This window comes from Nomascus leucogenys, chromosome 16 (assembly GCF_006542625.1).
Source record: "Nomascus leucogenys isolate Asia chromosome 16, Asia_NLE_v1, whole genome shotgun sequence".
NCBI classification, from domain to species: Eukaryota; Metazoa; Chordata; class Mammalia; order Primates; family Hylobatidae; genus Nomascus; species Nomascus leucogenys.
This window is the reverse complement of record NC_044396.1, coordinates 94,640,045-94,777,061: the sequence shown is the minus strand read 5'-3', so window position 1 is coordinate 94,777,061 and position 137,017 is coordinate 94,640,045. Positions and strand designations below refer to the sequence as shown.

The following is a 137,017-nucleotide window of genomic DNA, read 5'->3' as shown; positions in this document are numbered from 1 at the left end:
TGTACCCTAGCCCACTGTTAAATCAGCAGCCAAACCTGAGAGCTCACTCAGTGCCTGTCTATGCAAAAAACCTCAATCCTCCAAGGAACTTGACTAGCTATCAGACTTGTCTGTGAGATGTGATTGGCTCTGCAGCCTGGACACAGGGTCAGAACCAAGGCTGGGGGTGTCAGACTGGTGAGTCCGAGCTCCCATGGAAGAAGGCCTGAAACAGGTCTGTCCCAGTGGGGCAGGTACTGCCCTGAGAAGGAGTAAGATTCCCATTCCTAGGGGTGTCCAAACCTGTGCTAAGTTCTGTCAGAGAGGCTGCAAGAGCATTTGTACCCTAGGGAGAAGTCAACCTGAATGCCCACAAATACCCATCCTGGGTCACCTTGGAAGAAACAACATTAAGCCTGTCTTTAACCACTCATCCATCCATCCATCCACCCATCCATCCATCCATCCATCCCTCCTCCACCCACCCACTCATCCATCCATCTCCCCTTTTAGCCATACATTATTCACCTATCCTTCCTTCTACCCATATGCCCACCCACCCATCCATCACTCTCTCCATCCATCCACCCATCCCCTATCCATTTATCTATCCATCCATCCATTCACTCATCCATCCACCATCCATTCATCCACTCATCCATCCACCCATCCATCCATCTTCTGTCCAGTCTCCATTCATTCACTCATCCATTAATCCCCCATCCATCAACCCATCCACCCACTCCTGCATCTATCCCTCTTCTGTCCCCCATCCATCCACCTACCCATCCATCCACTCACCCATCCATCCATGCATCCACCCACCCATTCATCCATCCATCCCCCATCCATCCACCCATGCACCTACCCATTCATCCATCTATCCCCCTTCCATCTACCCATCCATCCATCCATCCATCCATCCTCCATCCATCCCCCATCTATCCTTCCACCCATCCAACCATCCATCCCCCATCTATCCATCCATCCATCCATCCATCCATCCATCCATCCATCCTCCAGCAAATGCTACTCAACAGTCAGCATGGTCAGACCCAGGCTGTGGGAGAAGGATTCTTAGAGGAATGGAAACATGTTCTACTTGAGGAGATGACAGTCCAGTGGTCCCTCAGGCCAACCCAGACAGGGCAAGCATCAAACACCAACGGTGGTGGTGGGGCTTTTTGACTGCATGCTGAAGACAGTGGAGAGCCAGGGAGCGTTTCTGGGAAGAGCAGTGCCATAGGCCAGTTTGCATTTTAGCTGGTCTCTCTGAGTGGAGGGTGGAGAGTGTAGCCAAGGAGAAAGGGCCAGGCCCCTGGGAAAGAGACCGGGCTGACATGGCAGATAGCTGGGGCTTGGTGTGAACTGGCTCAGTGCTGCAGGCCTATCATGGATGAGAACTCCGGGTTTGGGGGATTGAGCTGCCCTCAAAAAACCTGGTCTCCTGCTTCCACATGTCGGGAAAAGGTGTGGATTCATGGAGAGGCAGGAGGAGGGGAGGGCAGTCACCTAACTAGGGCATAAATTCTCCCTGCTTGAGTTGTGTCTGACACAGTGCTGCTTTTCCACCTGCCAATAGGGTGCTGGGCTCAAGGATGGGCCAAGTTAGTGCCCACTCTTCCCACACAGCGGAAAGGCTGCCTGTGCCCCTCTGCTGGCTGCTACTCCCACCCAGAGCACCCTCTGAGGACTTTCCTCCCTTTCAAAGCCAATGCAAGCAGCAGCTGAGAGCAGTACCCCTGTCCTCAGCATCCGCCCACCTCTGCCCCAAGTACACCTGCACTGTGATCAGCACAGAGCTGAGCTGAAAGTGTGATGGAGGCCCATCCTTTGCCAGATACTTGCTAGTTTTCACAACCACCCTCTGGCAGATGTTCCCCTGACCAGTTTATAGATGAAAGAAAGTGGGGTGAGAGTCCTTGTGAGTAGACATGGACTACACAGGAGGCCGGGTGGAGCTCAGGCTCCAGAAGCGGACAGTCTCTGACTCCTCTCGAAACATCTGGGTGTGTCTGTGGACCAAGCCCTGGGGAGAGGCTGCTCTTGGTTGCCATCTGTGCACCAACCCATGTCAGCCCCTTTGTTTGATTTGCAGTAACTACGCCCTCCCTTGGCTTTCTTGCAACCATCCCACAGCCTCACACAACTCACCTCAGCCCACAAGGCCAGGTCACTTCAGCTTTCAAAACTACAAACAGAAAACCAAAGACTGGAGGGAAAAAGGGGCCACACCAAGGCCACAAATGGAGAGAGCAGTAGGCCAAGACCAGAACCCAGGACTCCTGGTGCCAGCCCGGAGCTCCTTCCAGCATCGAATTCTGCCTTGGAAGGGCCCACTCCCTACACATTTGCTGCCACTTTTATAGCCACCCATCCCTCCATCCCTGAAATCTCCCATCCATTCATTCATTTTTTTCACCCATCAACTCTCTCAAATGTCATTCATTCAATAATCCATCCACCCATCTTCCCCCATTCATCCATCCATCCTCCACCCACGTATCCACCCATCCTCCATCCATCCATCCTTCTGAAATCGACCCATCCACACATCTATCCAACATTCATCCATGCATCCACCCACCCATCCTCTGCCCATCCACCCATCCATCCCCCATCCATCCACTCATCCTCCCCTCATCCCCCACGCATCCACCCATCCATCCCCCACCCATCCATCCCCCACTTATCCATCTACCCATCCATCCACCCATCCATCCATCCACCCATCCATCCATCTATCCATCCTCCACCCATCCTCCATTCATCCCCCACCCACCCGCCCATATATCCTCCACCCATTCCCCATCCACCCCCATCCATCCCATATTCATCCCCCACTCATCCATCTACTCATCCATCCACCCATCCATCCCCCACCCATCCATCTATCCATCCCCCACCCATCCTCCACTCATCTCCCACCCATCCACCCATATATCCTCCACCCATTCCCCATCCACCCCCATCCATCCCATATTCATCCCCCACTCATCCATCTACCCATCCATCCACCCATCCATCCCCCACCCATCCATCTATCCACCCCCCACCCATCCTCCACTCATCCCCCACCCATCCACCCATACATCCTCCACCCATTCCCCATCCATCCCCCATCCATCCCATATTCATCCTCCACTCATCCATCTATCCATCCATCCATCCATCCACCCACCCATCTATCCATCTACCCATCCAGCCATCTATCCATCCCCTACTTATCCTCCACCCATCCACCCATACATCCTCCACCCATTTCCCATCCATCCCCCATCTATCCACCCATCCATCCATCTATCCATCCCATATTCATCCCCCACTCATCCATCCATCCACCCATCCTCCACTCATCCCCCACCCATCCACCCTTATATCCTCCACCCATTTCCCATTCATCCCCCATCCATTCCATATTCATCCCCCACTCATCCATCCACCCATCCATCCATCCATCCCCCCACCCATCCTTCATTCATCCCTGACCCATCCACCCATACATCCTCCACCCATTTCCCATCCATCTCCCACCATCCACCCATCCATCCCATATTCATCCCCCACTCATCCAGCTACCCATTCATCCACCCATCCATCCCCAACCCATCCTCCATTCATCCCCCACCCATCCACTCATCCGTCCTCCACCCATTTCCCATCCATCCCCCATGCATCCACCCATCCATCCCCCATCCATCCCATATTCATCCCCCACTCATCCATCTACCCATCCATCCACCCATCCATCCATCCACCCATCCATCCATCTATCCATCCATCCCCCACCCATCCTCCATTTATCCCCGACTTATCCACCCATACATCCTTCACCCATTTCCTATCCATCTCCCACCATCCATCCATCCATTCCATATTCATCCCCCACTCATCCATCTACCCATCCATCCATCCATCTACCCATCCATCCACCCATCCACTCATGCATCCACCCATCCATCCCCCATTCATTCACCCATCCATCCCCCACCCATCTATCCATCCCTCCCCTATCCATCACCTATTCATCCCCCATTTATCCATCCCCCATCCATCCATCCATCAACTCATCCATCTATACAACCACCCATTAGGACATCACAGGACAGAGAAACTATAGAGAGGCTGGTATATCTTATACTGGAAGGACTGTGGAGAGGGGCACCTTAGTGGGCCTCAAAGCATGGGGAAGATGTGGGACATCAGATGGGAGACCAGGCAATGTGGTCATTGAGCGGTATGGCATAGGCAGGCATGCGTGTGGAACAGGGTGTCATGGGGGGCACGCAGTAAAGAGCAGACAACACAGTCAGGCCAGGAGGCTGGAGGGTGAGCAGAACCCTATTGTCAGGTGCCTAAAACCAAGAAACTCAGGTTTGGTCTAAAGGCCATTAGTGGGAAGGGGCTGACAGTGATGAGGGGCCACTCCTGGGCCCAACCTTGTCAGCCTGAGAGTGGTCTAGCTGGCCCACGCTACCCTCACCTGACACCTGCTTCCTACCTCTGGCTTCTACTTTGCAGGTGTGTATCAGGTGTACACAGACCAGGTAGAGGTCTATGGAGAGGGCTGCAGGGAGGGGGTGCCAGGCAGGGCTAGAGCAACAAGGGCAGAGGCTACACTGAACCCAGGTCCTAATGGTCCCCCAGGCTGGGGCTGGGTGGCCTATGTGAACCCCAGGGGCACAGCCAGGACATGGGGGCTCATCAGAGGGGCAGTCTGAGCTCAGCGGGAAAGGCCTTCTCTGTCAGAGTTGTCCCAGGACCACTGGACATGGCTGGGGAAGAGTGAGTTCCCCAGTGTCGGAGGTGTGCAAGCAGAGGGCAGGGCCATCGTCCTCAAAGCTCCCAGATCCAGCTCCCTGCCCGCCTGCCATGTTCCTGCCAGCTGCCTCCCCACTGAGCCCTTTACCACCTTCCTGACTCACACGGCCGGTTCTGCCACCGCCCAGGAGCCAGTGCCCAAGGGGCTGGGTATAAATCCTTGATGTGAGGCTGGCTACCTCTCATCGCTTCCGAGCACGGAGCAATGGCCTCTCGCTGGGCTGTGCAGCTGCTGCTCCTGGCAGCCTGGAGCATGGGCTGTGGTGAGTGGGCCACAGGCTGGTGGGGACCCTGCCTCTGAGCTTATCTGCCCACTTCCTAGGGGGATGGGGCTGTTGGGGGTGCTTTGTGGCTGAGAGCCTCCTTAGGCCCCCATGAGGCTCACCCTCCTCATTCTCAGTGAGCCTCCTGGGTCCCAGAGCCCAGCTTCACCCTGGGACAGGGGTCATGGCTCCATTCTGCAGGAAGGGAGACTGAGGCTTGGTGGAGGGATGCAGCATTCAAGTCTGTGGCTCAGCTCAGTTAGAGAAAGCTGCCAGAGAGGCCCCTTGAAGGGCTCCCCAGGGCCTTGAAAGATGTCAGCGAGACTCCTTCAGCCCCTGCCTCCTGGTTCCAGGATGAGGCCCCTGAGGTGGGGTCATGAGGTTCTGCCCCCATCCCTCACCCAGGTGAGGCCCTCAAGTGCTACACCTGCCAGCAGCCCATGACCAGTGCTTCCTGCAGGACCATTACCCGCTGCAAGCCGGAGGACACAGCCTGCATGACCACGCTGGTGACGGTGGAGGCAGGTGAGGCCAGGTCCCACAGCAGCCCTGGGTGCACTGGAGTCAGGGCCCCCTCCCCCAAGTGTCTTCCTCCTTTGCTGGTGCTCCTCTCAGCCCAAAAGGCAGCAGGTGGGATGGGCAGAACAGGCTGCCACACCTTGGCAGGGGTGCCTTCCATGAGGGCGGCACAGCCCCCTCAGAGACCCAGTCCTGGGGCACCAGGCGCTGGAGGTGGGTGGGGCTTAATGGCCAGGGTCCCCTGGGGGGCTCAAACCCCAGCTCTGACACAGACCCACTGAGTGGTGTTGCCATAGCCTCTGGGCTCAGGCTCCCATCTCAGCGCAGGCATTTCAGAGGTCCGACGAGGCCTAATAATTCATGAACAGGTCACAGTCGGAGGAGGGCTGAGCCCCGGGTGGCTTCACAGATGTGGGCTATTGGGAACAGGGATCGCAGGGAGGGCGAGGTCAGGGGATGGCGGCTGGGAGCAGTGCAGCAGCAGGCAGACGCTGCAGGGGAGTGCGGGTTCTGACACTGGCCCACCCTGCAGAGTACCCCTTCAACCAGAGTCCCGTGGTGACCCGCTCCTGCTCCCGCTCCTGTATGGCCACCGACCCTGACAGCATCGGGGCCGCCCACCTGATCTTCTGCTGCTTCCGAGACCTCTGCAACTCGGAACTCTGAACCCAGGGCAGCAGGGCAGAAGGTGCTCCTCAGGCACCTCCTCTCTGACGGGGCCTGGCTCCACCTGTGATCACCTCCCACTGCTTCCTGCTGCTGTGGCACAGCTCACTCATGGGGTCTGAGGGGAGAGGACCACACCAGGGGTGCCCTCTGCCTTCCATACCCCACACTTATAAAACATAACTAAGCCAAGAGTGGAGATGACTTTTGTCCTTCCTGGGCACTGACACCCTGCAGAACTGGCCTTCAGGAGAGCCAGGCTGGAGGACAGCACATTCTAGGCACCTGCTTCTCCCTCTCACCCAGAGCCTCTATGACCCATTTCACAGATAGGAAAACAGAGACTTAGGGAGAGAAATGCCTTCCTGGGCCCCTTTCCTGATGCAAACTAGCCTGGCATCTCAGACCAGGACCTGTTCCCTAGCCCAGGGAACATCTCCCGCCAAGAATCTCCCCTGCAAACCCTGGAGGCATCACTCCCACCCTAGAGTGGAAAGGAAGCTCAGAGTTGGAATCCACTTTCCTCCGGGGGTGGATACATCTGGCTCTGCCTGCCCAGCCCAAGGGGTCTTCCTGGGTGTGTGCACCTGTGCCTGCTGGTACCACACAGCTCCCTGGTTTCAGTCATCTCCTCTGACAACTGCCCACTGTCCCCTTTGGACAGCTGAGATTAGAGGAGGAGCCCAGGGTTCTCAGGACCCACGAGACCTGACTTCCAGGCTCGCTTCCCCCTCTGCCGGGCCCTGGCTGTCCCATCACAGTCACAGTGCTCTGCGCCACTGTCACCACTGTCGGGAGGTGGGCAGAGCCAACGGGAAGCACGGGCTGCTGTGGGCCTGAGGCACCCCTGGACACTGCCCCTCTCTGGGCCCAAGTCCCCTGGTGTCTCCTGGGCTGCACACCTTCTAAGCGCTGCCCAGGTAGGTCTTGGGTTCTAAGGCCCCACACGTCAGCTGGGCCACGCCCGCGGGATCTTGCGGGCACCTGTGGCTGCTGGGGTGGGAGCGTTATGCAGCAGGCTGTGGTCTGACCAGCTGGGCATACCCGAGGAGCATGCAGGAGTAACCAGGGCAGTGGCAGGGGTCGCCTAGGACCCCTGTGAGAGCTCACCTCTGTCTATGACGGGCCGAGATGTCAGAACCCACCCCCTATCTCTATGCCCTCCCAGAAATACCAGGAATTAAATGCTCTCCCTGGGGAGCAGCCCCGACCAGAGAAAGCTGCCAGAGAGGCCCCCTTGAAGGGCTACCCGGGGCCTCCCCGCTGGCCAGCACCGGGCTGGCGGCGTGGCTTCCCGTTAGGGCCCGTCCCCTGGGTCATGGCCTGACCTCCAAGGGCCTCACCAGGGCCTGGATTGGAGCGAAGGGGCCAGGGCCTTGGCCTCACCAGGGGGACGGAGCAAGAAGTCGCCGTATCTCTGGCAGCGTCCCCAGCGGCGCAATGGGGATGAGGCCTCCAGGCTCTTTCGGAGCGCAGTGGGGAAGGCTCATCAGGTGCCCCCATCTCTGGGAGGGCACCTGCGAGGGGCCCCGGGTGCTGAGCCCGCGCGGCCAGCAGAGGGCGCGCGCCCGAGTCCCGGAACCCGCGCCGCGAAGACTCCTCCTAGAGCGCGGACCGCGAGCACGCAGCGACCCTGTGCGCTCTGCTCCGAACCTGCACTGCCCACGCAGCTGGGCTTCCTGGACCCCAGGGGCCCGCAGCACAGAGTTCAGAGAGCCCTGGCCCTCTCGGCCGGCCTAGAGGACGCCCACCTGCTCTGCCTGTCGCCGCGACCCTCCTAGGAAATGCGTGGGGAGGCCACGGCCAGGGAGGGACCTCGGGAAGGCGCGCCCACGGGGTGGGGCTCGCGGAGGCCAGGCGCTCACCACCGGGGCGCGCGGGGTCTAGGGAGGGGAGTGGGCATCGCATCCGTGACCGTCGCAGGACGTAGGTAAAGCTGGCGGGGAAGCAGCCAGCCTCAAGAGGTGGCGGTGGAGGGGAGGGAGAGGGGCGCCCACCCGTGCCGCGTGGAAGGGAAGCGGAGGCCCTTCTGAACCCCACTACCGCGGAGAGGTCAGAGGAGCCAGCGCCTAGTCTTCCGCAGCTTTAAGATATCTCTTAAGATAAAGGAGAGGGGTGTGCAGACCGCAGGACGTCCCTCCCCGCCCTCAGTAGCAAGACCCTCCACCTCCCCAAGGGTGCCCCCAACCCACAGGTGTCCAGAGGGGAAGTCATGCGGGGAGCGGCATCCTGGGCCTGGGACGAGTCAGCCCCTTTGGCCTGCCTCGTTGAGCCCCTGGAGGCCACACTGGGAATTCCCTGCCCTAGTGTGTTTCCCTATCCATGAGGTGGGCGATGGTCCTGCTGTCCCAGAATTCCGGACACCAGGCACAGTAGATCTCCACTCAGCAAGGCCTCAGATGTGGGAATGTGTGTCCCTGGGCCCTGAGGGGACACAACAGTGGCCAGTCAGCTGACTGAGCCCAGAGGCGGTGGCTGGATGCTGAGACTGAGCAGGTAAGTGACCCAGGGTGAGCCCCAGGGACACCCACCAAGGCAGTCGTGACTCTGTCCACCTGGCCATCAGAGGGCACAGTGCCTCCTCCCCCAGCACGACGGACCCATGCACAGCCACCACCCCAGGACCTCCGGACACACTCCCATGCCCTGTACCTGTCCCTTCTTCAGCAGCATCCACCAAGGGCTTCCTGGGCCTGACACCTAGACGCTGTACACACACCTCTGGGGGTGGGGGCGGCTGGGGCAGAAATTCTGCAGCTGTTGGCCTTGGGGGAAGGACGCGGGCCAAAGCAGTCGCTGCCCTCTAACTTCTCCGAGGTGGTAGGCTCACAGGAGCAGAGTGGGCTCCAGTGGCCCTGCCAGGACAAGGCGCTGGTTCACTTCCAGTCCCAGCTGCCCATTCCCTGACCCGGGCCAATCCTGCTGGCAGCAATCAGCACCACCACAGCCAGCAAGGGCCCTCCTCCACCCTGTGGTCAGCCCGTCCTCCAAAAACAAGACCAAGAGAGGGCCCTGCTGGCTCAACCTTCCTCTGAGCCAGCCTATGACAGCCCAGGGTGTTCAGCCTCTGCATGGAGAAGCCCCAGAGGCCTGCAGGTGCTGCCCATTCAACCACCTTGAAGCTCTCGCGCGTGCGCGCGCGCACATACACACACACAAATGCACACACGCACGCACATGCACACTGGATACACTCATCCCTAGTCCAGTCACTGAGCCCTACTCCCTATCCAGGCCAATGTGCCTTCTATGACCTGGAGACAGCTGCTGAGCCAGGGACCACAGTGGCATCATCATATGGTGCCCTCCCAAGGCCCAGGCACCCTATCCTGCGGCCCCCACCCTGCTCCAGGGCTCAGGCAGATGCTCAGGACCATCGGCTGGACGGCATCCCCACAGCTTTGTCTGCAGCCCCACTGGGAGGCTTGTCTGGCAACACTCAGCTCAGACACCCATGGTGACCCCACGGGCCACCTCCCCCAAGGACCCCCCAGAAAGCACAGAGGCTTCTGGCCAACCACTCTGGCTGCAGACCCCAGATGTGCCTAGCAAGGCTGCTTTCCCTCCCCAGCCCTACTGCCCCATCACTAAATGCCGGTTTCATAGCTGTTTCCAACTGCCCACTCCTTCGCTGGCCCTCAGAGCCTTCTGGACCCTCCCGGGAAGGTGGTCAGAGGATGGACATGGTCACACCCCACCTTACTCACCTTTATGTCCGGGAGGGTCCCACTTCTCCCCACCCCTTTTGAAGGGCCTGCAGAACAGCCCCCATGCTCTCTCTGCCTCCTGTCCACCCACCAAAGTCCATGACCTCTGCCCCCAATGGCTACCCGCACCCTGCCCAAGGCTCTGGGAGCCTGGAGGACCAGACCCAGAGTCTGGGGCATGACCGCCAGGGTAATCCCGACACCTAGACACTGTACAGACACCTCTGGGGGTGGGGGCGGCTGGGGCAGAAATTCTGCAGCTGTTGGCCTTGGGGGAAGGACGCGGGCCAAAGCAGTCGCTGCCCTCTAACTTCTCCGAGGTGGTAGGCTCACAGGAGCAGAGTGGGCTCCAGTGGCCCTGCCAGGACAAGGCACTGGTTCACTTCCAATCCCAGCTGCCCATTCCCTGACCCGGGCCAATCCTGCTGGCAGCAATCAGTACCACCACAGCCAGCAAGGGCCCTCCTCCACCCTGTGGTCAGCCCGTCCTCCAAAAACAAGACCGAGAGAGGGCCCTGCTGGCTCAACCTTCCTCTGAGCCAGCCTATGACAGCCCTGAAGGAGGGAGACCGGGAACCTGGAGCTGGCATCTGTAGATGGGGCTGCAAGCCTCAAGAGCTGGGAACCAGGAGGGCCGGAGAAGGAAGGGCTCCCCAGGGGGCTTTGGACAGCACCTTCTTGGCCTCAGTCCTATGCCCCATGGGATGAAGACAAGTCCTGCCCTGCCAGCCTGATCCCTAAGTTCATGGGAGCCCAACAAGCCTGGATAGCCCCCCATGCCAGAAAACCCATCTTGGGAATGGGCCCCAGCTTCCCTGGTCCCACCTCCGCCCCTGCATGGATGGTGGTGGTGGTGGTTGTGGGAGCTCAGAAACAAGGCCCTCCCCAGCATGCTTATGATGAAAACCCTTTAATGTTGGGCTTTCTTTAAATAAAACAGAAAGGTTGCAGCTTTCCCATGGTGGCTATAAGGCAAGAACGGTAGTGGGGGCAGGCGTGTTCTATCAGGGGCAGCGCTGCAGCTCTGGACTCTGGCTCAAGGTGGGCTTCCTGGAGGCAGCGGCAAGGAGGCAGTTCTGGATGTGCAGGCACAGATGCAGGGGCACAGGCAGGCGGGCACAGGGCCGAGCTGACAAGCAGTGACCCCTGCACCCAGCTAGGTGGGGCAACCCCTCTGGGAGCTGAGGGCATTAGCTGGAGGCTCAGGCTGGGACCAGCCCCAACTTTGCCTCAGTGACTCTGGGTCATTCTAGGCCTCAGTTTCCCCAGCTGTAAGGTGAGGGAGGCATTAGGCAGGAGGGGGTGGCCCCGGCCAGTGTCCTAGTAGCCTGGTGTCTCCATTAGGGAGACCTGAGAAGCTGCCAGGAGAGGCTCTGCTAGTGCAAGGCAGGGCCAGCCCAGCAGCTGACAAGGAACATGCTAAATATAGAGGACAGTGGAGTTAAGAGGACGCCTGCCGGCCAGGCCAGCAAGGGGTGCAAGTGGGCGAGGACACCCCTGCAGAGTCCCACGCCTGCTCCATTCCCTCCAACAAGGGAACCCCCAGGAGGAAGCCTGCTGTCTCTCCAGGAGCCCCTGTGCCACCTGGTCTGGCCCCTCTCAGCCACAAGGCTACCCTCCCATCCAGCCTGACTGGAGGTGGAGGAGGAGGAAGAGGCAAGGCCGACTGCAGCGGGGAGCCCGGGTGCCCCCATCCTCTGTCAGCAAATGCCTCCCTTCCATCTGCCTCTAGCCCCGGCCTCTGACCACCCAGGCTCTGCCCCAGGCCTGCATCCACCTCAGCGGAAGCCAGAGGGGGCTGCCTGGCAGATGTTGCTCTGACCCTTCAGGGGTGCCCACTGCACCTGAATCAGGCCCAGGCCCTGAAGAGCCCAGGACTGCATCCAGGATGCTCTGGTCTGGCCCTGCCTCGGCCCTTGCAGTGGTCCGAGCCAGGATCTAGGCTCAGGAGGCACTTGTGGGCCCCTCTGCTCCAGGCACCATCCTCCCCTACCTAGGCCCACACGAGTGGCCTCATTGTAGGGCCAGGCAGGACTCCCCTTTGCCCATCCATCCCCACCTTGAGGGCAGAGCTGGGTCAGGATGCCAATGCCACTCCTCCCTCTGCCTAGCGTGGAGCCCAGCACGGAGGGGTATCAATAACTGGGGGGGCCCAGTGGGTGGACTGGGGTGGGCCAGGCTGGTCAGGAGGCCACTCCAGCTGGAACAGAGTGTGGCCCAGACTGTCCATCTTTGGGCAGCCCCCAGGCCCAGGATGGTGGACGGGGCAGACAGGGTGTGAAGGTGGCGGTCACTGGTCCTTGGTGACATCACTGAGCCCACTCTCCATGCGGAGCAGCTGGCTGCTGGCCTCGTTGTAGGAGATCCAGTGCTGCAGGTCAACGGGCAGCTCAGGGGGCTCCACCTGCAGAGGACAGAAAGGGGACACCCAGCCAAGCTGCGGCCTTCCCACCTCTGGGCTGCTGCCCACACTGCTCCCCAGCCCATGACCTTCCAAAAGCCCCTGCCCCGCTGCCTGCCATGCCTTGCCCATGCTTTGCCCATGCTTTGCCCATGCCTCCCCAGGCTCTGCATACTTGTGCTACCCCTGCATACCCACCTTGACACGGCCCCACTTGTGACAGGCCCATCTCCCCTAGGGGCCATCCCCAGAACCCAGCGAGAAGCCCATGAAGTTGGCAGGTTGGGAAGGGCAGACAGGAAATCCAGAGGCCTCAGGGTGACAGGGGACAGAGCGGTGGAGGGCCAGCATGGGAGCCCTCCTCCGGGAAGGTACCAGACAGGGCTCACTGAGTCCTCTTCTTTCTCCAGGGCACCCAGAGGATGGTACTTCATCCCCCAGGGCAGCCTGGGCCTGACCACTCCACTATCAACCCTCTCCGCACACACAGCCACCATGTGGCAATGGGAGCCAGGCTCCAGGCCACTCCTGAGGGGTCCACAGCCTTGCAGATGGGCACTGGGTGCTCCCAGGATGAGAGGACAGGCCAGGCACAGGCCCACCCCCGCTTCAGGGTGAGCAGCACACACAGGTGCTCAGAGATAGAGCCTAGAGCTCCCCTGCAGATGAGTCGGGACTCCCGTGGCAAGTCCCAGCAGAGCTGGGCCTGGACTCTCCCCTGGACCACTCCCCTCCCCACATAGCTTCAACCACGTGACCAACACTCACCCCAGCCCAGCTCTTCCTCTTTGGCCACATCGCCGCAGGCCAGCCTCTCAACACGCAAGACCCGACCCTGGCCCAGCCTGCCCACACTGCACCCGCGGTCTTTCCACGTCATCGACAGAGACTCTGCTGTTCTGGGTCCCAGCCTTCACCTCCCACAGGGGCCTCACCAACCAGCCATGCGTGATTTTATCATGCCCTCTTTCCCAGAAAAGCAACCCTGGCTCCCCACCTCCTCGGCCTCCATGCCCGGCTCTCAGCCTTGGTGGCCTTCCCCTCTGGACTCTAGATGCATGAAAGACATACAGAGTCCAGCACCTGGGGGCAGAGAGAGATCTAGGCCTTTTAGGGGGTTCCTGACTGTAAAAAAAATAACATTGGAAGGTACCCCCAACCATCTGAATGAACTTCCTCCAATAGGCCAGGGCCCTCCACATTTAACCAGAAAGACTAGTCCAGGCCATGATGGAAGAGGGTGTGGGACAGGCCTGTTATGCCCTCCAGCATTAACAACACAGACCTTAAGTCTGACAAGAAACATTTCCGATCTATTCCCTCTGAAGCCTGCAGCCCGGAGGCTTCATCTGCATAGTAAAACCTAGGTCTCCACAACCCGTATCTTAACCCAGACATGCCTTTCTACTGATAAGAGCTCTTTCAACCAACTGCCAATCAGAAAACTTACACATCTACCATGACCTGGAAGCCCCCCTTCCAGATGGCATCAGTGTGAATCTTACCTGTACTGACAGATGTATTGTGTCTCCGAGATGTATAAAGGCAAGCTGTGCCCCGACCACCTTGGGCACGTGTTGTCAGGACTGGTGAGTCCTTATCTTTGGCAAAATAAACTTTCTAAATTGACTGAGATAGATCTCGGATACTTTTTGGTTCACGTGACTCAACAGAAACAGAAGACCAGGGAGCCGTGCAGCTTTGTGCAGTGCCATTGCTCCGCTGGGCCTCAGCTTCCCCACCCCTGACATGACCTCTCAGTGTCAGAGGCTTTGGAACCAGAGCGACTCCATTTTGAGCGAGGGCTGGGAAATGAGGCTGGGGCCTGCTGGGCTGCATCCCCAGAAAGTGAGGCATTCCGAGCCTCTAGATGTTTACAGTTGTAAAAAGTAAAGCAGAGGTTCCTCTTCAAAGACTTTCCTACCGATCTAATTAGGAATAAATAGTAACTTCTCCTAGAAGCAAAATTTATTCAAAGACCTGTGCTAACATTCTTAAATATCTGCTAGCAGCAATAAAGAAAGCAATGTACTGCTTTATGTTCTTAGCTCCCACAATTTAGCCTAAAGATTTGCCCTGGCATGCTTATACTGGTCCAAGCGGGCATTAGGTCATAGCCTGTTCCTCTTCCTTATTTGAAGGTGTTTTTACCTTTCTCAGCATTCCACAAATTACTTCCTTTGTTCTCCTCTGCCTTTGCCTCTTTTAAAAAGTTCTAAGTTGCTAGCCAATCGGGACAAATACAGAATGTGAGGTCCCATCCCAGTCAATGGAAACCGGACACGGCAGTAGGGTGGACGCGTCAGGTTATAAATGACCCCATTTCCTTTGTTGGATGAACTCTCATGGCAAAGCTGCTGGCAAGTGTGTCCTTTCTGTAGGAAGTAAAAATGGCCTTGCTGAGGAAATTAAATTTATGTTCAACTGCTATTTCTTTACGGCACCGGGGAACAAGCATTTCAAACAATTTGGTGGCAATCCGTACGGGGCTACATTCTCCTCTGGGGGCAGTCTCCAGTCCTCTCTCATGAGGGAGCACGCTCCTCTGCCTCATTGCAGTGGCCTCAGGGATGAGAAATCAAGACCTACCTGGTGTGACGAATAAACCCGGACTCTCAGCAATGCAGCAAAAAAAAAAAAAAAAAAAAAAAAAAAAGAAACTGGCCAGCAACCTAAGGTAAAGGATTCTCACATACCAGAGCTACAACTCTGTGCACAGACCAAGGAAGCGGAAGCCACAGAAGCTGGTAAAGTACTTCCTTGGTGGTGAAATTCTGGAGGGCTGAATGTGTGTGTGCGTGAATGATCACAGACGACCCTGCTTGCAGTGTTGTTTGTGTGGATGGTGACAAGTCCTACTGCTGGACAGTGAGTGGGTCCTCTCCACGGTTCTGGTTCCATAGTGACTTCATATGGCTTAGGGCAGATGCTGCCATGGGATTTATACCAGCAAGCATACACTAAGAGGGGCCTAATTCTCCCTTGGGGAGTGGCCAGAGAGGACAACACGAGTGGGAAGTGTGCAAGGGACCTTTGGGGGGAAAGGAGGAAACAAGTCAACCTCCCAGGGCAGGCAAGGCAAGACACCCCTGGTTTGAGGGGTTAAGTCTTCCATTAATTTCAGGGGGTTGAACCTCACACAAACCTCCAGTAGTAAAATATATATATATATATAAAAAATATATATATATAAAATATATATATATAAAATATATATACATAAAATATATATACATAAAATATATATACATAAAATATATATATAAAATATATACATAAAATATATATATATAAAATATATACATAAAATATATATATAAAATATATACATAAAATATATATATAAAATATATACATAAAATATATATATAAAATATATACATAAAATATATATATAAAATATATACATAAAATATATATATATAAAATATATACATAAAATATATATATATAAAATATACATATAAAATAGATACATAAAATATATATATATATATATTCAAAACTCCCTTTTCCCCTCTTCACGGGGAAAGAAAAATGCTAAGCTTCACTCCCGCCAGTTGGTCCCTTAGGGGAAGGGGAAGGAGAGGGGGGAGAACAGCAGCATAGGTGGCTGGCAGAGACAAAGGAAAGACCAGCAGACAGGAAAAAGAAACTAGGAGAGGAAGTCAGAAAGAAAGAAAGCAAAAACAGCAAGCACAGCGGCGCCAGGAAGACAGCAGAGGAGGTGAAAGGGCATAATTCTTGCAATTTGTGGCAAGCATCTGCCAAGCCTCTGGGCTGCCCGGGCCGGACTGCAGCCGTGCAAATCCCACCCAGCCCGAGAAACTAAGTGTAGGAAGAAAGGAGAAAAAAAGTAAAAAGGGGAATGATGGGGGCGGAGAGAGAAACTGACGGCAGTGCATGCCCAGGGCCCGTGCCATTGCCAGGCCCTGCTGCTGCAGGAGTGGGAGAACTCAGGAGGGAAAAAGGAAGCAGGGGATGAAGAGAGAGAAAAGAGAGAAAGAGATTAAAACATGGAGGGAAAGAATAAGTAAGAGAGAAACTGGAAGAGACAGAAATCAAAGGAAGACATAGAGGGTGAAAGTGGCAAAAAGAAATAGCGTAAAAGGCAGGCAGAAAGTTAAGACGTGTTGAAGATTGTGAAAGTCATAAGAAAAGCTATAAAAGGGAATTTATGCAAGAAATAGTGTATAATTTAAAAGTAATTAGGCCTCCTGAATGTAAAATTATTTTTAAAAAAGTTTATATACAAGGTATGTAAGAAAAATAAAATAGTACTTTTAATAACAGGATTATAAGGAGACATAATATGGATTTTTACCTACATTAAAAGGTTAAAAAATATATTTTGTTTTAAAGGTTTAAGCAAGTTTTAAAGTGTTAATTGTAAAGGAAATCCTGTGTGTAAACATATTGGCTAAAGTTAAAGGGGTATCATGCAGTTTTTCTGTGAACTGGATGTTAAAAGCACAATAGATTTTTCTTAAAGCACTAACCTGCTCTTTAACAAAAATTATAAAAGCTTAAAAAGAGTCTATAAAAATCTTATCCTATAGTCAGACATTATAATTGAATAAATAATGTCTACAAAATTTTATTAAGTTTGGCCGGGCGCAGTGGCTCACAACTGTAATCCCAGCACTTTGGAAGGCCAAGGCGGGCGGATCACGAGGTCAGGATATCGAGACTATCCTGGCTAACACGGTGAAACCCCGTCTCCACTAAAAAATATAAAAAGTTAGCTGTGCGTGGTGGCGGGAGCCTGTAATCCCAGCTACTCGGGAGGCTGAGGCAGGAGAATGGCGTGAACCCGGGAGGCGGAGCTGGCAGTGAGCTGAGATTGCACCACTGCACCTCCAGCGGGGGAGACAGACCGAGACTCTGTCTCAAAAAAAAAAAAAATTTTTATTAAGCTTAACATTAATAGCACATTAATATAAAGGTAAAATTTAACTTATCTGGTATAAAATCATACAAAAAGCACTGTCAAATATAAAATGGTGTTTAGCTTTCTTAAGGCCTGAAGGTGGCCGGGTAAGTCACAAGGCCCCTCATGTCCAAGGCCACAGTGCACAGGGGCAGTGAAGGCCCCAAGAAGGCCAAGAGCTTAAGAGGAGGCAGGGCCGCAGTGTTCCCCGGGCAGCGCTGAGCAGGAATGGAGCGGGAGGCATCACCATGGGGCCTGACGCCCCAGGATACGCAGCAAAAATTATATACTTAATTTATCTTCCACTTTCCCTTCCCTCAGAACTAAGAGTCTTTTAGCACAGGTACCACCCCTAGAATTTCCAGTACACTAGCACCAGCCTGAAAACCACGTCCTCATCAACACAGAAAGAAAAAACGCGAGCCAGCCGGGGAAGAACCCTATTTTATGCTTTTAACCACTGAGACTGCCGTCTGCAGAGCCAAGAAAAAAATGGACCCACCACACTCAAATCAAGAAAACATCTTTCTCTCAGAATCATGGGTGACTGTACTAGGACCGAGCCCTACTAAGTTAAAGAAAGCTTAATTTTCATGTACCTTCTATATTGCTTCCTTTCCTTATTCTGTTACTAGAGCCTTTGTTATTAGTGTAACTAACTCACCTGAGCCCACTGCCTTTACCGCTTGCTCTGTCGCACCTTGCGGAAATGTAAACGATCAACAACAGCTAGCCTTTTCACACAAATACTTCTGTCCCAGCCCTCTAACTGACACGGTTACCTCTAGCTCTCATTATTGTAATGACCTGCAGCCCAGACGCCAATTTTCTCCTCCTGTAGTCTGGCAACCTTGTAGTAAATGGGACTACATCCATTAAACTGCCCAGGAGCAAAGCGAAACTTCCACGAAAAAGGTTTTGCAGATCTAAAACTCCTCATCTACTTCACTGAAAGGACTACCCCTTCGAACTGTCAGCCTTATCAATGTAACCCTGTCCTTCTCTATCACCACCTCCACCTTAACTAACTCTAGACCTGCCCTCAGTCGCTTCTGTGGTATGGGGATTGACATAAATGGAAAAGACCCCCTAGGTATTTTTTAAATACGCATTATTCCCTCATCTCCCCCTTTTAAAAAATATGCATTATTCCCCCATCTCCCCCTTCTTCAGTAGCCTCAGTTCTAGATCTCACACCGGTTGCTTCCACATCTAATAATAAAACTAGGGTGTCTATTGTAAAAATAAGAGATCTAAAACAGACCGTAGCCATCAAGACAGAGTATCAAGATGCAAATCCCTGGCTGAAATGGATTAAATATTCCGTTCGCACTTTAAATAAAAGCGGTTGTTACGCATCAGGTTATAAATGACCCTGCCTCCTTTGTTCGGTGAACTCTCATGGCAAAGCTGCTGGCGAGTGTACCCTTTCTGCAGGAAGTAAAAATGGCCTTGCTGAGGAAATTAAATTTATGTTCAGGTGCTATTTCTTTACGGCACCGGGGAACAAGCATTTCAAACACAGTTAACGGAACAAATTAATAATATTTACTAAACAGACCCAGACTTGGGAGTGTCCAGATATCCTGATGTCTGGAGAACAAAGGCATTCCTAATTTTGAAACCCCGTCTCTACTAAAAATACAAAAAATTAGCCTGGCATGGTGGCGGGCGCCTGTAGTCCCAACTAGTGGGGAGGCTGAGGCAGGAGAATGGCGTGAACCCAGGAGGCGGAGGTTGCAGTGAGCCGAGATCGCGCCACTGCACTCCAGCCTGGGCGACAGAGTGACACTCCGTCTAAAAAAAAAAAAAAAAAAAAAGATAGTAATATTGATTCTTGCAAAATATAGTAACTAAGAAAATTACTCCTTTATCACAAACCCTTGTAGCAGAACACATCTCCCCATATACACAAGCACTGCACCTAGGGTGGACGCGTTCCTCCTCTTCCAGGAACGTCCTACTCGGTCTACGGAGCGGCTATTCTTTCACCGCTTTACTTTCTTAATAAACTTGCTTGAAAACTTTGCACTGCAGACTCGCCCTGAATTCTTTCTTACACAAGATCCAAGAACCCTCTCTTGAGGTCTGGATCTGAATCCCTTTCTTGTAACATCAGGACTGAGATGAGACGTTGACCCTCCTCTGCTCGGGAGGCACCTGTCCGAGACTGGAGAGGGCAGTGCCCTGCCTAAGGGCATACCAGGGGTGGGCAGGCCCTGGCTTCCTGTATGGACGCTCCAGGCAACTTTTCAGGCAACTGCTCTGGCCACATCTGCCTGGTGGCCGTCCCCAGGGCGCCAGGTGCCACGCTGCAGGGGCGGTTCTGCCCTGCTGGAAGGAGCGAGCCCTGGGGAGGTGCATGGCCCTCCTCTCTCCAACTGCAGAAAGGCCAAAATGCTTGCAGCTCCTCGGCTCAGTACTTCAACCCCAAACCCAGGTGACCAGGACCCAGCCCTTCAGCTCTAAGCTGTGTGAAAGGGGGACTCAGGTCCTCGGGAACTGCTAGGAACCTCTTCTAACTGATCACCCCTCCAGCCTACATTCAGGACCAAGTACCAGAGAGAGAGGTCAGCACTCCAGCCACAGAACAGAGTCCCAGGAGAGAGGAGAGGGGTGAACATGAAACCGTGAGGGGCCAGGTTAAGAAATGGCAGGAGGGAAGCACGCTAAGCCCGACTATGAAGAGTTGATTCGGGGACCCTGAGAACCCCCACGAACAAAGGCATCAGTGAGGAATGCCCCCGGTAGAGAGGGAGGGGCGGGAGCGGTAAGAGGCACGACTCCAGCAGTACCCGAAAGAGGTGCAGGCAGCGGGCCTTCCCTAGGGGAGGGGGCCAGGGACTAGGAGGAGCCCCTGGAGGTCCCACAAAGGCCGTGCTCCGGGGCCAGGGGCGGGGGCCGCTCACCCTGCGCTGGCACAGGTGCTGCACGACGCGCTCGGGTGAGGTGCCCAGCAGGTGCTGCCGGAAGCGCAGCAGCGCGCACACGAAGCCGTCCCGCAGGCTGACAAAGCGCGCCTCCAGGTAGAACGCGCGGTCGTCCCAGCCCAGCAGGCGGGTGCGCACCTCGAAGGGCTCCAGCAGGCGCAGCGAGCGGCGGTGGCGCGCACACGAGGCCGCTAGCACTGTGTGCGCCCGCAAGTCCCTCAGCGCCCCGAGCACCCCGCAGCGGGTCAGGTGCGCGACGCGCGCAAAGTCGGCCTCGCGCAGGTAGCGCGCGTTGTTCATGTGCAGCAGCAGGTCCAAGTCCGAGGGCAGCACGCGGCCCGGGAAGCGCTGCTCCGCTAGCAGGTCACGGACGCGCGGCTGCAGCAGGCGTGCGCGCAGCACGGCGCACGGGAGGCGCACCAGGTACCAGCCGTCCAGCAGCGCAAAGACGGCGAGCCCCAGGGCCAGCAACGCCACCAGCAGCCCCAGCATCGCGGCGGCGGCGGCGGGCGCGGGATCCTGCGGGGTCCGCGGCGCTGGTTATGGTGCCCGCCAGGCCTCCTGGGAACTCGCGAGCGCAGCACGGCCGGAGCGAACCACAGCGCGAGGCCGGCCGAGGGGGAGGCGCCCGGAGCCCCGCCCACGGTGGCGCGACCCCCCCTCAGCGCCCTACGTGGTCCGTCCGGCCGCCCAGGCCCGCGTCACTTTCGCTTTTCCCGGAGCGGGGCGGGCGGCGCGCTGAGCGCCACAGCGGCACCTGGCGGCCGTGTGCGGAGCTGCAGACGCGAGGGTGCACGCGCGCCCCGGCGTCTCCGCCTCCTCAGCAGCGCGAGCCCCTCGCCAGGCTCTGAAGACGCGGCCTGTTCCTGGCCATTCGGCCCTTCGTCTGAGCACAAAGGCTCCAGCACCTCCGCGACCGAAGCCGTGGGACTTTTCGTGGAAAATGGGACCTAGCCCAGTCGCCAGCGGCGCCGCAGCGGACTCTGCGGGAACCTAGCTTCTGCTCCAGGACCTCCAGGGCCACCCCAGCACGCAGGGCGTTCGCAGCGGCTCAGGGCGAATCACGCTCATGGTCCCCTTGCGCATTTTCAGCCCCAGCCGGTACCTCCTTATTCGCCCTCACGACACTCATTCTACCCCCTACAGGTCCTGCCAACCCCAGGCTCCTCCCGAGCATTCCCGCCTTTCCTCCCTTTTGAAAGCGGAGCACATCAGGGCCGGGCGGAAGCGGGGGAGCCCGGGTGAGAGTCAGTGACTCAGCTGCGGACTCCCAAGTGTCGCCGGAGGCCCTGGGGCGCAGGCCCAGCGGGCTGTTGCGCCGCTCGGCCGCCCTGTGCCCCTTCCCGACGAGGCTGGGGAGGAAAGGCGGCCCAGAGAAGGCCGGACCAGCTCTCCCTGCCAGCCCCAGGCTCTCAAATGACAGCGGATGCCAGCGACCCGGGATGGGGTCCCGGAATTGCTGGGTTAAACAAGCTCCGGATTCAGGCCTGGGCCTGGGCTCAGGTTTCAGGGTTGTGGACCTCCCTCAAAGGAGGAGCTCCCTGGGGTGGCACCTGGCTCTGCTTGATAGCCCCAGGGACAGGGAGCTCACTACCTATCAGGGCAGCTCCCCCAGTGCGGAGACCAGCTCGGTCTGGGAGACCCTAACCCAGTGGTGGTAGAGGAATTGAAGACACACACACAGAAATATAGAGGTGTGGAGTGGGAAATCAGGGGTCTCACAGCCTTCAGAGCTGAGGGCCTCCAACAGAGATTTACCCACGTATTTATTCACAGCAAGCCAGTGATAAGCACTGTTTCTATAGATTATAGATTAAAAGTATCCCTTAGGGAAACAAAGGGATGGGCCAAAATAAAGGGGTGGGGTTAGCTAGTTATCTGCAGCAGGGGCATGTCCTTAAGTCACAGATCGCTCATGCTATTGTTTGTGGTTTAAGAACGCCTTTAAGCGGTTTTCTGCCCTGGGTGGGCCAGGTGTTCCTTGCCCTCATTCTGGTAAACCCACAACCTCCCAACGTGGGCATCATAGCCATCATGAACATGTCACAGTGCTGCAGAGATTTTGTTTATGGTTAGTTTTGACGCCAGTTTATGGCCAGATTTTGGGGGCATATTCCCAGCACCCTAGCGTTGCTCACACTTGTCCCTGAAGTGTCACCTTGTCGTGGCTCGGCTCTGAGCCGTCTGCCCCAGGGAGGGGTGGCCTCTTGGGCTGAAAGGACTGAGGACATAGCTGTTGAGCCTGTTGGCCATTGCTCAAAGACTGCAGCCTCCTGGTCACCCACGTTGTCCCCCTGCCAACAAAAAGAGTGAAACACTGTGCAATGTTTGAAGAGATTTCTTCTGAGCCAAATCTAAGTGACTGTGGCCCGTCACATGGCCTCAGAAGATCCTGAGAACTTGTACCCAAAGTGGTCAGGCTGCAACTGGGTTTTACAAATTTTAGGGAGACATAAGACATCAATCAATACTTGCAGGATGGTCATTGGTTTGGTCCAGAAAGGTGGGGACAACTGGAAGTGACAGAGGGACTTCTAGATCATAGGCAGATTCAAAGATTTTCTGATTGGCAATTGGTCGAAAGAGTTGTCTGGGCATGGTGGCCCATTTCTGTAATCCTTGCCATGGGGAGGCCGAGGACCATTTGAGCCCAGGAGTTAGAGACCAGCTTGGGCAACATAGAGAGACCTCACCTCTACCAAAAAAAAAAAAATTATTTTTTAAAGACGTAGCATTAATAGAAAGGAATGTCTGGTTAAGATAAGGGGTTGTGGAGACCAGTGTTTCATCTTCAGATGAAGCCTCCAGGTAGCAGGCTTCAGAGAGAATAGATTGCAAATGTTTCTCATCAGACTTAAGGAGTCTGTCCTCTCAGTCTTAAGGGCTGTGTTGATGTTACTGCTGGTCAGCTGGGCCTGAAATCCAAAGGGAGGAGGATACGGTGAGGCATATCCAACACCCATTTCCCATGGTGGTCTGAACTAGTGTTTCAGGTTAACCGTGGAATGCCCTTGGTCAAGAGCAGGGGTCCATTCAGATGGTGGGGGGGCGTAGAATTTCATTTTTGGTTTACACCACTATGTCCTCTCCTGCCAGGGGAGGGACCCACAGCTGGAGGCTTAGCCTGGAGATACCAGTGAAGATTGATGAATGAGAAACCAGTTGGAGCTTCCAAGGTCTCTACCCACCCTCCAGGCCTCCTCTGCTCCTGCCCCTGCCCATTCATTCTCAGCTTCTGCTCTCCCAGCTCCCCTCCCACCCACATGCTGTTCCCTCCTCTTCCATCTTCCCCTTCCTGGGCCCGGAGACTGGGCGAGATCCCCAGGACCCTCCTTGCACAGGGAACCTCTCCCAGGGTGCACTGGCCTTGCTGCAATCTTACACAGGGAATACATAAGCAAGGAATACTTCTGTCCCTCTTGGACCTTGAAGCCAGAAGGCCAGGGCCTGGTTGGCCTCCTAACTGCTGTGTCCCAGGGCCAGAGCGGTGCCAGACACCCAGCAGTCTTAGCACCCACAAAAGCTGGAGGGACCCACACCTTCCCCATCACTCAGTTGCATCAGTCTAACGCAATGAATTTGGGCAGCTTGTGGTGGTTCACTGGCAGTTTATTGGGGGACTTAAAGGAGTCAAGGTCAGGTGGGGGACTTCTGGGTGCTGGACCTGGCCCTTCGTTGGCCTGGACTTGGGGTGTCCAAGCCCACAGAGCCATGCAGGGGGAAGGAGCTAGGCAAGCAGGGTGGTTGAGGAGGTCATTAGGGTGGCCTCAAGGGAAAACAATTCCAAGAGGAGCCCAAATTCGAATGTCCCCTGGTGTCACTGAGAATGGAGAGATTCAGGTTATGAATTGTGCAGTTGGGGGTATCAAGCCAGGATCCTGATGATGGTCTGCATACCCCCTGGTGTCATTGAGAATGGTGAGGTTCAGGTTATGAAACACCTGTACCCCAGACTGAGTGGTGGTTGCTATTTCCCTGATATATGGGCTGGCAAACCAAAACCTGAGACCACAGCCAGCTGCAGTCCTGTGTTTGTACAACCTGTGAGCTAAGAATGTTATTAAGTAGAATATTAATAAATAATAAACTATACTATAGTATCTAAGTGTGAATTTTTTTTTTACTTAAAGCATCTTCCATAGATATATATGAAATTCAAATACATTTTATTGGGACACAACTGTTTTAATTCATTTTCATATTTATTGCCTCTTAGCACAATGCTTGAGACTTGGAATACTTTAACTCCTTTCATTCCTCTGTCACCTTCTGTGTTACTGTGGTCACATACAATTATTCATGCTACTTATATTCATCATACTAAATCTGCTGTATAATTTTTTACTTCTATATATTATATCCCTAAAGTCCTTGTTATTATTGTCTTATGCAATATATTTTCATTTACATTAACTAATATTCTTTCCATTGCTTATGTTTGATATAATTTTTCATTCACCTTTTGAATTTCCTTTAGTGTGGTCTGATGATGATAAATTCTATGAGAGTGTGTTTCTTTCACTTTGTCTTTACTTTTGCATTTTGAAGGGTATTTTGTTTTGTAGAGCGCTCTAGAATTAGCAGTGATTTTCCTCCAGCAGTTTCACAGTGTTCTTCCGTTGTCTTCTCTCACTGCTTGCTTTCTCTTTTTGGAACTGGGCTATTATTCTTATTGTTGCTCCTTTAAGTATTGTGGCTGTTTGCTCTGACTGCTTTTAAGACTTTCTCTTTATTCTTGGGTTTCAGAAGTTTTGCAATGATGTATCCAGGTATGATTTTTCCTTGTTATCAATTCTGCTTCAGTTTCTTAGAGTTTCTCAGATCTGTGGTTATTTTCTATCAGTTTTCAAAAATGATCTCCTATATCTTCAAATATTGTGTCTGTCTCTTTCTCTTAGTGGATCCATGGTCTATCAGTTAGCTACTGCTGCATAACCAGCTGCCCCAAAGCCCACTGATGTGAAATGTCCATTTTTGTATTATCACTCGTGGATCTGTGGGTAGGCCCAGCTCAGCTGGGTAACTCCGCTTCTCACTACAGATCTTGAGTCTACTGGGATGGTTCTGCAACCCACGTCTCTCATCCTCCTGGTACAAGTGGTCTAGCTGAAGTATTTTCTTCTCAGGATGATGGTGGGGGCATGAGAGAAATCCCAATCACACAAGCTCATCTCATGTCTTTGCTTGTGTCACTTCTGCTAATATCATTGCCTGAAGCAAGTCATGTGACAATGTCCAACATGAATATCAGGGAACTAAACCGAGTCTTTGGCTGGAGGAACTGCAAAGTTACATGGCAGAGGGTATTGTATAGCAGGGGTCCCCAACTCCACAGTCTGTGGCTTATGAGGAGCCAGGCCACATAGCAGGAAGTGAGTGGCAGGCGAGCAAGGATTCCAGCCTGAGGTCTGCCTCCTGTCAGATGAGCAGTGGCATCAGATTCTCATAGGAGCACAAACCCTATTGTAAACTGTGCATGTGAGGGATTTGGGTTGCATGCTCCTTACGAGAATCTGATGATCTGAGGCAGAACAGTTTCATCCCGAAACCATCCTTCTGCCTCATCCATGGAAAAATTGTCTTCCATGAAACTGGCCCCTGGTACCAAAAAGGTTGGGGACTGCTGATGTATAGCAAAGGGTGAAGAAACAGAGTCAATAATTACATCGACTTAAGTACAACTATGCCAAACCTTGTCTCCATGTCCCAGATACCAAGGCTTTTTCTGTATTTTCCATTCTCTTTTTAAATTTTGTGATCTTCAGTCTGATGGTTCCTACCTACCATTCTTCTAGTTTACTCTTCCTTTCTCTGATTGTCTAATATGCTATTAAATTCACTTCTTGGGCCTTTCTATCATACCCTTGATTTCTGTTTCATTAACTTCTACCACTTTGTTATTTTCTTCATACCTACTTTCTGACTTTTAAAACGGAATTTTTTTGTTGTTTGCTTTTGAAGTAGGGTCTCGCTTTGTCGCCCGGCTGGAGTGCAGTGGCACGATCACAGCTTGCTGCAGCCTTGACCTCCTGGGCTCACAGCATCCTCCCATTTCAGCCTCCTGAATAGCTGGGACTACAGGTGTGCGCCATCATGCCCATCTATGTTTTGCATTTTTTGTAGAGATGGGGTCTCATTTCGTTGCCCAGACTGGTCTCAAACTGCTGGGCTCAAGCGATTCGCCAGACTTGGCCTTCCAAGGTGCTAGGATTACAGGCGTGAGCTCACATGCTTGGCAAAATTGAATGTTTAATGTATTAATTTTCCAATTTTCTTCTCTCCTATTATAAACATTTAAATTTCTAACTGCTTATAAATTTCTCCTTGAGTACTGCTTTAGCTTTACCCTGAAGGTTTTTTTTTTTTTTTCATTTCGGTATAGATTTTTAACTGTTCAATTTAAAGTATTTTAAAATTTTCAGTTTGGTTCCCCTCCCCCCCCAATTGTTTTAGAGACAGAGTCTTGCTCTGTTGCCCAGGCTGGAGTGCAGTGGCCCAATCATACCTCACTGTAACTCGAACTCCTGGGCTCAATCAACCCTCCTGCCTCAGCCTCCCAAATAGCTAGTACCATAGGCATACAACACCACACTCAGCTATCTTAAATTTTTTGTAGGGATGGGGTATTGTCATCTTGTCCTTGCTGGTCTCAAACTCCTTGGCTCAAGCAATACTCCTACCTCAGCCCCTCAAAGCTCTGGGTAGTTTTCCATCTTTGAGATGAAGGCCTGATCTGTAATTGTTGGGTGCAAGGTCCCACATATGTATATTCAATCAGTCTTGTCAGTTATCTTGTTCAATGTTTTCACTATACTTCGCATTCTAGATCTATCAATTATTGGGCAATGTGTGTTAAAATATTTCATTATATTGTCAGTTTTGTCAATTTTTCCCCATATTTACATCTTTTACTTCCTTATATTGAAGCACTTCTGGAAGACGTATAATTTTAAATTGTTGACCTATTTTTATAGTGACTTGAATATTTTGACATTTATGTCTATTAATACTTTTTGCCTTGAGGTCTGTCTATCTCATATTAATAGTATAAGTCCACTATATCTTCTGCCATTTTTTGTATGATTAACTTTTCTGAGGTCTTATGTTTTGGGTGTATCTTTTTATGGATTAAAACAAAAAATCAGTATAATAATTAGCTTTGAACTGGTGATGTTTTGTTTTCTTTTTTGAGACGACGTCTGACTGTTGCCCAGGCTTGAATGTAGTAGTGTGATTGTGGCTCCCGGCAGCCTAAAACTCCCAGGCTCAACCCGTCCTCCCACCTCAGCCTCCCAAGTAGCTGGGACTACAGGTACACACCACCATGCCTGGTTAACTTTTGTATTTTTTTGTAGGGACGAGGCTTTGCCATGTTGCCCAGGCTAGAACTGGTGATTTTATTTGTTGTCACTGCTAAGGAATAAGGATATATTTCTATCATCTTGTTTAGTTCTTTTTAATTCTTTTATGCTTTTCACCATTCAATATTGATCTCTTATTTTTCTACACATACATACATAGAAGTTTAAAACTGGATTTCTATCATTTTGCATTTTGGAATTTACTCTTTATGTCTAATTTTTTCTTTCTTTCTTTTTTTTATTTTTATTTTTTTTTGAGATGGATACTCGCTCTGTTGCCCAGGCTGGAGTGCAGTGGCACGATCTTGGCTCACTGCAACCTCTGCTTCCCGGGTTCAAGTGATTCTCTTGCCTCAGCTTCCTGAGTAGCTGGCACTACAGGCGTGTGTCACCACGCCCGGCTAGTTTTTTTGTATTTTTCGTATTTTTGTATTTTTGTAGAGACGGGGTTTCATCGTGTTAGCCAGAATGGTCTTGATCTCCTGACCTTGTGATCTGCCTGCCTCGGCCTCCCAACGTGCTGGGATTACAGGCATGAGCCACCGTGCCCGGCCAAATTTTTTCAGTATATCTGAACCTCCTTGTGAACTCTGAAAAAACTACAGAACAACTCTATCACCTCCCTCTTTCCTTTGATGCCACATGTGTCTAGTATTATCACTCTTATTTTCTTTAAGCCCTCATAAATTGGAAATTCTTACTGTGCTATCTATTCAATGATAGTTTTGATTTTTCCGTATGTCTTAGTCTTCTCTAGCTGCCATAATAAATTACCGCAAACTGGGAGGCTTAAACAACAGACATTTATTTCTCACAGTTCTGGGGGCTGGGAAGTCCAAGTTCATGGTGCAGGCAGATTCAGTATCTGGTGAGGGCTCACTCTCTGGTTCATAGGTGGCAACTTGTCGTGATGTCCTCACACGGTGGAGAGAGAAGGAGCTCTCTGGTGGCTCTTCATATTAGGAGACTAATTTTACCAGATCGGAGGCTAACACCTATGACCTCATTTAACCTTAATTGCTTACTCCAAATGTGGCCATTTTGGAGGTTAGGGCTTCAATATGTGAATTTGTGGGGTGGGTAGGAAAAACAACACAACTCAATCCATAGCAACACACATTAATATATCTTTTTCTATGATTCCTTCTTTCATTCCATCTGCCTGTCTGATATTATTTTCACTCGTTTTAAAGAATATTTTGGGAGGTCATTTAATAATGGCTGAGCAGTGGTAAACAATTTCAGTTTTGTATTTATCAGAAAATGCAATGCCTTTATTCAAATATTCAATTTTACCTTAATGCCTTGTCATTTTCTTTCAACAGTTTGGAGATACTAGTACACCATCTTCTAACTTCCATGTTCAAATTGAGAAGTCAGTGCAAGTGTAATTGTTGTTATTTTTTAGATGTATGTCTTTTCCCTCTGGCAGGTTTTAAATTTTCCTCTTGGCTTTGGAATCCTGAAGTGATACTCTGAATGTGCCTCAATATGATTACTTTATCTGAGTATTCATGTCTTTAATCAATTTTGGAAAAACCACTCATTGTTATTTCTTCGAATATTGTCTGTACTCTCTTCTTCTGAAATTCTGCTTATTTCTATATCAGACTGTCTAATTCTATTCTCCCTGTCTTCTAGTTTATTCTTTGTATTTTCCAACTCTTATTATCTCTGGGTCACATTTGAGTAGTTTCTTCAGCTCATGTTCCAGTTTCTTATTCTCTCTTCATCTATGTCTAATCTGTTATTTAATTTATCCCTTGAGTTTTAACATATGATGGTTATATATTTTTTTACTTCTGGATGTTCTCTTTAGATTTTTTTTTGGGGGGGCTGTCAAGTCTGCCCAATATTTTTCTGATGATATTGTATTCTTTCCTGATGCTTTCTATGATTTTTTTCTTTCTTTAAAGTTATTTTATTTTTATAAAACAGAGATGGGGTCTTCCTATGTTGCCCAGGCTGGTCTCTAACTCCTGGGCTCAAGCAATCTTCCCTACTCGGCCTCCTAAAGTGCTGGGATTACAGGTATGAGCCACCATGTCCAGCTGATCTTTTATTTCTTTAAGGAAACTTATTTTGTATTTCGTATCTATTTTTTCCAATGTTTAAAACCTTTTATGCTCTAATTCTACTCACTCATTGCTTCTTGCTTTTATTTTTCTTTTGTAAATTTTGATTTATAGCAGATTTATGGAGATAGTATCTGTATTTCTGGACTCAGAGTCTATCCCTTCAGAGAGAATTTTCCTTTGATTTCCAGGCATCTATAGAGTGAAACCAATCCATCGTTACCTTACATTTGTTTCTTGGTTTAGAGTTTAGTGTATTTAACTAGTAATATAAATGCAAACCCTGTGCTCTGGAGGTTTCTGGATTCTGAGGTGAAACTCCTCCTCCTATGTGTCTTTTTTGTTTGTTTGTTTTTGTTTTGTTTTGTTTTTTGAGACAGAGTCTCGCTGTCGCCCAGGCTGGAGTGCAATGGCGCGATCTCGGCTCACTGCAGGCTCCATCCATGGTGACTTTTCTAGAAAAAGCATCTATCACACTGGAGACAGCAAACTCCTTGATCCATTCTAATTCCTAACCCTGCAATAATTTTCAATCTCCCTTACTCAAGTAATTGGGAGTGCTCCTAGTGTTACCAGAGACCCAACAGTTCCCAATTTCAAACTTTTCCGTATTCACATTTCTTGACTTGCTATGATTTTACATCACAGATTACATCCTTCATTTGAAGAGACTTTAATGGAAGGTTGCCATGGAAACTCTCTCATGTGGCTGACCTCCTACCTCACTTGCTCTTTTTGAATGAAGTTCCCACTTTTGCCTGCCTTAACAAAAGTAATGCTCCCCAAACTCAAGCCCAGGGCTGCGAATTGGAAGCAGCTGGGGCTATCGTTTCTGGGTGCTGCTGTGAATGGCAGGATGTGAACACAAGCCTGTGATGGGCAAAAAGATGGACACACAGGCAGAGCCCGACAGGTGCTGGCGGTCCTATCTGGTCCTGAGTTGCTGGGACCCTCCCTGCCCACTGCCCCTAGAATGGACTTTGGCCTCAAGTTTGAAGTGTTCAGGTGTGACTGAGATGAGCCTTTTCCCCATGCCTCAGGAATAGCGAAGAAACTCTATCTGGAAGGTTCCCCAGGGCGTCCCACCCAGCAGCCTCTGGTATTAGACCAGGCCGTGGCTGGCCAGGATGGTGGGGACAGAAGGGAGACAAAAGTGAGCAGTGGGTGGGGTCACATCCTCCCTGACATTGAATAGACAACATGGGGCGGAAGGATGAGTGATCTTTAGAACGTTCATGGAAAATGCATATTGGGAAAAAGAATGCATGGATTTCAATTTTTTTTGCAACAAAATAAACTTGTACTAACTTGTGAAAATATGTCTGAACAGGATCTAGTTTGAGGCCCTAAGAAGTATAAGACAATAGTTTGAACAGAGCTCCTATCACACACATGAATTCTGCTAAAATTGAAACCAGAACAAACATGCAATTGATGGTGAAGCTTGGCTGGAAAAATGGTGAAATCATTGATGACTTATTGAAAGTTTATAGGGACAATGCCTCAAAGAAATCAGCAATTTAAGTAAGTGGATAACTCATTGGAAGAAGAGAAGAGATGATGCTGGAGAGGAAGTCCACAGCAGCAGACCAGCCACATCAGTCTGTGAGGAAACAATTCATCTTGTTTGTGCCCTAATTTAAGAGGACTGATTAATAGCAGCAGAAAGAATAGCCAACGCCGTAGGTATGCCAAGGTGTTCAGCTGACACAATTCTGACTGAAATTAAAGTTGAGTAAACTGTCTACTCGGTGGGTGCCAAAGCTGTTTCTCCCAGCTCAGCTGCAGATAAAAGCGTTCTATGGCCATTTTAAACAAGTGGAATCAAGATCCTGAAGCATTTCTTCAAATAATTATTGCCGGAGATGAAATGTGGCTTAACCAGTACACTCCTGAAGGCAAAGCACAAGCAAAGCAATGACTACCGAGAGGTGGGCGTGGTCCCATCAGAGTAAAAGCAGACACGTCAAGGGCAAAGGTTGTGGCAACCGTTTTGTGGATGCTCAAGGCATCTGCTTATTGACTTTCTGGAGGGCCAAAGAACAATAACATCTTATTATGCGAGTGTATAGAGAAAGTCAGGCAATGATTTAGCAGGAAAACACCCAGGAATTCGTCACCCCGGAAAGCTTCACCAGAGAGCCCTTCTCTACCACAACAATGCTCCTGCTCATTCCTCTCATTAAACAAGGCCAGTTTTGTGAGAGTTTCAATGGGAAATCACTAGGCATACACCTTCCAGGCCTGATTTGGCTACTTCTGTTTTATAATTTTGAAAAATCTTTAAAGGGCACCCACTTTTCTTCAGTTAATAACGTCACAAAGACTGAAGTGGCATGGTTAAATTCCCAGGGTGCCCAATTCTTTAGGGATGAACTAAATGGCTGGTACCATCACTTACAAAAGTGTCTCTACCTTGATGGAGGTCATGCTGAGAAATAAAACATATTTTTTAATTTTTATCTTTTAATTCAATTTTTTCGTGAACTTTTGAAGTCCCCTTGTATTTGTTTTGGATGGAACTTTGAGTCTGATTTCTCAGCTCTCCGTGGATGGCTGCATCTTAATAGAGAAATGAACGCCATTTACCCTGATGCTCTCTACTTGGCCCAAGTTTCAGATGTTGAACACACACATGTGTGGGAATTTATGAATCTGTGCACCTGTGCCAGCTGGTGGGTGAAGTCTAAGTTTCTTCAACACAATTAGTTATCTTCTGCCTCCTGGAATCTGGTAGGAAAGGTTGAGGAAAAGCAGCCATCCATAGTGCCTCCACCACTGGAATGGGCCCTAACGTGTGCCCCACTGCCCCCCCTGCTGAGGAGTTCTTCACTCCAGGGATGTCTTCACCCCAATCATTCAGACTCCCCCAGTGTTCCTGCATCACCTGAAAGGTCGGAAGCATCTCAGCACATACTTTCCATGAGTGGTACTTAGGCCTCCCTCCCCATCAATACTGAAGCCCTCAGAGGCAGAGGGGAGTCAAGGAAAAGAGTGGCCGTCAGCAATAAATGAGTTATAAGGTTTGATTTCAAAGAGAAAAACTTGTCACCAAAATCACTACTCAGGAGATCTGGACTCCCTCTGAATGTGAGTTAAAGAACCCTTGAGGGTTAAGAGCCAACTGCACCTGATCCCCACTCTCCCATCCCAAGACCCTGGGAAGTCAAACCAAGAGGTAATCAACAGAAAACAAGTTTAATGCAACAGGTGACAACGGTCTGGAGTGAGTCCATGCTCCAGAAGGCTCAGCCCATGGCAGTCCCATGGCTCAAGGCAGGCTGAGGCAGGCTGCAGTGGAGGCCAGCAGCAGGAGGATGGCCAGCCCCAGCCCACCACAGCTCTCACCCACGCTCCCAGCATATTCTCGGAACACTGATGAGTTGATAGGTGGCCCCTCTAAATTGCAGTATCGAACTTTACAACACTTGAGGTAAAAGAAGGGCATGGGCTCTTCCAGGAGAAACCGCTTCTCCTCTGGCTTGGGTCTCTCAATCGCTGCACAACTAGCGGAGCACTGCTTCGAAATCATGAAAAAACGTGGAAATATTTCTAATAGGAAATAAAGACCGAGAGAAGGCAATCATGCCATTCCAATGCCTGACACGGAGGCCTTTCTGTCTGGGTCAAGGCCTCACCCCTGGCGGCCCTGCTCAAAGGTGCACACTCAATTGGGGCACCAAGCGGGAGTCGGGAGGACGAGGGCCAGTCCTGTGTGTTGAATGCTGCTTCAGGGAAGGGCTGGCTTCCGCGTGGTATGGCCTGTCCATGTGCACTGGGAATGCGGGTCTAGGGGTTGCGTTTGGGAACACACAGGTCTCAACTTCTCAAACACAGGGTTGGCTCAGGCCTTTGTGGCCACGGACAGACACATGACTCCCAGCCGTTCTGGCCATCACCCAGGGCGTGGAGCGGGCCTCTTGGTGGGCCTGGCTCGACTCTGAGCTGGGGTCTTATCTCATGACCACGCTTCATCTTATACGTCACTGTACAAATCATTTTGCCATATTAAGTTATAAAGACGATGTGGGCTACACTGAGTCTGAAGCATCACCTCAGCGCCCCACCAACTTCGTGGATGCCGAAGGGCTGGAGAGCGGCTGCTGGGCGGAATCAGAATTCACGAGCCCTGAAGATCTCCCTGTGGGCAGAATGTGCTGGGTGTCCAGATTCCCCTTGGGGAGGGCTTCATGTACCCAGAGGTTTTCAGGGGAATCACAGATGACAGAGCAGTGGTCTCCACAATTTTTAAGGCATGCACCCTCCTTTGAGAACACACTTGAAGGCTGTACACCTTGGTTTTGTGCATCTCTTGTAAGAGTGACACAGACACTGTTCTCAGTGGTGCATTTAACATTATTAAAGCTTAAGTTTTCATTTAAAAATGGATGATATGAAATCCAGATTTTCTTCCTACCTCCCAGTATTTCATCTGGACCTGCTGTAGCAGGCACTGCCTTACACTGGCACAGTTCTTACGGCCTGAGTCCCACCCCACTCCCCCTTCACCTTTCTCTGGCTTCTCAGGACTTTGCTCTTCACATTTTAAAGAGAAAAAAAGGCAGGGCGCGGTGGCTCACGCTTGTAATCCCAGCACTTTGGGGGGCCGAGGGTGGGTGGATCACATGAGGTCAGGAGTTCGAGACCACCCTGACCAAGGTGAAACCCCGCCTCTACTAAAAATAAAAAATTAGCCGGTGTGGTGGCGCACATCCATAATACCAGCTACTCTGGAGGCTGAGGCAGGAGAGTCGCTTGAACCCGGGAGGCGAGGTTGCAGTGAGCTGAGATCACGCCACTGCATGCCAGCCTGACTCCGTCTCAAAAAACAACAAAAAAAAGAACAAAAAAAGGCTACTTTCTATTAGTTATTCCCTACTAAGGAAAACTAGACAGCCCTGATTCCTGAAAGTCCTCTATTCACCTGCCTTTGGGTCCCCAACAAGAGCGAAGCTACTCACTCACGGCCGCTATAACGCAGTATGGCTCTGTCTCTTTGCACTTCCTTGGGTTCTGGCACTCGAAAGTGTTTTCTCTCTCACAGACATGACACCACAGTCTATTGTCACCCTCGTCTGAAAGGATGAATAAAAAAGAAAGTAGAATTCCAGTTCTCCGTGCCTATCTGATGAACACAGCCGGCATCCGACCAGCACAAACTCGGCGGGTCCCCATCTTTCTCCCCGAGCAGTGGCTGGGGCCACATGACTCGAGTGAGCCGCATGGGGAGAAAGCAGGAGGGGTCTCAGGCCACGTAAGAGCTGCCCGCTTCCCCTTCAACTTCCCCCATGATTTTAAGTGTCCTCAGGCCTCCCCAGAAGCCAGCACCATGCTTGCTGGACAGCCTGTGGAACTGTGAGCCAATTACACCTCTCCTTTATAAATTGCCCAGCCCTCGGGCTTCTTTACATTCTGAGTGATTTGTCTTCTCTCCTGGGGGCTCCCCCATCCTCCCACATCCAAGCACACAACATGAGCACACAGCGCACCCCCACTCGGCCGTGGCACCCTGACCCCAGGTCGGCCACGCTGCACCCACGGGCCCTGGCATCTCCCGGCCGACGGCTGCGGAAGTGCCCCCGGGGCTTGGGTCTGCTCCCACGTGTCCTCCCGCCCACCTTCCAGGTACACCCACCTCCCAGGCCCTGCACGCTGACTCCCTCAAAGGAGGCCTCCCTTGGGTCTGGGTTGGGCCTGGCCTAGCTCTGCAGGAGGAGCCGGCTCTCCTCCCGCGGCTTGAACGGTTCTCAGCCAGCGAAGCCCCCGGAGGCCAGGCCGGCTGGGGCCTCCAGCCTGAGGGCTCCCGGGCAAGCGCGGCCGGAGCAGGGCAAGGGCTGGGGAAGGGCTGGGCTCAGGCTGCCCCGCCGCCCTGGGGGAAGCCGCACGAGGCGAGGCTCCCCGGAGGCTTCCAGGCTCCGCGGGCCCCCTGAACTCCCTGTTGTCGCGGTCTAGTTGGGGCGGCGGCCACGCGGTGCTGGGCAGACGCCGCCCGGCCCCGTCCTCTCGGCCCGTGGCTGTGGGGGGCGAGCCAGGCTCACCCGTCTGCTTGGCGTCCTCTGGATCCCGTTGTCTCGCAGTCAGGTTGGCGTCTGTCCACACCCGCGGGAGGGCCACGACCAGCAGCAAGGCGAGCAGCGCCATCGTCGCCAGCGGTGCCCTTTGAGGGTCAGCGCGCGACGCCCCCTCCCGGCCCTTCTGGAACCTTCGCAGCCTCCGCGCGCCGTTCCCCGGGTCTGGCCGGTAGGGGGAGCCCCGCCTGTCCCCCGGGCGCGCGCCTCCCACCCGCCGGGGCCTGTCCCGGTCTTTGGAGCCCCTCTCAGAGCCCCGCAGCCACTGGCGGCCCTGAATTCCTGTTCTGAGTCCCGCCTTGTGCTGGTGTTGGAGCGGCTGGCGGCCAGGCAGGAGCGGGCACGGGAGCCCTGGGAAAGGCGCGTTTGGAAACGCAGCCCCGAGTCCAAGGGCCGTCTCCTTGGGGACCCCAGAGCCCACAGAAAGTGGCCAGAGGCCAGGTAGGGGATTTTCTCCGCTGAAGAGCACGGGCGCACCTCTGATAACTCGCCCCTGAATAGCTTTTAGCTCATTATAATACCAAAAAAAAAAAAAAAAAAAAAAAACCATCCCTGGGGAGAGATTTTAGATGCTGATGAAACACTCCAGTGTTGGCCGGGCGCGGTGGCTCACGCTTGTAATCCCAGCACTTTGGGAGGCCGAGGCGGGCGGATCACGAGGTCAGGAGATCGAGACCACGGTGAAACCCCGTCTCTACTAAAAATACAAAAAATTAGCCGGGCGTGGTGGCGGGCGCCTGTAGTCCCAGCTACTCGGGAGGCTGAGGCAGGAGAATGGCGTGAACCCGGGAGGCGGAGCTTGCAGTGAGCCGAGATCGCGCCACTGCACTCCATCCTGGGTGACAGAGCAGACCCCGTCTCAAAAAAAAAAAAACAAAACAAAACACTCCAGTGCACTAGTGTGTGAGGTCACGGTGCATGCGTGTCCCGAGGACTTCCCAAAACTTGCTTACTCGTAAGGCCCCTGCCTGGGTGGTTCATGAGTAATCCTGTAAAACTCTCATCAAGAGGGTCTCCCCAGCGTGAGTAGGGACTGACTTATTCTTTTGAGCAGCCCACCCTGTTCCTCTTTTAGGCTGTACTGTTTTCCTTGACTAAAAGCTCAAATGAGAATTCCTCCTAGCGCCTGTAATCCCAGCTACTCAGGAGGCTGAGGCAGGAGAATGGCGTGAACCCGGAAGGTGGAGCTTGCAGTGAGCCGAGATCGTGCCACTGCACTCCAGACTGGGCGACAGAGAGAGACTCCTGTCTCAAAAAAATAGAAAAAAAAGAAAGAAAGAAAGAAAAAATTCCTCCTAAGTCACTAGCTTTTGGCTCTATCTCCTGAGTGGCAGGTTCTGTCTTGTCTTTCTGAGATCCTGACTCTTTAAATAAAGGTTACTTAACCCTTTACCTCTTGCTATGCGTCTCTTGTCTGAATTCGTTCCTCCAAGAAGACTAAGAACTGGAGGATTTCCATGTCTCTCACAGTAACAGTGCTACCCAGACATCCAGGTTGTCTTCTAGGTCCCCTGCCCTGCACAGAAAGCCAATCGCCAAGAGCAATGCCAGGGAAGAAGGCCTCATTCAAGTGCTACAGCCCAGAGATGGGCGCTCAGTCACAAATCCCTCTCCTCAGCCCACTAAAATTAGGAGTTTCTAGAGCAGGGAAGAAATGTCACCCTGTGTGGGAAAACAGGAATTAGGGAGAGTGAGGAGGCAGCTAGGCAGTCATGACTGGTGAGGGGTCTGGCCTCAAGGACCTACCGAGTTTCAGCACCTTGATACTGTCTGGGAGGCCCAATGGTTGGTTTCCTGGGAAAGGAACTCAGATAAGACAAATGTAACTTTCCCAAGTTTTAAGATAGGGTGGGTCAATTTCTATGTTTTTTCAAAAGAAAGCCTAAATACTAGTTTTATGAGAAATTGGGCCTGTGTGAGTAGGCCCCAAAGGGCAATTCACAGGTGTTGTTCTCCACCCTGCTTTCTCCCCTCAACCCTCTGTATAAAGGCCCTCTGTTAACACAGGCAGGAGCAGGACTTTCACACTCTTTTCCTTTCTTCTTCTTTTTTTTTTTTTTTTTTTTAACAGTTGTGATATGGTTTGGATCTGTGTCCCCACCGAAATCTCATGTTGAATTGTAATCCCCAGTGTTGATGGTTGGGCCTGGTGGGAGGTGATTGAATCATGGGGGTGGTCCTTCATGAATGGTTTAGCACCATCCCTTTGGTGCTGCTCTTGTGATAGAGTTCTCATTAGATCTGTTTTCTTAAAAGTGTGTAGGCAACTCCCTTTCTTCCTCCCGCTCAGGCCATGTAAGAGGTGCCCGCTTCCCCTTTGCCTTCCATCATGATTGTAAGTTTCCTGAGGCCTCCGCAGAAGCCAGCACCATGCTTCCTGCACAGCCTGTGGAACTGTGAGACAATTAAACCTCTTTTCTTTATAAATTGCCCAGCCTCAGGTATTTCTTTATAGCAATGGGAGAAAGGACTAATACAAGTTGCATCATATTCCATGGCCTGGAAGTACCATAGTTAATTTAAATAGCCTCCTTGAATGAACATTTGTGTTGTTCACAGTGTTTTTATATCTCACATGTCAAAGTCAAATACATTATAGGATGAATCTCTAAACGTTTTATTCAGGAATCACAGAATTGTAATTCTGGGCATACACAGACCAGAAATGTGTTTGATGTGTCTGACAAACAAAGAGAAGGTTGAAAGTTTTATTTAAGAAATGTTACCTATTGTTTAGAAAGAAAACTTGTGGGCACTGGTAGAGGTTTGGGGAGCTGGCAGGCTCTGATGGGTGAGTGACACAGTAGGTAGACCTTGTCTTTGAGTCACAGCAGGTCGTTCCAGCAGCTGTTAGGTACACCTGATTGCAAAGTTGCAGCAGGCGTTTCAACACTTGGGCTTGCAGATGGTTCTTGGAGCAGGTGCTGTCTGCCTGAGTGGTTTTCCTCTGGCCCTCTGCCTTGACTTAGTTGGGTATGACCAGAAAAACTCAATTTATGAAGTCAACTTTCATATACATGATGCCGCAATTGTCCCTAATGTCATTCCTTACATATACCATTGTACCATAACTTCGCAGAAATGAGATCAAAGGACAAAAGTTAAATATATTTGCAGTTTATATGAGTATTGCCCAGTTGCTGTATCTGGTCTTTGGACAATTTTGTCATTGAGGAGTGAGTGCTTGTTTTCATGTCAGAAAGAATGTCCTTTTATTTACTGTTTGGATTTTCACCAATCTGACAGATGAAAATGAAAATAGTATCCAGGTGTATTTTTAATTTGCATTTTAAAATTATGAGTGAGGTTGAGCACTTGATATGGTTTGATATGTTTGATATGGCTAGTGGATATTTGCACTTTCCTGTGATCTATTTATGTCTCTCGTCCATTTTCCTGTTGAACAGACATTGCTTAAGAGAAGGCAATATTTGAGTTGCTGACCAATCCCGAAATAGTTGTGAAGTATGACATCAGCAGGACTTGTTTTCTGAGCCTTGATCATGACCCTGTGATCAAAACAGGACATAACAAAGAAACTGGCCCAAACCAGCTAGGACCAAGATGGTGACAAAAGTGACTTCTAGTTGCCCTCATTGCTCATTATATGCTAATTATAATACATTCTAATAAGACACTCATACCAGCACCATGACAATTTACAAATGCCATGGCGATGACCCAGAAGTTACATGGTTCATATATGATGCCAACAAAGCTCATTACAATGGATCTTGGGAGTAATTTTTCAAGGAATATCAACAAAGTCTTCCCTGTGTGGTTAATTCACGAATGCTACGTTGGAATATTCTGGATAGTCCAGACTTTCCTCTGTAACCAACACTGAGCCCTGCAGAACTTCAGGAGGGCCGCCAGACCTTGCTACTCTCAAGGAAAAGGCTGAAGTGGAGGAATTGATTCCCACTGATTTTTTTTTTAATTTTTTTGAGACAAAGTCTTGTTCTTTCACCAAAGCTGGAGTGCAGTGGCAGGATCTCGGCTCACTGCAACCTCTGTCTCCCAGGTCCAAGTGGTTCTCCTGCCTCAGCTTCCCGAGTAGCTGGGATTACAGGCATGAGCCACCATGCCTGGCTAATTTTAGTATTTTTAGTAGAGACAGGGTTTACCATGTTGGCCAGCCTGGTCTTGAACTCCTGACCTCAAATGATCCGTCTGCCTCAGTCTCCCAAAGTATAGGGATTACAGACATAAGCCACTCCACCTGACCTTGATTTTATTTTTAACCGTTGTGTCTGAGAGATTATTTGTGGAGGATGACAGCAGATGTGCAGGGTTCAACAGTGCAGTCTGCTGCATTTCTTCAGCTATACCTCATATTGTAAAGACTGTCCAGGTAACTCAACAAGCTGGAGGTAAGAGTTGCAGGTGGGATGCCGTAATACACCCCATTGGTCTAAAGGCACATTTCCTTCTTTTCCACCCACTGTTGCCGTCCAGCCGGGCATAACTTTAGGAGACTGTGGTTTGGTAAACATGTACCATTTGACACAGGAATATTTGAATTTACCAGCATGAGGGGTGGTGGGACTTGGACTAGCTAACCATGAGAGTGAGTTAGTAGAGATATGGATGCTGTCATGCTGATGGCCTGCTCAAAGAAGCACTGGGCTGTATTCACCCAAACACCCAACAGAGCCAGGCCAAATGCAAGGCCCAGTCTGGTCTGGGAACTTCTCTGGAATGCCTGTGCCAGTATAACCAGGAATGTCCTTCAAACAGAGAGAAGCAAATTATTATCTCTTACTGAGCCCTTTGCTAAACAAGAAGCAGAGCCATGTGGACCTATGAGAGATTTGGAGACACAACATTCCCCATTGAGGAATACACCGCCCTTGCTATTCTGAATTCAAATGGGTCCCTGAGCCAATAAAAGCATTAATGTATTTGCAAGAGGTGGCGCATGCAGCTTCACGCAGGCCTCCTGAGCCAGTCGTCCAGATGTGGTTAGGAATGTCTGCTGTCAGGACACTTGCCGCCTGGGAACCCTTGGCAGAAGCCAGCATTGCCACCCAGCAGGGACCTCTGGTGTGTTGCAGCTGCTCCTCAAATGCTGCTGGAAGACAATAGCAACTTACGACTTCCTTACCAGGAAAGAGCATCAGATAGCCTTCAAACCAGAAATGCCTCTCATGTCTTGATGTCAGAGAACCATTTTACCAAGAGGAGGAGCAGCCCAGCAAAGTCCATCAAAGGGTGAGAGTATATTCCAGAGCAGGGGGCAGGAGGACATTAGGGGAGCCTGTGGCTTCTGCAGCAGAGGCAATGGGAGGAGCCTTCAAGGGCTGCTGTGTGTTCGGAGCCCAGCCAAAGCCAAGCAGGCCTCTGAGCTCCCTGCTAGGAGTTCATGTCTGCAGGGCATGTGGCTGCTTGGAAATTAGCCACATAGACCTCACAGTCTGTCTTTGCTGGAGAAAGGCAGGGCAAAGCATATCATACACCTTTATAACATTGCTTCAAATCCAGAAGTGTGATTCTTCCACCTGTTGTTTCTCTTTTTCAAAATTGCCTTGGCTATTTTCTATTTTTTGTGGTTCTGTGCCCATTTTGGATTTTTTTCTTTTCTTTCTTTTTTTGGGGGGGAGGGATGGAGTCTCACTTTGTTGTCCAGGCTCCAGTGCAGTGGCACAATCGTGGCTTACTGCAACCTCCGTTTCCGGGGTTCAAGGGATTCTACCACCTCAGCCTCCGGAGTAGCTTGAGACTACAGGCGTGTGCCACCACGCCCGGCTAACTTTTGTATATTTAGTAGAGTTGGGATTTTGCCATGTTGGCCAGGATGGTCTTGAACTCTTCACCTCAGGTGATCCACCGCCCTCGGCGTCCCAAATTGTTGGGATTACAGGTGTGAGCAAACGCGCCCAGCCAGATCTTTTTTCTATTTCTGTGAGAAATACCACTGAAATTTTGATAGGGATCCCATTGAATTTGTACGTTGCTTTTGCTGGGATTATTAGGGAAACAGGAGTGTAGGAGAGCCAGAGTGACGCCATTTTAAGGCCAATTCCATTTTAAAACTAGCAAGGCAATTCCTTGCCAGTCACAGCCCGTGGTCACAGCTAAGGAGGAAATTTAGTAATGCCTGCAAGGACAAACTCCTACAGCAACAAAATGTCCAGATGCGCCAATATCTAATAGCAATATGTGCTTTTAAAATAATTAGAATCATGCTTTGATGTACTTACTCACTAAAATCCCAAGGATAGTTTACTTTAAATCAACAAAGTAGTAAGTTTCGTCATGCTGTCAACCCACTGCACATAGACATAGCTTAGCTGTTACATAGATAAGACCCCTACATGAGAGGAGTTTAAAACAAAGACAGTGCGTTCCTCCTCTTGCTTTCTGAGGTTGCCCTACTCTGCATCTGAGTAGCTTTCAATAAACGATCTCTTCTCACTGCACTCTGCGACTCACCTGAATTCCTTCCTGCGTGAGCGCGAAAGACCCTCTTCCAGCAACATCTTTCTGGCGATGCACTAAAGGACCATAAGATGAGACCATATGCTGGGGAAATTTTGTCTGCAGCACCAGTTGGCCACCTCTGGTAGATGGGGTCCCTCTTGGCATCCTATGTCACGCTTAGGCAAGGATGCTCGCCTAGAAACTCAGGTTAGAGGCTCGGCCCACGAGGTTACATGCCCTGGGGTATATCTGGAACAATGGAAGTCTCTTTGCAAGATGTCTGTCAATGTGTGATCTGAACTAATCCACCTTGTGCCCTCTGCTGGGGATGGGCAAGCTCTACTTCTCATCATTTCCCAGCTCATTGCTTTGCTGTACTGCAGCCTTGGGGCAGCCCCGAATGGCTGGTCCAGAGGTTTCCACCTTCCAGTGGCAGATTCTAATGCTCTTTATGTGTTTCTCTCTGTTCTTTTCTGCCTGCTTTGGACCGGCTGTTACTAATCTGCTGCCAAGCGGCGACTCTGCTTATCTCATGGTGGGAGGTGAGACTCACTGTTTTTGGTATTACTAATGCAAGGCTACTTGGAGATTGTCTTTTCTTGTACAGTTCAGCCAGTTCTGGCTAAAATGTATACATTAAAAACTCATTTAAAACTGAAGAAAAAAATGATGAAAAGGTTTTTTTAAAAAACCAAACTTCCTTAAAGACTACTTTACCAAAACTTTGGTCCACAGCTTTCCTGGATTGCTTGTTGGATGTCTTGGTCATTTCCAATTAAGAAAAGTTTATGCTATGGGAAACATGTTTCTAGAATTGTGGAAGGGTCTTATCTATAAAGTGCTAACATCTGGCAAACAGTGCAGGATCTCTTGCTTCCTCAGTTTTCCCACTCACAGATGAATGAGTGCCCTTAGCTGTCCCTTCCCTTCCCTTCCTGCTCTGGTTTCCTGTATGCAATGTGCTCAGCCTTCCGAGCCCCAGGAGAAGCAGGGATGCTCATGCTTCTTTATGTTCCCTCAGGGACTAGGGGTTAGTGGACCTCACCCAGAGGTGTGGGGTCCTTTGGGTTCTGTCTGCTGGGGAGCCTGGAGCTGGGGATCCTCCAGGTCAGCCACCATCCTGTTGCATGGGGCTCTTCAGCCTTTTGGGTCCCAGGGCTGCAGTGCCACCCCAATGGAGAGCCCATTTGAGGCTCAGAGGGATATTTGCCAGCATGTACTGCTGGGTGTCCCTCGTCCCCTTCATTGGCTGCATATTTGCCGTCTGTGCCTCACTAGTGATGCCTGTCGTCCTGAGCTTGCATGCTCTGAAGTTTACACCTGCCATTTTTCTTCTGATCCTGGTGATTTTCTTTCTTTGGGTTATTTAATTCAGCATGCCTCTGGGCAGCATTGGAGGCCAAAAGCCTCCCAGGAACTAGTCTTGTTGAGAATAAAAATAATTTTGTCTAATTCAGAAGTTATCTAAAGGTCAATTCAAATGATGAACTTGAAAATAGTTACTTATGAAACAAGGTAGAAAGGAGCCAGTAAGTAGGGGTGTGAGATATGTGAATAAAAGTTATGGATATGAAGATGTATTTTTGGTAAGGAAGATTATAAAGAATAGCAAATAACGTGTGAAAAAGGATCTCGTGTGGTAAATTTTTGTCCTAAAGTAAAATGACTAATGATTACTAGTCATTAGTCATTAATATGACTATTATTAGTTATTAGTCATTAATAATGACTCAATGATTATTTAGGAAAGAGAGAAGGTTAGGGCAAGGCAGAAAGTCCAAGCACATCTAAGATGGTCTGTGTACATTGGGATAAAGTTCATGAAGAGCAATTTATGAAAGGCATTTTGTATATGATTAAGTTGGTTATAATTGAAAGGAAGCCATTTATAACAGTCTTTTTTTATTTTTTTATTTTTTTATTAATTTTTTTTGCACACAAAACAATAAACATTTTCTAAAAATACATACAAGCAAAAAGATGCATATCAAACATATTAGGAAGGTTGCACATGGGAAGACGGGGAATAGAAATGGGGAGTGGGAATTAAAGAAAATAAATGAGAGAGGGACTTTGTATGGATCAATGATAATAACTCAATCCTCTATTTGACAAAGAAGAAGAAGAAAGAGGAAGAAAAAGAAAGTGGGATAAAGGATCAGAAAGGGAGGAAAATAGAAAAAATTAGAGTATGACTCCAGGGTAGACCTGTTTTGTTGTTGCTGAGTTGGTTGGTTGGTTTGTCTGTGGTATTTTTCATATGTTTCGTCATGTTGGCCAGGCTGGTCTTGAACTCCTAGCCTCAAGTGATCGACCCGCCTCAGCCTCCCAGAGTGCTGGGACTACAGGCATGAGCCACCATGTCCAGCCCCCACATTGCTTCTGGCCTCCGTGGTAGACCTCCCAGACCAGGCGGTCGGCAGAGGCCCTCCCCACATCCCAGATGGGGCGGCCGGGCAGAGGCGCTCCTCACTTCCCAGACCGGGCGGCGGGGCCCTCCCAGAGGGGGGGGCAGAGGCGCTCCTCACTTCTTCCCAGACGGGGCGGCCGGGCAGAGGCGCTCCTCACTTCCCAGACGGGGCGGCCGGGCAGAGGCGCTCCCCACCTCCCAGACGGGGCGGCCAGGCAGAGGCTGCAATCCCAGCACCCTGGGAGGCCAAGGCAGGCGGCTGGGAGGCGGAGGCTGCAGCGAGCCAAGACCAGGCCACTGCACTCCAGTCCGGGCAACACCCAGCACCGAGTGAGCTAGACTCCATCTGCAGTCCCAGCACCTCGGGAGGCCGAGGCGGGCAGAGCACTCCGGGTCAGGAGCTGGAGACCAGCCTGGCCAACATGGTGAAACCACGCCTCCAGCCAAAGGAGAAAAAGCAGGCAGCGGTGGTGGCGCGCGCCAGCAATCCCAGGCAGCCTGAAGGCCGGGGCAGGAGAATCACGGGAACCGGAGGCAGGGAGTCTGCAGCGAGCCGACTAGATTCCAGCCTGGGCCACAGAGGGAAGAAAAGAAAAGAAAAGAGAAGGGAGGGAGGGGAGGGGAGGGGAGGGCAGGGGAGGGGAAGGCAGGGGAGGGGAGGGGAGGAGAGGGGAGGAGAGGGGAGGGAAGAGAAGGGGAGGGGAGGGGAGGGAGGGGACGGGAGGACAGTCTTTCTAAAAATTGGTCCCCTGTGTTAAAACAAAGTTTTCTTGAGGTACTGATTTGCTCTTAACGAAGTTACAAGAAATTTTACTTTCAATTTTATACCCCATTTCTCTTTTAAACTTCTCAGATCCATATTTCATATTTCAGACATTCCATTTTTTCTGTCTTACTGCTTTCAGCTTTTTCCCCCTTGAGCAGGCCTGAGAAGATGACTCTCCAGCATTTTTTGTCAGCTTCTGTACCCCTTTTTTCCTCCAGTTTTAACTGTTGGGATGGCCTGATACTAAGGTTTTATCTTAAAGATCTGTAAAAGCAATGTTTTCTTCTAGTATAACTTGATTTTATATTCTTGGCTTTTCTTGCTGTGTCTGAATTTTCAGTGTAATCAGAAAACTTCTCATGCTGTTCCTAAGAGTCACATATGCCCATAACCTTAAACACCCTGTTCCTGTGTCTGATTGCATTCAAGCACTTCTTTCCTCAAGTTTGTCTTCCAGGTTATCTAAATGGGCTTCCCATAAGGAGAAGCAGTCTCACTGCAGAAGGTTTTCTCTGCCTTTTTATCAGCTGGCTTGAAAAAAAACAAGATTTTATGTTTTTTCAAGATAATTCCTATACTGTCTTTATTAGCTTTACGATTGCAAAAAAACCTGAAAGTTAAAAGGGTTAAGGTTTTTACCTCCATACGACTTTCTGTATTGCTTGTTGAGGTCTTTTTGATTATTACTCTTGGTTAAGTGAATAACTATTACAATGACCTGTGATTTTATGTTAATAAAATGTTTTGAGCCTTTTAACATCTTAGAGAAATATTCTCAAAATCAAAATCTTAAATTTAGTCTCTGATTTAGTCTTATTCCTGGGGCTTATTAAACCTATAGAAATTAATCTCTGCAAGATCATAGAATCTTTCTAGAACTTTCTGGCAGACCATGAAGTCCAGTATCACCACCTCCAGCCTGATAATTATATATTGGAAGAAAATCAGTTAAAGGATTCCCTTCAGCCCCCTTGAAGCTGTCCTTATCAGGAGTTATTAACCAATCCTTGTGCTTAGTTACTAACCTGTTACAGGGCTTTGACTCCTGGACACACATATCTAAAGATGGCACTGACTCCTACCAGTATCTGACAAAAACTCAAGTTAACTGAAGGCTCGTCTTTAGACTTGGGCAAAGGGGACAAAGTAAACTGCTTTCATGAGACACAAGGACAGGCCTGTATTCCAAAACATTATGATTCACTTCATAATTTTGCCTTTATCTGAAATAATATAATTTGTTCTATGTCTTTTTGGAAGGAAAATATCTTGGGCCCCCAAAATCACTAAGGTAGAGGGAAAATGCAAGCTGGGAACTGCTCAGGGCAAACCTGCCTCCCATTGTATTCATAGTCATCCCTCTGCTCACTGAGATAAATGCATATCTGATGACCTCCTTTGGAAAGGCTAATCAGAAACTCAAAAGAATGCACTGTTTGTCTCTCACCTACCTGTGACCCGGAAACCCCCTCCCTGCTTTGAGTTGTTCCACCTTTCCAGAGGGAACCAGCATGACTCCCTAAAATGTAGAAAACCAAACTGTGCTCTGACTACCTTGGGCACACATGTCATCAGGACCTCCTAAGTCTGTGTCATGGGCGTGTGTCCTCAACCTTGGCAAATTAAACTTTCTAAATTAACTGGGACCTGTCTCAAATTTTCTGGGTTCACATTTGGTAACCATGGGGGGATTCTGAGTGGAGGTGCACCTGAGCTTTGACAAATCTTCTGTCGATGCTTGGTACCATCATGAACTAATTTATTGCCCAAATCAATAGGACAATTTGCTGAGGTCTGTGAGCTGCCCCTCCAGAGAATCCCTGCTCTCCCAAAATTTGGTCAAGATCTTAAGTTTATTTTGGTGTACAACTCCTTTATTTTGGAGTTTTACTTTCTTCCAACAAGGAAGGGAAGTTTTCTTGCTTCCGTGACGATGGAAGGCAGGTAACTCCTTTATGGAGTTTGAGCTCACTTCCAACAGGAAAGATGAGTTTTTTCCTGCTTCTAGGATGGTGGAGAGCAGTTTTCAGCCTGACACCCATCCCTGGGTAAGTAACTGAATTAGGTTTGTCTTGGCTAAAGTTAAAGTTAACAACTAGCTGGTCTGAATTTCTTTTTACCATTAGAGTGTTCAGTGATCATGTAAGTTGTGCCATTGTTTGTTTTGCTTAAGTGGCTTTTTTCTTTTTGGTGTTTGTTTCTGTTTTTCTTATTGTTTCTCTTATTGTTTCAGTCTTTTGCCCACTGGGTGTGATCAACTCTATCCAACTTGATCAAATCTGAAGGGAAGTTCCAAATTATGGGGAATAAGGCCTCTGAAGTGACTAAATTCCACCCCCCGCCCCCCTCCACACACACACACACAAAAGGTGGTATGGTTGGGGGAGAAAAACAGCCAGCAAAAGGAGAAAAAAAGGAAAGATTTTTGATTTTGACTACTAAAGGGGTTTTATTTACAGAACAAGGCCACCTTTTTGCTAGCCAGGCCAAACTGAAAGCAATGGCTGTTGCCCCACGCTGCAGTTCCATAGCTAAGGCTCTCCTTTCTTTTCACCATGAGAGCCTGGGTTTGGTGGATTTGGTTCCTAAATCAAGCCCTTTCTGGTTTGATACTTGGTACCTCTGAAATAGCAGCAGTTTTTTCTGACTGAAATACGGTAATGAGATTTAAGTGGATTATGTTAAAAGGAGCTCAATGGTTAAAAGTCAGTTTAATTAAAAGGCTAACATCCAAGACGTGTGTGTGTGTGTGTGTGTGTGTGTGTGTGCATATGTGTATGTTTGTATTTGAAAGGTCTTCATGTGTTTGTTTTTTGGTTGTTTTTCTCCTCTAGGACCTTGCCTTTTTTTTTTAGCAAAAGTTTTTTTCTTCTCAGTTGACTGAATTCTGTTATTACCTGATTGTTCGACTAAAATAGATACTGCAACAGAGGCTACTCTGGGGTTTTTAAGGAAGAGTGTAGTTTAGACACTTAGAAATGTCTTTGTTTAAAATTATTTTTTAAGTGCACTGTAAAAGCATCACGTTGTCTAGCCTCATAATAATTCACCCTTTTTGGAGACTCAGGATTCAGTGTGGGCTCTACCCAGAGCTCAGAGATCTGGTTAAAAAAAGAAAAACAGGTAGTCTCTCTCTAAATAAAGTTGGTCTTCCTATATAATCCAATGATAAATTTCTGTGATTTTATTATTGAGTTGGCATCCATCTTTAATCTTTCTCTAGCACCACCGGACATTTTCTCTCTGTACTTGATAATGTAAATTTTGCTATTTGACTTTCACCTGAGTTACGTCCTTTAATATGCAAATTTAAGGCTATTTAGCTGACAACTGCCTAGGGTTGTGAAACAGGTTATCAAGAATCTGAAAGTCTAAGATATGAAAAAAAGTTTTTATGAATCTATAAGATGTACTTTTATCAGCATGCCTAATATGTCTATGTATTTGTGTTGTGTACACAATGTTTCACCACGAAAAATATATAAAAGAGCTTTAATTAATTGGCTCAAAGTGAAATAATTCAAAATGCAGCTATATTCATTAAATCAATATCAGTGATTTATACTTAATACTTAAATACTTTATCAGGAAAAAAGGAAAGACTAGTCAAATGCTTTTCCAAGTTTGCATAACTTAAGTAAAATTGGTAATAAATGAGCTCGCTTTAAAATTATTGGTAAGGTAATATTAGAAATGTCAGCATACATTCTTGTTTGCAATTATTAATCAAGCAATTTCATACTTACCCCTGCCAAATACTGTAAGTTGTCAAAATTTGGCAGAGGGTTTACAAAACTATGAACCCAGCCCAAAACATAATGATCTTTGCTTGTGTAATCTTTAATAAATAAGTCATTGATATTGATTTAATGAATATAGCTGCATTTTGAATTTAGTAAGATTATCCTAATTTCTAATCCTGTGGCTTTAGGCAGTCTAGTGCACAGGCAGTAAGGAAGTTTGTTTTGGGAAAGGACTGTCATAGTGTTTGTTTCAAAGCTAAACTATAAACTAAGTTCCTCCCAAAGTCCAGGAATGAACAAGGACAGCCTGGAGGTTAGAAGCAAGATGGAGTCAGTTAGTCAAATCTTTTTTCCCCATCTCAGTTATAATTTAGCAATGATGGTTTCATAACTTTAAATCATGACTATCACAGTTTTCATAAACAATCTAGGTAAGGTAATTAGGTAAATGTAATGGGATACATACTTGTAGACAAATTTGTCATAATTTAGAATAGAAAGTTATATTAAATAATAGATATTTCACTATTTAGGTATTTTCCAATAAAAGTATATTGTAGGAAAACATTCTTCCTAAAAAAAAAAAAAAAGTGTGTCCTTTTTAAAAAAAGGTGAACAAGTTTTATCTAATTTAAAGCTTATTTAAAGGTTATATATAAAACAAGGTAAAGGAACCAGAAAATAAGAGAGATGTAAAGAAAGTTATAAAAATAAAGAGGTTTTTTGTGTGAGAAAGCTTAAAGAGAAATAATTTTATATGAGAAAGAATCTTGTATGGTAAGTTTAGTCCTAAAATAAAATGACTGATTAAGAAAGAGCATGTTCAGGACAAAAGACAAAGTCCAGGCATGTGATGAATGGTCTGTATAAGTCATAGTAAGAGGACTTATTTTTTAAAAAATCAAAAATTTGTATATGATCAAGTTGTTTATAAGTAATGGGAAATTATATCACTCTTCCTAGAGATTGGGCTTGATGTAAAAAAACAGCTTATGCACTAAATTATTGGTTAGAACAATGAAATTTTCTTAAGGGGTTGATATACCCTTAATAAATTATAACAGATTTTAATTTTTTTTTACCGAAAATTCAACTTTTATTGCATCTCACCATTTTTTGGCTTTTTCTCCCATTTTAAAAGTCACATTTTCTTAAAGGTCTAAGGAAATATTTTCTTCCAACATAATATTCTGTGCACTGCAGAAGGTCTTTTCTTTTGCCTTTCAGTAAATAACCTAACAGATTTAACATTTTATTGAAATAATTCCTATGCCATTATTGTTAAATTTGGTTTGCTTAGGAAAAGGATAATTTTATTTTATTTTTTGAGACAGAGTCTCACTCTGTTGCCCAGGCTAGAGTGCAGTGGCATGATCTGGGCTCACTTCAACCTCCACCTCCTGGGTTCAAGCGATTCTTCTGCCTCAGCCTCCCGAGTAGCTGGGACTACAGGTACATGCCACCATGCCCAGCTAATTTTTGTATTATTAGTAGAGATGGGGTTTCACCATATTGGCCAGGCTGGCCTTGAACTCCTGACCTCGTGATCCGCCCCCCCATTGGCCTCCCAAAATACTGGGATTACAGGCATGGGCCACCACACCCAGCCGATATTTAATTTTTTTAATTAAAGTTATTACATTTGTGTATCTTCCTGTATGTGCTTTTAAAGTTCTTGTGACATTGAGTTACAGGGCTTTGACTGCTGGGTCTGAAAAGGACACCAAGTCCTGCTCAATTTTTAAACATTGACAGCAATTAAAGCCCCATCTTTGGGCCCAGTAGAAGATGCCAATCAAAATAAACTGCATTCCTGAAACACAGGGACAGAAATTAAAGCTATTCAACTCCTCAAGGCTCATGGACTACCTCAGTAGAGGTGGGTGCATGAGATTGTCAGGGCTGATTTTAAAGATAAAAAAAGTTTCTCTATAAATTAACCATTAATGTTGAAGGCACACTGAAGCAAGACCAGCATATGGGCCCCTGAGTCAAATTAACAAGGTTTTCTTGAAGTATTAACTGTCTCCTATATAAAGATTATAAAGGTTATGAAAGGCTTATGGAAGTTGTATCTTATGATCAAGATTAAAATTTTATAATTTTTAAATAAAATTTTGAAAAACAAATTTACTTGGCTTCTTGTTCACGTGTCCAAGATTAAGCCGGTTACTTATCAGTCCCCACAGGCACCTGAGAAAGACACCATGGTCAACACTTATGAACCCTTATAATACCTAAAGCTGTTGTTTTAGAAATAAACTAACTAACATCCTTAGTGCCTCCTACTCAGCCTCCTTAATAACTCCCATCCCATACAGGTTTGCACCCCCAGTGGATACCTATGGCCATGTGGTCACCTATTCAATCAGGTATAAATAACTTATCTCTCATTTAGGATCATGAACCCAATGGTTACCACCGTATTGATAACATTTGGTTCAGGGGTCAATGTACAATAAGACAGGCAAAGCCCTACAATATACAATTATATAACATCACTTACCTGAGAGCTAAGCGGGCAATTCGCCTTATATTGGCTGGGGTTGAGGCTGCCATTGGCTTACTGACCCCATGGGGAAAATTTGCCTATCATGAGGCCACTCTTCAAAACTTTATTTCTTCATTCTACGCACTGTCTCATAAAACAGAAGACACTTTAGATACATTAAAACTCTCCCTTGATTCCTTTGTAGATATAATAATGGATGATAGATTAGCATGAGATTAATTATTGCTTGAACAAAGGAAAATGTGCGCTATAATCAATAAAACCTGTTGCATTTATGTAAACACCTCAGGTCAAATAGAAGAAAATGTGCGTAAAATATACGAGCGACCTGCCCAGTTGCATAAATATAACCAAGGCTGTGATCTCAACTATATCTGGTCAACCATTAGAAGCGCCCTCCTGAGTCTCACTTGCTTCTGCCCTTCCTAGGACCTTTGTTGGCTATCTTGTTATTACTAATTGTTGGTCCTTGCTTGTTTATCTTCTTGGTAAACTTTGTGTCTTCTAGATTACAATAGGAAACGTCCCAACGGCTATAAAATGCTGGCAGATACTACACTAGGGTTTAGGGATTCGAGTTCTGCACTTGTTTCTTTTTTGCTTTTCTATCATTTCTAAAGATGAGGCGAAGTGGGAAGACAGGGAGGTGCAGGCTCTAGTCCAGATGGAGCCGTGGGGCCCTGAGTGAATAGGCAACCTCTGGAGCCTGAATGCACCAGGGCTGCGACCTGCACTGTTGGTGCGGGTGGCCCTCCCTGGCTGGTCCTTGCCCTTGTAGGTCAGCCGTCTGTCCTTCAAGGAAGCAGCAGGATGGGGAGGACCTCTGTCCACCATGTGCCATGCAGCCAGAGCAGGCTCCTGCCCCATCCTCATGGTGTGAGGGAGGGGCAGGGCGGTGCATCCTCACAGGCCCTTAGCTCAGAGGCCCCATGACCTGAGGGACAGCTCAGGAGGTCAAAGGGGGCCACAGGTTTCAGGCTGGCCCTGGCATCGAGAGTCCAGAGAGGCCTCCCGCATCCTTGCCCTTCTTCTCCTCACCTACTCCAAGGCATTCCAATTCGAGGAAGTCTGGGGAACAGGGTGTGAGGGTCCTGTCTTGCTCTGTCCTGGACACGCCCAGCCCGATGTGGATGGGCCCTAGCCCTGGAGCATGCTGCCTTGTGTCTCTGAACCTAAGCCCCAGGGAGAAGGACCCCCTTCCACCAGGGGGTAGGGGCTGCTGTGTGGGCACTGGAGTGGGCTGAGTCCTGCTCAGTGAGGACAGCCGCTCTTATCACTGAGGCACCTGCCTCTGCACTGCAGGCCTCCAGAGCCCCTCCCTGGCCATCTCAGCATTCTGGATCCTTTTTCCTTGCTTTACTTTTTTTCTCCCAGTTTTTATCACCAGGGTGACCAGGAACAACTGAAACAGCAGTGGAACATACCATACCAAGGGTTTGATAACTGTGTGCTAAGTGGATGGAGCCATGCAGGGCACCAGCCTCCCTCACCCAGCGTCCTTGATGCTCCCCAGAGCAGGTCAGCAAGCCCGGGCCAGCAGCTTCAGGAGACACAGTGTGGCCAGAAGCACCTGCCTGAGTCTGGGGCCCCAGTTCCTGCACCTGAGCCCTGAGGGGTGCAGAGTTCTGTGCGGGCTCCCAGGTCTGCAGGGCCCTCCAGAAAACAATGACCTAGCCCTGACTCTGAACTCAGGCCCTGGGCCAAGGCAGGTCTGAGTGTGCCTTGGGCCTGGGAGGGTGGGTAGGTGTCGGGCAGGCTGAAGCCCAGAGCTCACCATGGAAGCCGGGCAGGCTGGGCTGGGTGTAGGCGAGGTGGGGAGGGTGTGACCAGTGCCCAGGGTCACTCAGGTGCTGGCCTGGGGAGCTGCACCCTGCTGACAATGTCACCCTGGGCTCCCAGTGTTCAGGAGGGAGGTCTCCCCGTGAAGTCACATGTCAGATGGGAGGCCTGGCTCTTTCCAGCACAGCTCTGCCCACTGGCTGCTGCATGACCCACCCCCAGAGCTCCAGGCCAGGGTTCCAGTCCTGGCTCTGTATGGGATGTGGGCAACGGACTCATTCCCTTTCCTGAGCCTCTGTCTCCTCTTCTCTGAAACCGCCCCCCGAGCCCCACCCCTAACACCCTGGGAGGCCTCACCCTGAGCAGGTCCCCACCCAGGTCACAGGCTGCACCGCCAGCCCTAGGGCGGGAAGCAGGCTGTGTGCAAAAGGCTTCCCGTGAGCACAGGAGGCAAGTGTGGATGGTGTGCTCCCACTCAGGGCCTGGGGATGCTGGCGGGGCACAGCTTCTCCCAGAAAGAAGCCCCCGGAGGTGTGATGGGCACCCCAGAGAGGGAAGGCGCTGGGGTTCAGGGTTGGGGGAGGCCACCTGTCCCCGGGGACCCTGCTGTAGTCTTTGAGTGCTGTATGGTGGGTGAGCAGCTGCAAAACAAATTTTGAAAAATGGGGGTGCTCAAATCAGGCCAAAGGGATGGGTGGGAGCTTGAATGGTAGCAGCCCCTCCCCCTGGAACCCTCTCCTTCCTGTGAACTTTCTGGGTCCATCCTCCCAGCAAGGAGGGGTCATAGATGAGCCGCAAGGCTCAGAGAGGTCTGGCCACATGCTCCAGGCAACACAGCAAGTGCAAGTCCTGGGAACTACCCTCCCACCCTCTGCAGGGACGTCCTCCCTTCAGGGGCCAAGCTTTGCTCCTGTCAGGGCGGAGGCTGCAGCCCACCTGACCAGGGCCTTGGTCCAGACACAGCCCCGGATCCCGTCCCCTCCTGGGGTGTGCAAGGACAGAGGGTCTCTCTGGCTTATCCAACAGGTGTTTATTAAGGGCCTATGCTGTGCTGAGGCTGCCGTTCAGGGAGCCCCAGGAATGTGAGGCCCAGCCCCTCCCTCTAGGCCTCCAGGCCCCACCTCTGGAGACTCCCAGGAACTCACGCCAACCCCTCTCCTCCAGTTCTACTCAGTCCACTTCATCTCAGCCTTTGCTGGGCCCTCCTGAGTGCCTGTCCCCTGCTGGGTGCGGGGGACACCATGGGCCAGACCTGGCTCAAGTCATAGATGGGGTGGGCAGGGAAGGCTTCCTGAGGGAAGAGGTGCCTGAGCACAGGGTTAAGGGTGGAGAATGCTGGGCCATGGAAACAGCAGCAGAGTGGGTTGGAGGGGCCGTCTGCAGGCGGATCTGTGTCACTAGAGCCGATCTGCCGGGTGGGAGTCCTGGAGAGGGCCATGGGAGGGTGAGGGTGAGGGTGAGGGCTAGGGGCGCAGAGCTACATGGTCAGACCTGTGTTAGGATGTGCCTCAGGAACCAGGACAGGCTCCCACTGGGCCGGGTGTGTGAGGAGTGGCACAGGGGCCTGGGGCACCACACCCAGTGTGGGCTGCAGCGGGGCCCCCCAGAGCCTACAGCTGGCCGGGTCCCCAGAGCAGCAGGCCCAGTGCAGGGAGCAGCGCCAGGATGGCGGCAGCCGGCTGCAGGGCACGGGCCCCGCTGGCGTTGCACAAGTCGGTGTCACAGCACGTGATGTTCTTCCTGCCCACGTAGTAGTCCTGTGAGTCATCCACGCAGTTCAAGCTGCAGCCTTTGCTGATGACGGTCAGGAGGCCAACTGCGCCTGGGGAGCAGCGGGATCCGGGGATGGGGCTGCCCTGTGTGGTCACTCGCCTGACCTGCCCCGGGCCTCCTCCTGTCCCCACCCTGCCTAAAGCTCTAGAGTCCCCCTGGGCTGGCCTCAGGATTGCAAGCGTGCGAGGGCCTGGTCTCGGCCCTGGTCTCAGCCCTATCCAGATGTCCAAGGCAGGTGGACCACCCGCTGAGCGTCAGAAATGGGGTGAGTGAGTGAGCGAGCTCAGGGATGGGGAGGGACAGACGGGTGGAGGAGTGGCAGATGGAGGATGGGGAGGGACAGACGGGTGGAGGAGTGGCAGATGGAAAAGGATGGCTGGAGGGACAGACGGGTGGAGGAGTGGCAGATGGAGGATGGGGAGGGACAGACGGGTGGAGGAGTGGAAGATGGAGGATGGGGAGGGACAGACGGGTGGAGGAGTGGCAGATGGAAAAGGATGGCTGGAGGGACAGATGCTGGGTGATTGTTGGGGGGCAGATGCAGGACGGGTGGGGGACAGGTGGAAGGAAAACAGCACATAGGTGCGGGCAGATGGCCAGAAAGATGAATAGTTCAGTGGCAGAGACCTAGGCCTGGCGGCTTTCGTCCCCCAACTCACGGATGCGCTCGGTCCAGCACTGCTCCTCCGGCTGGGTGCAGTTCTCCACCTGCAGGCAGTCCTCGTTGCTCACCTGGGCCTTGCAGGAGTAGCACAGCAGGGCAGTGCCTGTGGGGTGGAGTGGGAGGGGCCTCAGAGGCTGCCCCATAGCACTCCCCAGGAATGGGGACTCCCGGGCAGGTGGGCCTCCATGGCGGTGGCCTGAGGAAGTCCTCCGTGCCCTCTTGTCACCCTCAATGTCTCCTCCCCTTCTTCATGGCCCCCTCCTCAGTGCCTCCGAAATGTTGCCCTGTTTAGTTCCTCGGTGGCTGCTTTTGTGACTGTGTGTTTCAGAAGAGGAAGCTGCAGCTGTGGGGGTGACTGACCCTGGGACCCTGGGTTGGGAGGGTCCCACCTCAAGCAGAGCAGCTCCTTGGGACCCTCGGAAGCTGCAGTGCTGGGACTGGGCTGGATGTAGACCCCGGGGTCCTCACAGGACACCCCCAGCACCTCCCCCTTGTGCCCCCAAAAGCACTTCTTAGCCTGAGGCTTCCTGTCCCTTGCCTCCCGGCTCCTCATCAGCATCTCTGTCCATCCGTCCATCAGTCTGTCTATTTGCCCCCTAGGAGCCAGGCCCTGCCCCACGGTGGTGAAGGAGAGACTCCGTGCTGCCCCTGCAAGCCCGGGTCACAGGGGACGGCAGGGAACAGGTTGCTGCCTGGTGGTGCCAAGAGCTGCCCTGGAGGAGCGGAGGCTAGGGCGAGAGCCTCACCCCCTTCCTCTCCCTTCCTCCTTCCTTCCCCTCCTTGCCATGTGCCCTGCAGGTATCCCTCTGGCCTCCCTGGCTCACCCCTGCTCCCTTCCCTGCTGGGGGCCAGCCAAGGCCTTACCTGGCTGCAGGGCCAAGCCTGCCATCAACAGGGCAAGCAGCACAGCCTTCATGGTCACTGGTGGGCAGTGGCGGAGAGGGCCTCGGGGGACTTTATATGGCCTCAACTGGGGAGAGGCTGGACTGCCCACAGTCAACACCAGCGGGTTTCCTGGAGCCAGTGAGGGCCCCGGGGCTGGGCAGGTCCGAGTCTCCTCCCTGAGCCACCTGCACCTCCCTCTCCCTTTGTCCTTCTTTCCACCTCTGGAGGACAGAGCCTGCCCAGGGCCCTATCTCAGCCACCCCGGGCTGAGGGCTGAAACGTCCTCAAGCCCCAGATTATGCCTCTCCCACCTCCCCCACCTCACAGTGCAAGGCCCAACAAGGGAGACCCTTTCTCCAGACTCCTCCAGGCCTCGGCCTTCCAGCCAAGGATGAGGGCACCTCCCCGGGCCCTGTGCTCCTATAGAAGCTGTGCCGCCCTCCTGGGGCCCATGGCCCACGGGGTGATGAGCCTTGGTCACGGCATCATTGACAGATCAGTAGCAGGTGCTGCAAAGGAGAGGGGCAGGGGCTGTTCCGGGTATAAACCAAAAGTAACATTCTAAGGCCCCCCAGCCATCTGAGTGGAACCCTCCTCTCAGCAAGGGCTTTCCGAAGTTAACCTGAAAAACTGGTTCGGGCCACGACAGCAAAGGGTTGGATAGCCTCATTATCCCCCCTCCCTTCAGAACTCTGGAACAGCCAGTGTTAACATCAACACAGGCCTTCAGTCTGATGAGAAACATTTACCATCTATTCTCTCTGAAGCCTGCTACCTGGAGGCTTCATCTGATGATCAAGCCCTGGTCTCCACAACCCCGTATAACCCAGACATTCCTTTCTATTGATAACTCTTGCAACCGATTGCCAACCAGATGTTTAAATTCACCTATAACCTGGAAGCCCCCAGTTCCAGTTGCCCACCTTTCTGGACTAAACCAATGCATATCTTCAATATCTTTGATTGATGTCTCATGTCTCCCTAAAATGGATAACGTCAAGCTGTGCACTGACCACCTTGGGCACGTGTTCTCAGCGTCTCCTAGGGGCTGTGTCACAGGCCATGGTCCCTCATATTTGGCTCAGAATAAATGTCTTCAAATATTTTACAGAGTTTGGCTCTTTGTTGACACAGGAGACAGCCTCCCTGAGGAGGAGACCTGTTGGACAGGCCTTCATTTATGGGGCATTCAGTGTGGGCTGAGCCCTGGTCTAGGTGCTTTACCCTCAGGACCTTGAGTGACCCCTCAGCTTGGAACTTTAGCTGCAAGTGAGTTGGGGAAGTGCAGCTTTTAGCAGCCTCTGCAGTAGCAGGAGGCAGGGGCTAGGTCCAGGGCTGTATGGCCTCTGTCTTCCCCAGATCCCCTCTCCCTCCTGCTCCATGTCCTGGGAGGCTGGCCGAGCTCCCACAGGCAGGAGATGAGAGAGTTGAAGAGACAAGGTCAGGCCAGCTCTCCTGCCAGTCAGCTGGGAGGTGGTGGCAGTGGCTGTGGCCCTCTAGAGAAGGCCTAGGCTCTCCTGCCAGCAGCTGGGCGGTGGTGGCAGTGGCTGTGGCCCTCTAGCGAAGGCCCAGGTCCCGTCAGCCAGGCTTCTCCCGTCCCCCAGGCTCTGGCCAGCCTCTGGTCACTGTGCTCTCCCCCTCATCCCTGCAAGCCTGAGGGGCCGGTGGCTTCCTGCTGCTGCTGGCTTTGAGGGGAACTCATGGCCCCTGCTGTCTCCTTCAACCTGACCCCTGCCTTTGTACCTGGGCCCTGAGTTAGATAACTCTGCCTGGCAACCTTCTTGGGTATGCCGTTGTTCCTGCCGGATGCTGGTAGGTCCACTGTGGGCCGTGGCCCTGCCTGCTGCCGAGTGTGTGTCTGGAGGGAGACCGGCCCCTTCTCCCCTGACATTCTCTCGTCCCCGTTGATGGTTGTCTGGAAGGGCTCTGGCACATTTTAGGGGGTGGTGAGGATGTTGCAGGAAGGAAAAGTCTTGGGGAATCGGCCCCTCTCCCAGCAGGCCTGCACCATCCAGGAAGGCTGGTAGATGTTTCTGGGGTGTTCGGGGGACATCAGCTTCCCACTGTCTCACCTTAAGTCTGGGATCAAGGTGACACTACTGATGGGGGCAGGGACGATGCGAGACCCCACCTCCCTGGGACTCAGTGGCACCAGGAATCTGCCTTTGGGCTTCCCCCGGGGCTCCAGGTCAGCCCCTGTCCTTCTGGGGTCTCTCCTGCCTGGCTCCCTGGAACCCATTGGGTTGGGCTCTTTTCCATGGAAATTGTCTCTTCTCTGGCAAGTGAGGAGCCTGAGGCCAAGAGGGACAGGAACTTACTGGAGGCCATGCAGGGTGACTGCAGCCTCCCCCAGACTCCTTCCTTGCCCACTCTGTCCCCCCAGAACTTTCCCTCTGGACACGCCCTCCAGCCCATGTCCTGTAAGCTCAGGACAAGGGGCCTCATACAGTCATGAACTGCTTCTGTGTGTGGCTGACAGCCCCTGTCCCATCCTCCCACCCCCCGCAGCCCCAGCTCCCCGGGGCTCTGGCCACTCCTGCACAAGAAGTTTTCTTATCTGTCTCTGTATGCAAGGTGCCAGTCTGGAACTTTCCGTCCTCAAATATTTATAGGTGTGTAAGTGTTTGTTGATCTGATTTGATACACAGTGATTGCTGTAAGGCAGTGGTTCTCACGTGGGTGACTCTGCACCCCTGAGGAATGTTTGGTGATGTCTGGAGGCATCTCTGCTTGTTCCAGCTCAGGGGTGCTGCTGGCCTCTAGTGGGTGCAGGCCAAGGAGGGGGCAACACACAGGATCCCCACCACAGACTCCGCAGGCCTCAACATCCGCCACACTGAGGGTGTGGCTGGTCTGAGGATGGCCCCATGGTCACAGCTCCTATACGGAAGACCGTGGCTGTGACATTCCTAGAGCCCCACCCCTGACCACAGGTTGGGTTCTGACCTCACCCCAAAACTGAACCCTCACTGTGGTCAGTCTGAACTCTAATCCTGGTTACCTAACGAGCCCTGGTTACGGCCCCACCCTGAGTCCTAAGATTAGTCACAGCCTGAGCCCTGGCCCTGGCCACTGGCTGAGCCCTGATCCTGGCCACAGAATGAACCCTGACTGTGGTCACCCTCTGATTTTTGATCCTGGTCACAGGCTAATCCCTGTCCCCTGAATTCACACTTTGGCCATACACTGAATGCAGCCCCTGAGCCTAAACTGAGCCTGGATCTTCTGGCAGTTCTCCTTTCTGGGAAGTTCTGTCACAAGGAGCATGGCTCCCTGCACGCCCTCATGTGGTGGACAGGGGCTGACAGGCTGACTTGAGTGATGATAAAACTCCAGTCTCCCGCTCAGCTGGCTCTGTGTGAATTAAACTCTTTCTCTATTGCAATTCCCCTGTCTTGATAAATCGGCTCTATCTTGCCAGGGGTCAAAATGAACCCCCTGGGTGATCACACACTGGTGTATTTTCTTCCTCCTCTTCCTCTCTTTCGGATCCCTCCCCAGTGCCAGAATGGACTTGGTCTTTGAGAAGAGGCCCAAGGTTCCCTGAGGAATGGTAGGAGCACCTGGGGGAGCCCCATGCATCTTGGGGATCAGGCCCCAGTTCCATGCCAATCCCCACTCCCCACCAGCACCGCCCAAGTCCTGGGAGACCACGTGATCCCATGTCCCTGAGGTGGTAAACAGTCACACCAGGGAAGGAGCCGGCCTTCCTGGGAGGACTTTGCTGTCCCAGGAGACCCTGCCTTGGGAACCCCCATCCAGTGGCCCTGGGTTCTAGTCCCGCCATGTGCCTCGTATGCCCTGTGACTAAGCGTCCTCCACTGAAACACATCTGACTCTAGCATGCTCCAATTCCTGCCCCACAGAATCATGTGCAATAAAAACAGTTAGTGTGGCTTCAGTGTGACTCACCCTTGGCCTCCTTCCTCTGCTCTGCCAGTTGCCTCCAGGGACTCCAGATTTTCCTGTTTGCTCTTGGCCTTCCGCCCACCCACCCCACTGCCATGGGCCCAAAGCAGCTGGGTTCCCTGGAGATCCTGTCTTCCAGCTAGTGCAGGGGATGAGGCCGGGGCCAGGACAGCCAGACCAGGCCCTGGGGCTTCTGGGAGCCGACTCACCTTGCAGGGAGTCCCACCAACACCTTCTGGGGCCCCACACAGTCCCATGCTGGAATACACATCCCTGTGTGTAAATTTTTTTATTTCATGCAGCATTAATAAAAAAATAAAGATAGCATGTCACTTGCAAAGCCACGCTGGTGTCAGTTTGCAGCATGTTTTCTTTGGAAAAATGCCCTTGCAGATCAGGAGGAAAACCCACTGGTGCACATGGGGTGGCTGGGGGCACTCAGTGCCAAGCCCTCATTTGGGTTCTGGAAATGAAGGCCATGACTTGCAAGCTGTGTGTGTGTGATATGTGACTGTGAGGGTTTGTATGTGCAAACTTGTGAGAGAGGACGCTTGTCTGTGCATGTGGATCAAATGTGCAAGTGTGTGGCATGTGTAAATGCGAGTGAGTGTGGGTGTGTGCACGGGTTGTGTGAGCAAAAGCATGTGTGTAAATGTGGGTGTGTGTTGGGGCCGCCAAGTCCTGAGGGCTGCGCAGCTTGGAGCCCCTCAGAGGCATTTTCCCCCAAGCTCGCCCAGGTGGGGCCCACAGGCCCTCCCCATCTCTAACTCCCCCAGGGCCCTGTGTTCCCAGAGGAGGTGCCTTTTCCTGGATCTCACAAAGGTGCCATCAGGGCCCTGCTCCAAACCAGCTCCCCTCCTGCCTGGGCACTAAGGTGGAGATGGGCACTGCCCTGGCCCCTGCCCCACCAGCCAGGCCCCTCGGCCTCCAGTGACGCTCAGAACCGCCCCTGCTGCTCTGCACCCTCTGCTCGTGCCACTCCCCCTTCCTGGAGTGAACTCAGATTTGGGAGGAGACCCAAGGCACACCCTTCCCTTCCAGCTGGGCACAGCCTCACCAGCACCCCCAGCCACCGCTGCTGTGAGAGGCCTGTCATCCAGAGACCTCCAGAGGGAGGGCTGGCTGGGACTGCCCCCACCTGAGGCCTCCAGAACCTGAGCAAAGGACACTGCCGGGTACAGGCCCACCTCCAGGCAGCGGGAATAGCAGGCACGGGGGACAGCCCACGGGCTTGGGAGAGGACAGTGAGGGGTTAGCTCCGGCGTGGCCTTGTGGCCCAGCGAGGACCTGGGCTGTATTCAGAGTGCACAGGCTTATTTGGGCAGGGGGAGTGATTGGCCCTGTCAAAGGCCACTCTGACTGTGGGTGGAGATGGGGAAGCCAGTGCGGAAGGAGGCTGGTGCAATGGCCCAAGCGTGGTCTGGCGGCTCTGCTCTGTGAACTTGGGGCATGGCCGGGGGAAGGGAGTCCTCAGTGCCAGCCCCCAGGAGATAATGGAAACTGCCTTTGTAAAAGTTATAACAGTGAGAAAATGGTGACAGTGAAGGAGATCTGATCTAACTGACAGCCAGTTAATCCCAAACTGCCCCTAGTCATTTCTGGGCATAATAGCCGTTTCCCCAAACTCAGCCGTCTTTGTAAAGCTAATGAAAGGCCACCACTGCCTTAGGAAGATGAGGGGAGTCTGAGTTCTGCTGAGGTGTAGACTTAAACGATCCCTAGCCATTATTCCAGGGAACACAAGATTTGCAACTCCCCCAATTACTCCTGCAAGTGACATCACTATTGTGATCCTAAGATTGGCCTTTTGAGATGTCGTTTCAGGTTTTTGCATGTCTAATGACTGATGGATGGCTCTAGCGAGGCCCACCAACCCCGCAGCTGGTCCTGTGGCCCCACCTGGATGCAAACTCAGTGCACAGGGCCATTTTCCATATCCCCAGCCAACCAGCAGTACCCATTCCCTGGCCCACAAACTCTCCTTGAAAAACCCTAGCATCCGAATTTTCTGAGAGGCTGATTTGAGTGATAATAAAACTCTGGTCTCCCGTTCAGCTGGCTCTGCATGAATTAAACACTTTCTCTATTGCAATTGCCCTGTCTTGATAAATCGGCTCTATCTTGCCAGGGGTCAAAATGAACCCACTGGGTGATTACACACTAGTGTATTTTCTTCCTTCTCTTCCTCTTTTTCTGACCCCTCCCAGTGCCAGAATGGAATTGGTCCTCGAGAAGAGGCCCAAGTTTCCCTGAGTAATGGTAGGAGCACCTGGAGGAGCCCCATGCATCTTGGGATCAGGCCCCAGTTTCATGCCAATCCCCACTGCCCACCAGCACCGTCCAAGTCCTGGGAGACCACGTGATCCAATGTCCCTGAGGTGGCAGTGATATAGGAGTTAAAAATATTTAGGCAGATAGTGAGGGTAAGGAAGTCCTCAGGAAGGTTTTCCTTTTAATGAAAAGCAGCCCCCAAATCATTTTCTTTTCTAACAAAGAGCAGCCTGTAAAAGCGAGCCGCAAACACAAGACAAGCAAGCTGGAAGCTTGCACGGGTGAATGCCAGCAGTTGTGCCAATAGGAAAAAGCTACCTGGGACTAGGCATGATCAAAATGGCAGCTCCATCTTCCCTTCTCTTTGCCAGCCATGTGTACAGTAGGGAGCAGACAAGATGGTGCTGGCCAAGTAGAAGCCCATTTGCATAATAAAATTAGGGTGGGGCAACCAGCCTTCCCCACGCCATATGTAAACATCACCCTTGGTCATACCAATCTGTGGGCCCTTTTAAATCAGACACTGCCTCCTCAAGCCTGCCTATAAAATCTACTGGGGTCTGCTGCAGGCCGGCTTTTCTCTTTTGGACACCTCTTTTGAAAGAGAGGGCTGCTCCCTTCTCTCCTTTCTTCTGTCTATTAAACTTTCTGCTCCTTAACCCATCCACATGAGTCCATGTCCTTAATCTTCTTGGTGTGAGACAATGAACCCCAGGAATTTACCCCAGACAATGATGCTGCTTCAGCAGCAGAGTCGCACCAGGGATGGAGCCAGCCTTCCCGGGGAGGGAGGACTTCGCTGTCCCAGGAGACCCTGCCACGGGAGCCCCAGTCCAGTGACCTGGGTTCTAGTCCCACCATGTGCCTGGTATGCTCCGTGACTCAGCCTCCTCCTCTGTGAAACACATCTGACTCTAGCATGGCCAAATTCCTGCCCCATAGAATCATGTGCAATGAAAACAGTTGGTTTCCAGCTACTAAGTTTTGGGTGGTTTTTGATGCAGCAGTTGATAGCTGTATGGGGGTAAGGGCAGAAACGGAGACTGGGGAGGAGGCAAGACCACAAAGGTGTGGATAGGGGAGGGCAGTTGTAGGGGGTGAGAAGAGGCCAAACACTGCCTGGATTTTGAGGATAGAGGATCTGGATATGAGGGATGGAGATTGTCGAGGCTGAGCCTGAGTGAACAGCAAGGTGAGTTGCCATTCATGAAAGTGGGGGCAATGCAGATGGAGCAAGGCTGGGCTGGAGGATCAAAGCTAAGCAGAGACATTGGCTAGCACATAGGAGTCTGGATTTCTGGGGAGGGGCCCTGGCAGGAGACATGAATTTAGTCATTGCCAGTGTTGGATGGTATTTAACGGCATGACACTGGAGGAGATCACCCAGGGAATGGGGATTGGTTGAACAAAAAGGGCCAAAGAACGGCCTGGTCAGTAAGGAACCAGCAAGGGACGGTGAGGAAGAGAAGAACCAGAGGGTGGGACGGTCCTGGGAGCCCAGGGAACAATGGAACTAAGGACGAGTGAGCTGGCGTGTGGGCTCGTGCCTGGAATCCCAGCGTTTTGGGATCGCTTGAGTCCATGAGCTCGAGACCAGGCTAGGCAACACAGCTAGACCTCGTTTCTACAAAAAATTAAAAAGATAGGTGAGACAGTGCATGCTTGTAGTCCCAGCTACTCTGGGGGCTGAGGCAGGAGGATCCCTTGAGCCCAGGAGGTTCCCTTGAGCCCAGGAGGTTGAAGCTGTGGTGAGGAGAATGCACCACTGCACTCCAGCCTGGGCAACAGAGTGAGACCCTGCCTCAAAAAAGGAAAAAGGAGGAGTGAGCTACCCAAATCTGTATTTGTAACTTATTGCTGTCCTAACAAATTGCCATAAACGTGGTGATCTGAAATAATACAAATTTATATCTTACAGCTCTGGGGGTCAGAAGTCTAATGGGACAATGAGCGTCATGGGCTAAGATCAAGGGGTCAGCAGGCTGCATTCCTTCTGTTGGCTCCAGGAGAGGCCCTGTTTCCTTGTCTCTCCCAGCCTCTAGAAGCCGCTCATAGTCCTTGGCTTGTGGCCCCTTCCTCCGTATTCAAAGCACATCACTCCAACCCCTGTGTCTGTTGTCACATTTCCTTTTCTCTCTGCTTTCATCCCACTGTCCTCTCACTTGGCTTCGTAACTCCCACAAGAACCCCTGTGATGGCACCTGCCCTCCTATCTGAACCCATGGGCTCTGCATCCAGATGGAACCAACCGAAGATACAAACAATTCAGAACAAAACCTGTATCTGTACTGAACATGTACAAACTTTTCCCTTGTCACTATTCCCTAAACAATACTGTATAACAACTATCTACATAGCGCTTACATTGTATTAGGTGTTATAAGTAATCTAGAGGTGACTTAAAGTATACGGGAAGATGTGTGTAGGTTATATGCAAATACGAAGCCATTTTATGTAAGGGATTTGAGCATTAAGGATTTTAGCATCCTTGAGAGGTGCTGGAACCAATCCTCTATGGATACCCAGGGATGACCGTACATTGGGCTCACCCGATAAACGTAAGAATCTCCCCATCTAAAGAATCTTAACTTCAATTGCATTTGCAGTCCCTTTTGCCATGTAAGTAATGTATTCACAAGACCTGGAGGTTAGGATGTGGACATCCTTGGAGGGCCATTATTCTGCCCACCACAGTCCACCCTCCAGTTTCCAAAGATTTGCATGGGCAAAATCCACGCACCCATCTCAAGGTCCTCCGCAGCCTCAACTCATTACAGCACCAACTCAGGTCCATACTCACTTAAGTCGCACTCAGTTCAAAAGTTTCAAATCCCATCGTCTGAATCATCTAAATTGGGTAGGGATGGGACCCCAACTAATGTAAGGGGGTCAAGCAGGCGGGTTGAGCACTGGTCCTGGCAACTGGAAGGCAGCACTGCCCTCCCGGCATCAGAAGCGGCACCGGGAAGGCTGTCCTGGGCTGGGCGGCACGAAACCCTGGGCGCCTGTGGCTGCCCCAGAACTGCAAGAGCCCCAACGCCTTCAGCGCAGGGTTCACTGTCATGAAAGGAATGTGACGCCCCACGCCCATTCTACAGATGGAGAGAGCAGCGCGGAGCCCAGGGCCCAGGCCGCACGCCCCACCTTCGCCCCGTTTCCTCTCTCCCCTCCCTGCCCGCGCCTTCTCCCCTCCCACGCCTCCCCCCACCCTGGGACCCCCCCCACTCCTCTCCTCCCCCCTCTCCTCCAGGCCTCCTCCCCTCCCACGCCCTCCGTTGCCACCCAGCTCTGTGAATGCCCGAGTCTGGCTCCCAGACACCACCGAGTGCCGAGTCCTCCAGCCTGTCTAGAGCGTCCCGGAAGTAGCCGGGGGAAGACGAGGAGGCGCGGACTGGAAGAGAACAGAGTGGCCGGCACTTCCGGCCGGCGGCCGCCGTTCTGGGTGAGCAGGGTGAGTAGCGTCCTGGCTTGAGGTGCTGGGCGGCCAGGTCGGGCCGGGTGGGCGCGGGCGGCGCGGGCGGGAGCCGCAGTCTGGGCAGGCGGGCGCGCGGGGCGGGGGGCTGGGCGGGGCTGGTCGCCAGGCTGCGGGTCCCGACCCAGCCGCGGGCGGCAGCGCCCCCTCCCGGGAGCCGCGCTCGGAACCCGAAGCCCTGTGCTTCCCGCGCGACCCCCGCGGCTTGAGCGCGCGGCCCCCGAGCCGAACCCACCCCTCGCCGGCGGGCCTGGCCTTGACGCCCCAGCCCGGACCCTTCCTGCGCTTCCACTTTCAGAGAGGCGTGGTCACGAGGTCCGCTTGCCCTTAAAAAACCAGACCGAGACTTTTTTTTTCTTTTTTTTTCTCCATTTTTGTTTTTGCTCTTGTCCCAGACTGAATTTCTCCCCGCAAACGGGGACCCTGGGGTACGGACGCCTTTTAAGCGAGCCTCGCCAGTAGCCCAGCGCTCTCCCTGCGCCAGGATCCCCCAGCGTGGAGGGCTCCTAGCGGAACTCGGCGCCGGCTCCCGGGCGCTCTCTGCGGGGCGCACGGCCCCAGGCTTTCTGTCCCATCCTCCTCTGTCCCATCCTCTCCTTCTGACCCCCAGCTCACCTCTTCCCCCAGGCCCAGAATGCGACTTGTTTTTTGAGTATTTCTCCTTAATATTCTCCATACCCCCCAACACACACACACACACACACAGACACACACACACTCTATGCCCTTGCGAAGGTTGTTTCCCGCTTTCCCCCCGCGTTTCTCAGGACCTCTTCCCGTCACGCAGGACAGAGTCGGCCCCAGCGCCGGCCTCTTAGGCCTCCCGTTTCTTGTCTGTGCCTTGGGCACGGGAGAATTCCATGTTTCATCCCGTGTTCACGTGGCCTCGGGGATCAGTGCTTCCCCTCCAGTCGCAAGGCAAGAAACCACCCTAATTTCGGGGAGACATGGAAACCCACAGTAGCTTGTGAGGGACTGACTCGGGACTGGGATGCAGAGAAAAGCGTCCTGGAGGAGACAGCACCAGACACGGGCTCCACGTGGACACGTCTCCATGCCTGACGTGCAGGTGTGGCAGCATGACACAAAGTGGCTGAACACACTGTTGTCCCACTTGCAAGACCAAAAACTTCCTTTCAAAATAAAATTCAGATATTCCTTATGAAACAAGTTTAGCCACTTTGTGTCATGCTGCCACACCTGCACGTCAGGCATGGAGACGTGTCCACGTGGAGCCCGTGTCTGGTGCTGTCTCCTCCAGGACGCTTTTCTCTGCATCCCAGTCCCCAGTTAGTCCTTCACAAGCTACTGTGGGATTCCGTGTCTCCCCCAGTTTTTCTACAGCGGGATCATATTAAAAATCTCGAGGGTGGATTGTGGCCTTGCCTTCCCTCCTGTTCCCCATGGTGAGATGCACATAGCTCACTGTGCTGTGCCAGACCACACACACGTCACACCGTCACCCTCAGCGAACAATGCAGGATCCTTAAGGGACCAGCCCACATTTTGCAGACCAGGAAACTGACTCCGGAAGAGGACAGTACTCACCCAGAGGTGGCAGCCGACAAGCCTAGAATTTTTGTTTGGAGCTTTTGCTGCATTTGATTGCACTCCTCATTTCTCTTGAGCTCTGGCCTCAAAGGGCTGCGTTTCTGCACTCCACGTGTAAGTAGGCCTTTGGCCACATGCTCTGCATGGAGTTGGCAGAACCAGCTATGGTAAGGGTGCGGGAGGGAGGTGGGAACTCCAGGAGTCCATCCTCAAGTACTGCTGGCCTGCGGAGGAGTGAGAGGGGAGGGAGACCCCAGGCCTGCCCATAGCACGTCTGCTGAGGTGGCCAGCTGAGCTGCTCGGTGTTGGGGCAAACAGCTTTTCAGCCCTCACCACCCCCACCAGCGTCTTACTGGGTGAAGTGCATTGCAGGCCCTGACTCCATAGTCTGCCCTGGTCTCACAGGGATGCGCCCTCTGTGCCCTGCCAGTCGGCTCAGGTGTAGGGAGGGGTGTGGGGTGTTCCGCACAGTTGTTACGAGAGGGTGGAATTGTCCACCTAGAAGGGATGAGAGTGACCCACGTTCTCTTTATATAGGAGAAGAGTGAGAAGTTAGTTGAAAACTCCAACAGAAAGATGTGTTTGATTAGAGCTGCGATGTTTCTATGTCATTTTCCTTCATATTGGTCAAAGGTGTGTATGAAACTTAAAAGCAAGCATTTCATAGGGTGCACAGCTGGCCCAGGAAGAACCCTTGCTCCCAGGGGGCCATCAGGTGTCCTGGCATTTGCTTCTGGCGTGAATTAGTCATTTGTTCATAGAGCCTCCCAAATTAGCAAGTGCTAAAGAAGTTCCTGCCCTGGGCTAGCTTGGTCCTGTGTCCTCTGAGTGTGTATGTGTCAGTGAGGTTGGGTGGCTGTGTGTGTGTGTGTGTATGTGTGTGTGTGTGTCTGTCCATGTCTGGCAGGCTGTGGTCGTGGAGCCAGGTGGACAGGCAGCACTAGAGCCTGGGGTTTCAGAGACCAGCGGCTCAGTGTGGCTGCCTGGGGCAGGGTACCCTGAGCTGAGCTTGAGGAGTCCCCTCTGGAAGAGGCCTGGAATGGTCACAGCTGTCTGTCTGCTGCGGCTCCTAGTAGACGCATTTGAGTGTGTGTGGTCAGGGAGGTCAGAGGATGATTGAGAAACTGGCAGCACCTCCTAGCCCTTGGAGGAGCTTGAGGCCTGCTATTCTAGAGAAACTTCTAACGCCTCGTTTTCTAGAGGTAGTTTGGGGCTCTGTGTTGGAGAGGAGTTTAGAGACCTGCTCCAGATGGGGTTTGTAAGGTCTTCGGCGGGGAGGGTAGTGAGGAAGTCCTCCTTCCTGCATCCCTCCACCCCCGCCTCTGCTCCTCTAGGAGGAATAAGGGATTTGAGAAGGTGGCCAGCTCAGGCACCTTCAGCAAGAAGCTTAGTCTGGGCGAGTAGGAGGTTTGTTCTTGGGTCTGCCCAGCATCGGACTTCCTGGCTTCCTCTGATGGCTTCTGCCTGAGCGCTTCCCCAGGAAAGGCCGGGCTGCTCCTGTGAGATCCACGTCTCGTTTCCAGCCCTAGCGAATGGCTTCAGTTTGCTTGGTGGGAGTTGGGCAGAGTCCACCTGAGCAGCACATCCAGGGGCTGGGCAGGCTGGGCTGCTCCCGGGGCCACCCTCTCCCCACAGTGCGTGCTAGCGCTTGCGTGGGTCCTCTCAATAGCACTTGAGTTTCTGCTGGAGCATCCCACTGAGGATAGAGTCGTGAGGATGCCAGGTGTGTCCTGGGCGTGCCCCATCACTTTCTCTTCCCTCTGCTTTCCAGCCCCTGAAGTGCTGTGCCTGCAGATACCATTGTGGACCCTGGAGAGGCACCCTGCTACTTACGCGGTAAAACCTCTACCACCCCAAACCTGGTCAGTTTGAGGGGAGCCGCTGCCACAGTATCCACAGAGAAGGCCGGAGTTCCAGCCGTGTGGGGCAGCAGAGGGGAGTCTGACAGGGTCACCTCCTCCACAGAGAGAACTGGCAGCTGACTGCACTGCCAGGAGCCAAGGCCTGGGTGTGTGGAGCCTGGAAGACCAGGGATACCTGAGGCAGGAGGTGCAGCGTGTGGAGTGAGGAACCCGAGAGGGGCTGGGGCCCGTGCTCAGCATCAGCAGAGCAGGCAGGCAGAGTGGAGAGGGAGAGACGGAGCCCCAGAAGGGGAGCAGGAGGAGGCGGAAGTAGTGGCAGCAGCCCAGGCCAGGCGTGTGTCCTGCAAGTGCTAGGACCAGCCACCCCTCCCCATGGCCTCCAAGCCGGCTGCCGGGAAGAGCAGAGGGGAGAAGCGGAAGAGGGTGGTGCTGACCCTGAAGGAGAAGATTGACATCTGCACGCGCCTGGAGAAGGGCGAGAGCCGGAAGGCACTGATGCAGGAGTACAACGTGGGCATGTCCACCCTCTATGACATCAGGGCGCACAAGGCGCAGCTGCTCCGGTTCTTCGCCAGCTCGGACTCCAACAAGGCACTGGAGCAGCGGCGCACGCTGCACACACCCAAGCTGGAGCACCTGGACCGTGTCCTGTATGAGTGGTTCCTGGGGAAGCGCTCCGAGGGCGTCCCCGTGTCAGGCCCCATGCTCATCGAGAAGGCCAAGGACTTCTACGAGCAGATGCAGCTCACTGAGCCCTGCGTGTTCTCCGGAGGGTGGCTCTGGCGCTTTAAGGCCAGACATGGCATTAAAAAGCTAGATGCGTCCAGTGAAAAGCAGGCAGCCGACCACCAGGCCGCGGAGCAGTTCTGTGCATTTTTCAGGAGCTTGGCTGCCGAGCACGGGCTGTCTGCCGAGCAGGTTTACAACGCCGACGAGACTGGCCTTTTCTGGCGGTGCCTGCCAAATCCCACTCCGGAAGGCGGGGCTGTGCCTGGCCTCAAGCAGGGCAAGGACCGGCTGACCGTGCTGATGTGTGCCAACGCTACGGGCTCCCACAGGCTCAAGCCCTTGGCCATCGGGAAGTGCAGCGGTCCCAGGGCTTTCAAAGGCATCCAGCACCTGCCCGTCGCCTATAAGGCCCAGGGGAATGCCTGGGTGGACAAGGAGATTTTTTCTGATTGGTTCCATCATATCTTTGTGCCCTCGGTGAGAGAGCACCTCAGAACCATAGGTTTGCCTGAAGATAGCAAAGCCGTTCTCTTGCTGGACAGCTCCCGGGCTCACCCGCAGGAGGCCGAGCTGGTGTCCAGTAACATTTTCACCATCTTCCTGCCTGCCAGCGTGGCCTCATTGGTGCAGCCCATGGAGCAGGGCATTCGGAGAGATTTCATGAGGAACTTCATTAACCCTCCGGCCCCCCTGCAGGGCCCCCACGCCCGCTACAACATGAATGATGCCATATTCAGTGTGGCCTGTGCCTGGAATGCAGTGCCTAGCCACGTCTTCAGGCGGGCCTGGAGGAAGCTGTGGCCATCGGCTGTGTTTGCTGAAGGCTCCTCCTCTGAGGAGGAGGTGGAGGCAGAGCGCTTCCAAGCGAAGCCCCACAACAAGTCCTTTGCGCACATCCTGGAGCTTGTGAAGGAAGGCTCCTCCTGCCCGGGCCAGCTTCGCCAGCGCCAGGCCGCCAGCTGGGGTGTAGCGGGAAGGGAGGCAGAAGGGGGACGGCCCCCTGCTGCCACGTTGCCAGCAGAGGTTGTGTGGAGTTCAGAAAAGACTCCAAAAGCTGACCAGGACGGCGGAGGAGATCCTGGTGAGGGCGAGGAGGCGGCCTGGGAGCAGGCGGCCATGGCCTTCGACGCAGTCCTGCGCTTTGCGGAGCAGCAGCCATGCTTCAGTGCGCAGGAAGTGGGGCAGCTGCGGGCGCTGCGTGCCGTGTTCCGGAGCCAGCAGCAGGTGAGGAGGCGGCGTGGTGCCCTCGGGGCTGTGGTCAAGGTTGAAGCCCTCCAGGAGGGCCCTGGTGGCTGCGGGGCCACAGCTCAGTCTCCCTTGCCCTGCTCATCCACAGCAGGTGACAACTGATGGCTTCTCTGCCCTGCCCTGGCCACTGGCCCTGTTTCTCCCCACACCCTGGAGTGGCATGGTCCTGTGCCCTGACCCCACCTGAGGCAGGAGGGCGTGTGCAGACACTCAAGAGCCCTTCCAGGAGCGGGTCACCCACGGGTGTGGCTCAGGTGCCCAGGATGGTCCGTGCCCGAGGTACCTGTCAATACAGGTTTTATATCACTTGGCGTGTCATCTGAAAGTGAGGAAATGTTTTGGAAGGGTCCACCCTAGCCTAGAACAAGCCAGAGCCTCACCCTGGCTGGAATGGGGGCCAGGCTGGGCCGATCTGGCTTCCTGTTCACTGGCTGATCATTGCAGTATCAGAGGGTGGAGATGTCTGTCTGTCCACGTGGAGAGAAGTTGCCCTCCAGGCCGACAGGAGGCCATGCCCATCGCCCCTGGACAGGCTTCGTCTCAGAAGGCTCTATCTGCTGGGCTGGCGGCCGTCCCTGTGTTGGGTGGACCCCGAGCACAGTTGCCTGAGGTCCGATGGCCGAGAGCTGGGACTCAGTTCTTGGCCTGCTAGCGGCTGAACAGGCCGCACGTCTCACTTCAGTCGTGGCCTCATTCAGCAGAATGACTCTGGAACCATCCTCTGTTACCCGCAGATCCCATCCCATGGGCTCTGGCCCCAAGATGTGGGGGGGCCCCAAGATGTTGACTTGGTAGAGTTCCTTTCCGGGAAGAAAGTAGGAGTGGCTGACCAGGCCCTGCTCATCACCCGGATAGAGGACACGGACCCTGCGTGGTATTTTGGCATTTTGGCTCAGAGTCCAATGTACCACGTTGCCCAGAATTTCATACTTATGGCCTTTACATGAATACGTCTTGATCAGACATTCAGAGATTAGTCTTAGGTTTGCACGTAAGTCACTGAAAACAGTAAAACAGGCTGCTTAGATTTCCAGCAGTATGTGTGCTCTTATCCCTAGCTGTTAGCACGTTAGTAATACTTTTGGGGAGGAGTTGTCTGTCCTAGTCAGTTTTCACAGAGGCGGTTGTAAGAGGATGCGGTTATTTTCTCCATGTCTGTAGCTGCTTTGCAGCATCTCCATTTCACGGGCAACACTCACTGCCTGCAGCTGAGATTCCAGAACGCCCTGTGTCCACAGTGTTAGCCTCGTCTTTGAGCGAGCGTGAAATAGGTGCATTGTCCTTTTCTTGAGGCAGGGTCTCACTCCGTTGACCAGGCTGGAGTGAAGTGGTGTGATCACAGCTCACTGCAGCCTTGACCTCCCTGGCTTGAGTGATCCTCCCGCTCCAGCCTCCTGAGTAGCTGGGACTAGAGGCGCGCACCACCACCCCTACCTTTTTATTTTTTTGTAGAGACAGGGTCTACTATGTTGCCCAGGCTGGTCTTGAACTCTTGGCCTCAAGCGATCCTCCTTCCTCATCCTCCTAAAGTGCTGGGATTACAGGCGTGAGCCACAGCACTCGGCCTAAATAGGTTTTTCTTGCTATGTTATTTTTAGTGCTTTGCCCTTGAATTCTTTTCCTCTCTTAAATTCATATCATTTGGCCGAGTCAGCACGTAGTTTGCATTCCAGCGTCTGCTGTTGATTCCATTGAAACCTCTGTTCTCATGAGGGGGAGGATTTGGCTCGCTGTGGTTTCTTGTATTTTCACATCTCTGTAGATACGGAGGCAAAAGTCATTGCTGACAGAGCCCTGCCTATGTCCTGGAAGTGTGTGTTTCTTGCTTTGAATGCATGTGTGAAGATTATAAAAGCCAAATAGTTTTTAAAGATCTCGGTGCTGAACGACAGTCCCAGTTCCCATTTGGGTCCCATTGCCTTCGTGGTGTCACCCGCACTGTTTGCTTCATTGTCTGGGGAACTTCTGCACATCCGTGTACTTTGTGCCGTTTCTGGGCTCACGTGTCACTCCTAGCAGAGCCCCTTAACCAAGATTGCTGGATCGCAGCTGCTTGAGGCAACACAGGAGGTTAGAACATGTCCCGAAGGCTCTGAAGCAGCAGGACATCCTGGGTGGGTGCAGCTGGGGAGGGCACGGGCAGGCCGGCTGGCCGAGCTCCTGGCTGGCTCTCCTGAGTCCTCTGGAGATGGCTTGTCCCTGTCAGACTGTAGCTCTTCAGGACCTGAGTTCTTCTCGCTCTTGACCTGCTCCTGTGCTGACTGTGCTGGGCTGATGGGTAGGCACTTGTCCCCAGTGAGTGGCTGTGTCCTCAGGGTGCCCCTCTTCCAGACCAACTGCAGCAAGGCCTGGAGCCTGACTCTGGGCGCAGCCCCCGTGGCTGGAATCCCTTGTGCCACCCAGCGGATTCAGGCCCTGCTCCTCCTGCAGCCCCTTCTCACCTGGGCTCGCTGCTGGAGGTCTCCCTGGAGTGAGGTTTTCAGGGAGCCCAGAGCGTACTCATCTCTGAGCTGCTGGGCCCAGCTGCCTGGCGCATACCTCCTGCCTCTGTCCCCCAGATCGCTTTATGGAGACGCCGTGTCCCCCGAACACTTTGTTTTCACTTCCTGACCAGTCTCAGAAGCTCAAGTGGTTGAATGTTTTAGCCTCAGAATCATTTTCCCTAAGCCCTCTCAGGTGGAGCCCCGCTGTACCAGACGCCACAGCACAGCTCTGTGAGGCTTTGTCTCTTCACTGTTTCTGGGGCTGCTGAGGCCCCTGGGAAGCCCTGGAGCTTGTCAGGGCAGAGTGCGAAAGTCTCCAGTCCCGTTTAAATGCCCCCCCCACAAGCCTATATCTGTGAGCACCGGGCCGGAGCCACTCCCTGTCTTCTCACAGTGCCCCTACAAGTTGCAGCCTCAGTTCTCCAGTGGCTAGCGGGGCAGCAGGTGCTGTGACATATGGTTTGGGACCTCTGTGGCTGCTTCCAGCCTGCTGATAGAACCTCTTTCCACCACTGCCTTCACCTTTGGGGTGGCACCTGAGTGCTCAGGCCTGAGGGCGCTCCTTTGTCCTCACTTGGGACAGGCAGCCTCCAATCTGGGCGCTCCCATCCCTCGGGATGCCCAGGAGAGGCCATACTTTCAGGGTGGCATGGTGAATTCAGGGGTTAGGATGGGTAGGTGGTCTTTCAGCCCCTTCTGCCTTGGGGTTGGTTTACAGAACACCTGTCCTGCCTGTGCCAACCTGGCCCTCTGTGGGCACCCCAGGCACACTGTCCTGGAAGTTGTTTGTCTCCTGCATAGGAGAGTCTAGAGCAGACCTTGCCCTGGGCCTGTCTGTGCATGGCTGAGCATGCGATGGAGATGACTTGGGCCGCCCCTGACGCTGCAGGCCACCGTTCTTATCCAATGGGCCAAGTGATTGATTGCTAGTGGTGGGTTGATTGGCAGAAAGGAAGTTGCAGCCCCTGCCCACGGCTTCCCCAGCTCGTTGGGGTTGGAGGACTGTCATCAGTTGTCCCCAGTTAAAGTCCATTTGGAGGAGGTTCAGGGTCCCAGTGGCTGGATGTGCTTCTGGAGGAACAGGGTTTGAGGCAGGGGTTTGCAGAAGGTGTAGACTGCATCCATTCTTGGGAGGCTGTGGCACAAGGCAGCGAAACTTGGGACAAATCAAGACCCATCCACACTGCACCTCAGGGACTTCACCTCATGCCCCATATAAATGTGCTTATTGGGGGGCCGGGTGTGGTGGCTCCTGCCTGAAATCCCAGCACTCTGGAAGGCCAAGGCAGGCGGATCACTTTAGTTCAGGAGTTTGAAACCAGCCTGGGCAACATAGGGAGACCCCATCTCTGCAGAAAATAAAAGAAAATGAGCCAGGTGTGGTGGTGTGTGCCTGTAACCCCAGCTACTCAGGAAGCCGAGGCGGGAGGATCCCCAAGCCCAGGAGTTCGAGGCTGCAGTGAGTTATGGCCTCTGCACTCCAGCCTGGGTGACAGAGTGAGAGACCTTATCTCTAAAAAAAAAAAATAAATAAAATGTGCTTTGGGGTCAGGCGTGGAGATGAGGGTCGGGGAGGTCATGAGGTAGGTAGGGGTCAGGATGTGGACAGTCGTGGGCTGGTGGGTGTGGCAGCCGTGAGGGGTGGGTGCTGGCCTGGGAGGCAGGGCGTGGGCACGGCTTCTGCACTTCTGCTGCTTACCCAGCCCCCTCTGGGTTCGAGAACTCTCCTTGACAATGGCTGAGCTCTCGGGCACTGCGTTGGACTCAGCTGCCTGCTGGGAGGCTGGGGAGAATGGACCTGTGAGACCTTGTTTGTCCTCTTCCCCGCCCAGCTCCTGTGGACCTCAGGCCTGGTTGTCTGCAGGGCCAGGAGCTGCAGCTATGGCAGCCACCAGCCTCCCACATGAGCCCCAGCTTCCGGCCCCACACGCCCACTCCTTTGCCCGTGTGGTCTCAGCTCCAGCCTCCGTTTCCACACATGGACCCTCAGACCTTACACATCTGTTGTTTCCCTTGCAGGGCAGTGATGATGACATGAAATGAGGTGGGGTCACTCCTGTTTAGAGATGAGACCGGGGCCCGGCGGGGGCAGGTGTGAAGCTGCTGAGGCAGAGGGAGACCCAGGGCTACCTGCTCCTGATGACCAGCCTCATGTTCTCCACTGCTCACTCCCTGCCATTCACCAGCTGCATGACCTTGAGCAGTGCCCTCAACTGTAAACAGAGGTGAAAACACTCCTTTACCAGCTTTTTTAGGGGCCACTCTTGTTTGAGGCCTTGAACCTCCTTTCAGTTCTGTGATGGTCCTGAGCCTCTGAATCTGGGCATGGCCCCTGCTCGGTCCTGGTCTCAAAGGCAGCACGATGGCCTCCCTGCTCAGGCCCTGCACCCAGGGGCAGATCCTGGGAGGCCCACTGGCCATGGCTGGGCCCTATCGCAGAGAGCCTGTCAGCATGGCCATTTCCACACCCAGGCTGGCTGGCAAGCAAGCTACGCAGTGCTCAAGGGCCCTCTATGTCTGCAGGTAGCCCCATCCCACACAGGCCAGGATCGTTGGGCCTTCTTAGTAACCAAAGGAACTGAGGTCCAGAGCAGGGAATGTGTTACCCAGTGTCAGAGCATGGTCTGCTGTGGGGTCAGGTGTCTTGCCCTGGTCCTAAGCCACCCCAAGCCAAGGCAAGTCCCTGGGCCCATTTCCTCTTGAGGTCTTGGGTTCCCTATTTCTGATGTGTGTGAAAGGAAGGCCTGTCCTCTGGGGTGGCCATGAGGCTCAGTGGGAGGAGCTGCCAGGCTTGAGCCAGGACTTGGCACCTGGCCAGCCTTTTTTCTATTTCATTGTACCTCGATGGGCTGTCAATTCTGAAGAGAAAAAATACACTAGGAATCCATTCTTCCTCCGCCATTCTCCCTGGCAGAGGGAAGTGACTACACCCCTATGGTGTAGACATACTGATGCTCCTCCACGAAGCAGCAAAGTTCTGTTGTTTCAGGAGACTGTGGGCCTTGAGGATGTGGTAGTGACCTCACCAGAGGAGTTGGCAATTCCTAAGTGCTGCCTGGAGGCCTCTACAGAGACATAATGTTGGAGAACTTCTGCCACATGGCAGTGCTGGGTAAGACCCCTCTGTCCCCACCAGTGCCCTTGAGGTTATGGGTGTTGGTGGGTCTGTGGCCTCCATCTCCATGACGATGGTGTTAAGGACTGCATGTTTGTGTCCCCCCCAAAGTTTATATGTTGAAACCATGACCCCCAGGAGGGTGGTATTAGGAGGTGGGGCCTTTGGGAGGTGACTAGGCTTAGGTGAGGTTGTGAGGGTGGGGCTACCTGATGAGATGGAGTCCTTATAAGAAAAGGAAGGAACTAGAGCAAGGTCACTTTCTGCTGTGTGAGCATGCAAGAAAACTGCCATCTTCAAGCTGGGCGCAGTGGCTCACGCCTGTAATCCCAGCACTGGAAGGCCAAGGCATTAGGATTGCTTGAGTCTAGGAGTTCAAGACCAGCCTAGGCATGATAAGACCTTACTGCTAAAAAAAAAAAAAGAAATAAAATAGAAAACTGCCATCTGCAAATGAGAAAGCCTTCGGCCGACACCAGACTGCCAGTGCTTTTGATATTGGACTTTCAGTCCCCAGATCTGTGAGAAATTAATTTCTGTTGTTTAAGCCACCTAGCCTGTGGTATTTTGTTATAGCAATCCAAACTGACTGAGACAGGCAGTAAGGAGAGAACAGAGGTCTGCTTCAGGTCCAGACAGTTCTGCCATTGCCCCTGACTCCTCAGTGCCAGTCATGGGCCAGGCCCCTGGGGGACTTGGAGTGAGTGAAACATGCACCTATTATTAAGGTTCACCTGGTCTAGAAGGGGAGGCAGACCCACACTGCCCATCATGACCCAGACAGAGGCGATAAATATGCAGCACCTCATGGCCAGGGCCTGGGGGATTCCCACCATACCCTACCCAGCGCCAATAACAGAGGGACCCCGGAGTTGTGTACACAAGATAGCAGTTTAGTGCTTGCACACATACTAGTTGAGAAAGGAAATCAGGGCTGATGAAACAGCTCAAATGTCTGGCAGAGCCAGGCTCCTCCTGCCATGATACAGTTTGGATGTTTATCCCTTTCTAATCTTATATGGAAATTTGATCCCTAGTGTTGAAGGTGGGGCCTGGTGGGAGATGTTCCTGTTATCGGGATGGATCCTTCATGAATAGCCTGGTGCCATCTTTGTGGTAACAAGTGAGTTCTCACTTGATTAGTTTCTATGAGAACTGTTTGTTAAAGAGTCTGGTGGCACCTCCCTCCCTTCTTCTTCCTTCTCTTGCTATGTGATGCTGCTGCCCTTTGCCTTCCATCATGAGTGGAAGCTCCCTGAAGTCCCCACCAGAAGGAAATGCTGGCACTGTGCTGCTTGTACAGCCTGCAGAACTGTGAGCCAAATAAACCTCTTTATAAATTACTCAGCCTCATATGTTACTTTATAACCATGCAAACAGACCAAGACATGCCATGTGTATTTCATGAAGGGAGCCAGAGGGTTGAAGATGTTACAGGACACCTGCTGTAATCCCCACCACTGTGTCTGCCTCCAGAAAGCACACCACTTCTGCTCCTGTCCCTCGAGCCAGGTCCCAGTCATATAAGTACAACTAGTTACAAGGGGTCTGGGTAGCATGGTTGTAGAGGATGGGTGAGTGAGTATAGGACTCATCTAGCAGTGCAAGTCAGCCCAGGTCTTGTGCCTTCATGCCCTCTCCAGCAATTATGTCCGAGCTCCCCCAATCTCTGCAAGGAGAGAGCAGAGGTTCCAGCCTGCTTCAGGTCCAGGCAGTTCTGTGGGCTTCGCGGATGTGGCAGTGACTTCACTAAAGGAGTTGGGAATTCCTAAGCCCTCCCCAGAGGCTTCCACAGAGACATAATGTTGGAGAACTTCTGCCTCATGGCAGTGCTGGGCACAGGACAGATTTATGAGGTGAGCTCAGGGTGTGAGGGATGAAGGCAGGCAACAACTCTTAGTGGGCCTCACCTGTAGAGTGGGGGGGTCTACACTGAGAAGCAAGCCCAGAAAACCTGGGATTGCTGATTCCCCTCCCACCAAACACTCAGCTCCCAAAGTTGGGGAGATACAACATTGTCCCCACCCCAAACAGCAGAGCAACTGGAGAAACAGGCCATAGAACAGAGAGCTCCACATTGCTCCCCACAGGAACTGACTTCATTTGTAAGGGTGTGAAGTTCAAGCCTAAGGGTGCTCTCAAAAACAGTGGAAGTGATAGAGAAAGGCAGCTGTGGTAAATCAGTAGATTTATTGGAGATATATGCCAAAAATATAGTCTGGCTAGTAAAAGTATCACAAACACTAACTTCAGGAACTATGCCTTCAAAGGAGCCCAAATTTGATTGGATTAACCTGTGAAGCAGTTTATGTCCAGGGCAGCATTTAAAACAGTAGAACAATCAGCTGATTATTAGTGGAGCTTATTAGCTGGATGTGGTCAGGGAAAACAAAGAGCTTTGCAACACTTTCAAACCACTGTCATCCAGGGTGACTGAGGGCATAACCTAGGCTGTGCTCCTGAGGAGAAAAACTGAGATGCAGTCAGAGGCTCTGGGATGTGGGGTGGGAAATAGATGCCACTAAAATAGTCTAGCTGGTCACTAAGCAAAGAAAGTAGGAAAATAGTCCTAGATTGCGTTGGCTAGTATCCAGAATTGCTGCAATAGGTTACCTACGATGTCTACTCTTCAACAGATAATTATGAGGCATGCAAAGAAACAGGAAAGTATGGCCCATACACTGGGGAAAAGGGCAGGTAATAGAAACTGCTTATGTAGAGCAAGATGCTGGATTTAAAAGAAAAAGGTTTCAAAGTGGCCATCATAAATATGGTCTAAGAACTAAAGGACGTTATGATTAAAGAACTAAAGGTGATAAAACTAAAGGAAGGTGTGAGCCAATATTGCCTCAAATGGAGATTAAGAAGGTAGAAATTATATGTTTTGTATCAAAAAACAAAAAAGACAGGCTTGGTGCAGTGACTCACATCTGTAATCCCAGCAGTTTGGGAGGCTGAGGCAGGAGGATCATCTGAGTCCAGGAATTCGAGACCAACCTGGGGCAACATAGTGAGAACTTGTCTTTACAATTTTTTTTTTTTTTTTAAATTAACCAGTGTGGTGGCACACATCTATAGTCCTAGCTACTCAGGAGGCTGAGGTGGGAGGATTGCTTGAGCCTGGGAGGTCAAGGCTGCAGTGAGCTGTGATAGTGTCACTGCATTTCAGCCTGAGTGACAGAACAAGGCCCTGTCTCAAAATAAATGAAAAGAACCAGATGAAAATTCTGGAGTTGAAAAGTACAATGACTGAAATGAAAAATTCACTAGGCAAGCTGAGCTCAACAGTAGATTTCAACTGGCAGAAGAAAGAATTAGTGAACTTGAGGATAGAGTAATAGAAACTATGCAATCCAAAGAACAGAGTAAAAAGAGTGAAGAAAAGAGCCTTGGAGAAATGTGTGATACCACACGAATTGCACCAACATACACTTGGAGAACCAGAAGAGAGGAGGGACAGAAGGGAGCAGAAAAAATGTTTAAAGAAATAATGGCTGAAAAATCCCCAAATTTTTTGAAAAATGTTAGCCTACAAGTCCAAGAGGCTCAATGAAATCTAAGTAGGATAACCAAAAAGATCCACAAATAGACGCATTATAGTAAAATTGCTGGAAGCCAAAGAGAAAATCTTGAAAACAGAGAAAAATGATTTATCACTTACAAAGGAACCCCAGTAAGATCAACAGCTGACTTCTCATCAGAAACAATGGAGGCCAGAAGGTAGAGGGATAATATATTCAGAGTGCTCAAAACAAACAAAAAACAAACAAAAAAAACTATTAACTAAGAATCCTATGTCCACCAAACTAGCTTTCAGAAATTTAAGCAGCTGAACATGGTGACTCACGCCTGTAATCCCAGCACTTTGGGAGGCTGAGGCAGATGGATCACCTGAGGTCAGGAGTTCAAGACCAGCATGGCCAACATGGTGAAACCCTGTCTACTAGCCTGGCATGGTGGCATGTGCCTGTAATCCCAGCTACTTGGGAGGCTGAGGCAGGAGAATTGCTTGAACCCAGGTGGTAGAGGTTGCAGTGAGCCGAGATTGGGGCCAATGCGCTCCAGCCTGGGCAACAGAGTGAGACTGTCTCAGTCAATCAATCAATCAATCAATAAGCAAGCAATTTAAAGATGATCCCAGATACTACATACAAAAGCCAGGAGAATTTGTTGCTAGCAGGCCCACCTTATGAGAAAGACGAAAGGAAGTCTTTCAGGCTGAAAGCAAATGACCCCAGAAGGTAATTTAAATCCACATTAAAAACAACACTTGCAGGGGTACTTCTATCATTGTATAAAACAGTATAAGTGCACATTTCTTCTTTCTTAATTGATTTAAAAAGCAATTGTATAAAACAATATGGGTATAACATTGTTGGGCCTATCACATATAGAAATATAATGTGTTTGTCAATAATAACCCAAAGGAGATAGGTGGAAGCAAAATAATCTGGCTAGGAAGTAAGTCCAGTTAGTAACTCAAATTCACAGAACAGATAGAGAACCAGAAACGATAAAAAGGAAAGTTAAGGTAACAAAAGCTATAAATATGTATTTGGTCTTCTTTTGTCTCCCAGCTTCTTCAGAAAGCTTGACATTACATAAGAATAATAACAACATACTGCTGGGTTTGTAACATTTAGAGATGTGATATGTATAACGATAATACCACAGAAGGGAAAAGGGGACGGAGCTGCACAGGAGCTGCATTTCTGTCTCTCACTGGAATTAGCGCAGATCCACAGTAGGTTCTGATAAAATGTGAATGGTGATCCCTAGAACAACCACTAAAGAAATAATTCAAAAAATAGAGTGAAGAAATCATTAAATTAAAACGCTACATTGGAAAATACCCAGTGTAAAAGCAGCAAAGGAGGAAGAGAGGACCCAAGACGACAGGAGGCAGAACACACTTAGTGGGGCCTGTGCTGTCCACATTCTGGTGGCACTTAACTCATCTAATCTTCCTGACACCTGGCTGATCACTAGTGCCATCCGCGTTGTACAGATGAGCACTTGAGGCTCAGGAGCAGCAGGGATGGTCAGGGACACAGAGTTTGGAGTCCAGAGCCATTTTACTCCACAGCCCAGGATCTCACTGCATCCCTTCCCCTGCCTGTTGCCTGTGATTCCCCACTTTTCTTGGCCTCTGGAGGCATCTGCCTTGGCTGTGTCTGCCAGCCTCCTGCTGTGCTGAGCTGGATGCGCCTGGGGTGCTGCTGTGTCCTGCTTTCCCTGGGCTGTCCTGGAGGCACCTGTTGTCCTGGAACAATTACTAATAACACCCCTTTCACTCTCAAGAATGTCTGAATCGTGTGGGGCCACTCTTCAGGGCCCAACCTTCACACAGTGCCTAACACATGGTGTCTGTGGGGTGTCAGCTCTTCAGGGGCCCCAGGCCAGCGGTCACAGCAAGGTCACCACCAGAGGACATTGAATGGTGCCACCTCTGAAGTCAGTGCTGGCCCCCAGGGTCTCTGTGTTTGCAGTAACCTGGAGCAGCCCTTGGTGGGGAAGTAGAACTGGCACTACTAGGACCCATTTCAAGGGGGCATGCAAAGGCAGAGAGGGATCCAGCCTGGAGGTGGTCACCTGAGGGCAGCCCCCATGGCTCCAGCTGTGGCTTGAGAAGCCCACGAAGCCACCATAGGAGGCTGAGCAGGGGAGGCCTCCTCAAAGCCACCTTGAGGCAGGCAGAGCCTCAGAAGGGACCCCGAGGCTGGCAGGGCAAGGAGCTTCTGCAGTTGACCTTCTCCAGAGGTGCAGCTCTCTACTGAGAGAGGCACCTCAGTTGGGAGGCCTGGGTCTTCTGCTTACTCTCGGCCTCATCTTCACTGGGGAGGGCCTGGGGCAGCTCAAGGCTCTCGGCTGCAGCAAATCAGCACCCAGGAGGCTGCGCCCCTTGACCCTTGAGCGGGGGGGTGGCTGGGGGCTTGGGCAGGGCGCCTGGGCAGGACAGCATTAAGCAGGTGGCACCTGCACTGGCTGTGCCTGACTCTGGGGTGGGGAGGACTCCAGATGCCCAGTGAGAGAGCTGAGCCAGCCAGGGAGGGCCCAGGAAGGTCAGGTGGGCTCTGCCAGCTGAGGAGGGCTGGTGGGAGTCTGTGCTCCTGAGCGCTGGGTACAGCCCTCTTCTTTGAATTGCCTGCTCTGGGGTAACCCTGGGGGTGGGGTGACAGGATCCCATCAAGACACAGGGACCACATTGGCCTCCAGCCTGGGCGCCTCACAAACATTCCTTGCTCAGCAGAATCAGGCTGGACCCTTAGCAAGGAGTGGCTGGAGTCTGGCTGGAGAGGGAAGACATCAGCGGGGAGGGAGCCAGGGCCTGTCACATCTTTCCTCTGGCCACTGTCCTGATCTTTGTAAGCCCAGAATCTCCCCTTCCCTGAAGGGAGGCCAGCACCCCAGGAGGGCAGCAGGTGTGCTGTGAGGGTTGGAGTAGTGTGAGAGTTCAGGGTACACTAGAATGGCCATGGACACCATGTGGGGGGTGCTCTGTGCTGGGCCGCAGAGCAGTGTCCTTCCTGTTGCTCCTCCCCTGCAGTTTCACCCGACCTTGTGGTTTATTCGGTTTGATACCAATCAGCAGACCCTGCAGGGTGGAGGCTCCCAGGCTTCTCAGTCCCACCACTCTCATGTGCCAGTCAGCCCCACTGTAACTGCCCAATGAGTTCTTCTTGCCCACTGCCAAGATAGAGCCAATTTACCAAGACGGGAATTGCAATAGAGAAAGAGTTGAATATACATAAAGCCAGCTAAATGGGAGACTGGAGTTTTCTTATTACTTAAATCAGCCTCCCCTAAAATTCAGAGGTGAGAATTTTTCAAGGACAGTTTTGTGGGCAGGGGCCTAGGGAATGGGTGCTTCTGATTGGTTGCGGGTGCAATCATAGGGGTGTAGAAAAGGTCCTTGTGCACTGATTCCACTTTTGGGTGAGAGCTACCAAGGAGCTGCTGGTCTGCTGGTCCTGGTAGAGCCATCTGGTGTCAGCAATGCAAAAGTGTGTCCAGGCACAGTGGCTCACACTTGTAATCCTAGCACTTTGGGAGGCTGAGGCAGGAGGAATGCTTGAGCCCAGGAGCTTGAGACCAGTCTGGGCAACATAGACTTCTTCTCTACAAAACATTAAAAAAATAAAAAGCCAGGAGTGGTGGCACATCCCTGTGGTCTCAGGTACTTGGGAGGCTGAGGCAGGAAGACTGCTTGAGCCCAGGAGGTCAAGGCTGCACTGCGCCGTGATTCTGCCACTGCACTCCAGCCTGGGTAACAGAATGAGACCCTGTCTGAAAATACATCTTAAAAGGCCAATCCTAGGTTCTACAATAGTGATGTTATCTGCAGGAGTAATTGGAGAAGTTGAAGATCTTGTAACCTCTGGGACAAGAGTTATCGTACATCTTAGCAGAATCCAGGCCCCTCTCATCCTCTTAACTTGGTGGCCTTTCATTAGTATTACAAGGGTGGTTTAGTTGTGGGAAGGGCTATTATCATTTAAATTACAAACTAAATTTCTCCCAAAGTTAGCTTGGCCCGTTCCCAGAAGTGATCAAGGGCAGTTTGGAGGTTAAAGGCAAGATGGAGTTCGTTAGGTCAGATCTCTTGCACTTAAAATTTTTGCAAAGGTCATCTCTTCACCATGGTCTGCCTGCTGATGGATGTGGCCCAAGCCAGGCCTGTGGGGAGCTGCTGCATACCCCTCTGCAGTGTGGGGTACCTGGCCAGTCTGGGCCGGTACTGGGGCCTGCACAGAGGGGTGTAAAAAATGAATGAACATCATCAATTTTTGGAACCCTGGAAATGACATTGAGCCTAGAAGGAAATGTGGCTGTGTGACATAACCGTGCAGCATGCAGCTGCAGCTTCCACTTCTCCAGCTATAGGTCACCTCTCTTTTTCTTTTTTTCTTGTTCTGTAAATTGATTATGTGAAAGGAAAATATACTGGGGCTCCAAATCACTAAGCTAAAGGGAAAAGTCAAGCTGAGAACTGCTTAGAGCAGTTATTACTTAAATCAGCCTCCTCTAAAATTCAGAGGTGAGGATTTTTCAAGTTTGGTGGGGAGGGGCCTATGGAATGGGCCCCTCCCTGCCTCCCATTCTATTCAAAGTCACCCCTCTGCTCATGGAGATAAATGCGTATCTTATTCCCTTCTTTGGAAAAGCTAATCAGAAACTCAAAAGAATGCAACCATTTGTCTCTTATCTACCTATGACCTGGAAGCCCCTGCCCCACTTTGAGTTGTCCTGCCTTTCCAGACTGAGCCAATGTTTGTCTTACATATGTTGATTGAAGTCTCATATCTGCCTAAAATGTAGAAAACCAAACTGTGCTCTGACCACCTCGGGCACATGTCATCAGGACCTCCTGAGGGTGTGTCATGGGCGTGTGTCCTCAACCTTGGCAAAATAAACTTTCTAAATTAACTGAAACTTGTCTCAGATTTTCTGGGATCACATTTTGGTAATCACAAAGGGATTCTGAGTGGAGGTGCCCCTGACCTTTGAAAAAATCTCCTATGAGTGCTTAGTACCAGCTCAAGTTATCTTTATGGCTCAAACCAATAGGGCAATTTACTGAGGCCTGGAAGCACCCCCTCCAGAGAATCCCTGATCTCCCAAAATTTGGTTGAGATTTAACGTTTATTTTGTTGTACAACTCCCGCCACCCCCCCCCCCCTTTTTTTGGAGTTTTACTTGTTTCCAACACAAGACAGGCAAGTTTTTTTCTGCTTCTATGACGATGGAAGGCAGGTAACTCCTTTATGGAGTTTGAGCTCATTTCCAACAGGGAAGATGAGGGTTTTTTTCCTGCTTCTAGGATGGTGGAGAGCAGTCTTCAGCCTGAGATCCATCCCTAGGTAAGTAACTGAATTGGGGTTTGTCTTGGCTAAAGTTAAAATTAACAGCCAGCTGGTCTTAATTTCTCCTTACTGTTAGAGCACTCAGTAATGATATAAGTTGTGCAATCATTTGTTTTGCTTTGCTCTTTGTTGTTGTTTGTTTCTGTTTTTGTTGTTTCAGTCTTTTTCCCCTTGGGTTTGACCAACTCTATCTGACTTTATCAAATCTGAAGGAAAGTTTCAAATTATGGGGAACAAGGCCTCTGAAGTGGCTAAATTCCCACCAAAAAAAAAAAAAAAAAGATTGATTTTTGATTTTCACTGCTTAAGGGGCTTTATTTACATAACAAGACCACCTTTTTGCTAGCCAGGCCAAACTGAAAGCAATGGCTGTTACCCCACACTGCAGTTCAATGCCTAAGGTTCTGCCTTCCTTTTTTTTTTTTTTCCAGCATGACAGCTGGGTTTGGTTCCTAAATCAAGTCCTTTCTGGTTTGATACTTGGTACTTCTGAAATAGCAGCAATTTGTCCTAGCTGAAATATGGTAATGAGATTTTAAAACTTTTTCTTTTAAAGGAGCTCAATGGTTAAAAGTCAGATAAATTAAAGCTAACATCCAAAATGTGTGTATGTGTGTGTTTTTAAAGGACCTTCATGTTTTTGTTTTTGTTTTTTTCCTCTCCTAGAACCTTGTCTTTTATTTGAACAAAGGTTTTTTTCTTCGCAGTTGATTCAATTCTAGTTTCTTCATTTACTTCTGCTGTCTCTCCTTTCTCTTGCACCCTCTGCTGCACAGGGGACCTAAAATAGTTTATAATAGCGTGGAGTTCCTTAAAGAAAATGGAGAAGGTGCTAGACTCCTTCTGGGGGAGAAATCTCTGTTTTTCCTTATGGAACCCCAAGAATTGAAACAGACAAGTTTGTTTCAGTCCTTAAACCATTTAATTTTGTATTGTGTACCTGATTTTTTAAACTAAAATATTATTGCAACAGAGACTACCCTTGTTTTTTAAGGAGACTGTAGTTTAGACACTTAGAAATGTGTTTGTATTAGTCAATTTTCACGCTGCTGATAAAGACATGCCCGAGACTGGGCAATTTACAAAAGAAAGAGGTTTCATGGACTTACAGTTTTGCATCCCTGGGGAGCCCTCATGATGATGGTGGAAGGCAAGGAGGAGCAAGTCACATCTTACATGGATGGCAGCAGGCAAAGAGAGTTTGTGCAGAGAAACTCCCATCTTTAAAACCATCAGATCTCTGGAGACTTATTCACTATCATGAGAACAAGACAGGAAAGACTGACCCTGTGATTCAGTTACCTCCCACCAGGTTCCTCCAATGACATGTGGGAATTGTGGGAGTTACAATTCAAGGTGAGATTTCGGTGGGACACAGAGCCAAACCATATCATTCCACCCCTGGCCCCTCCCAAATCTCATGTCCTCACATTTCAAAACCAATCATGCCTTTCCAACAGTCTCCCAGAGTCTTAACTCACTTCAGCATTAACTCAAAACTCCACAGTCCAAAGTCTCATCTGAGACAAAGCAAGTCCCTTCTGCCTATGAGCCTGTAAAATCAAAAGCAAGTGAGTTACTTCCTAGATACAATGGGGGTACATGCATTGGGTAAATACAGCCATTTCAAATGGGAGAAATTGGCTGAAACAAAGGGGCCACAGGCCCTGTGCAAGTTTGAAATCCAGTGGGACAGTCAAATGTTAAAGCTCCAAAATGATCTCCTTTGACTCCATTTCTCACATCCAGGTCATGCTGATGCAAGAGGTGGGTTCCCATGGTCTTGGGCAGCTCCACCCTTGTGGCTTTGCAGGGTACAGCCTCCCTCCCGGCTGCCTTCATGTCTGTGGCTTTTCCAGGTGCACAGTGCAAGCTGTCAGTGGATCTACCATTCTGGGGTCTGGAGGATGGTGGCCCTCTTCTCACAGCTCCACTAGGTGATGCCCCAATAGGAACTCTGCATGGGGGCTCTGATCCCATATTTCCCTTCCACACTGCCCTAGCAGAGGGTTTCCATGAGGGCCCTGCCCCTGCAGCAAACTTCCGCCTGGGCATCCAGGCATTTCCATACATCTGAAATGTAGGCAGAGGTTCCCAAACTTCAATTCTTGAATTCTGTGGACTCACAGGCTCAACACCATGTGAAAACTGCCAAGGCTTGGGACTTGCACACTCTGAAGCCACGGCCTGAGTTCTATGTTGGCCCCTCTCAGCCAGCCATGGCCAGAGTGGCTGGGATGCAGGGCACCAAGTCCTTAGGCTGCACACAGTATGGCAACCCTGGGCCTGGCCCATGAAACCACTTTTTCCCCTAGGCCTCTGGGCATGTGATGGGAGGGGCTGCTGTGAAGACCTCTGACATGCCCTGGAGACATTTTCCCCATTGTCTTGGGGATTAACATTCAGCTCCTTGTTACTTATGCAAATTTCTGCAAGTGGCTTGAATTTCTCCTCAGAAAATGGGATTTTCTTTTCTATCACATTGTCAGGTTGCAAATTTTCCAAACTTTTATGCTCTCTTTCCCTTATAAAACTGAATGCTTTTAACAGCACCCAAGTCATCTCTTGAATGCTTTGCTGCTTAGAAATTTCTTCTGCCGGATATCCTAAATCATCTCTCTCAAGTTCAGAGTTCCTTACATCTCCAGGGCAGGAGCAGAATGCCACCAGTCTCTTTGCTAAAATATAACAAGAGTCACTTTGCTCCAGTTCCCAACTAGCTCCTCATTTTCATCTGAGGCCACCTCAGCCTGGACATCATTGTCCATATTACTATCAGCATTTTGGGCAAAGCCATTCAGCAAGAGTCCAGGAAGTTCCAAACTTTCCCACGTTTCCCTGGCTTCTTCTGAGCCCTCCAAACTGTTCCAACTCCTGCCTTTTACCCAGTCCAAAGTTGCTTCCACATTTTCGGGTATCTTTTCAGCAGTGCCCCACTCTACTGGTACCAATTTACTGTATTAGTCCATTTTCATGCTGCTGATAAAGACATACTCCAGACCGGGAAATTTACAAATGAAAGAGGTTTAATGGACTTACAGCTCCACATGGCTGGGGAGGCCTCACAATCATGGTGGGAGACAAGGAGGAGCAAGTCGTGTGTGACGTGGATGGCATCAGGCAAAGAGAGAGAGCTTGTGCAGGGAAACTCCCATTTTTAAAACCATCAAATCTCATGAGAGTTACTATCACGAGAACAGCATGGGAAAGATCTGCCTCATGATTCAATTACCTCCCACCAGGTTCATCCCATAACATGTGGGAATTGTGGGAGTTGCAATTCAAGATGAGATTTGGGTGAGGACATAGCCAAACCTATGAAAATTTGGTTGAGATTTAACATTTATTTTGCTGTACAACTCCCACCGCCCCCCCTTCATTTTTTCTTAATGAATAATTTTTTTCATTAAGAAAAAATTTTTTAAGTGCACTGTAAAAGCATCATGTGGTCTAGTCTCATAGTCATTCTCCCTTTGTGGAGACCCAGGATTCAGTGTGGGCTCTGTCTAGAGCTCAGAGATCCAGTCAAGAACATAGGTAATCTTTAAACAAAAGTTGTCTCCTTACACAATCATATGATAGATTTCTATAAATTTTATGTTTGATTTGGCATGCATCTTTAATCTCCCTTAGCACCACCAGGCTTTTTCTGTCTATACCTTGAGATGTAAATTCTGCCATTTGATTTTTCATCTATGAGTCATTTCCTTCGATATGCAAACTTAAGGCTATTTAATTGACAACTGCCAGGGTAATAAAACCGGTTATCAAGAGCTTGCAAGTCTAAGATAAAGGAAAAAAAGGAGGTCTTAGGAATCTACAAGATGTACTTCTATTGGTATGACTAATATGACCATGTGTTATATACACAATGTTTCACTATTGAAAATATATAAAAGAGCTCTGATTAATTGGCTTAAGAAAATAAAAGCACTTGAATCAAATACTTTATCAGGAAAAAAGAAAATACTAATCAAACCTTTTTTGAAGTTTATGTAACTTAAGTAAAATCTTTAATAAATAAGCTGGCTTTAAAATTATTGGTAAAGTAATATTAGAAATGTCTTGAGAATTGCCAGCATACATTTTTGTTTGCATTTTTAAAGCAATTTTATACTTCTCCCTGCCAAATACTATAAGGTGTCAAAATTTGGCATAGGGGTTACAAAACTATAAACCAAGCCCAAAACAATGATTTTTTGCTTGTGTAATCTTTAATAAGACATTGATATTGATTTAATAAAAACAGCTACATCTTGAATTTAGCAAGATTACCATTAACTTCTAATCTTGTGGTTTTAGGTGGTCTAGTCCACAGCTAGTAGGGTTTGTTATCATCTTTGTTTTAAAGCTAAACTATAAGTTCCTCCCAATGTTAGTTTGACCTACACCCAGGAATGAAAAAGGACAGCTTGGAGGTTCAAGGCAAGATGGAGTCAGTTAGGTCAAATCTTTTTCACTGTGTTAGTAATAATTTTGCAGTGGCAGTTCTGTAACTTTAAATGATGACTATTGTAGTTTTCATAAATAATTTAGGTGAACAATTAAAATAATTAGGTAAATGTAGTGGGATAAATACTTGTAGGCAAACTCATCTAAAGTTAAATAATAGATATTTCATTATTTGGGTATTTTCCAATAAAAAATATAGGAAAACAGTCTTTCTAAGAAAAAGTGTGTCCTTTTAAAAGAAGGTGAGCAATTTTTCTCTCATTCAAAGCTTATTTAAAGGTCATGCATAAAACAAGGTAAAAGAAACCAGGAAATAGATGTAAAGAAAGTTATAAAAATAAAAGAGTTTTACTTTGGTAAGAAAGCTTAAAGAGAAATAATTTTATATGAGACAGAATCCTGTATGGTCAATTTAGTCCTACAGTAAAATGAGTGGTTGTTTATAACAGAGGGATATTCAGGTCAACCCAAAAAGTCCAAGCATGTCATGAATGGTCTGTGTAAGTCAGAATAAGAGGATGTATCTTTTTTCTTTTTTTGAGACGGAGTCTTGCTCTGTCACCCAGGCTGGACTGCAGTGGTACGATCTTGGCTCACTGCAAGCTCTGCCTCCTGGGTTCACGCCATTTTCCCGCCTCAGCCTCCTGAGTAGCTGGGACTACAGGCACCTGCCACCATGCCTGGCTAATTTTTTTGTATTTTTATTAGAGACGGGGTTTCACCATGTTAACCAGGATGGTCTCGATCTCCTGACCTCGTGATCTGCCCATCTCGGCCTCCCAAAGTGCTGAGATTACAGGCGTGAGCCAACACGCCCAGCCTAAGAGGATGTATTTTTTTAAAAACCAAAAACTTTTATGTGGTCAAGTTTTCATACTATTATTAAGTTTTGGTTTGCTTAGAAAAAAACTGAGATTAATGTTTTTTAAAATTAAAGTTATTACATCCATGTATCTCTCTGTATGTGCATTTAAAGTACTTGTGACATTGAGTTTCAGGGTTTTGACTCCTGGATCTAAAAAGAACACCAAGTCCTGCTAAATTTTAAACACTGACAGGAATTAAAGCTCCATCTTCAGACCCAGTAGAAGATGCCATTCAAAATAAACTGCATTCCTGAGACATAGGGCCAGAAATTAAAGCTGTTCAACTCCTCAAGGCCCAGGGACTATCATGAAGAGGTGGGTGTGTGAGATTGTAAGGGCTGATTTTGAGAGATAAAATAAGCTGTTTCTCTATAAATAAATCATTAATGTCAAAAGCACACTGATGCAAGACCAGCATATGGACCCCTGTGTCAGATTAACAAGGTTTTCTGGAAGCATTAACTGACTCCTTAATTAATTAAGGCTATAAAGTTTATAAAAGGCTTATGAAAATTATATCTTATTATGGTCAAGATTAAAATTTTATAAATTGTTTATAAAATTTTGAAAAACAAATGTAATTGGCTACATGTTGTTTTTATTAGGGTTTATTCTTTGGAAAATTCAGTTTTCTCTGAAAGAAGGAAGATTTTCACCTTTTTTGAAATCCTCGAGTTAGCACTTTGGTTAAATGAACGACTTATTTTACAATAACCTGTGATATCAAGTGTTTTAAACCTTTGATATTTGACAAACTTTCAAAATCAAATTATAAATTATGTCTTTTTCTGACCTAATTAATCCTTTAAGATATTAAGTTCCATAAAGTCCAAAAATGACATAATTTGTCTTATTTGGTATAAAAATTATATAGGAAGTGTTGTCAAATATGAAATGGTGTTTGGGTTTCTTTGGGCTGTGTTTGTATAAATATGTTATTGGTATGTGTTCCCAAATCATAGGAAACTCCTATAATTCTGATATGACTTAGTGTACCTTATCAGTAATAATTATAATTATTATGTTAAATTATGTGCCACAGAGGTAACAAATTTTCTTGTCAATGGTGCTTTTGACTGTGGCTGCCCTAAAACCTTTTGTCATTCATGGACAATTGTTGTCTTATTTTGGTCCTTCTTAGAAGGTGATTTTATAAAAAGCTATAAAACTACAACAGCTGCTCTTGCATACAAGTTTTTAATAGCTTTGGAGATGGTGACATCAGAATAAAAGAAAAACTTTCAGGACCTTTGGAGGACTGAAATGTTCAGGAATGTCAAGCAGAGCAGGAATTAACTACAGCAACTGAACTATTACAAGACTGAAGTAATCATTTTGACTTTTCACTTAAAATGTTGCTAATCCTTTGTTTTCCTTTTTCAGAACCAGGGAAACTTTTCTTTTGAGTGATTAACAGCATTTAACAATTTAGTATCTTCCTGTGAACAAAATTTATAACATATTTCTTTTTCCTCTACCTGATTTCTCCAGAATTTGGAAGCTATTTGTGGCAATACAATTATTTACATAAGTACAATAAGAATCTCTCTTTATGTATGAGAGGACACACTTGGAGAAACTGGTTATTTTACCAAGGCTTTGACTGGAATGGTGTGCTTTCCTTTAAGGAATCAAACTTGACTTACAGAGCCAATAAAAGCCCCTTGGGAAAACTGGCCTCATGTTTGTCTACACAGCCCCTGTACAGAGTTCCTGACCTGTGGTAGGTAAAGAATGTCACTTTCTGACAGGCCCACCAGACCCAAGTTTTATCTTGGAACCTCAGGAGAAGAGGATCTCCCAACTCATAGATATTTGATGATACGAATCCATGGCTGCACTCAGCTTTAAAAAAGTCTTATTTGAGACAAAGTTCCATCAAAGCCAATTTAAAAGCCTTTGTAGGCTGGGCATGGTGGCTCATGCCTGTAATCCCAGCACTTTGAGAGGCCGAAGTGGGTGGATCACTTGAGGTCAGGAGTTGGAGATGAGCCTGGCCAACATGGCAAAACCCCATCTCTACTAAAAATACAAAAATTAGCCAGGTTTGGTGGCATGCACCTGTAATCCCAGGTACTCAGGAGGCGGAGGCAGGAGAATCACTTGAACCTGGGTGGCAGAAGTTGCAGTGAACTGAGATCATGTCACTGCACTCCAGCCTGGGTGACAGAGGAAAACTCCGTCAAAAAAAAAAAAAGCCTATGTAAAAATTAATTATCCTTGCTGCACTGAATACAAATAATTAGGCCAAGTATAATAGAGAAAACTAGTCCTACCATGATTTGTGTTTATTAAAAATGGGAAACTGGAGAAAGAAAAATTATGTTGCAAAACCTATAGTACACCTGTTGTTAGATTCTAGTCTTGCCTAATGTTTTAAAGTTTTTATTATTTTCTACACTTTTGACTTAATTCTAATTTTTCTTGGCTACAACTCTTCAAAATAATGTTTTTGATTTTTTCTTCTGTATTTTTCCCCCATTTTTCCTGATCTGGAGTCACTGAAAACTAAGCTGTGCTTTCATAACGCCCTGTGAACTGAAGCTAGGCAACTTAAACTTCAGAAGAAAACAACAGCAACCTATTTACATACGTAAGCCACTTTCATACCTGCCTACTAATGTATGGGCTTCAGAGTAATGTGGCCTATATTGATTTTTCCCAGATTGTTCTTTTGTTTGTTGTTGTTTTTCTCCATTCCTCCCCCTATTTTCTTTTCATAGGACAAGAGACTTCACAACAAAGCTCATTCTAAAAATAAGCTTTTCTAATAATTCTGGACCTAACTGTAGAGGAATAAACCATCCTAGCCATGAGAGAGCAGACAAAACCTGAGACCAGAGACCCATTTTCTTCTAAAATGCTTTCTCCAAAAGATTTTAAAAAAGAAAAGGGGGAAAATGTGAAAGGAACCTATCTTGGGGCCCCAAAATCACTAAGCTAAAAGGAAAAGTCAAGCTGGGAATTGCTTCGGGCAAACCTGCCTCCCATTTTATTCAAAGTCATCCCTCTGCTCACTGAGATAGATGCATCTCTGATTGCCTCCTTTGGAAAGGCGAATCAGAAACTCAAAAGAATGTAACCGTTTGTCTGTTACCTACCTAAGACCTGGAAGTCCCCTCCCCACTTCCAGTTGTCCCACCTTTCCAGACCGAACCAATGTTCATCTTGCACATGTTGATTGATGTCTCATGTCTCCCTAAAATGTATAAAACCAAACTGTGCTCTGACCACCTTGGGCACATGTCGTCAGGACCTCTGAAGCCTGTATCATGGGTGTGTGTCCTCAACCTTGGCAAAATAAACTTTCTAAATTAACTGAGACCTGTCTCAGGTTTTTGAGGTTCACAATTAATAGTCAATGACGTGAGAGAGAAGCCCTCCTCCTCTCCCAGTTATGGACCTTTCTCTCTGTATTACCTTGCACCCAACTCAGACCAGAAGGCACAGAAGACCCCATGACTCTTCTGCCCTCTGTGTTCAATATGCCTCTCCCGAAAAGAACACAGCCCCACCTAATTGGATGTGCTGGCCTGTGTGGACAGTGTTGAAGCCCCACTAAGCTTCCCAAATGTTATCTATATAAATGGCCCCTAAACCACTCCACTTGGGAGCACTAACTTCCATTCTTTGGAATCTGTGTACCCTGTTGGCCTTTCTCAAGCATTGTGTGCAGATAAACTACATTTAACCATATTCCATATTTCCTGATTTGTTTTAGGTTGACAGGAGCCTCCGGCACCCTCACGTAGCCTCATCGTCACCCTAGACAAGCTGACTGCAGGCTTGGCTCAGAGGTCAGCTCTGCTGGACACAGGGAGGGGCAGGCAGAGGCTGGGTCTGATGTGCAGCTGCAGGGCCAGTGGAAAGGGGCTGCCTCACGAGGAACTGTTTTCTTCCCACTTCCCTTCTGAGGTCTTGGGATGAGCCTTGAGCAGATGCCCCCATTCCACCAGCCTCCCATTCTGGCCTCCCCTTCTTCTCACACCCAGTTGTCTTCCTCCTGCCCAGGTCCTAGAGGCCAAAGGCTTTTCTGCCTGCACAGGGCAGGGGAGGTGTCCAGGGCTTTGAGGGTCGTAAGGATGGCCCAGATGCCTGCCCTTCCCTGGGTGGGAGAGCCACCTGCCCACCTTTCCCCAAGGCTACTGCCCAGGCTCTCCCTTGGCTGGCAGCCTCCTCCCAGACACGAGTGGGCCAGGTGGTCCTCTCTCTTAAGGGGGTGGCCGAAGCCTGGATCTTGCCCATGTGGTGCTGCAGTTCCCCTGGGGTCCCTGAGGGAAGCCAGGGACTCTGTGGCTCCATGGCAGGGAGCCCTGGGCTTGGATGCTGTGCCATCCTTACAGCCATCTGAAGGGCTGGCCAGGCTGGGGATGGGGAGAAACCTGGACTTGGGGGTGGTGGTGGCAGCTGGTGTCACCTCTTCATTGCAGATGGGGGCTGAGCTCAGCAGGCAGGGGCCGCTGAAGACTCACAACTAGGCAGAGGGGACGCTAGAACTGAGCACACATCTGTGGGACCAGGAGCTGGGTTCATCCTTCCGTGACCCTGACTCTTGGTGAAGAGACACCCTGAACTGGGCAGGGTGGCAACCATGACAGGCATGGGGAGGTGGCAGGTCCCCAGGCTCATATGCTCCTTTGCACAGGGGGGGCCTCTGGCCTGTGGGCAGGGGCGCCCTCCCAAGGCTCAGCCCTGCCACCTGCAACCCACTTTACCCAGAATAAGTAAGTCACATTGCCCATTTTTCAGGGCAATACATTTTAATAAAGAGTTGTATTTTCTGCAAGACCCAGAGTGAAAGCTGTCTCTTCAGCGACAGGGTTCACCGCAGCTCAGGCTCACTTCCGTCATGAGCTGTGTCTCATGAGGACTCTCATAAACCTCTCTCTCTCTCTCTCTGTCTCCCTGCTTCCAAAAATGAAGCCGCCAGCTCTCACCATACTTTGCTGTTGAACTGAATGACAGATATTATTCAAACCCCCCACCCTAGGGTTCAAGATTAGGGGAGCAGGACAGAGTTCAGGGCAGCTTCTAAGAGGGAGGAGCCCCGACTGGGAGGCCTTGGAGGATTCTTCTGTGACGGGGGGCATACCGGGGGTCTCTGAGGCCGCTCATGGGTGCTGAATGCTCTGGCCTCCCCAGGGCTCAGCCCAGCCTCCGCTCTGCGGGACCCTGGGGCCAGGGTCTCCCTCTGACAAGTGGTCTCAGGCCTTCTGCCCACCACCCTCGCCAGTGGCCTCATCACGGTTTGTTCCTGAAACCAGAGTCTGCGCCTCACTGGCCCTAAAGCCTCAACCTCCAGCGCCCCTCCCGTGCCCCATGACCCCTTCAGCCTACACACAAGCTTTCTGTTTGTGATGGGGTCACTGCCCCTCACAGAGGGTCACCAATGAGGGTTGCTTATGTAAGAGCAGGGCTGCATCCACAGCTTGCAAAGGACAGAAGTTGAAAAAAACTGCTTTATTGCAGCTCAACAATTAAGTAAATAAACAGCCTTTCTGTTTATGGAACTCAGTCATGGCATTTAATTAACTGAATCGTCCTCTGTAACATCTGCAGGGGTCATCAGCGTGCTACGGGCTCCTCTTTCATTCGTATTCATGTTCTGCTTCTGGGGTGATACCCTGAGTCAGAACTAAGAGATGGGGGCAGCTCAGAGGAGGCTGAGTCAGGGTCTCTGCGCTGCTATTTCAGGACAAATGTGTCCCCTTACTCTCAAGGCTTCCTTGGAAGCTGACCGCACGCAGTGAGGCTGTGCCTTTCCTCAACTGTGCTTGGGGACCCTCCATGGAGTACCAGGGCCAGCCTTGCAGGTGCCTTGGAGCTGGCGGGTGCCCAGAAGGGGGAAGGAGGCAGCAGTGGGACAGGAGAGGCCTGACAGAGGGGATGCTCCTGGCCTGAGCCTCGCACTGCCATTGGTGCAGAGCGAGAAACCAGGAAAGGCCTGGGTGGCCCCCTGTGCTCACGGGGTGGTGGGCAGAGACTCCCTTACTTGTGACTTGAGAGGGAGCCCCTGGCTTTCTGAGCATGTGGGTGTGTGCCCATTTCCACGAGGGGCTGCTTCTGCAGTCCCTGTGTGTGTGCTGCCCATGTGTGGGAGCGTACATGCATACATGCACTGTGGCAATGCATACATGCACATGTGTGTGCCAGAAGCTGGAGGGACAGAGCCTCCCCTGGCCAGCCAGCCCTGCTGGCCAGGAGCCTGCAACCACCTGCCTCAGTCTTCTCCAGGAACGACCCAGGGCCATTTTCCTCCAGACCCTTGAGGCGACTCAGACTCCCGCTCTGTGGAAAGGAAGCTTGAACCCTGGCAGCTCCTTTCTTTGTGCTGGTTGAGTCATAAGAGCAAATCTCAAAAGCCCAGAGACTCCCCCTAGATGAGGCCCAGCCTGGGAGACCCTCGCCCTTGATCTCTACTTGGCCCAGGCCCTTCCACGGTGGGTGCTCCACAGATTCTCCCGGATGCAATCCCAACAGACTCACCCCAGCTGCTCGCTACCTGCCTTGGCTGGGCCCTGGGTTGGGCCCCCCACTGTTATGTGGCTGCCACGATGCCCAGCCCCGGTTCACAGCCCTTAAGTACCTCCTCCCACGAGGGGCAGTGCCGAGCCCCTTCCACCTTGTGCCATGATAAAAGGCTTACGGGGGTTTCTTACTGACTGAATTTTATTTTTTGACATTAAATGGTGCAGTGGGATGGTGAGCCTGGCTTCCCGGTTCATAAATGGGATGAAAATGTCACTGTGATTCCGTTAAAACCTTTAGAAAGGATGGTTGTGTCACCCAGATCTAGTTTGCGAACCTGCTCCAGCTGCTGTGTCTCTTGGGGCCAAGTGGCCTGCCCTGTCCTCCCTTTTCTCCACTGGTGCTGGCCCTCCAACCCCCGTGTCCTGCTCCACCGTGAGCGCCGGGCTGAGCCAGTGTTGAAGCTGTAGATGTAAATCTATAGGCCAAGCAGTGCTGAGTGGAAGAAGCCTGTCTGTCCATCCACCCATTCCCCTGTCCGTCCGCCCACTCATCCCCCCCATCCGTCTGTCCACCCATCCATCTGTCCATCCGTCCACCCATCTGCCTGTCTTTCCGTCACCCATCCCCCTGTCCGTCCATCCACCTATCCCCCTGTCCGTCCATCCACCCATCTGCCTGTCCGTCCATCCACCCATCTGCCTGTCCGTCCATCCACCCATCTGCCTGTCCGTTCAGCACCCATACGCCTGTCCATCTGGCACTCTGGCCCTTACTGGCTGGCCTGCTGTGACTGCTCCCTCCTGGACCTACTGGGCCAGGTCTCCCCACTCCACAGGAAGTGGGTCCAGGCTTCTCCCTGGTGATCTCAGTACCAGAGTTCACAATGTGCTCCTTGTCAGTCTCCCCCTGACTTCATACCCGCCTTGCCCAGCATCCCCACTTTGGAGGTGGAGGATAGGGTCCCTGAGAGGGGGAGCAGATTGGTGGGGCTGCAGGTGTGAATGACCCTTGGAGCAGGCCAGCTGAGATCCTGGTTCCTCACCTAGTGTGTGGAGCCCTCCTCTCCTGCTGTCTGGATTCGGACTTTGCTCCCTGGGGCCCAGGCTGTGCGGCACTCCTGCACCCTTCTTCAGGGCAGCATGTGACGGAGGGTCTTCTCAACTCATTCCAGAGGGGCGTTGAGGCCTGGAGGAGCGGGTCCCGTGTTGGCTTTCCTGGGAACCCATTGCAGAGGTGGGCGGTTCGGCCTCCTAACTCACTCACGGTCCACCCACTGCCTGCCAAATGCCATGAGGGCCGCAGCAAGACTGAGCCCCAGAAAGTCTCTGAGGTGGAGAAAAAGCTGTGGGGCCTCGGGGTGGGTTCAAATGGGCTCTCTGGGCTCAACCCATCTCCGCTCCAGGAATTAGGCATCCTTGGCTCCCAGGCCCCGGTGGGAAATGAGAGCCATCCACGTGTGATTCTGGGATGGCCATGGCAGCATGGGCAGACACAGCCGGTTTCGGGGGTGTGGGGGCGGACCCTGGTGATGGAGGCCTCCTGGGGAGAGCGGGCTTCCCCTGGTTGGGGCTCTGCCGGCTGGGCCCGCACAGTCCCCAGGCTGTGCCCTCAAAGTGGGAGAATGAGGGAGGACAGCAGGAATCAACCTAAGGCCATGCGGAAACAAAACCCCTGGAAAAGGGCACGGCTTAGTCCGTTGGGAAAAACCGAGAATCCTAACAGGGGCTTTGCGCCAGTTTGATTGGGGCTGGACCACGCCCTCCAAAGGCTTTACTTTGTAGAGATTCATAACAGCCTTCGCCAGGGAACGATGTGAGGGGTGGGTTCGCTCTCGAAGCTGCAGGGAGACAGGCCCCTGGAGCAGAAAACAGGGAGCGTTGATCACACTCGGGGGCGGAGGGAGCCTCGCCCAGGCCCTGCTTCCGCCTGTGCTCACTTTCTCACAGTAAAATACCTTCCAGTAAGGCTTTGGAGGGGCTGCTCCACCCGCCAAGAGCCTCCAGGGCTCAGGCTGGGCACAAACGCTCACGCCTGTAGTCCCAGCACTTTGGGAGTCTGGGGTGGGCCGATCACTTGAGCCCAGCAGTTCAAGACCAGCCTGGGCAATATAATGAGACTCCATCTCTACAAAAAAAATTAAAAATTAGCCAGGTGTGGTCACTCACGCCTGTGGTCCCAGCTGGGCCATGGGGAGGCTGAGGTGGGAAGATCACCTGAGCCCAGCAGGTGAAGGCTGCAAGATCGCACCACTGCACTGAAGCCTGGGCGTCAGAGTGAGACTCTGTCTCAAAAAGAAACAAACAAAACAAAACAAAAAAACCAGCCTCTAGGCTCCTCACTGTCTCCCTCCAGCTCACAGAGACCACCCACGAGGACGCATGGGGGAAGGGTGGCAGGGGGAGGCTCTCCCCCCGACTGTTGCCCCCCACACCTGGAAAGGGCTCCCCAAAGGTGCCCAGCCCAGGACGTCTTCCCACTGTTGTTGGCACGTCAGGGGCTCTGTGCTGCTCTGTGCTGACGTACAGCCCCAAGCACAAAGCCCTCCTTCCACTGAGGAGGGCCTGGGTACCTGGGAGGTGAGTCAGCCTGGGGTGGTGAGTAAGTGGCCTGCATCATGCCTCGCTAGCTGCCGGCACCTGCAGAAGAGTTGCCGTGGGAGGGGAGGGAGGGAACAAGCCCAGCCTCTCCAAGCTGAGCCGGGGCTTCTCTGCTGCGCAGCCAGCTGGAGGAGTTGTGCTCAGCTGGGGCCCTGGTGAGCAGGGGATTTGGGGTGTGTGTGTGTGTGTGTGTGTGCGCGCGTGCGCGCGCCCCACAGGCCTCAGACAGAGGGAGCTGGGGCCCAGAGCCAGGAAGATGATGAGAAGGGTTTGAGGCTCTGCTGTGGGCTGGGTGCTGGGCCATGGGTCCCCAGTTCTCCCACAGCCTCCTTCCCCTCCACGCTGTCCCTGCCTAATTGGTCCCCCCATCCTCTGGAGCACTGGCAGCCCCAGCACCTCCTGCCAGTCAGTGCTCTCCACCACCCTGCAGGGGGGACATGTAGTTATAACCCAGGAACAGAGAGGAGCAGGGCCTTGCCCAAGGTCACACAGCACCCACCTCTAGGATGCTGGGTCTCTGCTGGGGACAGAGTCAGACTCCCGGTGGGGCACGGTGGCTCACACCTGTAATCCCAGCACTTTGGGAGACCAAGGCAGGCAGATCACTTGAGGTCAGGAGTTCGAGACCAGCCTGGCCGACATGGTGAAACCCTGTCTCTACTAAAAATACAAAAATTAGCTGGACATGGTGGCAGATGCCTGTAATCCCAGCTACTCAGGAGGCTGAGGCTGAATTGCTTGAATCTGGGAGGCAGAGGTTGCAGTGAGCCGAGATCACACCACTGCACCCCAGCCTGGGCAACAGAGTGAGACTCCATCTCAAAAAAAAAAAAAAAAAAAAAAAAAAGAGTCAGACTCTCCTGCCTGAGGTGGAGGAGCAGAGTCCTGTCCTGTCCCTCACTGCCTAGGTGGGGAGACCAAGGCTGACGCTTGTGGTCGGTCCTGGCCTCCCGACACATGATTCCTGCACCCACCGGAGCCTAGGGCACAGCTGCCTCCCTGTCCACTCTCCTCTGGCCTGCGGGGTGCCAGGGATGTTGGGAGGGTGTCTTGGTCTGTTTGTGCCCTAATGACAAATTCCTGGGGCTGGGTAATTTCTAAAGAGCAGAGATTTATTTCTCAAAGCTCTGGAGGCAGGAAGTCCAAGGTCTAGGCACCGGGTCTGGTCCGGGGAGGGACTTCCTGCTGTGCCCTCCCATGGCAGAAGCAGAGGGCAGGGCGGGGGCACTGCGTGGAGCCTCGTAAGGGCCCTGGTCCCGCAGGAGAGCAGCCTCACGGACTCATCACCTCTCAATCCTGTCATGGTGGTAACACCTGGCTTTTGGAGGGGGCACATTTGCACCACAGCAGATGTGGAGAGGGCAAGGCCAGGTGGTGGGCTGTGGGGTGTCCCCACCACAGCCCCTTTCGCAGGGGACTCGGGACACTCCAGGGACCCCTGGCTTCACTCTGGGTGATGCTGTGCCAGTGTGTCCCGTTCTCTGGCCCTTTGGTGGACGGGTTGCTGGGCAGTGCCCTGGCCCTTGAATCTGGCTGGTGCCTACCCTGACTGAGAAATTTCATGCCCCCGAAGTCCACACCTGGCACAGTAGGTTGGAGCTCAGGGACTGCCACAGGCCTCCAACTCCGGACGCCCTTGTGGAGTGGCCTCAGCCTGGACTGCTTTTCCCGGCCGAAGAGCAGACTGGAGCTCCACAGCCTGGGAGGAGCCAGCCTGGGGCTGCCACAAGCCTCTGATAGCATCAGTGGGTGCAAATGCCCATCACGTCAGTGTCTCCTGGGACTGCCAGGGGATGCCAGGAACTGGGTCCAGGGATGCCAGCCTCTGCACACACTCCCTCTCTGGCAGCCTGGCTGTCCCCTTCTGGCCCCACTGCCCTGGGCACACTGCTCAGCACCTCGAGCCCCTGTGTCAGATGCAGAGCCAGGGATTCACCCTGGGGGAGCAGCTGTGGCCTAGACTGCCCAGGGCTGGGCGGGAGCCGGGTAGGGGATGTGCCCGTGGGCAGGGGTTGACCTTCTAGCTGTGGACCAGCCCCGGGCAGCCAGTGGGCCGGTGGGAGGCAGAGGCCAGACGGCCAGGTGGGGCTGTCGCCTCCTTGGTCACAGCCCCTCCCAGGACAGCCTCTCAGCTGGAGGCAGGGGCTGTGCTGCCGGTGTGGACCCTGCCGATGGGTGGGTGGCACAGACCCGCTTCCACACAGACCCGGGCTTGCTGTGTTTTCTCTCGGGGAACAAACAGTGCCCTCTGCTGGACTCTTCAGGGATTGCAGGTGCCCCGACCCAGAAAGCAGGTTCCTCCGGGATCAGCCCAGAAGCAGGGCAGCCAGAGGCCGGGCAGGCGTGGATCTGGGCAGTGAAGGTGTGTGTGAGCCACAGGCACTGTGTGACCTGTGGGATGCAGCGGGGCCAGGGCCAGAGGATCCCAGAGGGCCTCTGGAAGGCTGGGTGCAGTGGCCCTGCAGGAAGGTGAGATGCAAATTTCGGAGGAAAGGAGGGGAGTGGAGGAAGCGAGGAAGCCCCTGGCAGGGGCTGGGGTGCGGCCTGGGTCCCCCGTGACAGGGACTGGGCTGGGGCCTGGGGCCTCTGTGGCAGGGGCTGGGGTGGGGCCTGGGGCAGCAGGGGGCCAGCAGGGCTGGGGGAGCCGCATGTCCTTGGGGCCCCCAAAGGCCCCAGTCTCACTGGGGCAGGGGCCTGGGTCCAACTCCTGGGGAGGTGGGTTCTTGGGGAGAGCCCAGGATACGCAGGGAAGGGCAGGCATTGGAGGTTGCACCACAGGACGGGCTGGGTGGACGGGCCCGGCGCTGGGCAGGGGCTCACTGAGGCCTCACGGGGGACAGGGAGGAGGGCCTGTGCAGCCCGCTTTCTTCCTCCTCGCGTTTCTCTCCTTGTTCCCAGGGACAGCTCAGAAAAGCTTGCCTCTCCTTCCATACCTCCGATGGCCCCCCTCCCATACCTTCTGCTGTCCCCTCATGGCCACCCCAGGTCCCTGTCATCTCCCAGAACACTCCACCTTCAAATCTTCCCATCTCCCTCTGGCTCCCCGCCGCCCCCAGGGAGACCTCAGTGCCCAAGCACGGACCCCTCGGTGTCGACAGGAAAGTTGTTCCTTCCTGGGCTCGCGCCAGGCTAATTCCTCTGGGGGGCCAGAGTGCCAGGCACAGGGCAGGCAGTGTGTTTCCTACATGATGGGCAGGATGAATGGAGGCCATGGCTGCAGGGACGGATGCTGGGAGGGCACACCTGAGGGCCTGCAGCAAGTGTGGAATGTGGACACGTATGGGCCAACAGAGGCTCAAAGACCAGAGCTCAAGCCTAGTAACGGATCCTTCTTTCTGGCAGCTTGGACAGGAGGACCAGACCCTGTCCCGGCCCCAACTCTACTCCAACCCCAGGCATGCACTGAGCCCTGGCCCCGTCCCCTGTGGACCGTATGGAGGGTGAGAGACCACGGGATGGGTGTCCACAGGTGTGTGCTTTGCTCCTAACCCAGAGAAGCCAAGAGCTGTCTTCCTGCCTCCTCCCCCACGGTGACTCAGTGCTGTCCCTGGCCACACTGCTCTCCTCTCGCCCCCACCACAGCTCCACACTGACTGAGGGTGCAGGTCCTCTGGGTGACAGGCAGCAGTCCTGGGGGTGGACGGGGGAGCTGACTCATTGTAGTGGGAGGAGAGGTGTCACAGCTGAAGTCCCTGGAGTTTGGATCCCCAGCCTGTCCAGGTGGCTCCTGGGAGAACACCCAGGGCTACACCTTCCCGGCAGTGGGGAGGTCCCCTGGGCACCAGAACAAAGACCCCTTCACTCCAGGCTCCACCCTCAGAGGCCATGGGTTCCTGGACTTTGGTCTCTCTCAGTCACCAGCTAGCACCAGTGGCCTCTCTACTGCAGGGGTCAGGAGGCTGTCCTGAGACATGGCAAGAGGGACTGGCAGGGTGTTGGGAGGTCCCAGGGTGGGATGGCCCCAGAATGCCCTGCTGGCAGTGGCCCTCAGGGGAAGCAAACTTCTGCCTTGCCCTGTACCCATTCAGACAGCCCCTGCATCAAGGGGCTCTGTGGGGACACTGGCTGAGTCCAGGGACTGGGACCTTGCAGAGAAGAGGCACAGATCTTCCCTCTCCCAGGGGTTACCGGAGCTGGGCCGTGGTCCTGGTTGGGGCAGGGTCCTGGTGTTGGAGGGGGCGGGGCCGTGGTGCTGGATGGGGTGGCCCCTCTCCCTGCAACCACAGCAGCAGCCTCCTCCTTCCAGTGCCTCTACGATGCTGTCCCCCGACTCCGGCACCATGGTGCTACCTCCTCTGGCATCACAATTCTGCCTCACCAGGACCACAGGGCCATGGCCCCAGAAAGTGGCCACTGCCTCACTGGCTGTGAGTGTGGGTGGGGCCTCCTTCATCACACTCGGAGAAGAGGACCCCTGGGCTTCACCAGATGAACCTGGCAAGGGGTGGGGGGGGGCAGACCACCAGAGAGTGGTGGCCCCCACTGTACGGCATCCCTGCGGTGCCCCCCGACAAGCCTCTGAGGGGAGGCCCCATCTTCCCCATTTTCCGTGAGGAGCCTGAGTGAGCAAGGGGTGGATGCGACCCTTACCCCAGAGCGAGGTGGCTGTGTCTCCCTGCCCTCCCTGCACTCCCCTTTCACTCGTGGTTCTCAGGGGCATTTGTCCTGGGGCCACCAGGGGAGAGGGGTCTGGCCCTCAGACTGTCCAGAAACGCCTGGCGGGGTGGGCCTCTGCCACCTGCCCCTTGCCCACACAGGGCAGGGCTGTCGCCTGCGCCCCTGACAGCTCCAGCGCCCCCGCGGCCCTGAGCGAGCCCTGTCCAAGGTGCTGAAGGAGAGGCGCTGACCCCTCGGCTGTTTTGCTGCTCACTGATGCCCCCGCAAGGGCCAGGGAGGGTCAGGAACGACTTGGGTCTGAGAGTGCCCCTGGGCCACCCTGGGGAGCTGGTGTGTGTGTGTGTGTGTGTGTGTGTGTGTGTGTTTGTCCCAGTCGACAACCAGTGAGGAACTGAGGCCTCTGCCAGACGCTGTGTGAATAAGCTTAGAAGCAGACGCCTCCTCAGTGGAACCCTCAGATGACCCAGCCCAGCTGGCACCTCCACTGTAGCTCAGAGCCACCCTGAGCTGAGCCCCTTCTGAGTTCCTGATCACAGAGGCCAAGTGAGGGTACAAACAGTTCCTGCTGTCTGGCACTCCTTGGTTCTGGGAAATTTGTTGCACCGACTGGCATGGGATTGGGTAGGCCGCCCTCCACCTCCAGGGGCATTCGCTCAGTAGTTTCATGCCCCAGAGCCCCCAGTGAGACCAATTGAAGCTGGCTTCTGGCTAAGAACAAAGCCTTGCCCAGCTCTTCCCCCTTCCAGTCCTGCTTCTCCTGAGAGACTTCCTTAGTAAAGCTCTTGAACAAAAGGCCTCATTGTATGCTCTCCTTCCAGGGAGTCTGACCTGAGACAGTGGCTGTTCTTGGCAGGGTTGACCATCGCTCTGCAGGATCCTGGGTGATGAGAGTGGTCTCTCTCTGGGGTCTTCCTCTGAAATGGTGCTGAGAGATGATTCCTCGTGGGTCTGTCATGTTTCTGCACATGGCCAAGTTTGTTCTGCTCAGGGCTGGCTGGACCCAGCACTCCCCTCGCAGGAATGGAAGTGGGGTGGGGGTGGGGGGTGAGTAGCATCAAGTCATCGAGCCAGGTCCTGAGCAGAATAAACATGGTCAACGTGGTTGAAGACCCAGGCCCTCCACCCTTGTTCTGCCAGAGCAAGAGGTGGGCTTTCCTTGGGAGGAGGCTGAGAGAGCGAGCGTGGGGACAGGTGGAGAAGGGGACTTGCCTCCCAACTTTGATCGCAGCTGGAATCAAGGGACCTGGGTCCCTGCTCTCACCAGGCTGGGAGCACCGACGCCAGCAGAGGGTGGGAGTCCTGGGTGCTAGAGGCACTGGAAGGGGGCTACGGTTGATGGGGCTCCTTTGGGGCACCCACCTAGACCCCAGTCTTCTTCTCTGTGAAGTGACTGGCAGGTCCCTGCCCAGCTCCCCCTACCCTGGTGTTCCAGTTCTCAGGGTGTTTGCCCCTCCCTGAGGCTGAGCCATCCCTGGACCCCTGCAGCTCTCAGCACTTCCTATCTCTGGCAAAGGCCACCTGCAAACAAACCAGGAACTCCTCAACATCAGGGTGTGATGAATCACCTATGGACTTCCCCAGTGCCCCCTGTCACCAAAGGAAGTCTCCAATAAAGCACTGTTGAGCAAAAAAAGATAAATCAATATGAGGGCTCCTTGCTAAGCAAACTAGGAGTGAGCAAGGAATCCGACTCACTAGCTGAGGGACTGGCAGAGGAGCTCGACTCCCTGGGACCTCACACCTTAGAGTCATCCCAGCTCTTATCCCAGGGATGTATTCCTTTTGGAGCCTCTTGACCCTTGCCTGGACAGAGAATAAAGGAACAGAGTCTTCCAGGCTTGCACAGCTGCCCACTGGCCCATCACCTCCCCATCCACTCCTCAGGAGTCACTCAGGTTTTTTCCTGAGACCCCAGCAGCACCAGTGAGCTCTCCTTCTGGGCTCCAGAGTCTCTGGTGCACACTTCTAGAGTCCCTGGAGGGCTGTACCCTAAAGATCTGCTCATCTCAGATTCTAGGAGGACTGCAGTTTGGGCTTATCCATTCTTGGGCCTTAGGAGGGTGGATAGGTGGGTGGGCCAGAGCTGGGTGGGGGATGAATTTCTAGATGGGAGAGTGGAAGGTTAGGGGTAGATAAGATGGGTAGATGGGAGAATGATTACACTGATCATGGCATTAACAGTTACACAGATGATGAGTATGGCCACAATGGGAAGTTGGGCATGGAGTGTATTGGTGTTGAAAGTGTTGGGGGTTGTAGTTTCATTGTAATTGGGTGATGATAAAGATACAAGTGATGGCAATGAGGATTATGTTAATGAAGATGATGATGGGAAAGATGACCATGCTAGCGCTGACGATCATAATGATGATGATCGTGTTGAGGTGGAGGTGATATTAATGGTAGCAATGATGGTGACAGTGGTGTTGTAATGAAGGTCATGAGAATGACAGTGGTAAAAATGGTGATAATCATGATAGTGTTGTTGAACTCATGAGGATGATGGTGATGATGGTTGTGATGGTGATGCTGCTGCTGCTACTAATAATGGTGTTGATATCACTATCAATTATAGTGATAGTAATGATGGTGATGATGACAGTGATAGTGATGATGATGGTGATGATGGCAATGATGATGATAGTGGTGGTGGTGTTGATGGTGATGGTGATGATAGTAATGGTGATGGTTATGATGGTGAAGAAGATGATATTATCTGTCATAGTGTTAATGATGATGGTGGTGATGATGATGATGATGATGGTTGTGGTGGTGAAGACAATGATTATATTATTTTCCATCATAGTGTTGATGATGATGGTGTTGACGACGATAGTAATGATGATGGTGGTGATGGTGGTGATGATGATGGTGATAGTGATGATGAAGATAATGATGGTGATGGTGATGATAATGATGATGATGATGGTGGTGATGGTGATGATGATGGTGATGGTGATGATAATGATGATGATGATGGTGGTGATGGTGATGATGATGGCGATAGTGATGATGGTGAAGATAATGATGGTCATGGTGATGACGATGATGGTGATGGTGGTGATAGTGATATCACTATCAATAATAATGATAGTAATGATTATGATAATGGTGATGCTGATGCTCATACGATGGTAATAGTTATGATGGTGAAGACAATGATGATATCATTATCTGGGATAGTGATGATGGTGAGAGTAATGACAGTAATAACCAGCATGGTGATGTCAAAGGTGATAAGTTGGGGGTGGTAATGAGGGCATTTGTGTCAGTGTTGGAATTGGTGGTAGTGGTGACATTTGGTTTTGGTGGAGGCAATGAGGGTGTTGGCCAGGTGGGTGTCATGGGTGGTAATGATGGTAGTGACGATTGACTGTCAGGCTCTGAAGCCACAAGTGGACTGACAGCTTTTCCTAAAACTGGCTTAGCTGACTGTCCACAGATTTAGACCATGCCTTCTTCAAGCCCCTATCCCTGTTGTGGGCTGGCTGGGGACATTCCCTTTAGGTTCTGAAAGCCTTCCATGGAGGCTGTGGAATGGACTCAGGCCCCTCCCTATCAGCCCAGAAAGAGAGACCAGGGCTGAGGGCTGGTATGACCCATTGCCAAGGCAGTTTTCATCTCTTTGGCCTCTTGTAGGCATTTGTGGGAGAGAGAGTGTTGTTTTCTCCAGAGCCAGGATGGAGTGGAGATGACAACCCCATTCCTGGCTGTTCCACTTGTCCTCAGATTGTAGCCTGGGCAGGTGACATGGCTTAATGTTCCCAGTGTCCATTGAAGAAATCTGAGGCCAGAGAGGGGAAGTGACCAGGTTGAGCTCAAAGCTGAGTCCCTGCTCCTGAGTCCTCCCTTTCCCAGGGACCTCTCTGTCTGGGGCAAGCCCACCTTGTGTGGCAGGCTCTTCCCTAATTGAGAAGTCACACTCCTGGATTCTGTGCCCACTTCTGCCCCCTCTTCTCTGGGGGCCCCTCCCTGCCTTGGCAGGCTCACCTGTAAGGGGGAGGGGGCCCGATACCTGTACAGTGCTTCTGCATGATGCCTTTTCTTGGCGGGTCCAGCCAAACCTGAAGAAAGGAGGGTGGGAGAGAAGGAGAGAGAGAGAGAGAAGGAGTCAGAAAAAAGTATAATGAGTCATTGGTTCAGCTGGTAGGTGGCTTGGGCTTCCAGGCAGTTAGTCGCAGAGAACGAGATTCTGTGCCAGTCTCCAGCAGGACGGCATCTGCCCCTCCCATTGGTGAATAAAGCCATGCAGTAATGTCACTCGGCACTGTCCATAAGCATGCCACTCTGCTGACTAATTCTTTTTAATTAGAAACAAGAAGGGCAAAAAATCGTTGTCCTTGGGAAGCTTGACAAGCGTGGGTTTCAGAGGCTGAGCTGCTGCTGCCCACCACTGCTCCTGGACTCTTGGGTTCCCTCACCATTCTGGACTTAGCCAGGGCTAAGTCTCAGATTCAGGCTGGGTAGTTCTGGGTCCCCCTAACTTGGCGAGAGGCTCAGCAAAGCAGCCTGGGAGTGGGGCAGCTGCTGTTCTCGCCCCTGGTGAGGTAGGTGGGTATGACATCTGCACCTGCCCCCCAGCACGCTCACTGAGTATCCGCGGTGGGGGCTGGGCCAGGTGCTGGTCATTCAGGCATGAGCAGGGTATGGTCTATGCTCTCAAGGTGCCCCCGGGCTGGTGGCACAATGAGCATTCAGGGGTGCCCCAGGTCTGTGGGAGCCCAGGGCAGGAAATGTGTCTGAGTCAGAGGGCATCCTCCATGCAGGAATTTGGAGCTGGCCCTTGGTGGACACGGGAGGAGCCTCAGGAACAGGCATGGTCTGCAGCACCCTTGAAGTGTTCCTCATCGCCCCCATAACCTCCTGCCAGTCTGCCTGTGCCATATGCCTGTCTTGAGCTGGGAGAGGCTTGAGGGCTGTGGAGTTTTCTCAATAGGAGACCCAGCGCAGGGCCAGTGCAAACCCATACCCATTGATAATCATTGTAATAAGAGCCGAACAGTGACGTGGAGCAAGCACTTTGTGTGCCAGGCTCTGCCCGACCTAATCCTTGCTGTCCGCCTGCCAGGTGGGCACTGTCACCACTGCGATGATTACTGCAGCACAGGCAGGTTCTTGATTGTTGCTCAGCAACTTCACACTGAGAGGATTGAGAGTCAGATGTCAGAACACAAAATGGGTATTTCAGCAAACGCTTCGAAATTCATCAGACCCCTCAGCACTGGTAGCCCCAGAAAGAAAACCTCTCTTTAGTGACAGCTTGTTTGAAGAAACAAGCTAGAAGCAAGTCTCCTCGAAGGCCAAGCTTGAAAAGCCTTCAATATGGCGGGGTCTTCCACACCCAGCTCTGGGTGCAGGAGCTGCTCGTCAGCTGGGGTTTCATCTGATCTTTGAAATGAAGTGGAATCTTCCAGAGGCTTGGTGACAGAACATCATCATTCTGATCGCTGGCTCAGCTAAGCCATCCCATGAGTCATGCACTCCTGGGAGACCCTCCACATGGCTGGGTGAGGAGATGGGGCTACAGGGACTCACAGCCTAATCCACTGCCTCTGGAAAGCTAGGCACCAATATGTGATTTTCAGGGATTCCCTGTTACAGGAAACAAGGTCTGAATTGGGATATCCTGTCCTTTCTGTGCCTTAGGAAAGTGGATTGAGAAACTTGCCCACAGCCACATAGCCAGTAATGACTACGACCAGAACCTGAGCCCAATACCTTCCCCTCAAAGCCTTACCCTCATCAGTAAAACCATTGTCAGCCAGAAAGCAACCTGGAGTTGGGGTGCTCATATAATGAAGGTGATGGTAGTGAGGGGGAAGTGGCAAGCACTGTGGTGTGGTGATGGTGACTGAGATGTTGATGATGGGAATAACAATGAGTAGTGGTGACAGTGGGGGGTCATGGTTATGAAGCGCTGATAGTGGAAGGTCACAGTTATGAAGGTAGTGACAGTGGGAGGTCATGTTTATGAAGCGCTGATAGTGGAAGGTCACAGTTATGAAGGTGGTGACAGTGGGCGGTCATGGTTATGAAGCGCTGATAGTGGAAAGTCACAGTTATGAAGGTAGTGACAGTGGGCGGTCATGGTTATAGGGTGGTGACAGTGGGAGGTCATGGTTATGGGGGTGGTGACAGTGGGATGTCATGGTTATGGGGTGGTGACAGTGGGAGGTCATGGTTATGGGGGTGGTGACAGTGGGAGGTCATGTTTATGGTGTGGTGACAGTGGGAGGTCATGGTTATGGGGGTGGTGACAGTGGGAGGTCATGTTATGGAGGTGCTGACAGTGGGAGGTCATGGCTATGGGATGGTGACAGTGGGAGGTCATGGCTATGGGATGGTGACAGTGGGAGATCACGGTTATGGGTTGATGGTGGTGGACACAGTGGTGATGGAAATCTTTGGTGGTGCTGGCTATGACAGTTGCATTGATGAATAGTTGAAGTGGTGGTTTTGCTGGTGGTGGTAGGACTGCCTGGGGTAGTGGTGGAGAAAATGAGATTGGTAGAGGTGGAGATGATGATAGGAAGTTTACCAGTAAGATGGTGGGCGTGGTGGGGATGTAACAGAGTTCCTGGGTGGCAATGTTGGTGAAGAATGAAGGTAGGGTGCTGCTCGTGGTTTAGTGTAGTGTGGAGAGTGTGGTCATGATGGCTGTGGTGGAAGGGGCTGTGGTGGGGTGGTGGTGATGGGAGGCCACGGTGATGATGGTAGATGGGTGGTGATGGTGCTGATGGCAATTGAGATGATAATGGTGGTGGTGGTGATCACGATGGTGGTGATAGTGCAAGGAGGCCATGCTGTTGATGGCAGTTGAGGGGGTGATGGTGGTGGTAGTGGTGATAGTTGTGGTGGTGGGAGAGTTGGTGGTTTTATGGTGGTGATGGAGGTGATGACTGACAGTGGGGTTGGAGGAAGTGGTTGTGACAATAATTATGGCAACTCATAAGCGGGAACATTCAGCATTCAGGTCAGAGCCTGAGCTCCTTGTGGGAGAGCAGTAGACCTTGGTGAGCACGCCTCTGGGTGAGAATGGCATCTAGAGTCTGGCCCACCCCTCCCATGGCCAGTAGCAGGGCTCCTGGGAGATTCATGGCTCCTGGAGCAGCTCCTGCTTATGAAAATTGGGCAACAGTGCACTCACCAGTGGCTAGCGCACGCCTTAGCCTTCCGCCTCTGGCAAGGGTGGGCTCCTAGGGCTCCTGAGGCTGGACTGGGGGCCCTGGGGTCTCCGTGTCCCCATCCTGTGTTTTGGGGGACAATGCCTGGGCACTGAGAAGCCGCTTGACTGCCCCCGGTTGCCCATCTCACCTCCTTCTCTCTGTCAGTTTCTGGATCTCTGTCCCGCATATGGAAAACCTGACTTCCCAGGGCCGAGCTCAGTGTCTGGGGGAGCCTGACCTCCACCCTGAGGGTCCCTGGGGAGAGACAGGGCTCTAGGAAGGAGGAGCTCCGTGGGATGAGGGGCAGGGCTGTCAGGGCAGGGGAGGCCTGGGTTGAAGCCAAGCCGCTCAGGTGCTTGTTCTCAGTTCCCTCAGGCAGGGAGGGCAGGAGGAGGGCTGAGGCTTTAGTCCTGGAGGTTTTGGAAAGGAAAGGGGCACATTCAGGTGGGTTTCAGTCTCCAGGAGTGGGTCTGGGGCCTGCAGAGGCTGCTGAGGGGTGTGGAGAGGCCCACATTTCTGGAGCTCAGTGGGGCATGCTTGGGGGTGGGGTGCGGATCCAAGGGTGAAGCTGGAGGGGTATGCACCCCTCCCGCCCTGTGCCTTCTCCCTGACCGCCAGCTCTGGGGACAGGGTGTCTGTAGCGGTGAGACAACTGCCCCCATATTGGCCCTCACCTGGTCCCCCTCTCCTCTTGGGATCCACAGTCTGTGGACCCAGCCTCCGTCTGGACGCCCTGAAAGGGCCTGGCCTCCCCTCTCCACTCCTCCTCTTTCTGGGGTGAGGAGCACCGCCACTGTCCTTAGGGAGAGCCGAGGGCTGGAACCAGAGAGGGACAGAAAGGGTTAGAGACCGACAAAGGGGGACAGAGCGGGACAGAGAGGCAGGACAAAGATGAGGCAGGGGCAGGAAGAGATGGCGGGGAGAGGTAGAGAGATGGAGAGACAGGGACCACCGAAAGAGGGAGACGGAAGGCTGGAGACCGCGCGAGGCGGGGTGCGGCCAGCAGGTGGCGTGCAGGCCTCAAAGGCGTCCGCTCAGCCCCGGACCCAGGATGGAGGGAGGGCTGGCAGGACCGGGCCCAGGAAAATAGCCCAAGCTGCCAGAGGCCGGGGAGCCTGAGGATGGCCTGGGGGTCTCAGAGCCCTTCCTGCAGACACCTGCACGTGGGTCCAGGCTTGCCAGCTGTGAGCAGAGCAGCCCCTGCCCGGCTCGGTGCCCTGACCCAGCCTGAACTCGCAGCCCACCTTCCTCTGCTGCCCCTGAGGCACTCTGCTCTTCTCTTGGGCGGGCCCCACCCTCAGGTGCTGCCCCTCCACTGGGAATCTGATCCCCGGTCTGACTTGGCCCAGGAAGGAACAAATGCATTTTTAGAGGACTCTGCGACATTCGAGTTTCATAGCCCCTGGAGTGGGGAGCAGAGGGCAGGCTTGGTGCACCCCCGCCTCTGTGATCTCAGCAATTCCTGACCCTTCGGGGCCTCAGAGCTCACTGGCCTGGGAGAGGGAAAAAGGGAGAGGAGAAGGTCCCTCCTGGTCCCCTTTCCAGGGACAGTGAGAGAAGCCCAGTGGCCAGGGCGGGTGCTGACCCCACCCTGACCTTCCCTGACTCAGCCACCACCCAGGCTGATCAGAGGCTCAGCGCCAGCATGCAGTACCAAGGCAGTGTCAGAGAGATGGATGTGCTTCTGCCAGCCGCCTCTCCACCCCGGGCTCCCCCGGCCTGCCCAGGGCTCTGCAGCCCTCTCAGCCTGCCATGCCCTCCCAGGCCCCAGGTCTGCCACCGGATGCACCTTAGGACCAAGATGCAATGGAGGGACATGGGCTCACATGGCCCTGGTCCTGCCCACGCAGACTGCCCAGGCTTCTCACCAGTTGAGCCTCCCCAACTGCCTGCCCCACGGTCAGCTCAGAGGGTTTCCTGAGGACACCGGCCTGGCTCTTGGGAGCAGCAGATGGCAGCAGGCTGAGGACTGGCGGCCTCAGGGCCAGGAGAGCCTGAGTACAAATTGCAGCTCGGTCATTCACTATGGCCTGGGTTCCCCGGCACACCCCTTGCCATCTCTGTGCCTCAGTTTCCTCATCTGTAAAGTGGGGTGACACGGATCGCCCTCCCGGCTGTTCTGAGACTCAGTAAGATGCCCGGCGCACAGCAGGGCCCTCCTTTTCTCACCACAGGACCTCTGCTGCCACCTGCTTTTCCAGAAACACACAGCACAGTGGGCTCCCCACCCCCACCCTAGGACCAGGAAGGAGACCGTGGTAGGAGGGACCAGTGGCATAATGGCTGGGGTCCAGCACAAAATGAAAACAGAGGCCCTTTGTCCAAAAATGAATCAAAATCCTACAGTGCTAAACCCAGCACCACCCCTCTGAGCTCAGGGACCAGCGTGACCACCCAAGCCGCCAGCCCTCCTGTGTCCCATCACACTCCCCACTGCTGGGCCTCACGAGCAAGCTGGGGGTGCCCAGGGCAGATGCGGGCACCCATGGTGTCTGGGGATGTGGTGCTGCGACCTGGCGAGGTGGAGGCTCTGCCCTCTGGGTCTCAGCATCTCCCTCATCTCCCAGGGCAGGCAAGACCTTGGAGAGAAGCTGACCCAACTCCCAGCACCTGCTGGCGCTCAGTGGGCAACGACTGTCCCCATCTGTGAGCCCCAAGCCATGTCCAGAGCAGAGCCGACTCCCTCTGCCTCAGGAAGCGTCCCTGGGAATTTGTGGGAGCCTGAAGGGCCACTAAGCAGGGCCAGGACCTCTTCAGAGAGGGGTGTCTCCCACCGCCCTCTGCTGCCTGCCCCTCCTGCAGTGCTGTGCCCTCGTGGGGCCCAGTGCCTGGAAGCAGGGGATGGTGATGCCAAATCCTGCGAGCACAGCAGCCTGCGGTGTCATACAGGAGCCAAGGCAGGGCCGCGTGACCCCTGGCTCCTGACCTCCCAGCCGGGGGCCCAGGTCGTCCACTCCTGGTAGGGCTGGGGCTGGGCAGGGGTCCCTTCAGGCCAGCACCTCAGAGAGCGGGCGGGCGGGCGGGTGGTGCAGAGCCTGCATGCGTGAGGAGCTCCTGGCCGCGTCACAGCCGCGCTATTCTCAGCCTCTCTCCTTTTATGGCTCCGGAAGTGAGCTGGGGTTGCTAGCAGCCTGGCTGGCACTGAGGAGAGATTTAAATGGAGATGCAGAGAACAGCAGGAAAGCGCAGCCATCAGGGTGGGGGCAGCGTCCCGTCCTGGATGCCACCCCCTCCCTGGCACGGGCATCCTGAACCCCCAGCTCTGGGGGCGTCTGGCCTGGCCAGCTGGCAGTGAATCCTTGGTCCTGATTTTGGGGCAGCCACCCTCGGGGCTCTTGCAGCACAATCTGGGCCAGGTGGGCGTCCAGGGAGGTGTGGGGTGGGCACACAGTCTGGCTGGGGACCCAGTGTGGGGGAGCGCCAGGCTCCAACCCCCCAGGCCGGACTCCAGTGGCTCCTCACAAGTCCCCCTCATGCTCCTCCCCAGCTCTGTGCTGGCAACCCGACAGTGGGGACCCCCAGCTCTGTGCTGGCAACCCGACAGTGGGGACCCCCAGCTCCCCCTCAGCCCTGGCCCCCTAAACAGCTCTTAAACCCAGCAAAGCCACTCCCCACCTGCCTGCCCCTCTCTGCCCCCACTGTCCTCCCTTTTCCATCCTCCCCACCAGCTCCAGGCTGGCATCCTGGCCAAGGTCAGGCAGGCTCCGGACCTATCCCTCCCCTATCTCGCCTGCCTCCAGGATCTGCCCTCTTTGGAAAGAACCCAGATACCCCCCCTGCTCCTCCTTGGCCCCCACACCACCCTTTTCACAAAGGCCCTTCCTCACCTGCCCACTGCTGGCCTCACACACCTCGGGGGTCACAGCATCTCCAATGGAGCCAGAACCAGGTTCCGTGTGCCCAGAGCAAGCTCAGGGCACACACCAATAGGTGTGCAAGAGACGGGTACCCTGGCCCACTCACTCACACTCACACTCACATACGCACAGTCACACACACTCATACACTCACACACATGCACACACACAGACATGCAGGAAGACTCCATTTGTGCTCAGGGGCTCCTATGGTAGCACACACAGGGGAGGCCAAGGCGCGCAGAAGACTCAAACAACATGGAACGAGGAGGTCAGGAAGGCTTCCTGGAGGCAGCGATGTTGGGCTCAGGTTCAGACAACACTTACGGCAAAGCCGACTCTTTATGCTTAGGTGTTAACACTGGAATGTTTGTCAGTTGAACAGGGGGTGGTGGGCAGTGGAGTGGACGGGGCGTTCTGTGTGGAGGGAGGCTGGTGATCCAGGGCCCATGGGCTCTTCCTCACTCTCTGCCACACTGCCCAAGCTGAGAAGGACCTCAGCCTCCATTTGGTCCACTCTGTCCCCTGTGGATAAGGACATGGGGCCAGAGAGGTTGAGTGGCTGGCATGAAGTCACACAGTGCCTCGTGGAGATGCACGATGAGCGGTGCCTGCTTCTTCATCCCATGCTCAGACCAGGCGGGAGGCACCCGCTGTGAGGCGCCTTCTGGGCTCAGCCCCGCCTGCTGTTCCCACCAGCACACCTGTCTCCCCATGTGCACCCAGGATCTGCTCCTGCAGTGCCCAGATGGCCCTCCTCCCCTGTCCCAGCGTGGGCAGTGCCAGTCAGAGGGGACCAGCCTGACCCCCTAGCGAGAGCGCCCGGAAGGAGAGAGCTGTGGGTGTTCTTTGCAGAGCTCTGGGTGGGGCGACTTGCTGGTGCTGATGGGTGGCAAAGCCTGCAGGGGGCACGGTAATGCCCACCCCCTTATTTTATGGGGTGTTCTGCACCTCCTTGCACTCCACCCCCTCCCAGGGTCATGCCTCCATCTGGCTTAGTACCTGCCAAGGCTGTCTTGGAAACTTTTGTTGACGGAATGACTGATCACCCCACCGACTGGGCAGGGCAGAGCTGGAGCTACCTTGGAGCACTTCCTCAGCGAGGAAACTGAGGCCAGAGAGGGCGTGGGGGCTTAGGGAACTCACCTACAGTCACACAGGAAATGAAAGTGTCTGTGGGACACCTCTGGGAGGTTGGAGGTCTCCCCAAGACCCCAGACGCACTTCCTGCCCTGGCTCTGGCCGTCCTTGCTGTGTGGCTTGGGCTAATCCCTGGCCCTCTCTGGACCTCGATTTCCCCTTCTGTGCACGGCTGGGGTGGCGGTGGTGAGGAGCGCATGTCCCTTGTCTGCCCGTGGTCGGTGGAGGCCTGGGCTCTCGTGACCCCACCTGCCCCGAAGGGACGCCTGTGCATCTGGGCCAGGCTGGCTGGAAAAATACAGAACTTTCCTTGGAGGCTGGACTGGGAGGCGCTGAGGCAGGAGGCAGGAAGGAGGAAGGAGGAGGGAGGAGGGTCTGGTGTGTGGGGGCCCGGAACGAACAGGCTGCCTGTTCCAGGGACAGGGACGCAGCAGCACAGAGCCTGCCAACAGAAGAGGAAGGAAGGAGCAGTTGTGGGGCGGGGGGGGGGGGATGGTGGGGGGTGGGGGACAGAAAGAAAATGTTCCCGCAGCCCCAAGGGGCTGGGGAGGCTGCAGAGGCTGCAGAGGGAGGGGGCCTCGGAGGCCCCTGGGCCCACCCGCCCTGCACCCATCTCCCATTGGCCCCCAGGCCATCAGCTTCCATCTTCTGCACCAGTGCCAGAGCCAGCCCACTCCTTGCGGCCCCTCTCATCCCTCAGGGTCTTTCCCAGCCCTTGTTGCCACCTTGGGAACACCAAGCACTGTGCCCATCCTTGATGGGGGTCTCCTAAGACCTCTGCCCCCTTCCACCCTGCTCCCCTCCAGGGCTCTCACAGAGGCTGTCGGGCTGCAGCAGCTATGAGGCTGGAGGTCGGGCAGGTGGGTTGATGGACGAGGGCCTCAGCTCTGTCACTTGCCCACTCAGCAGCCTGGGGCAGGTCCTCCCACCCCTAACGACCCCTGTGGAAGCTGAGGCGAGAGCATCTACCTGGGTGGCCAAGCAGGAGCAGCTGCGCCCCGGCCTCTCCTCTGCCCCTCTACTTTCCCACCTCAGTCCTTTGTGCCTCCTTGGTCTTCTCCCCAGGCTCAGCCCTGGCCTGTTGTGCGCCCCCCCGCCCCGCCCCATGCTCTGGAGGTGGACTGGGACCCTCATTCTCAGCTCTGCTCTCTGCCTACCCTGGCCCATCCCCACTGCAGGTGGCCCTCAGGTCGGAGACAGCAGAGCCCAGGTGTCCTCCCGGCTGCCTGGACCCAGATCCGCCAGCTGCCCCTGCAACTTGCCACCAGGTCTGTGCCGTCACCGCAGGAGCGACACCGGGGGTGGGCACTGGCCAGGCCTTGCAGGACAGAGGAGGGGGGCAGGACGAAGAGGCCCCCAGAACCTCTCCTGAGGAGCTGAGGGCGGGGCCCCCAGGCCACTTCTTAGGCTCCAGAGTGGCACTGACAAGAGGCTCCGGCAGGAACAGCTGGGAGAAACCTCGCCAGACCAGGTGGCACGAGGCCAGGGACGAGGCTCCTGGAGCCCCGGAGCTCCCGGCCACCCCTCGAGGCCTTGGCATTGCCACCCACTTTATGGATGGAAAGCTGAGGCTCAGGTGAGCAACTGTCCAGTGTTTCCTGACTAGAAAGGAATGGAACAGGAGCCATTCCAGCCCTCAGACCCTCGCCAGTGCCCGCTCTGGGCCAGGCCCTGCTTATGCTGAGGTGTTCACCTATGGGCACCACCTGTAGGGTGGTGCAGGGACTCAGCCAGGCCAGGCAGCTGGGACAGCCTTGCCCTGTGCCTGCGAGGAAGAGGCAACAGGAAAAGAGGATACCTGGGGTGGGAGTCTGGCCTGTGAGCCCAGCGAGGTCAGAGGTCAGCAGCTCCTGCAGCCTGTGGAGTCCTGGGCTGGACAGCAAGGGACACCCGGTGGGAGCAGGTGGCTGAGAGGCTGGCCTCCAGGTCTGGCCACACAGCTTGGGCCAGCAGTAGGCACCCTGAGGGCATAGGGCAGCCTGGTTCTTCTCTTCCAGCCCCACAGGGCAGTAGGTGGTGACAGATGAAGCCACAAGGCTGGGGAGTGGTCACATGTGGGGGGCGGGTGTCCGAACCAACCCCTGGGACCGCCGCATTCCTTCTCTGCTGCCGGCTCCTCACTCCACGTGGCCCACACAGAAGGGCAGCAGGAGCCCCGGAATGTGTGCAAAGGGTGGGGTGGGCAGGTGTGTGCGGCCAGCAGTGGGCAGGCGAGGAAGGGCCTTTATGAAGACAGTGGTGTGGGGGGCCTAGGCAGAGTTGGGGGCCCTCTGGGCTGTTTCCAAAGAGGACAGAGCCTGGAGGCAGGGGAGATGGGGGAGGTGTGTGCCTCTGCGTGTGCCCATGTGTTTGCGCATGTGTGTGAGTGAGGGTGGGTGTGAGCTCTGGCCTGGAGGGGCCTGTGTTTGCCTCTCCCTGCTGAGTAGCACTAACTGCCGGCACCCGAGATCAGCAGGGCCAGCCTAGGGGAGCAGCAGGATGCCCCAGGTCAGCAGCTGCCCTGTGAACGCTCCTGGCAACCCAGAAAGGCCCTGCCGGAGTGGGTCAGCCAGGGCTGAGACCGTCTGGGGCTGCAGGGAGAGAGCCGACTCCCTTCGCTCTGATCAGGCAGGAGCAGAGGCGGCTGGGCACCGCAGAAGGAGAAGGGAGGCCCAGGGCACAGGGTGGCCCCTGCCTCTCAGAGCAGGTACCCGCACACCTCTGGGAACCTAGGTGGCAGGGGTTCAGGAACCAGCACTAAGAGGTCCTTCGAGGCTGCTGTGAGCCTGTGATCTCAACCGTGAACAGAACCTGGGGGTCACGGGCTACCCCACCCTCCCCTGCAGGACCCCTCCTCTCAGGCAGGTGGGACCTCAGAGCTGTCAGACCTGTGCGGCAGCAGACCGGGTTGGCTTTGAGAGTGGGGGTACCCCAGGTGCTCCCGACCCCCTTGTGCAGGTCTAGCCCCACCCCCTCCCCCTGTTCCTTCCCCCACCTGCACCCCCAAGCTATGCTGCTCCAGTGGCTGTCAGGGATGGGCAGGGGGTGGGGGTGGGCTGGAGAGAGGGGCAGGGCAGGCCCCTGTCAGGAGAGGCCCCCGCCCCAGGTGGATGGGAGCCAGCCTGGCCTCCTTTCCCGAGGCTGCAGTGCGGGGGTTTGGTGAGGGCTTCTGGGGCGATAATTGGGCAGCGATTAAGTGTTCCTGGCAGCTGCGGCTGTTGCCTGTCACCTGTCAGCTCAGGCCTGCATTCACAGCCTCTGCAGACCCTGCTGTAGGGAGTTGGGGAGGGGAAGATGGGGCTCCGCGTGGTACCCCCGACGCTGCCTGCCCTCGTGCCATCCAGGGCAGGCACTGTGCTCTCCCACCGGTGTCGGCTTGGCCATTGCTGGCTTGCTGTTTAGCAGGTGACAGGGGTGGTGAGGGGCCACGGGGCACTGAGCAGAGGACACCAGGATTCCTCACCAAGGGCCTGGCTCCTGCCCAGCCCTGCCTTGCTCACCAGGCCACCTTGGGCACTCACCCTTCTCTGGGCCTGGCTCCCTCCACGCAGGTGAGGGAACTGAGGCAGCGGCACCACCTGTGACCTTGGCTCACGTGTCCCCAGTCCTGCCTCCTTGTCAGCTTGCCAATGCCTCTGGTGGGGGTGGCAGCTGGAGGCTGTGCCCTGGCAGGGACGTCAGGAGCCACATGGGCTTGTAAACCCTGGCGGGGCTGGCCCCTGGTCATTGAAGTGCTGGCTCTCACAATGGACACACATGCACGGTCAGTGCCCAGTACCCAGACAACACTTATAGGCTCATGCTGGTCCCAACCCAGACATGTGGCCCTCGGTGACCGCCGGCTGCACTCACCCAAGGCTGCTGGCATCTGCCCGTCCCGCATGTACCCACCCAGCTCCTCTCCCCGGGATTCCGCAGTGGAGAAGCGGGAAGGTCTCTGTGCTGGAGTCTTCTCTGCCTGGCTCCCCCTCCCAGCTCAGCGGTGCCCCTCCGCCCTCCCTTCTCTGTCCGCCCACTTACCTTTAATTAGAAATGCCAGGAGAGCCATTTTTGGGGAGTTTTTTTGCCAGAAAGACGTTCCCCCCAGGGGCGGAAGGAAGGAGGAGACAGACTGGCTCTGAGGCGGGGAGAGGGCTCCCCGGGAGAGCCGGTTGGGGGGGGGGCTCAGAGGGTTGGCAGGGAGTGGGGATTCCAGCAAGTGGGCACCTGTGTGCCCTTGAGTGCCTGAATAAGGCAGGAGGTGCTGGAGGGAGCTGAGGGCTGTGAGTGGGGGGTATGAGTGTGTCTGTGGGAGCTATGAGTGGGGGGTATGAGTGTGTGTGTGGGGGCTGTGAGTGAGGGCATGAGTGTGTGGGGTGGGGTTAGAGTGGGGGCTATGAGTGTGTATGTGGGAGTGTGAGTGGGGGTATGAGTGTGCAGCATGTGTGTGTCTGAGAGAGGGAAAGGGCAGCTGGCAGCAGGGACAAGATGTCTTGATTGTCAGCGATGATGTCCTCATGGCCCTCTGGCTGTGGGGAATGGTGTGTGTCATCCGTGCCGGGGTAACATCAGGGGACCTGAGACCCATGCCTATCCAGCCAGCACTGGAGTAACTCAGGAAGGGCGTCCCTACCCCCGCCAGGTTGCCAGGGAGGCAGAAGGGACCTCCCTCCAGAGGGAGTCTCGGCTTCCGGAGCCCCACTCCTTATATGGTGCTTGGCTTCCCTCTGCCTCTCCTGATGCACCGTACTGCCAGCACCGGCCCCCCTCCCTCTCCGTCCTCTCCTCTCCTCCCTCCCCCTCTCCTTTCCCTCCTTCCTCCTCCCTCCCTCTCTCCTCCCCTCTTCCATCTTCTTAGAAGTCTTGGAGCCTCTGGCCAGGTTCTTGATATAGCCAGGGTCTTCAGGGCCCAGTTCCCTTCATTGGGAGCAAAATGTCCCCTCCATGTCCTCCAAACCCCAGCCCCCCAGGTAGCAGCTGCCAGATTTCCCTGCAAATACAGAAAAGTATTGGGCCTTACCAGAGACCTGGGTGTGGGGGCATGGGGCAGCCCTGTCCAGTCACAGAGAGAGCCTCTGCCTGGCTGTGCGTCCCTCACACAGAGCCCAAGACCCGGACTCAGGACCTGGGCAGGAGTGAGTGGGAGCTCAAAGCCACATCTGAGAGCTCACATGTAGACTTGCTGAGCCCCTGGGCACAGAGGCTGATGGTGAAGGTCCTTCCCGGGCTGAGCTGCACATCCTGCAGAGCTGGGCGGGCAGGGTCAAGGGCAGTGAGGACCCAGGAGAGCAGTGGCCAGCGCCAGCCCCCTCCAGCCCCCCAAAGAGAGAGGCGAGTGGAGAGGAGGAAGCCCACCTTGGGACCCTGGGAGGCAGCAGATGACAGCCCGCCCAGGGCCCGGGAGGGGGCGTGGGAGAGGCGCCCAGTGCCCGGCTCAGTCCCTCCGGTCCCCGCAGACTGAATGAGCCCCGCCGCCCGGGGTGGGAGGTGCGGAGCGGAGGGATTAGTCATCCCGGCCCCGCCATGTGTGCAGGGGGTGGGACCTCCCGTCCCTTGCCGCCCGGGAGCCGAGTGGGCGCAGGGCGGGGCCTGCAGGGGCGCGGGCGGGGCGCTGGCGGGGAGCCTGCGGCTGGGCCAATGAGAAACCGGGCTCGGCGAGCCGGCCGCCCACGGGCCGCGCTGGCTGCATAAAGAGCCGGCGGCCAGGACTCAGCGCAGAGCTCGGGCGCCGCGTCCTCCCTCCGCAGCAGCCGAGCCGGACCTGCCTCCCCGGGCGTGTTCCGCCAGCCCCGCCGCCGGCCCGCAGCGACAGACAGGCGCTCCCCGCAGCTCCGCACGGGACCCAGGCCGCCGGACCCCAGCGCCGGACCTCCCTCCGTCCGCCCCGAGGAGTTTGCCGCCTGCCCGAGCACCTGCGCACAGATGGAGCTGGACCAGCGGACGAGCGGCGGGCTCCACGCCTACCCCGGGCCGCGGGGCGGTCAGGTGGCCAAGCCCAACGTGGTCCTGCAGATCGGGAAGTGCCGGGCCGAGATGCTGGAGCACGTGCGGCGGACGCACCGGCACCTGCTGGCGGAGGTGTCCAAGCAGGTGGAGCGCGAGCTGAAGGGGCTGCACCGGTCGGTGGGGAAGCTGGAGAGCAACCTGGACGGCTACGTGCCCACGAGCGACTCGCAGCGCTGGAAGAAGTCCATCAAGGCCTGCCTGTGCCGCTGCCAGGAGACCATCGCCAACCTGGAGCGCTGGGTCAAGCGCGAGATGCACGTGTGGCGCGAGGTGTTCTACCGCCTGGAGCGCTGGGCCGACCGCCTGGAGTCCACCGGCGGCAAGTACCCGGTGGGCAGCGAGTCGGCCCGCCACACCGTTTCCGTGGGCGTGGGGGGTCCCGAGAGCTACTGCCACGAGGCGGACGGCTACGACTACACCGTCAGCCCCTACGCCATCACCCCGCCCCCAGCTGCTGGCGAGCTGCCCGGGCAGGAGCCCGCCGAGGCCCAGCAGTACCAGCCGTGGGTCCCCGGCGAGGACGGGCAGCCCAGCCCCGGCGTGGACACGCAGATCTTCGAAGACCCTCGAGAGTTCCTGAGTCACCTAGAGGAGTACTTGCGGCAGGTGGGCGGCTCTGAGGAGTACTGGCTGTCCCAGATCCAGAATCACATGAACGGGCCGGCCAAGAAGTGGTGGGAGTTCAAGCAGGGCTCCGTGAAGAACTGGGTGGAGTTCAAGAAGGAGTTCCTGCAGTACAGCGAGGGCACCCTGTCCCGAGAGGCCATCCAGCGCGAGCTGGACCTGCCGCAGAAGCAGGGCGAGCCGCTGGACCAGTTCCTGTGGCGCAAGCGGGACCTGTACCAGACGCTGTACGTGGACGCGGACGAGGAGGAGATCATCCAGTACGTGGTGGGCACCCTGCAGCCCAAGCTCAAGCGTTTCCTGCGCCACCCCCTGCCCAAGACCCTGGAGCAGCTCATCCAGAGGGGCATGGAGGTGCAGGATGACCTGGAGCAGGCGGCGGAGCCGGCCGGCCCCCACCTCCCGGCGGAGGATGAGGCGGAGGCCCTCACGCCCGCCCCCAACAGCGAGTCCGTGGCCAGTGACCCGACCCAGCCCGAGTAGAGGGCATCCCGGGGCCCCCAGCCTGCCCACTACATCCAGCCTGTGGCTTTGCCCACCAGGACTTTTGAGCTGGGGCTGACTCCTGCAGGGGAAGCCCTGGTCCAGCTGGGTGCCCCCTCGGGCTCCGGGCGGACTCGCACACACTCGTGTCATCCAGATGTGAGCACCGCACCCAGCGGCAAAGAGCCCTCTCCCCTGCAGGGCTCCGCCCATCACCCTCCCTCCGTCTGTCTTCCCGGCCTGGACCCCCCCGTCCACACTCTCAGGCCATCACAGAACACCCCAGCTTCCTCATTCTGCTACAACGCCCAGGCTGTCTGGACATCCAGAAAACCAAGTGTCCGGATGGCAGGGGCCAGCGGCCACCAAGCTCATGGGACACCCAGAGCAGAAGCTAGGGCAGAGCCAACGCTGAGGGAGCCTCGACTTCCGGCGCCGCCGCCCTCTCCCGGCATCCGCAGAGCCAGCTGACGCCCTCCCTGCCTCCCAGGGCAGCTGGCCAGCCTCGGGCAGCGCGGCCCCCTCCTCCCAGGGGAGAGTAGAAGTCGCACACGCAGCAGCAGCAGACCTGATGTCCTGGTGCTTCCTGGCCCCTCAGGTGAGCCCCTGCCCCAAGGCAACACGCACTGTGGGGCATCTGAGAGCTGGCGGGACCGGGAGGCTGCTTTCTAGGAGAGCCCACTCAGGCTCGGGCCCCCAGCAAGTTAGCCAAAGGGATGGGTGGGGCTGGCGTCATGGAAGGGGGCACTGGGGAGAGTGGGCCGGGTGGAGGCAGGGGCAGTTTGCTGAGCCAGCTCTCAGATGGACCCGCGCTTTCTCTCCCCCAGCTCCAGTGATTCACGCCTGCCTGGAGAAGAATCAGAGCTCAGCTCATGACTCACCCGTGGCAGGCGGAGGGTCCCAGAGGGGCTGAGTCCTCAAATCCGACTGAGGCAGCAGCCGGCACCATCGGAGCCAGGAGAGTGACAACAGGTAACGGAGCGCCACCCTTCCACCCAGACCCCACCATCAGCTGTCCCGGCCAATGAGCTCCTTCCCAGACCCCAGACACCCTGGGACCCAGGCCACCCCCCAGCGTTCGGGCACAGACCCCAGACACCCTGGGGCCCAGGCCACTCCCCAGTGTTCGGGCACGCTGGGAGGCTCCGACAGGGTTGGGGGGCTCTGCCTTGGAAGACCAGCGCCATCCACCGGCCCCAGCCCCTCCCTGTGGAGCCCTGGCTACTGTCCTGCATGGTCCCTCACTGCCCACTCTCCTCTTCCTTCAGGTCTCAAGGTTCCCACAAAGTGTTTGCTGCTGTGCTGGGCACCACCCACCCCTCACCTTGCAGGCTGCCTGCGTGGGAGGCGAAGTCCCAGGACAGCCCAGAGCGGGGCTACAGAGAGGAGTCGGCTGCAGCAGAGGGCAGGAGCCCCAGCTTAGCCCTGAGCGCCAGCGCGAGGGCCAGGGCTTGCCACTAAGCCCGCCCCGCTGGCCGCCAGCTGCCGGTCCCCAGAGCCACTGCAGCAGGAGTCGGGCCCTGCCTCCCTCCCAGCAGGGAAACCCCGCCCGCTGCCAGGCCATCCTCTCTGCTAGAGGCTTTCATGAGCCCCAAGCCTGGGGCCACAGCTTCTACTCCTGCCCAGCAGCCCTGAGCCCAGCTGCAGGAAGGACATCCCAGAAGCCATTGCTCCTGGGGCGCTTCCCGGCATTCTGCCCTGCCCCGACACCAGAACCCTGGTGCTGGCGGGCCACTAGGGTCTGCAGCCTGAGCAGGCGCCGGCTCAGGGTTCATCCTTCTGCCTTGTCCACTGGGGGGACCAGCCCCACAGACCACTCTGACAAGTCTTCAGCCCACACCCTGCCAGCCCCACAGATTTTATTTTTGCACATAAGCCATAACCAATCCTCAAGGCTGGCACAGGCTTTGGGGAAGCCCTGGAGCTTGTGAAGACCCTGGAAATCTCATAAGGCTGTGGCCAACCCCTGCCCCTTGCCCCCTCACAGACCAGGCCTTAAATGTCGGTCCAGGCCCTGTGCACCTTACCCCAAAGACAGACTCTTTTTGTAAGATTTTGTTAATAAAACACTGAAACTTCCTGGAGTGTTCATGTTGCTTCTTCTATGGGTTTGGGCTGGGCAGGGGTGGAGCTGCAGACACAGGGCCCCTGGCCCAGAGGGTGACCCTGAGACCCCATGGGTGTAGTGAGAGATCTCCGGGGCTCGGGGGAGCACCAACAGGGCAGCCTCCATCAGGGTCCTGGATCCTCAGGGGGAAGCACCCTCAGGGTTCCACACTGCAGCCCCACTGCAGCCCACTAGGCCTAGCTCGGTCCTGCCTCCAGGCCTGAGGTGGCCATCAGTGAGGGTGCCTGCTGACTGGGGGAGCCCTGTTCATGCTGAGCTGAGGCCTGACCCTCTGTAAGTCCTACTGGCACATGGGGTGTACAGCATGGGGGCACTACAACTAGGGCTCGGCCCACACAGCCATCTCAGGCTCTGGAGCCCTGGGGACCTAGTCAGTGCAGACCCCAGCTGGGAGGGGACACTGGCCATTCCTGGTTGCCAGATCATGAACTTGGTCTCTCTGAGCCTCAGTTTCCTCATGTGCAAAACAGGGCATCTATCCTCACAGCATCTGTGCCAAAGAACTTGGAAACAAGAATAACTTGATGCCCTGCGGGACATCAGCCTCCCCCGCCTTTGTGGGGGCACTGGATTCCGAGGGGCTGCGGGAGGTCAGCCTCCCCTGCCTTTGTGGGGACACTGGAGACTGAGGGGCTGCAGGAGGTCAGCCTCCCCTGCCTTTGCGGGGGGGCAGTGGATTCCAAGGGGAAAAATGAGATGGCCTGGGGTAGGGATCAGCCCCTACCCATCAGTGTTCAGTGAGAAACAGGACTGACAGGAGACAGGAAATTCATTGCAAGGAATTGTTTTACTCAACGTAGGGGCTGCTGAGCCAGTCCAAAATCTACAGAGAAGGCCAGAACCTTGGGGAAAGGGCTGAAGCAGGCACCTGCGGGTGGAATTTCTTCTCCATCAGGGAAGCCTCAGCTCTGCTCTTATGGCCTTTCAAGGGACTGAATCAGGCCACCCAGGTTCCCAAGGATGCTCTTCCTGAAAGCACCTACGACAGACCTTCGGCGCAACACCTCTGTTAAGATTTGATTGAGTGACTGAGAACAGTACCCGGGCCAGATTGACCCTCACAACCATCATGGTCATTTGCTGCTGGAAGGTTCCCACCCCTCTGGTGGGGTTGCTCTGCTCCTGGGGATTCTGGGCCAAGCTGTGGGGTCAGCTGGTGGGTGGTGCCAGCTCAGCCCCGCCGGGAGGCCGGGTGCATTGCACCTGCAGGGTTCTGGCATTGAGCTCACTGCTCCTGCAGCAGCGAGGGGCCCGGGGAGAGCAGGAAGCAAGAGGAGACTAAGCAGAGAGAGCCACCTGCTGCCAGGAAATGTCGTCACCCACGGCGCAGGGCGCTGAGCAGGGCTCTTCACGGTGAAAGGGCCGCCTCCGCCCCACTCTTCCCTTGCATTTCTTTTAAACAACAAAGCTGCTGGAAGAACGGGAGAGGAAATTGGCAGGAACAGGAAGCTGGGCACCACGGTGCTGCCTGAAAGCAGTCATTTGTCTTGGAAGTACCACTTCTCACATGAAAAGCTGGAAGCTGTTGATGCTTTTCCCTTTTAGTAAAAAGTTACTCCCTGTAATTGTGGAACAGGCTATCAGAACCCTTCAGTTAACTGGAGGTGCAGCTGTGTCACTCTGCTCCCAAGGAAAGAGGCCGGAGGTTGGAGGGGCTGGTGGTCCGGGGCGGAGGGGCCCAGACCCTGTGAAGCTGTCTCTCAGCCTGAAGACCAGGTCCCAGAACAGGGTGTTCCCTGCCATTGGCCCCTCTCCACCCCTCGCTGCTCCTGCCCATCTAAGTATCACAGACCACTCAGTCTTTCCCCTTCACTGTAGCGTGGGGAAACTGAGGCACAGAGAAGGCCCGTGCTTGCCTCAGTTTGGGGAGAAGAATTGAGTCTGGGGGTAGGAAGAGCCAGGAAGCCCGTAGAGGTTCTTCCCGCAGACCCAGTTTGGTGGGAGGCCTCTGAGCCAGGGAGCATGGGTCAGATCCCCAAAGGGGCAAGTGCCTTTCCATAAAATCCCGCTGGTCTCACGGAGCTGGTGCGTGGGGGAGACGGCAGACACCTGGGCCCCTCTGTTGCCTTCAAGGCTCAACCGAGATTAAGTCTCTCAGTCCCAGCAGGGTCACTGTTGAGGGCTGGCGGTGCCACTGGGGGTTGCCGGGAAAGCGATGGGCTGGGGAGAGTGTGTGAGTCAGTGTAAACGCAAGGTTGCTGTAACAGACGCCCTGCAAATGCGGGGGGCAGCCTCCCGTCAGGGAAGCACGCAGCTGGCGACAGGGCTGCACCTGTTCGTTCCAGAACTTCTGGGTTTCTTGACACTCCAGGCTGCTACCCAGAAGGGGCAAGAGATGGCGAGGGGCGTGCCACGATTGTAAAGCTGAGCCCAGGAACGCCACGGCCACCCATGGTGCCTCTGCCCCTGCCCAGTGCCAAAAGCCTGGATGCATATGGGAAAGAGGGAGGAAGGATCTACATGGGCAACCAGTGGACAGGAGCTGCAATGCGTGGGAGGAAGGATCTAGGGGGGCAACCAGTGGACAGGAGCTGCAATGTGTTTGGGAAGGAGGGAGGAAGGATCTATGTAGGCAACCAGTGGACAGGAGCCACACTGGAAATTGTTTAGGGCGGTGTGTGTGCAGAGTGTGACCTCGGCCAAAGACGGCCTGGCCTCTGCCCTGGGCTCCTGGGAGGTCGTCACTAGGCCCTGAACGTCCAACCTGGTAAGAATGTCTAGTCCACCTGTGGCCTCGGGCCACACCTATGGTCCCATGTGACTTCAGTGGAGGCTTTGGGCTATGTGGCATCAGCTCTGCCCCCAGAAGGGCTGGAGACGGCTCAGCCATGTGGGCGCCAACCAGGACCACGAGACAGACCCCAAGGCAGGAACTACCCTGGTTGTTGATGCTCCATGTGCCTTGACCCACATCACTAAGGGAGGGACGGGGCCTAACTCTGTCCATGACCCCAGGGGAGGACAACCGGGAGGTCTGTGTCTGGACCCTCCTGGGCTCTGTCCCAGGCACCTCTTTCCATTCTGGCTTTATTTTTTATATTTTCTGAGACAGGGGCTCTCTGTCACTCAGGCTACAGTACACGGCTAGTCACAGCTCACTGCAGCCTCAACCTCCCAGTTCATGCCATCAACCCACATCAGCCTTGCAAGTAGCTGGGACCACAGGCGTGCACCACCACAACCAGCTAACTTCTCCCTCCCCTCCCCCCCACCCTCCACTCCCTTCCCCTCCCTTCCCCTCCCTTCCCCTCCCTTCCCCTCCCTTCCCTTCACTTCCCCACCCTCCCCTCCCCTCCCCTCCCTCCCTTCCCCTTCCCTTTTCTTTCTGAGATGGTGTCTTGCCATGTTTCCCAGGCTAGTCTTGAACTCCTGGGCTCAAGGGATCCTCCTGCCAGCTGATTTTAATCTACATCTTTTCCCCGTAGGAACCCACAGTCACGGGTATAATGGCTTTCAGGGGCACCGGGGCCCTCCTAGAGAATCACATCTGAGGTGGCCGTCAGGAGCCTGGGCTTCTATAGTTGGTGTCGGAAGTGAGGGTGGTGCAGTACTGTGGACTGTTCCCAGCCTCCCAGGTGGCAGGACTCTTTTCTAGTTGGCAAGGGTCTTTTAACTCCAGGAAGAGTTCAAGTTAGTACAGAAACTTAAAAAAGAATCAAACCTGAAATATTATTATTTTTGTCAAGAAATTACATATGTTTTATATTTTACAGCATTTTAACACTGAAAAGAATTTGGCCAATTGGAAGCCATGGAGCACCCCTCAAGATGCCAACGGCAAGTGTCCAGCCGATCTCCCGCTGTTTGGCCCTCTGTGTCCATCTCTCTTGGCGGAGCTGAGGGAGGAACAGGCGGGGGCAGGTGAGACAGGTCAAAGCTGCATGACTCCTGTGGCTGTTGGGTGAGGAGGGAGTGAAGAGGGTGGACAAGGGGTGAAAGGCCTTGCATAAGGAGGAAGAGGAAGTTCAATGAAGAGAAATGCCAGGCATCCAGGGGCCAAGGAGCCCTTCCCTTTCTGCCTTGGTTCCCGTGGGGCTGAGGTCCCAGGGTCCAGGTGGGAATTAGGAGGCTCATGCCAGGTGACATTAGAGGGCATGTCGGGGCTCAGTGCAGCCTGGTCCTGGGCTCCCCACCCCAGCCCTGCTCCCACCCAGCCCTTCCCCGTAAAGTCTGTGAGGTCCAGAGGGCCGTGCTCTCCTCCAGAGGACAGACACACTCCAGGGCCTGCCCCAGTGGCCCTGCTCCCAGTCCAGGTCCCTCCCACAAGGGCACCTGAGTCTTGGGGTGGCCATCTCTCAGTGGAGGGGTGGCTGAGGGTGGCTCTTTGTGGGGATGCAGCCTGGGTGTTCACAGCCCCTCCCCATAGAGCCACCCCCAGGTGGTGGGGTTGGGAGGGGGAGGTGACAGGGAGGGCAGGTGCTGACTCTGCTATTTCAGTGCTGTTGGAGTGCTGAGCACCTGTGCCCTCCCTTCCCACCACACTCCCTTCCCAGAAGAATCCCGTCCCAAGACTGGACTTTGGACTTTTGAGTTGATGTGGGAATGTGTTAGGACTTTGGGGCTATTGGGATGGAATGAGTGCATTTTGTATGTGAGAAGAACGGGAGTTTTGAGGGCCCTAGGTGGAATGCTATGGTTTAACTGTCCCCACCAAAACTCATTTTGGAATTTAATAATTGCCTTGTGGCAGCGTTGAGAGGTGGGACCTGTGAGAGGTGACTAGGTCATGAGGGCTCTGCTCTCATGGATGGATTAATGTTGCTATCTCAGGAGTGCATGAATTATCGTGGGAGTGGCTTTGTTATAAAAGTGAGCTGTCTCATGTGCACTCTCTTGCCCTCCTGCTTTCTGCCATGGAAGAACACAGCAAGCAGGGCCACACCAGATGCTGGCGCCATGCTGCTGGACTTTGCAGCCTCAGAACCATGAGCCGAAGAAACTTTTCTTTACAAATTATCTAGCGTGTGGTATTGTTATAGCAGCAGAGAACAGACTAAGACACACGTATATGAACCCGCTGGGGTTCCCCATGTGAAGAGGCTCCCCTATGACAGGGCACCCCTTACAACAAGGCTCCCTTATGCTGTGGCCCCCATCCACAGCCCCATGTTTCAGATATGAAAACTGAGGCTTGAATGGTGCAAGGGACCTGCCCACAATTGCCATGGAACCAGCCAGACTCCCTCTCCCCATGCCTGGTGCCCAGGAGAGGCTCGAAATGATGACTTTGAATGGGTATTGTCAAACCCTCCTGTGTCCGATTCCAAGCTCTGCGTTTATTCTACCTTCTGGGCCACCTCCTTTTAGACAAGGTTCCTTGTCTAAAGGTTTCTTCCTGGTTTTGGGCGATGGGAAGGGGGCCACTGAATTTGCCACGGCTCTGTTCTGCTGAGGGTCAGAGAGAAGCTGGTTCTTTTGTTCCTTTGCCTGCCCTAGGGTGAAGGTAGGGCTCCTATCCAGAAGCAATCTGCTTCCCAGTCTCACGGATGACTAGCCCTGGTCACCCATGGAGCCTCCCATTGGCCATACATGGCCCCTGCTTTCAATCAGTCACTGTCTCCTGGCCCTGGCAATGCAGTGACCCTGACCCTTAATTACAGACACGGGCAGGATGGTGAAGCTTCCTCCCAGCACTCCTGGGGACTCCCCCCACACACATTTGCAGGGATCCCAGCTGGCACCCTACTTTTGTAGGTAGCAGGTGACATACAATAGCCCATTTCTTCCAGGAATGAGGCCAGCATCCCACCCAGCTCTGGCTATGGGGGCCCAGAGGCAGCAGCCACGGGACAGGTTCCCCGGCCCTCCCTTGACCACCACCTCTCTCTGGGATGGGCCTTGTGGCTGCAGTGGCATTCTTGGTATAAGTGGGGAAACTGAGGCCCGGGAGAGGCAGAAAATTACCAGCGTGAACAAGATAGCCTCCTTGGCCTGTCTGTGCGTGCCTGGGCCGTGCTGTGGGCCCTCAGTGAGCAGCAGGCTGTAAGGTGTCCTCTCCCTTCTGTGTAGCCCTAAGTGGGCATTGCTCTGCCCGCCCAGGTTGGCAGTCTGTCTTTACCCACTCCAATACTGGCCCACATGACCACAGATGACCCAGTACTGACCCTGGCCACCTCATGGGGACCCTGGTGAGAGCAGCTTGGTCCGAGGGTGGGGCAGAAGCCAGACCACGGGTGCTGCTGAGTGCCCGTCCCAGAAGCTGTGCTGGGAACCTGAGTTGGAACACCAGGGTTGGCTCTCCCCAGGACCTTGTGCCCCCACCCTCCAGCCTTGCTCTTATCTCCGGGCTACAGCCCACCCTCTACTGGACGCTGACTCTGACATCCTGGGCACTTCAACTGAGAAAGTCCAAAGCAGCCGTCCTGAGGGTCCTGGTCCTCCCGTCCCCATCTCCTAAGGGTCTGGCCACCCCACAAGGCCACTGGACCAAGCTCCTCTATTTCTGTAATTGCCATGGGAGCAGCTGGGGTGTGCCAGCCTCATACTGGCCCCTACCCTGACTGCACTTCTTCCCCACCCTGCCTCTTCCCAAGGCCACCATGGGGCTAAGTTAATATTCAGTGCTCACTTATTGCCACCAGCTGGGCACAGTGGCTCACGCCTGCAATCCCAGCACTTAGGGAGGCTGAGGTGGAAGGAAGGCTTGAAGCCAGCAGTTCAAGACCAGCCTGGGCAACATAGTGAGACCCTGTCTCTACAAAAAATAAATATATATAAAAAGGTCGGGTGTGGTGGCTCACGCCTGCCATCCCAGCACTGTTTGAGGCTGAGGCTGATGCTGGAGGATTGCTTGAGCCCAGGAGTTTGAGACCAGCCTGGGCAACATGGCGAGACCCCATCTCTACAAAAATACAAAATAAAATTAGCCAGGTATGGTGGCGTGCACCTGTAGTCCCAGCTATACTACTTGGAAGGCTGAGGCAGGAGAATCACCTGAGCCTGGGAAGTTGAGGCTGCAGTAAGCCCTGTTCTCGCCACTGCACTCCAGCCTGAGCAGCAGGAATGAGACCCTGTCTCAAATTAAAAAAAAAAAAAAAAAAAAGAAAGAAAGAAATTACACCAGGGTGAAATACTTTCCAGGGCAGGGGACTCTGATCGTGCTCCTTTCTGACAGAGCACCTCGATTCTCCTGGAATTTCAGGTTGTCCCTTCCTCTCATCCTCCTCACCATCCTCTGTGCAGGGCTCCGTCTCATGCAACATTCCACGGGGGGCACCTTTGTGTTTGTTTTCTGTTTGCTTGTTTCCTGGAAACCTCCCTCCTGGAATAAAAACATCTTTAAAAGCTAAAATTGATGACTGAGGAGCTCCTGGGCCCATGCCCCTCTGTGGCCGGCCACCGCCACTGGGTAAAGCCCACATTTCCAGCTGTCAGGCCTCCCGGCTCTGCCCTCCCCTGCCCCACTGCTGGGGCGAGGAGCTCCCTCCTGGACTGCTGCTGTCTACCCTTTCCCCCTGGCCCCGCCTCTCCCTCTGTCCCCTTCCCACTCTCCCCAGCCCCCTCTGGTCCCTCCAGAATCCCTTAAAAGCAAAGCTCCCGGGGAGGATTGGGAGGGTTCCCCGGGTCCCCCACCCTCATCCCTTGCCCCCAGTCTCGCCAGCCTGGCACCCACCCTGGCCTGGCCTCGACTGCTGTTTCCCGCTGCCACCTCTGTCCTCCCTCTGACCACCTTCTTCCCTGAGCCCTGGGCCTCAGGCACAGGCCCTGCCACGGTGACCTCTGAGCTCAGCCTCCTCCTCAGCTCAGCCCTGGACAGAACCGGGGCTGGTGGGTATCCCCTTCTCCAGTGTCTGGTCCTGAGTCCCTTCCCATGTCCATGGCTGGGTCCCACTGACACCTGGCTCTGACCTTGAGGGGAAGCGTTGGGCCGGGAGCAGCCACATTGGGAGCTGGGGCTCAGCCAGAAAGAGCAGGGTCCGTCCAGCCTCTGTCCTTTCTCTGAGCTGCAACCCCATACACAGCCTTGGCCTGGGGCCAGTTACAGGGGTCCATCTGGCCACTGTGCTTTCTCTGAGCCACCACCCCCGGTACATAGCCTTGACCTGGGGCCAGTTATAGGGTGCTGCGGGATGCTCCATGGGCAGCGTCTTTCTCCAAGGCTGCCCCCAGAGACAGCAGCTGCTCAGCCCAGGGTGTCCACCAGGGGTGGGGGAGCCCTGCAGATAGTTCCCAGCTATTCCTCCAGCTTGAAGGGAGGGCCAGGTGGCCCTCAAGGCGATCTCTGGCACCACCTTGCCTGCCTCTGGATGGCCCCCTGGAACCCGTGAAGCTGCTCCACCCCTCTTCCGGGAATGGCCACTGTCTGTGAGCTCCTGTTCACCCTTGAAGCCTTGCCCTTGTCTCTCCTCCCTGCACCCCACCCCTGGCGTCACTGCTGTGCCTTGGGCATCTCTGACTCTTTCCATCTGTCTTGACGCTGCCTGACGCTCCCTGAGGACAGAGGCCCTGCGTCGGCCCCACACCTGTCCCTCCCTGGCAGCGTACCCCTCGTGCACAGCTGGTGAAGGGTGCCACTGCAGGCTGCCCCTCCCTGGGGGCCCAGGTCCTGGGCTCCTGCTAGTTCGTCTGGCGTTTTCCCTGCCAAGAGTCTGGGCTGTGAAGGAGGCTATTTTTAGCTTCTCTTATCCCCCGTAATTATCTTGCCTGTTTTGCCGTGGTGTCTGGTGCAGTCCGGCTGGAAAATGGCAGTATGTCTCTCCACACTCAGGGGACCTGGGGACGATGGGACCTACGCCCTGGGAGTGGGCGTGGTGGACGAGGGTGGTGGTCTGGGAGCCTCCTCGGTTCACATGCTCTCCCTGGAAATGGGGCCCAGCCTCCTCCTCATTCCTGGATGAAGCAAGAGGCTTGTGGTCCACTCAGACCCCTCCATCTCCTGGAGCCCTGTCCATGGTAAGAAGGAAGCCTGGGCACCCCGGCCTCTCCTTGAAGCCTGGAGCCTGCGAGGATCCCCTAACTGGGGTTTGCCCGTTTCAGCACCTGCAGGGAAATCCGCTGCTGTCCAGGGCTTCCCTATCAAGGACAGACGGGGTGTGGGTGGCGGATTCTAAGTCCTTTCTGGTGTGGAGGGAGGCACCTGTGGGAAGGGGCCCTGGGGTGAGGCAGGCTTTGCAGCCAGAGGCGGGAAGAAGGGTCTGCCTGAGGTTGCCCAGCAGCGGCAGCTGGCAGAGCAGAGGCCGGGACCTGCTCAGGATTCTGGGGCCGCCAAACCATATGCCCCCCTCGAGTCTGCCTGGGGAGCTGTCCGGTACCCAGGGACTCCCCTGCTTCCCCCCTCGAGTCCGCCTAGGGAGCTGTCCGGTACCCGGGGGCCCCCCTGCTTCCAGGCCTCCTTTGGCTCCCCTTGGCTTGGCCTTCAAGGCCCATCACCAACGGCCCCTCCCTCCACCGTGGCAGCCTGGAATCACTCTTCCTCCAGCACCTGAGGCCCCAAGAAGGGACCCTGACAGGCTCTCCAGTGGCTTTTCTCAGCACAGCTTCCTCTGACCAATGTCTCCCCCTGCAGCCCAATCCTTCACCTTCTGCAGGTAAAGCCTGAGCTGCCTCCTCCAGGAAGCCCCACTGGTGCTTGCTCCCATCCAGGTGAGTCCCAAGGAAGTCAGCCCTGGACACATTACTTGCTTCACAGCTGGGCGTGGATCCTCAGTCTCCCCGAGATTGCAGACAAAGGAGGAGGCTGAGGCCTCACCCCTGCATGCCCACCCCCAGGACAGACTCGGTCTCCTGCTGTGCCTGTCTCTTCTGTGGCAGAGCCCTTCACCCTCCTCCACCTGGCGAAGCTCCCTCATCCCCCCTGTGAGGCAGAATATGCCCCTCCAAAATGTCGGCATCCTCACGTTAGGCTCCCGGGCATGGGGAACTCGAGCTGCTCCTCGGCGGACCTTGGCATGTGGAGGTCGTCCTGGATCATCTGTGTGGCCCAGGGTGACCGCAGGATCCGTGGAGAGGGAGGTGCATCAGAGAGGGTGTGGACATGAAGCAGGGCAGGTGCTGGCAGGCGGCCACGGCTGGACCTGCCGCGGCTGCAAGAGGACGCTCCCCTCAAACCTCCCAGGGGAATGCAGGCTGTGGACACCTCGATTTCAGCCCACTGAGCCCCAGGGCTGGGCTCCTGACCCACGGAACTGTGAGACGAGAAAGGCCTGCTGTCTGAGCCACTGCATTTGTGGTTGCTTGCCCGGTGGCAGCAGGGGACCAGCACAGCCTCACGCTGCCTGCTCTGTGCCGGATTCCCCAGCGTCCCTGCATGGTGCAGATTCCCAGGCCTGCCTGGCTGCGGCCCTTCCCCTTCACCTGACTGTGTGGCCCCTCTGAGCCTCACCTCCTCACTGGTGAAACAGGAAGGTGAGGGTGTCTCCCCCTGGGGCTGATGTGGGGCTGACACATGGGTCAGATAAGGTCCCACGCGATCAGCTCCTCCCGTGGGACGGCCGTGGAGAGGGGCAGGTGAGCGCTAGGTGGGAAGAGCTGCCT

At 53.4% G+C, this 137,017-nt stretch overlaps 7 protein-coding genes and 3 long non-coding RNA genes across 20 annotated transcripts; 5 read left to right on the top strand and 5 right to left on the bottom strand.

Moving 5' to 3' along the window:
- The first annotated feature begins 4,055 nt into the window (after positions 1–4,055).
- On the top strand, positions 4,056–6,442 carry SLURP1 (secreted LY6/PLAUR domain containing 1). The gene is made up of 3 exons (XM_003280738.3): positions 4,056–5,063; positions 5,469–5,588; positions 6,115–6,442. Exons 1-3 carry the CDS (start codon positions 5,006–5,008, stop codon positions 6,246–6,248), a joined length of 312 nt encoding a protein of 103 aa, XP_003280786.2. The 5' UTR covers positions 4,056–5,005; the 3' UTR covers positions 6,249–6,442.
- Positions 6,443–10,844: 4,402 nt separating this feature from the next.
- On the bottom strand, positions 10,845–20,866 carry THEM6 (thioesterase superfamily member 6). The gene is made up of 2 exons (XM_003280736.4): positions 20,196–20,866; positions 10,845–12,359 (listed from the first exon to the last, which is right to left on the bottom strand). Exons 1-2 carry the CDS (start codon positions 20,706–20,708, stop codon positions 12,246–12,248), a joined length of 627 nt encoding a protein of 208 aa, XP_003280784.1. The 5' UTR covers positions 20,709–20,866; the 3' UTR covers positions 10,845–12,245.
- An 11,968-nt stretch (positions 20,867–32,834) lies between these two features.
- LY6K (lymphocyte antigen 6 family member K) lies at positions 32,835–36,203 on the bottom strand. 2 transcript variants are annotated; one of them, XM_030795067.1, is made up of 3 exons: positions 35,691–36,203; positions 34,614–34,727; positions 32,835–33,204 (listed from the first exon to the last, which is right to left on the bottom strand). In XM_030795067.1, the coding sequence occupies exons 1-3, from the start codon at positions 35,791–35,793 to the stop codon at positions 32,924–32,926; spliced, it is 498 nt and encodes a 165-aa protein (XP_030650927.1). In that variant the 5' UTR covers positions 35,794–36,203; the 3' UTR covers positions 32,835–32,923. The 2 variants fall into 2 exon arrangements, with proteins under 2 accessions (XP_030650927.1, XP_030650928.1); XM_030795068.1 differs by lacking the exon at positions 32,835–33,204 and adding an exon at positions 33,306–33,451 and having other exon boundaries at positions 35,691–35,841.
- An 18,161-nt stretch (positions 36,204–54,364) lies between these two features.
- On the bottom strand, positions 54,365–65,928 carry PSCA (prostate stem cell antigen). Of its 3 annotated transcripts, none has more exons than XR_004026175.1 (3): positions 65,656–65,928; positions 55,786–55,893; positions 54,365–55,175 (listed from the first exon to the last, which is right to left on the bottom strand). XR_004026175.1 is itself a non-coding variant. In XM_030795065.1 (3 exons), the coding sequence occupies exons 1-3, from the start codon at positions 60,679–60,681 to the stop codon at positions 54,964–54,966; spliced, it is 414 nt and encodes a 137-aa protein (XP_030650925.1). In that variant the 5' UTR covers positions 60,682–61,670; the 3' UTR covers positions 54,365–54,963. The 3 variants fall into 3 exon arrangements, 2 of the variants coding, with proteins under 2 accessions (XP_030650925.1, XP_003280782.1); XM_030795065.1 differs by lacking the exon at positions 65,656–65,928 and adding an exon at positions 60,588–61,670; XM_003280734.3 differs by lacking the exon at positions 65,656–65,928 and adding an exon at positions 56,655–56,706.
- A 315-nt stretch (positions 65,929–66,243) lies between these two features.
- Positions 66,244–94,419, top strand: JRK (Jrk helix-turn-helix protein). 6 transcript variants are annotated; one of them, XR_004026172.1, is made up of 6 exons: positions 66,244–66,306; positions 69,650–71,693; positions 77,115–77,312; positions 91,630–91,812; positions 93,996–94,090; positions 94,221–94,419. XR_004026172.1 is itself a non-coding variant. In XM_030795064.1 (3 exons), exons 2-3 carry the CDS (start codon positions 70,113–70,115, stop codon positions 86,161–86,163), a joined length of 1,608 nt encoding a protein of 535 aa, XP_030650924.1. In that variant the 5' UTR covers positions 66,244–66,306; positions 69,650–70,112; the 3' UTR covers positions 86,164–87,360. The 6 variants fall into 6 exon arrangements, 2 of the variants coding, with proteins under 2 accessions (XP_030650924.1, XP_030650923.1); XR_004026173.1 differs by lacking the exon at positions 77,115–77,312 and adding an exon at positions 86,137–86,176 and having other exon boundaries at positions 93,996–94,419; XR_004026174.1 differs by lacking the exon at positions 77,115–77,312 and adding an exon at positions 86,137–86,176 and having other exon boundaries at positions 91,624–91,812; positions 93,996–94,419.
- Positions 94,420–103,899: 9,480 nt separating this feature from the next.
- On the top strand, positions 103,900–105,974 carry LOC115830659. The gene is made up of 2 exons (XR_004026199.1): positions 103,900–104,005; positions 104,812–105,974. It is a non-coding gene; the product is annotated as an uncharacterized LOC115830659 (long non-coding RNA).
- A 10,554-nt stretch (positions 105,975–116,528) lies between these two features.
- Positions 116,529–121,602, bottom strand: LOC115830640. 3 transcript variants are annotated; one of them, XR_004026177.1, is made up of 5 exons: positions 121,345–121,602; positions 119,144–119,306; positions 117,430–117,633; positions 117,208–117,351; positions 116,529–116,730 (listed from the first exon to the last, which is right to left on the bottom strand). It is a non-coding gene; the product is annotated as an uncharacterized LOC115830640 (long non-coding RNA). The 3 variants fall into 3 exon arrangements; XR_004026178.1 differs by having other exon boundaries at positions 119,144–119,217; XR_004026176.1 differs by having other exon boundaries at positions 119,144–121,602.
- Positions 121,603–121,691: 89 nt separating this feature from the next.
- On the bottom strand, positions 121,692–122,748 carry LOC115830677. The gene is made up of 3 exons (XR_004026233.1): positions 122,659–122,748; positions 122,324–122,552; positions 121,692–121,832 (listed from the first exon to the last, which is right to left on the bottom strand). It is a non-coding gene; the product is annotated as an uncharacterized LOC115830677 (long non-coding RNA).
- Positions 122,749–123,038: 290 nt separating this feature from the next.
- Positions 123,039–125,777, top strand: ARC (activity regulated cytoskeleton associated protein). Its single transcript, XM_012507388.2, has 3 exons — positions 123,039–125,014; positions 125,244–125,388; positions 125,685–125,777. The coding sequence occupies exon 1, from the start codon at positions 123,226–123,228 to the stop codon at positions 124,414–124,416; it is 1,191 nt and encodes a 396-aa protein (XP_012362842.2). The 5' UTR covers positions 123,039–123,225; the 3' UTR covers positions 124,417–125,014; positions 125,244–125,388; positions 125,685–125,777.
- On the top strand, positions 124,988–136,082 carry LOC115830647. Its single transcript, XM_030795089.1, has 3 exons — positions 124,988–125,014; positions 125,685–126,343; positions 135,905–136,082. Exons 1-3 carry the CDS (start codon positions 124,988–124,990, stop codon positions 136,080–136,082), a joined length of 864 nt encoding a protein of 287 aa, XP_030650949.1.
- The last annotated feature ends 935 nt before the right edge of the window (positions 136,083–137,017 follow it).

Excerpts from the sequence above, each read along its gene's own strand:
- LOC115830647 (XM_030795089.1), top strand. The coding sequence starts at position 124,988 with ATGTCCTGGTGCTTCCTGGCCCCTCAG. Across the intron at positions 125,015-125,684 it reads GGTGCTTCCTGGCCCCTCAG|GTCTCAAGGTTCCCACAAAG; the intron begins GTGAGCCCCTGC and ends CTCTTCCTTCAG. Across the intron at positions 126,344-135,904 it reads TTGGGGAAGCCCTGGAGCTT|GCCCATCACCAACGGCCCCT; the intron begins GTGAAGACCCTG and ends TTGGCCTTCAAG.
- ARC (XM_012507388.2), top strand. The coding sequence starts at position 123,226 with ATGGAGCTGGACCAGCGGACGAGCGGCGGGCTCCACGCCTACCCCGGG.
- PSCA (XM_030795065.1), bottom strand. The coding sequence starts at position 60,681 with ATGGCAGTGGGGTGGGTGGGCGGAAGGCCAAGAGCAAACAGGAAAATC. Across the intron at positions 55,894-60,587 it reads GCAGAGGAAGGAGGCCAAGG|GCACTGCCCTGCTGTGCTAC; the intron begins GTGAGTCACACT and ends TCCACCCCACAG. Across the intron at positions 55,176-55,785 it reads GTGCTGGACCGAGCGCATCC|GCGCAGTTGGCCTCCTGACC; the intron begins GTGAGTTGGGGG and ends GCTGCTCCCCAG.
- THEM6 (XM_003280736.4), bottom strand. The coding sequence starts at position 20,708 with ATGCTGGGGCTGCTGGTGGCGTTGCTGGCCCTGGGGCTCGCCGTCTTT. Across the intron at positions 12,360-20,195 it reads AGCACCTGTGCCAGCGCAGG|GTGGAGCCCCCTGAGCTGCC; the intron begins GTGAGCGGCCCC and ends TGTCCTCTGCAG.
- LY6K (XM_030795067.1), bottom strand. The coding sequence starts at position 35,793 with ATGGCGCTGCTCGCCTTGCTGCTGGTCGTGGCCCTCCCGCGGGTGTGG. Across the intron at positions 34,728-35,690 it reads AGAGGACGCCAAGCAGACGG|ACGAGGGTGACAATAGACTG; the intron begins GTGAGCCTGGCT and ends TCATCCTTTCAG. Across the intron at positions 33,205-34,613 it reads CTGCGTTATAGCGGCCGTGA|AAATATTTCCACGTTTTTTC; the intron begins GTGAGTAGCTTC and ends ATTTCCTATTAG.
- SLURP1 (XM_003280738.3), top strand. The coding sequence starts at position 5,006 with ATGGCCTCTCGCTGGGCTGTGCAGCTGCTGCTCCTGGCAGCCTGGAGC. Across the intron at positions 5,064-5,468 it reads AGCCTGGAGCATGGGCTGTG|GTGAGGCCCTCAAGTGCTAC; the intron begins GTGAGTGGGCCA and ends TCCCTCACCCAG. Across the intron at positions 5,589-6,114 it reads GCTGGTGACGGTGGAGGCAG|AGTACCCCTTCAACCAGAGT; the intron begins GTGAGGCCAGGT and ends CCCACCCTGCAG.
- JRK (XM_030795063.1), top strand. The coding sequence starts at position 70,113 with ATGGCCTCCAAGCCGGCTGCCGGGAAGAGCAGAGGGGAGAAGCGGAAG. Across the intron at positions 71,694-77,114 it reads TGTTCCGGAGCCAGCAGCAG|AGGGAAGTGACTACACCCCT; the intron begins GTGAGGAGGCGG and ends TCTCCCTGGCAG.